Source organism: Gymnogyps californianus, chromosome 3 (genome assembly GCF_018139145.2).
Source record: "Gymnogyps californianus isolate 813 chromosome 3, ASM1813914v2, whole genome shotgun sequence".
In the NCBI taxonomy this organism is placed as follows: Eukaryota; Metazoa; Chordata; class Aves; order Accipitriformes; family Cathartidae; genus Gymnogyps; species Gymnogyps californianus.
Window position 1 is genome coordinate 100,851,241 of NC_059473.1, and position 112,004 is coordinate 100,963,244.

The window sequence follows — 112,004 nt, forward strand, 5'->3', positions numbered from 1 at the left end:
ATTTTTAAAGCTTTGAACATTTTAAATCAACTTTTTGCTATAACCAGACAATGACCTTCTTGCCAAATTATTTAGTTACTTAAGAGCTGGGATAACTGAGATTAAAGCAGAATTGATATACCTAAATGCCTCTTTAGAAGCCTAACTCTAAAGCACAGATTTTCTGATTCCCTACTCAGCTAACTGCAGTATATAAAATTCCTATGTATTTAAGCTTATGATTTCAAAGTTGCTCATGTGCCACAAATTTTATTTCTCAGCATATCCACAGACAACCCAGTCTTAATGCTTAGAGAGAGCAGAGATTTCATTTTGAATTCCAGCATATAAAGTGCACCTAGCACTGATGAGAAATGTGGTTACAGTTCCATAGTTTGGCTGAAAGGGTCTGAATCTAACAGTATTTCTAAACTACCAGACGTCAGAGGTTTCAGGGAATAGGAGCTGTCAGTTTCTGCTGGTTAATTAAAGTTTTTCATTGCCTGATTACATGTTTTCTGGTCAGTGGCTGTGATGAAGAAAGTCAGTAACTCCATGGCCTGCTGATTGGTATTACCCCTGGAAAAACTATAGTGATGGCTAGGGAACTTCTGCAGTTAAATACAAGGGCTCAGCTCTGCTCAGGCAGGATGTGGACCACTACCACTGGACTATTGGCTAAACAGAAGGTACTTGGTTGGTTTGGTTTTCTTGAAAGAAAAAAATAGCCCTGTTTCCAAATTGTGAAACACCACCAGAGAGAAGTATCTCTTTAATCTGTAATTAAGCATCCAAAACTTTAAAAGGGATGAAGCTGAAGATAATCTCCCACTTACAGTATTTTAATTTGAGGTACTCGGGGTGTCCAAGACATCTGCAGCAGGTTTCACAGATGTCACAGGGCCTGCAGGAGACCTATACTCCTTTAGACTGGCAGCCAGGGGATGATGGCATCTCAAATCGCGCTGGGTTTTTGTAAGCGGGCATGTTAAGCTTAGGCAACTGAATCCCAATAAGGGTGTTCAGGCTCCTGTGATAGCAGTTATCTAATCAGCACAGTCTAGAGAGTGATTTAATTCACTTTGTGCCTGGAGCTGGGAACGGCTTTTCCAGCTCCATGGACTGCATTTGTTAAGTCTTCACTGGCTGCCACTGGAGCTCATGTGTCTAGCACACATGGAGACAATTGCATGTAGACCCATAAATTCAGGTGTCTTAATCATGCACTGAATCTTATAATTAATTGTGATATTCTCCTGTACTTTCACTGTAATCAGTAAAACTATAAGGATTTAGAGAACATATTGCTACAAATGCAAATGTTGTAAACCACCTAATTGTAAGGTGACCATGGAAGTTGGGTATTGTACACTTGGGCTTCCACAAAAACTGCAATTATTTATGCACATCATCTCCATAGCATCAGGGAAGTGCAGAGACAAGAGAACATACTGATAGCATTCCCCCAGTGAGCTGGCTTGCAGCACTGGATTTAACTAAGAGCTAATATAGCTCATGTCCACCACGCTTCTGGAGGGGCCCTGCAGTCCTAAAAAAGCTGAAGGACTTGAGACTGGCAGCAAATTAAAGTTTAATATGTACTGCAATTTGTATCTTTTAGAATCCTACATCACTTCCCCATCATAACTGTGTGTTAACTGCCATTACATCCAAGTATATGAAGTAATAAATAGGTCCCAAGTGCCAAGTAAATGCTAAAAAAAATCTGAGGCATTTCTTCTCCATGTGGGAACCATCTCTAGTGAACTATACTTCTGTAAAAGGAAAGTTATTACTGTTGTTCTACAAGTGTTTTCCTTCACTAGAAAGCTGCTATGGAAAATGACAAAGAGTTTACTCTTTTGTTGAGTGCTCTGTAAATGCTGTATGCCTTCTCCAGATACAGCTTTGCAGATGGAAATGTTTGAGGTGAGGCTGAAGGCTTTACTGAATTGTGACCTGCTATAACATAAGTTTTCTTCTCAGCCTAATTCTCTCTGCTTTGCACTACTCAGGTGCTGCAAAACAGCTGCTGGACTAGCTGATCTATGCAGATTTAAGTTCTCCTGCGTGCATGAATCCCCATGTCACGGTGATGGAAAAGGACTGAAAAGCTGTGTACCAACTGACTTTTAGCCATGAAAGAGGTGGGCTTTCCCTGAAGAGGTGATAGTCCAGAGCATTCCTGCACTCCACTGATCCCTGTATCTTTGGGTCTACGCACAGATTTGTGTAATTTTGAAACAGAGCTAACTTCTACCACAGTCAAAATAGTTTCTGCTGAACCTCAAGAACACTAAAAGTGACATAAAGTCATCTTTGCCACCCATACATGACAGAGGCTTATGTTTAATCAGCACTAAGGAATTTGAGTAAAAGAGAATATATAAATTTCACTTTTAAAACAAACTAGATTATCATCCCTTTGACCATATCACGGAGACAGCTTTACAATAATATCTCTAAATATATCCAAAACACGATAAGGAATTGATAGTGGATGTTTTTGTTGTTATGGCAAATGGAGTGGTAAGGCATGATGATAACTACTGCTATGCATTGCTGTTGTATATATAATGACGGGGTTGTGCGGCACCACACTCTTTAGGGCTTATCTTTGTCTATTTTTAAGCAAAGTGTTAATTGAGTGCAAATGTGTCTGATTCTGTGATGTAAAGAACTGTTCTTTGTTGACAGTTCTTCGTCTCTTGATTGCTTGTTTGGTATTGGCCAGCTGTGGCCTTAAGTGATGAAATATCTTAAAATATGAACTGTGCTTTCTTCAAAGTATGTATTTTGCCTTCAGTATGGTGAAGCAATCAAACACTTAGACTTAGCTTACAGGAAGAGAACGACTTTGCTATAATAAGTACTGGGGGGCCTCAGTTCACAGAAAGAGAGGATGCTGAGGAATGTTAAAAGCAGACACTGCTATCACCCCCTTTGAATACTGAGTTTACCTTCACCTATAGTTGCTTCAGATCCTCCCTCTCTAACGTTGAAGAAAGCCTTTCACAAGTATAGTGACATAATTTAAGGAAGGTGTAGCAATCGGGGAGGACAGACAAGGGAATATCCCCATCTTCGTAGTATTTTTACAGAAAATATATAGGCAACCCTCTGGATTCCATGAACATTTTAAAAGATCTGCCTTCTTGGTAACAATTTTAAAACAAAACAAAACCCACACAACCCGCCCCCCGCCTCCCCTCCCCCCCCCAGTTACCTCTCTCCACCCCTAGGAAAAAGTCAGGATAGTTTCATGTATCTCCCCGCGTTTGGAAAATTAGAACATATACTTGTAATTCTTGACTAATGTGTGTTGACAACTTCTCCCCCTGCTAACTTATTAGGGGATCAAACCCCATTTCACTGATGTTCTGACATGAGATGCATATGATGAATGGATTCTTTTTGAGAAAGAGCCTCTTTGTATCTTTCCACAATTCAAAATCATAAAATCTCAGGACATTCCTGCTTACAAAATAAATGTAAAGAACTAGCCCCAACCTTGACAACACCGCCTTCCCCCCAAAACCCACACTGGTGGTAACTGAAAGCCCATCAAAGTCTATGGCTTCCCTTGACCTGGAATGAGACCACTGGGGCATTAATTTCAACAGAGCTACTCAAAAGGGATGCGAATTCACAGGACTGAGCACTACTTAAGCGCTTGTCCCATGCAGAGAAAACATCTTTCCCTCTCTCCCAGTAACAACTTGTTACTTGTATTTTCTCTTTAGTGTATTCTGTGAAGTATCTCACAACATTTCTTCTGTGTCCTTGAAGAATAAATGTAACGATCATATTTGTGGCTCACTTTCACTTCAGTGGGATTCTTGCTTCCCAGCTCTTCTGAAAATACTAGTCACTTATTCCCAGCTCTCTGACCTGCTCTCTTACCTTCATTTCATGCCACTGCGAAAGACTGAAGCCTTCTGTGACTCTCTCCTTCCAAGAAGCATTCGGTTCCCTTATTCTCAGACTTGTATTTCTTACCTGCTGAAGGTGAGAAAGTTCTTCTCTCCTAACTTAATCATTTTATTGGCTACCCCTACTGCTGTCTTCCTTCAATAGAAAAGGTGGCCTCCTGCTCCCACACCTTGCTCACTAGTGCTTTGTAGAGATTCACTGGTGTGGGCACAGCGCAAATCTCTACAGCTGGAAATTGATTGTTACGTGAAGAATTTAGGTCCAGCTCTTAACTCCCTGAGCTGTGAAAGACAGGTGTTGAAAAAAATTAGTAGATTATGCTTTTCAATAAAAAAGTCACTAGACGATTGCCTTTTTATTTGCAGTGATCACATAAGTTGGTAAACTTTGTATGTTTGTAAAGTTGTATACATTCAAGTTGCAGTCTTCCTCTTTCATACACACAACACACATTTATATGCATATATGAGGCTCCATTTTGCACCTGGTAAGATGGTATCAACAATAAAGCTAGAAAAAAGTAGTATTTAATACTTTTTTCTTGGTTTTCTGCAAATCTGTAGTTATGGCAGAAGACAGTTCAAGACATTGCTTCGGTAGTTCACTTGAGATCATGATAACAGGTTTGTTTCTGCTGTTGCTGGTGAGAACCAGTAGGAAATACAATAATTCAACAGTGGGTATAGCTTGGGTAGGCCATACCCAAGTTTCTTGCAACTGGTGACTGGAAAAGGGCAAAGAAGGAAGGAAAAGGAGAAGGGGTTAGAAATGGAGCATGCTATTCCTTTTCCTTCCAAAATGAGCTCTGGAAAAACAAGACTCTGCTCTCAAGATTGTGCTCTCAACATACAGTAAAGAGTCTGGACTGCCACAATGAGGATCATTTTTCATCTTTAAGCCTCCTGTAATTTTTCAGTGAAACGAACACAGGAGAACACCCACTGAAAAAAGCAACTAGTACCGAGTTTGAAAAAAATGAATTTAAAATTCTGTTATCAGAAAGAAATGTTATTCCTAAACCACTTTATTGTGGTTAATTACCCCACAGAAACATGTTACCTTTGAGGATTTGATTTCTTTTCTCCCTCTGCTACTTTTATGCACATTAGCAGGTATCCTGAATCTGGAATATCTCTTCTTGAAACATGATTATGGTTATCTACAGTCCTGAAGCACTGTGCTCTTCAGAGTTAAGAAGGCAGAGCAAAGGTCAATGGAAGCTCAGCTCATGACTTTTTACAATCCAGCTTTTTCTTCAGCACACAGTCTTGAGGAAGTCCAAGCTGTGGTGTTTCAGTCTCATGAATGTCTTTTGGCTTTCACTTCAGCTTGTATTTAAAGCTGGATAACTGTTTTAAAGGGCACTTGAATTCAGTGTCCTTTGTAGCATACTGATCTGCGTCTGTTTAAGAGGTGTTCCATGTGCTTTTGGCAGATGATATTTCCAGCCATTCTGAAGTGTTTAAAAAGGCCAGTTTTCTGAACTGCCTGCTGCTGTATATGCTGTAATTCAAATTTGGGCTTTTGAAGTTATGGATAAATTCAGTATTTTAGATGTACTTTGTTGTGAAAATAATAATAAAAATAAAATACCCCTCCAAAATATAAATAGTAGAGGAAAAGATATAAAAATATAGGTTCAATATTTTTATGGTTTATCTTCCTAAATTTGGAAAATTAAATTTTTGTTTCTTTTTGACACTGCTCTGAGCCAACAAAATCAGTTCTCACTGTAGCAATATGGAAGTCATCAGACCCAAAATATATAATTGCAAAAGAAAAACATCGTTAATTTTGGGTAAACAAAAACACTGGGGATGATGCTCAGAATGAGAAGACTGAATCTTTATGAGCTTATAGATTTCAACGCTCCCCACTGCCACATGGAAGACATGCAATCAAGACAGAAAAGCTGTTACACCTTGTTGCATTATGCAAAATATATAGCTGAATAAGTAAGATGGGTTGATATATATGGATGCCCTTTCTTTCCTTTCTGTTTTGCTCATTAGAAAATAACAACAGAAGCTGTTGTGACAGAGCATGAGACAGCTTAAAATTCAGAGGGCCTGGAGCTGCTTATCTTTATGTTAACCTTAAACCACTAGTTCAGCAATTATAGCAGATGCACAGCCATTCTAGAAAGGCACAGGTCACAGGTCCGTATGTCTGCCCATACAAAACATATATCATCTCTTATTTCATATCTGTTAGCCTCATACAAATGTCTCATTAACTATAGTGCTTAAAAATATCAAGCATCCATATTTATGATCCTGAATCACTGCCCAGATGAACTAGTTGTGAAGAAGCCATAAGGGAAACTGTTCTTTGCAAATATTTATAAAGAATGGTTCACTGGTTATGTCTGGTGCTGCTTTCATGAGTAAACAAGTACCCTGTGTGTAATTTAGATATAGTAGATGTAGATACATCAATATTTAAATACTGGTAGAAGTATATATGAATGCTGTGCAAGTTCATGTCTCAGTATTAATAATAAAAGACACATCTCAACGTGTGTGTGTGTGTGCGCACGCATGCACGTGTGCAAATTTTCTCCCTAGAAAATGTATTCTTGGAAATCCTAATCTAGTACATTTTCACACATATAGAGAAGGAACTATTTCTTCCAACTTAACGTACATTATTAATATGCATTACGCATCATCCTTCAACGCATACGCTTATAAAATCCAATTGGGATCAATAGGTATCCTTTCTACGTAGGAACTGCTACATTTATTTAGATTTCTAAATTTACATTAAACAAGGTAGCTAATGCCTTTTTAACATAACACAGCATTGTTCTATAGAACAAAATGGTAATAACACTGAATCTGCTCAGACACTGGAGGTGTTGAGGGACCTGTGGACTCGAGGCTTTTAAGTTTCAATAGCTTTCATATAAAGCTGGCATATAGGATATCGGGGTGTTCACTCAAGCACTGTTGTTTTGGGTAATCAGACCTGACGACATAATGAAATGCCTTTCTTTTTGCCTTGTACAGCTCCTCATTTTAAAATATTATGTGTCTTAAGTTAAGGGTGCTCAGCACCTCACAAAACAGAGTCCTTAAGCAACACAGTCATACAGTTGCATTTCATTATGCTAACATTAAAAATACACTTTTCAGACTCAGTATCAATTTTATACTGTTCACATGTTACGGTGGTTTGCTGTTTTCAGGTTTGTCGCTTTTGCTTCACAGTAAGAGGCCAGTTTACAATATTGCAGAACCGGCTGCACCTTGGTAAAAAGAAATACACTGCAGACATGTGCTAAGCAACCATCCCTGGTATTGCTTTCCCACTGCACTTTGTTTCTGATCTGCCACACCAGGGTTATTACAGGCCTGAGCCTCTCTGGAGCGAAGCCTGCCAAATGTGCTGAGCTCTGTCAAACTTGTGCGGCAAGTCTCTGAAGTACTCATCCGATGTGAGGGAGGTTTCATGCATACGGAGTCTTTCCCCTAAACAAAATGGATCAGATTGAAAGCAGTTGTAATTTGGAGCATAAATCGTACATCAAATAACAGAACTGCAGTTTGCCTGTCATTTTTCATGAGGAAAATATGCATAGCTGGTATTTTGCTGAGAAATACATAAGTAGAGTTTAAATATAAAAGAGAATGCTTGCTTTAAAGGAAGACCGGTGCTGCATTTGAGAAAATATACTTTATCATTAAGATTAATATAGGTATCCAAAACAGTATGTGTCTGCAAAATTCCAGAATGATTTACAATAGATTCCAGTTGGAGAGCAAGGCCCACCTCAGACTGGTTTCCACACTCTGCAACTTGCGGATCAGGGTCTAAAAAGTTTACATCTCAGTGGGAAATGTCCTTTATCTCCTTTCACAGCAGGTGAGTCTGTCAAAGGTGAAGAATGATACCAAGAAGGCTCCTTCCAGCCCACTTTGTCTTTCAGTCTTGTTTTGCTTTATTAAATTTTTTAAACAGTTCATCAGGTTAGTCACCAAGCTTTATTCTCTATTGCACTAATTTTAAAATGATACTATTTTGTCTGCAGGAATAATGAGAAAAAGTCATTGGGGATCAGCTGTGGATATATGGCCCCTCCTTTACCCATGCTCTCATGGGGCAGATTAGTCATGTGTTGGTTTAACACACCCCTACAGGCAATGTCTTATTGCTTAAGGTTCAGAAATATGAATAATAAAACTAGACCATAAGCTATTTAGCTTGCTAGAAATTAAATTTAACAGCTTCAGCTCATGAATCCAGCTGTAAAAGTGCATACAAGGCATTAAATTAACAGGAACACATGGAAATCTACAGGATCATATTCCAGAGGAACCAAATTTTGTGTTCGTCTCACCAGATAATCTGGTAAGACTAGACAAAACAGATTTCTTTTTTTTCTAACATTAAACTTCTCATTCCACCAACAAAATCCTTCTTTGAAGAAATTTTACTGATGCAGAACAATATTCATAACCCTGACTTGTCCTTCTCTCATAAAAACGCCAAATCTCTCAACTAGTCAACTTCCTTGTCCCTGTAGCAAAAAATTGATGCACTTAGGAAGGATTAATGTGCCCAAGGGATTATCTGTTTTTTTCCAAATATACTGATTAATCCCACTAAAGATACTGCATCTGCCTACAAACATCTTGTGCATATCCTTAGACCATAACAGTCACAGCAGTGCTTCTAGTGATAGTATTTGAGAATATATCCATATAAACAAAAATTAATGACTAAAATCTTGCATCTCAAGAATAAACTCCAGTCCAAAGGGAGTTTATTTTTTTCCAAAGTACAGACATTGCTGTTGTTACTGATTCTATGTAGAAAGCATTCAAACACTGCAGTAATAGGCAGCAGTATAAAATCCCAGGGAAGATACAGAGGGTTTCACTGATATCATTGTACGATATATTTGAGCCTTCTGTGGCAGAAGAAGTTTCATGTAGGAAATTCCTGTGTTAAATGCTATGCCTGCTCTTAAGGCAGTGACAAGTGAGGAAGTATGGGTGACAGTGTAGTGGGCTTCACAGAAAGGTGAGCTTTGCATCTACTACTATGAATATATCAGTGAGGACATATTGGGGTAGGCCAGGTTAAGAGCAAAAGTGAACATCTGGCAACTTGTCTTCCTCCAGACCCTATACGCAACACCTGCACAAAAGCCGAATACTTTGTCATTACACAAGATTTCAGGTTTTCTTATTGTATGAGGAATATAAACTGCTTTTTCTCCTTTGGGGCAAATCCTAATTCTGCTTCTGAGGCCAAGATGCCTCCTTCTGCATTGCAGTTGTGTTTTGGCAGCACAAGTCAGGACAACAGACTTTGACGGTACATCTCTGTACAGACCAGTGCACCAGTAATGGCTAAGAACGGGAGCCAGGCCAATGACCAGCTGCTAGCCAGCCCTCTTCCTGCTGCAGAGTACTGAGTGACACCAGGAATAGGATGTTCTGCTTACTTATCCCACAGCCCCCCCAAAAAGATGAACTGCTATCAAAGTCTTGGGTCATATCTTATATGAAGTCGGTTGTCCCTTGTTGCCCAGATATTCTTTATATAATTACTTCTAGGCAGCCTTTTTAGGAGAAGGTTGATTTAATCACAGCCATATATCCATCGACTTTATTGTCTTCTGACATCATCTCTCATGCCCCTATATTGCTGTTGCTAAGTGACATGCTACCTATTGTGAAATCACAGCTGAGTAAGTGTTCAAGTTATCATGGTTACTGTTTTTTCAGCTATTGTATACGGCCTTATCTTTTGTAGTGGTAGAGATGGAAGGGCTTAGTTATGGCACTATAAAAGGGAGCAATTAAGTCTTCCTTTAAAATTATGACCTGATTAGTATTCATATTAAAAACATAACATTGCATATTGGTGCACGTGATGTGTTTTGTTTACATCAGAGGTATGTATAAAGATACCTCTTTATGTACATATTAAGATACAACTGCACTAGGTGTAAGGTCTAGCTAGTAAGTAACCTGTCTCAGGATCTGCAATCCATCGGTTATCATATGAAATCAGACAGTGATGAATAATTAAATCTGCTTCTAAGTAAAACTCTCTAATTCCACCTAGTGTCAACTGGGTAAATACTTGTTATATGTTTTAACCTTTCTTTTATAGCTATCTTTTCATGCATATGGACACTAGTCCTTCCTAGAATTCTAAGCTCTTAGCTTCCATGATATCTTATGCAAAGATAATAATCCCTACTAGTTAAGAATTGCCTAAATATGTACTGTAATAAGAATATTTTTATCAGTTTGAAATGTTCTGCCTGCCATGAAATTCATCCTTGTTTTTATGCTATAAGGGAAAAATGTGGCATACTCAATTTTAACCTTGGTTAAAAAGTCATACTTTTCTGATTTGTCATGATGACATGTGTTAAGAATCAAAGGAATCATTTGCTTTCTTAATGGTATGGGAATATAATTTGCAGTTTGTTTTTAAAAGCTGAATCACTGTTTTCAGATATCATTCCTCAGGAAATATGTTTTCAATTATACCCCCCTCCCCTTTTTCTCTCAGACTAGCTACACAATCTATTTAAGCAAGATATATTAATTTTTTTCATAAAGATATCTCTCAAACACCTTCTTTTCTAAGTCTCCATTTTTGTTGGAATTGCTTACATAATATGTAGAATAATAGGCCACTTATGTTAATGATGCCCAGTTCATCCTGAATGTGCATCTCATTGATTGTCGACTTCATTCACTCTCACTTTGATTTATACTTTGAAAAGCTCAAATCATTAGTGTTATTCATAAAGACTGTTAAGACCCATTGGCACTAAAAATTTCATATTACTTTAATGCTTTAATTAATTCTTGTATTCCATGTCTGTATATAGTACCAGCTGCACAATAATTCATGACAGTACATTCCAGATAAACCACATTTTGAATATAATACAATAATTACCACCCTTAACAGACCATTTATGCTTCTACAGAAGGATCCCAAATCTGCCTGGGCAGACTAGAGGATTAATAAGGGTGGTGAATTATTCATCATGCAGTGAATCTGCTCCTTAATTCAGCTGATTGCTTCACATTTTCCAGTAGAAAAGACACTTCAACTGTTTTTGCCTTTTCCATACAGTCTTTTCTGGGTGGAGCCTTCATCAGTGTTAAAATTTTGTTCCTTCTGGTTAGAATTTTACCTCCGACTTTGGAAACCCCACCTATTCCTCTGCTCCTAGAGCCTGACTTTGATCTCCCTTCCATTTAAGAAGGGCTCATCTTATTCCCTTTGTACCATATCACTGTTCAAGTGCCATAGCAATGATTCACTCAGATATCTAACCATGACAAACAAGGATTATTTCTTGGTTTTCTTAAAAGGTTTTCAGCAATGCATCCCCTTCTTCATAGTTAATATGCTAATCCATTAAATCTAGTCATGACACAGATAAACAGAGAACAGCAAGAGATTCTATACTCTGCCTACAGCATTTTCCTAGCTGTTTATGTCTAAAAGAAACAGGGCTGGCTATTTTGTACCATTTTTGTCAATAAAAGGCTTTTAAAAGCTGATCATTTTCTGATTACCTTTCCCTTCCCGTATTTCTGTTCTCTTTTGTCATTTGATAAATTGGGATAGGAACCATGTTTTATTTTACGTCTGGATACAGTCGAGCTCAAGGCAAACACGCAAGTATCATTATATTTTCATATGTTCATAATTAGCATCTTATACGCATTAGCTGAATGATCTCTTGCTGGAAATCATTGTTTTAGTAGAAACAAAATAGTCCACAGGTACAAGCAAATTCCTTTCGAACTAGGATTCCGTGAATTAGCATTCTGCGAACTTTCTATTCATACTATAAAAAACATATGAATCAGATGTATAGTCTATGAAGCGCAGCATCCTGTCTGTGATGGTAGCCAGCACCAAATGTTTTACACAAAGGTGCAAAAACCCCTTACAGTAGGCAGATGTTGGATTATTTCTCTATTAAGGAGGTCTCATCCTAAACCCTAATACTTAGAGATTGTCTGAAGCCCTGAAGGATGAAGTTTTATTTTCATTCCAGAACTCTTCTTTTGTGTCTCACTAAGTTTTGTTCTTTGAGAGTGTTTGCTGTGGAGCAGTGGCAGGAATTGAGTTATGTGGGCTCCAGATGTAGGTTCAGCATTGTTTCCCATGCTGGAGCAATATGCAAGAGCAAAATCTGCTCAGAGCAACTTGAATATTAAACTGCTTAGCTGTTAGCCCCTGGCAAACATAAAGGAGCAAAACATAGCTAGAAAATTACATTTCTCAACATTTTAGAAATTAAATCGATATTCACCGGGACAACAGAGGGTATGTTCCTGACTCCAGGCTATCCTGCTGCTACACTCCAAATTCTTGCTACAAGACATGGAGATGTCTGTCCTTTTAGAAACAGTTGGACATACTTTTGTAATGGAAAAGCTTTGGCAACCTAAATATAGTGGTCACTACTTCAGGCACAGATGTACCATGGGTAAACACCACTGTGTTTACAATGGGAACACAAGTTCATTGTCTCATGAACATGTGTGGTGACAACACTACGGCAAGGAGCAGGAAATAGATGTCAATGAGGCTGAAGAGCCAAAGTCTCTCTGGGACCAATTGCGAAAGAAAGTTAAAGCTTCCCTTCCTGGCTGTCATGCACTGGAGCAGTCCTACTGCCTCTGTGGCTACAATGCTGCCTCTCCTGTCTGTCTTGGGTCTTCTGGTGCCCCATGGTGACCTGTTCCCCTTCCCTCCTGTTCCTCAAAAGGCTCACTGGAAGAGGAGTGTAAGAACTCAGACTACCTCCATTAACACTACGCTACCTCACAGATTTGTTAGCTCTCTCCTTGAGCTCTAAATTACAAATCTGATTTATAGTAATTGAAGCATTGCGTCAAATTATGTTCCTTAACATGGTATGAAACACCTCAAAAATTTTAATGGAAATTCTGTTTGTGCGGGAGAGGAAAAAATTTTTACAAAAATAATAAAGAGTAGTTTTAAGTCCGAAAGCCTATTTACCTGTTGTCATCAAGGGAAACTATAGATCTTTAAGCATCTCTCTGCACTAGGACCAGCAATAAAGGTCAAAGAAAAGTCATAACTGTAACACTAATGTATTACTATAGAACTTAATGAAATATTCTATGCATTGTTTTTAATTCCTTATTACTCAAATTCCTGGCTGTACAGTGATCCAGTGTCAACATTTGATTTGGCATTTAGGATTCTCTCCTAGGAAATGGGAAGTATGGGTTCAATACTCTGAAGGCTTCTCAAACTCTGAGCCAGGAACTTCATGACTGTCCCTCTGTGCTTGATGTTTCCTACCGGCCAACCTTCAGCGGCTACCTGTTCAACATGTGGACATACTGCATTGCCTAGAAGAGACACCGAAGCTTCCTTCATTGCAGTGGAGAAGCAAGTCTGTAGCTAAGCTTCTCCAAATAACTCCCTGAGGGTGATGTGGACAGCTAGCTCTCTCCTCTGACTGCAGAAAAATGCAGCTTAGGCAGCCTAAATCTCTCTAAAGGCTCATAAATGCTGCAATGCCTAATTTAAATGCCTAAAGTAGGAGGTTTGACTAATGCTGTCCTATTTTAATCCTCTGCAGTCTCATGCAGATAGACTGTTGTATCTGTTTGTTGTGGATTAACCCCAGAAGGCAGCTCAGCCCCACACAGCCACTTGCTCGCTCCCCCGCAGTGGGATGGGGGAGAGAATCCGAAGGGTAAAAGTGAGAAAACTCATGGGTTGAGATAAAGACAGTTTAATAGGTAAAGCCAAGCTGTGCGCACAAGCAAGGCAAAGTAAGGAATTCACTCACTACTTCCCATCGGCAGGCAGGTGTTCAGCCATTTCCAGGAAAGCAGGGCTCCATCACAGGTAACTGTTACTTGGGAAGACAAGCACCATAACCCTGAATGTCACCCCGCTTCCTCCTTCTTTCCCCCAGCTTTTATTGCTGAGCATGACATCATACGGTATGGAATATCCCTTTGGTCAGCTGGGGTCAGCTGTCCCGGCTGTGTCCCCTCCCAACTTCTTGCCCACCCCCAGCCTGCTCGCTGGGAGGACATGGTGAGAAACAGAGAAGGCTTTGACACTGCTCAGCAATAGCTAAAACATGGCTGTGTTATCAACGCTGTTTTCATCGCAAATCCAAAACACAGCACTATACGAGCTGCTATGAAAAAAATTAACTCCATCCCAGCCAAAACTAGTACCCTGTTGTACTAGGACCATACTGTCACTTTTTAAAGCCATTCTTTGCAATCAGAAAGATGAGAAAATTGTGAATTTTCTTAAGAAAATTGCTAATTGTTGTTTTGTCACATAATTCTATGAGCTGACACATAGACCTTAAAACCCCCAGATCTACTATGTGAAACAAATCCCTTCTTGTCCTGGTATACAAACATCTGCTTTGGAGGTGAATTGTGTTTTAAATTGGGGAAAGAAATCATTAAGGGTAGCATGGAATGGCTGATATTGAAAATGACATTCTTGTTATGAAAAAGAAGAATACTGTTCTCTTTCACAGAATATTGCTTAAGCAACACTGTGGGTCCCTAAACGTAACAACAATAACGTGTTCTGCTTCACAACATGGCACCAGTATTTAATTTAAAGGTATTATTTGTTTTTTTCCCCCCCAGATGAAGCTTACAGATATATTTTTGTTTGAGATGGTGTGGACTCAAGAAAGTGCTTATTATTGCAACTGTAACATGAAGTAGTGCACATTAATTTTTATGTGATTACATCTTGTATTAGTGATGAAAATAGAGAAAGAAGATGTAAAAAACCTAGAGTTTTTCCAAGTGTTTTACTTTATCGTGGTGTTGCTACAATTATGCTGAAAAGGGAATCTCTGAATACCATTCCAGTATTTCCTATGTCAGCCTTTCCTCTAGAGTTACAGTATTCATTTGCTTGGTTCAGTCTTTGCTATTGAAGCCAAAAAACACAATCTTTTGTCCTAACTTATGCATACTACCAAAAAGGATTTTAGATCACAGGATGCAGCTGAAAACTGCAATCTGACTCTGAAGTTAAATACAAACAGAAATGAAGAAATAAATGATGCACACATTTACTTGATGATCTCAGATTACTTTGTATTATGGTGCATGTGATATTTGTTTTTATTCCACATTACACACTATTTCAATTTATTTTTCATTATTTAGTAGTATACTGTCTAAAAGGTTTTGTTGTGTTGATAATTTAACAACTGCATTCAGTTACTGTGGATATGCATTTTAATTATGCATTGTTTAGGCAAAATGATATGAAGTAAATTGAAAAACATCAAACTGCCACATTAAACACGAGCAGACTACCTTGGCAAGCACATTCTTTATGTGCAAACATAAACTTTGCTTTGTCAGTAATACCTCTGCCTTTTTTACTGTTTGGTTGCTAAATTAGGCAAATTTATACTGCACCAGAAGACTTCTTCTCCATTTATTTTTGGTCCTAGGTTGAGTAATGTTGGTGACAGAAGAAATAGAAAAATTCTAGTGACAGACAGGTCACTATACTAGAATTTAAACAGTTACTATTGCGCTGGAACAATTTAGTGCCAGGGACATAGCAGTTGAGTACCCCAAGTCATTTTTAAAGGACAGCTATATGGCAAATGCCTAAAAAAAAATTTCAAACAGTTATTCCTGTATTTTTTGTACATCAACCTAGTAACTAGAAGAATAAAACCAAAAAGAACAGAAAAATCTAACTTTTGGATTCATATCGTCTACATATATTTGTGCTTTATTAGATAATGCCTAATTCATTTTCACTTGCAGGAAAAGTTTGAAATAGAGAAATTGCATATTACATATTAGTATATCATACATTAGTATATTAGATCCTAGGGTTTGTAATAAAATTGCCAACAAGCAAGCTAGCAACTAATCAATCTCTATTTTTCTTGTGATTTCATTGCCTAAATACACAGTTTCTTGGACTATCTGGGCTTCCCAGAAACGCTCCAGTTCCACTCCATCTTCTTCCCTCCCCTTAATGTTGAAACTGCATCCTCCTCTGCCAGAGGGACACACTGTCTAGTTATCTATCTCTTTATCTACCTGCCTCAAAGCGATTACCACGTAACCTTTAACAGATACAAATTTTCTGCAGTATACAATGAGATTATATATTCATATTTGTAGATTGCATTTCATTTGTACCTTCCCTTTCAGTCCACTTCTAGCTTCCTTGGTGACTTTTTCTCTGAAGCCAGCAATAAGTTTGCTAAGTATACTGGTATGGCACTTGCCTTGTCTGCACAGGTCGAAATCGGGTAGAGAGTTGAATGCAGTGACAATGTAATGGACTTAAGGATAGCTGGTGCGGGACTCATTCGAGTGGCTGGTGCGGGACTCATTCGAGTGAATGTAGCTAATGCAGCTATCTACATCTGAGTAGTTACCCTAGGGTCTCTATAGTCAGCGGGGAGACAAATGCATACATTAGAATATGGTTCATTTGATACTAAAATACATGTTTAAAATAAATCACAAGAATTGCTCTCTAAGAGAACACAGAAAAGGTGCAGGTCTTTAACTCTTTTTTTCCTGTTTGGAAAGCACTATCCCCAGAATGCAGTGCAGGTACACTTGCCAGGTGGTTATTTTGTGCTGTTTTGGCTAAACTCTGATAAATGCTCTCTACTTGAGAAGAAATGGATATAGCATAAAAGTTGTCCCAGCACCTCCTTATTCAGTAAATATTTCCTAAGGATGATCTATAGTTTCTGTTTGTACTACATGATGTAAAGGGGTCACTTGTTGGAAGAGCAAGAAAACCGGCCCTGCTGACAATCAATATTATTTTGTTGGCTCTTAATAACATAAAGGGAGGAAGGAAATCAGAGGTTACTGCATATTGCACCTTATAATCCGTATAAGAAATCACATCAGTATTTATTGGCAGAAAAGACTGGGTGGAGAGGAGAGGGAGATACTAAGTGCATTTATGTGGAAAACAGAGATGGAAAAGTAGTCTGTGTAACAGTAGGCAAAATACTTGCTCTGAAAAGGAAATATTTTCTTAAATATTATAATAGCACCTTGAAAATCCATTCAGGAATTGGCTTATAGTTTCTCCTGATAATGCTGAGTAGTATGTCAGGTCACTGAGACGAAGAAATTACAGTCTAAACAATGGAGTAAGGCAAGGGACACATTTGGTTCATCAGCATTTCTGTCACTTATGGAAATATCTCAAATGGAAAATGTTATCCATAAATAAGCACTTTCTGCTACAATTCTCTGCTCTCTTTGATATGCCTCATAACAATTATGTGTAGCTATGTAATGCTGGTACTTTGGAGATCACCCAAAGGGCTGCAGAGTGCCATTCTTACCAGTGTAAAAGGCAGTGCCCTTTATAAATACAACATAGCTTATGATACATCCCTTTCTTTTATGACTGTGTATGGGTGTATAACTGTTGTGATTATGAAACTAGGTCTAAGCTCACAGAATTTCCTTCTTTTCCTATTTAATGCTGTCTAGTAGTATGAGAATAAAATTAAAATGTTTCAATTTTTTTGTGTGTTTTACGTTGTGATCTAGTTGGCAAGAAAACCTGCCATCTGACTGAATTAGTGAAAGAATAGAAAAGAACAGGATCCAACATCTGGCAAGACGTAACTTGGACTTTCTTCTTGATTGTGTCTGTTTCAAATGCCAGGTGTCTATCACCTGGGGTGTAGTCTTACTTTGGCAAAGGAAATCTATTACTAACTCTCTGAAGAATGCCGTCTCTGAATGATGCCGCTGCTAATGGAACACTGATTTACTGCCACAACTGTGAAGAATCTTTTTTAACATTGTGTTACACTTCCCATCAATTTAGATCAACCAGACCTACCATATGTGAGAAGTTATCTGCATTTTTCTTCAATAAAACTGAAATGATGAAAGCTTTGCTTTCCCTGAGGTATGATCCACTATTGGTAGCCCCATTGTTTTTTCTTTAGCCCTCATCTTCTTTGTCAGGGCTGGAGCATATTATTCCTGCAATGCTTGCCAGAATTCTATGGCTTATTTGTTGTTTGAGACTCACCATATGTGTCTTTGATCCCTGCCTAGTAGGCACCTTGGCTGCTTTCCAGTTTGGCACTTACGATTATCAGCAGTATGAATAGTTCCCTTGCTTCTGATTCTGCCCTTCTTGCTGTCATCAAATCACTCTTTAAACAACTTTCTTATTTTCTTTTAGATGCTTGTAAATGATCAACCTATTTTTACCATGCCTTTCTTGGCCAAGGTTTTGTGTCACACTGCAGGAAATCCAACAGCTTGATGTTTCCACTCCTAATGATCTGACTGCCAACTACCTGTGTAATTGCATGGGAACAATAGGGAGTACAGAAATATCTCTCACGGTAATATTTGAAGTTTCTCTGCATATTACACAAATTTGCCGGTTTTCCCCATCTGGTAGGCTTGGTGGCATGACTTTTATGAGAGATTATTTATTTTAGTGAAAAGCATTCCTTTTAATAAACGTTTTAAAACCTTTGACCAGAATACTGTGTGAGCCAATGACAATGATAAATTCAGAGGAGTATCACAACGATAAATAGTTTTAAGAGACAGATGGAAAGCCAAAAGCCAGTCATGTGCAATTTCTATTCACTATCCTGATGTAGCACTAAACACATCTGAGTCCTTCCATGTGTTCTAGCAAACTGAAGTTGTTCCAAAATGCCATTGTTGAACAAAAAATATGCAGAATCAAAATAAAGGAACAGCACAGGGCATATAAAGGTCCAGACCACGAGAGGCCCATGTACTGTTACAGAAAGATCTGCCAGAAGTCTCCGTTATTCTTTACGTGATTTTGCAAATGTTGCCATCAGTAAATATACTGGTACTACCACTGAAAGTAGACCGTACTACCGCAATATTGTACCGTATCTACCTTCACATTAACTCACAAAGTGGGGTGGAGTAAGTTTTGTAGCCCCTGAAAGCAAAGAACAGTATCGGCATGATCACGCCTGCCTAAGACGCACTCTTCTTGGAGCTACTTTCACACTGTGCTGTCCCACGTAACTCTTGTTTATGAATAACAATTTGTTTTAGCTCTAAAGCTTTTAACACACAGTGCTTTTTCGGCAGATAAATTATCACGTCCTTCTCCCAAGAAACATGGGAGTTTCAGATGAATGTGTTTTATTTATACGTCTCTTGATTTTGAAACAACTGCATGCATGGGATTAGAAGCACTAGTTGAAAAATTCAGTGCTAAATTGGCAAGGGTGAAAAACAAATTCTCATTTCAGGGAGAATGAGAGGTACAACAGAAAAAAACAATGAGAAACTGTTGCATGAGAACCCAGTTTATTTGGGATTACTTTATAATGTATCACTGTTATATTTTCCTTCACTGCCCAACAACACTGGGATTTCAGATAAAGATGCTCCTTTTCAGCATATTCGGTGGCACTATGAGTCTTACAGCAGGTTTGTGTCAGCAAACGTTCACAGCGGACTTAGGCTAGAAGAGCACACTGAAGCTTTAAGCCCTACAAAAATGGCATTCAATTCTGGCAGCAGGTTTTATAGTTATGTTCATAACAAGAGTGACAGACAAAGAAGCAATGCCATTAGAAGGGATTTAACGTGGAGAAGATGGCAGTTTGACAGCTAAGCTACTTGCAGAGGGTTTTAATGAAGCCAATTTCAGAGGTATTTGTAAGAAAGATGATTAAAGGCAATATGAAGTTTGACTTCAGTACTGGAGTAACTTGAGAACAGGTCAGGTAGGTAGGAGAGGTATACTTTATACACAGACATACTCTAACTTCCTCGCAATTACATTTTTCACCCTATTTCCAACTTGCTACGAAATGTATAGAAAAGTGCAAAATGAAATTATTTACCTCAGTAAAGTGCTTTTCTCTTCACATGTACCACATCACAGATAAACTGTCTCTCACTGGGAGACAAAAGAGAAAGGCTTGAGTTTTTGGTCAGCCTTCGTACATTTTAGCCCTAGCTTTACAGGTAACAAGGCCAAAGCAAGTGCCCAGAGTCAGCATTTAATGGAAACTTAGTGGAATTTAGAACTGTGAAAATATAATAATTTTGAATTCACAAATATTTTACTGGAAGAAGGCAGAAAAGACACTAACTGCCTCAGATTGCAGTCAGTAGAGAAACCTCCTGGCACTTTTGTGTGGCCAGATTTGAAATTGCAGAGATGCCCACCAGCGATATTTAAAAATAAATTTTAAAATCATATTTTAAATATTTTATTTCTGAAAAGCTGCCATTATCCTTGAAAAACAAGAATTTCCCAGCCAATCAATCAGCATCCAGTTTTGGTTTACAATGGCACTCAGAAACAGGGAGGGTTTTGGACGCACAGAACAGTAAGCTTGAAATGCAAAACAGCAAAAGAAAAAGACGGTGCTTTGACAGCATCATGTCTATCCATGAACGACTGAAGCAGAGACTTGGCTGTAAACCTGATAATCTTTTGCAGAAAATGACCGAGGGAAAGGTTAGTGAATTTAACAAAAAATCCCTGAAACCCCAGAAAAGGAATGATCCAGAAACAATTTCCAACGCATACGGTATTTCACTTGAGAGTAGTTTGGAAAGTTGGCTGACACACTGAATGCTGAAGGAGATGACAAAATATAACCTGCTGCTTCTGAGAGAGCTGTTAAAACCTGAAAAGTATTCCATTTGCTATGTTCTAAGTTTCTGCTACCCAAATGAAAAGCATAAATGCAAGCGTGCAGATAAAGCCTCTTGTCAAAGACCTGCTGCCACCTGAACAGCTGAGTGAGCAGGACATGTTTTATTCCGCATCGTTTGCGCAGCCCCCGGATCCCAAAGAGGGCAAGCAGGCTTGGTCTCGAAGCAGCCCTGTCCCTTGTCCTTGCTCCTCTCTTTCCCCTCAAGCCTTCTACCAAAAGCATTGAAAGCCCAAGCTGGGCCCCATTTCCTCCGGGTGTGCGGAGGGTCAGGAGGGATGCGGGGCAGGACGGCTGGCTGTCCCCAGCTCTGGGGACTGCTCCCCGAGCTCTGGGCGCGGCTGGTCCCCGAGTCTCCTCAGGGGTTTCTCCCCCACGCCCGCCCCGCAATGGCAGGCTGCTGTGGCGCTGGCCAAGCCCGCACCAAACGCGGGCAGCCACCTCCGGGGCTCCTCTGCCGGGCGCCCTCAGCGCCCGGGAAGGTGAGGAGGGGAAGGTGAGGAGGGGGAGGCGAGGAGAGGCGGCAGCCCCGCGGCCGTCGCCGGGCGGGCCGCCCCCGCCGCCGGGGCGCGGCGGCGGTTGGCCGCGGTTGGCGGCGGTCGGCGGGTCGAGGCGGCGGTTGCCGCAGCCGCCGCGGGAGGGGGCGCGGCGGGGATGCCGGCGCGGCGGGCTCCCGCGCTCCGCCAATCACAGGCGCTGCTCGGGGCCGGGCTGCAGCCAGTGGCTGCGGCGGGGGCTGCGGCGGGCGCGGGGCCGGCGGGGCCCCCGCGGGCCGGGAGGCTGCGCCGACCTTGCGGCTGGCTGCCGGGCGGCCGGCGAGCGCCCCGCCGCCGCGCCATGGGCACGGTGCCGTCGGCGCTGAAGCACTGCCTCAGCTACCAGCACCTCCTCAAGGAGCAGCTGTGGATCGGGGAGCCGGCCGTGCCGCCGCCTGCGGCTCCGCACCCCGGGCAGGTATCGCCGGGCGGGGGTGAGGGGATGGGATGGTGCCGGCCCTGCGAGGCGCGGCCGCCGCCAGGGGGAGGCCGGGGCCCGCCGGGCGCGGGAGGCCGCCGCCGCCCCCTCGCCGCCACCGCCTCGCCCCTCAAGCACGTACCCTGCGTCCCGGCCGCCTGCGCCCGGCCCTCGCTCCCCTCCCGGCCCGCCCCGCCGCCCCTCCCGCCGGCCACCGCCGGGTGTAAGGGCGTGCGCGGAGGCGTGGGGGCCTCTCTCATCCCCGCACGCCGCTGGGCCTTTCCTGGTAAATATTTCAGAACACGGCTGGTTTGAAACCATCTGACTGGTAGTGCACGCACAGGTGGGCATCTCTAGTGGCGCTGGGGGCAGGGATGAGGCAGTGTTAAAGAAATCCACTCGTCTGTGCTTCCCCTCAACTGTTATAATCCACTGTGTGACAATTCATAAAATTGTAGGGTGACGCGTATTTTGGCGAGGCCACAGTATCACCCTTGCTCCCCAGAGTATGTGTTTCTCAAACTGGAGTGCGGTGGGCCCATCTGCTGTCAGGTGGAAAGTCACTACAGCCATAAGGGTGCGGAGGCAGAGCCGTCAACTCCTCTGGAGCAGCTGTGCCCTCCTTTTGGCCTGGGGTGCTCTTGAGTACCACTGGGATTGTCATGGAGGGATGAGTGAATGTGGTTGCTCACCCTGCTGTCAGCTGCGAACAGGTGGGGAGAGTGGCTGGAGATAGCGGGGAGTGGGAGAGGAAGTTAGATGAGGAGGCATGTGGGCAGGCAGCCAAACGAAGACCACGGGCCATGACTGTCCTAATCATGGCTTTGGAAGGAAAGAAGTGAAGGAAAGGGAAAGCTACCAGTGGCTTTTAGGGAGAGGCTGCATAAATCTGGAAGGACATTAGAGGAAGAAGTCAATATGAAGTACTCAAAGAAGGAAATAATTCTGAGTATGACATTGCCTTTACTATAACAATGCACTTATTGTTGGGGCATATTGTGTCTGAACTGTCATTCATTCCGAGTCTAACTCCAGTAATCAGTGGGTGCTTCAAACATTAAAAAACACGAGCCAAACCTAGAACAAAATTGGTTTAAAAATCATGTCTTAAAAAAATAAACTCCTTGTTCATTGCATCTTTCTTCTGTTTTCTGCACCTTTCAGATATACAGGGGCTACATCTTCCATTTTTCTCCACCATTGGGAAGTGAAATTTAATTATTAAGTAGCAATGTAACTTCAGAGGTGGGGAGAGCATGAAAAATACAATGTTCTGAGTGCTGTGAAGACTGGCAGCATTGTAATTTTTCTTCAGATGATCTGAGCTTGATATCTCAAAAGCTACATATATGGAATACCCAAAGCAATACTGTTGTGAGCACAGAGCTTTGTATAGGTAAGCTCCATACAGCTTCCAGCTATCACAATTCCCAGACAATAGTGTCTGTCCAGCATTGAATTTTGGGGAAAAAATCAAACATAATTCCTTCAGTTGTTTCTGTAAAAGTGGAAAAATGTTTTCTTACTGTAAAAAGAAATAAAATGAAAAGACTTTTATGTATTAGGCATGCAGCAAAGCACTATAATCCTCTTCGTGTGCCCTTGCTAAATTTTGGTTCATCATTTTCTTTGAAGATGTGAATGTTTTTTAAAAATTCCTTAAAAATACCTTGATATGCTACTTGATTGCATCAGTCTCTGCCCCCTAGGAGAGAAAGCATCTGAAAGGTTCAAGGGCTTTTGCAACAGAGAGGATTTGAAGTCAGAGACAAGCAATAATATCTTCCCAGAAAACTGTAGATCAAAAAAAAAAAAGGTTTCTGTATTGTAATGGATGCCTGTAACTTTTGCTTCATTTTTGCAGTGCTCTTCTTTCATTTTCATCACCATTTTTCTTCCTCCAAGGATACAGGAAGATGTCTTCCTCAGTAAACAGCAAACATGAGAATTTGCTGCTTATCCTCCCCATGCACATTGTTGTGATTGTAAGCTGCACAGTCTACTGAGCCCATTGATGTTAATTAAGTCTGGAGTTGGTCACTGTTAATGTTTTAACATTTGCTTCTGCATTACCTCGCTGTGATTTTTATTAGATGGTTTTAATAATTTTCTTTACTTTACATGAATGTGTTCAAATTTCCATTTTTCTCACGTGGATGCTTAAACAACCCATAAAGGTTTTCCTTATGCTTGAGTGTATTCTGTACCAATCCTGTTCAAGAAAAAAATGTGTTCCTCTTTATGTGATCTAGAAACCATACTAGCTCAAGTGGTGGTTGTAAAAAGTGGGGGTTTTTTTTGTTTTGACCAATGTATGCAAGACAGTTACGGGGGCACTGCTGTAATCACATTTATGTGGGTACACTAAGAAATAAAATAGGGGAAGGGGTTTAAGGTGCAAGAACAGTTTCCCAGAAGTAACTGAGTGCTTTCATGGCTGATGAAAATAAGGAGTTGATTTTCTTGCTGAAATCTTTTCAGGAGTTTTTCAGGATTTTTCTTTAAACACAAGGTAAAATGTAGGTGTTGTTAGAGTGTTGCTGCCAGGGGTCTTGTAAAACTAAAATCATTCAATTTTGTCTAAAAAATCCCAAATATATAAAAATATGGTTCTATACTGTGTTGACTAATTTGTAAAGGTCCAGGTTTAACCACTTGGAGCTGTATCGGAGGCAAAATAATAGGTCCTAGAGTGAGCAGTGGTATGTCTTAGTCTTTCTTTTCCCTTAATTTTCCTGTTTTATTTAGCCAACAATTTTGTAGTATTTTTATAACTGTATTTGACTTTAAAACGTAGAGTTGCTTGAGGAGCAAAGTTATTGAAAAGGAGAGGTGAAAAGCAAAAGGTAATTGGGCTAATGGCTAGATAGAAAGTAAACGGAATTTTTTACTATCTATTAGTAGAATTTACTAATATCTATTTAACTCTTATTTAGATTAGGCTGTATTATGTAAAAAAATTATTGAACACCTGGCTAGTCAATGCGACACCACATTCCTGTTGCAGTATCTTCATCTTATTCCATTTTCTTAATTTCTTAATCTTGTTTGCTTCAGAAATACTGTCTTATGTTTCACACAAGGATATCCTAGTTCTGCTTCATTCTCTTAGTATTACCCCAGTGTATACTGTTTTTATTAATAGGTCTGATTAATTTAATATTAAAGATCTGATTAATTTTACTCAGTAGGAGCTAATAGCTACATGAGAATTTGTTAAAGACATGGATTTATATCAGACCTGTAAAACGTGCTAGGATCTACCTAGAAAGGAGGTGGCAGTAGATGTTGCAGTATTAGGGAGATTTCCATAGTGATCGAGATTGCTACCGATGGCGACTCATAGCACTTGACTGGAATTTGTAATGTACTTTGTGTTCTGTTTTGTAAAAAGCTCAGGCTGAGCAGCAGGGAGGAAGGCTGGCTGTTCATCCACTGCTGATGGTTGTCCTCTGGCTTAGCAGGAACCTTCTGGCTGGAAGGAGAGGTGGTCTGAGAGCAACTGACATTGGTCTCATCCCACAGACTTAAAGTTATGTTGAATGTGGGTTAAAATGGAATTTTAATGCATAGGAATATGCTGAGGACACAGCAGGGAAGAGCTGGATGGCTAAAGAAGAGGTGTAAAAGACTGGAATGAAATTCAAGGACACAGAATGATTAGGTACTTTGAGACTAATAACCCAAACTAGAAAGTGTGACATTATCAGTTAGGAGCGATGGAAGAAGAGAAGAACCTTGGAATACTCACAAATCACAGGAGGACTATGAGCTGCCAATACAGTACAGCTGTTAAAAAAATCAGATTAAGTCCTCAGATATATCAGATCAAGTGTTTCCAGTCAAACAGGGAAATGTAGTGCCATTGCAAAAGACTGTGTCTGAGGCTTGTTCAATTTTGGTTAGTGATGTTCAAGAAATTGAATTCTAGCTGGGACAAGTTAGGTCTTGCACCAGTGGCATGGTCAGGAAAATGGAAGTTAAATGTAAGATGACTTTGGCTTGTTTGATATCTATTGTTAAGACCTGGAAGATGGGCAGGCAGGGAGGGAAGAAGAGGAAAGAGCTGCTTAAAATAAAGGAATATGTTGCCACACACAAACAAATGCTTATAATCTGTCTATATATTAAATACAGAGTAGAAATTTAAAAGCTAAGTATCAAGTGGTGACATTCCTTAATAGCTTTCTAATCAAAATAATGAGGGTGAATAACCTATATGATTTAGGTTTAGAAAAAGGATTATATGATGTGTTTTCCATAGTAGCGAAAATGATTGGATTCTTTAGTGATTTTAAAGTTTATATAATAAGGAATAGAGGACTAGATATTTAAATGGTGTAAAATAGAGACAATTCCGAATCCAGTTTTTAATTACATTGTATGGCTTACAATACTTTGGAAAAAATAGAATTAGTTAAGGTCAGAGTGTGAACTTCAGTGTGAATATTCATCTTCTGCCACTTTAAATCAGTGCATCCTTCTCTACTCTACAAGAGGGTAGTGGCTAAACCTAGCTAAGTAATAAGCATCTTTCTCTTAGACCCTTGTGTTTTAATGTACCACTGGCTGGGTGTACTAAGAGGTATAGTATATTAGGAGTTATATGGTTTGGTGAGGGCTGCCTACATCTACCAGAAGCAAAGCAAAAATACGTCAAAAATAAAACTCTAGTCTCTTGCTCTGCTGGATGTGGCTGTGACTCTAGGAGGAGTAGATCTATAAATAATGCTAATGTGTACTATGTTATCTTGTAGGATTTTTGTCACAGATTTAAGCTGTCGTATGGGATGCAATACGCAGAATTATTAACAGTTATTCAGTATATTATCATTGGAAAGCAGTGTACATTATTGTCAGTTTTATAACTGGAGAGGAACACAAATTCTGCATGCTTGAATATGTATAATAATGAACAAAAGCTTGGATCCGCTAACTTCTGTTTCAGTGCCTAGGTTGCAGTGATTTATATGCTACATGCCTAAATATCCAGACCTAAAACACACAGCCTAAGATTCCTTCATCTCCTCACTGCATGACACTCTTGGATCAAGAGATGCACACAAGTGTCTTACTTTTGCAGTTTTAATTTGCTAGTTTATATTTTGCAATATGCTATCATGTTTTAAATATATACTAGAAACCTCTCAAATTTATTTTTAAAGTAACTCAAGAATAACAACGAAAACTACAGTCCATATGACAATTACGTATATTTGTCTTAACCACTTCTTGGATTTGATGGTTGATTCTTGATTCAAATTACAGCATAAAAAATGAGGCATATGGTATTATGCTACCTGGGAGGAGAAGGCATGTCTGTTTTATTTGAATCTTTTAGCTACACCTCAGAGCAACTGATTTGAGACATACTATATTTCATGTTCTTTTTATCTCCACGTAATTATATATTCCAGCCATTTGCAGGCTCTCCTTAAATAACTGTTTAGGCTATTTTCATTTTTTAATTTATGTAGTTTAAGAAGTACTATAAAAATTTGCTGTCAACAATATTGCAAATGTATTAATTTATTATGACAATTACAATATGCAAGAAATACATAATAATTTACATTCAGGTTTTTTTTGATCTGCTGAAAATTGCATATAAAATGTATTTTTAATAGAGAAAAAAGACTCTAGGTGTCCTGAACTTTATATTGCAGAATTCTTGTTTCTTGACTTTTAAAAAGGATGACGTTATTTAAAGATACTTAATGAAATCAGTATAGAGAAAGTATATTAATTGCATGGAGCAAAGATCTTGTATCCTTTTTTTTCCCCTCTCTCCTTTACCCACTATTCTTACCTCTTTCTGTATTTTCATCCGGAACTTCCAAGGTATTTAGATTTTATGTTGTCTTTCACGTAATTTAAGACTAAATAACTGATCACTAAGAGACTTTGAAATTCCTGATTTCCAGCCCTTTGTATTCCTCTACATGTAGAGGCCTTGTCAATACAGAACTCAGTAGGTGGATCTTTTTCTCGACGAATACATCACAAGAATGGGACTTTTTTTGTTTTGTTGCAGATTCCCAAGCAACATTTATTTTCTTAATGTTCATAAGATGTAAAGCATACAATGTTATTAAAAAAATAAAATAAATAGAAGAATAAAGTAGAAAGGATTACTATGTAATTTAGAATTAAATTATGAACTATTATGTTCATATCAGCATGCTGTATCTTTTCTTGATGACTTTGGAGATGACAAATGACGTTTGATACATGCTGACACTGAAGGTAGTAAATAAAATGCAAAAACACACTCCCACTGAGTTTAACCGGAGTAGAGAGAGTTCAATGCTGAGCTCTTTCCAAAATTTTCTTTGAAGTCAAGAGGATTTTCCCCTTTAGAAGATCCAGTCAGTAGAGTCATGCCAATTTTTTCAGCCAGGTATTCTTTATGCTGCAGAATAAGAGCTGAAGAACATTGGTGGATAAAATGTTGAAGAGAGAAAGTCCAAAAAGGCTAAGTAGTTGGTTTGCTAAAGGTGCCAAACAGGATGTTAGAAGTTAAGAGGCTGATAATAAAGTGTAAGTTTGACCTAAATGGAGTCACTGACTTTTAGTTCTTTTGTGCCATTGGATTGTCAATAGTAGAAAGATAACAGGAGCTTTTTAGTTGATACAGATTAATGCTCTATCGGGATTACTATGTGGGTTTAGAACTTTATAATACAGCTGGAAATGTTGTAAAGGATTGTACAGATCTTGCTCTGCAAATTTGGGAATTAAAAAAACACACAGGAAATTTCTACTCAGACCCAACATCTGTTTTTTGCTGAGATCCAATTTTTGACTTGTCCCACCTCCACCTCCTTCAAAGCCTACATATGGGCACAGTGATGTTCATTTCCTCTCTTGCCAGCTCAAGAAAAAAGATTAATTTCAGACACCCCATGTGTCAAATCATCTTTTAAAAATTCATACATCTTGAGATCATTCTTCTTAATTTGTTTTCTTATGCCTTGGCTGAGAGTGAAGATAAGTGACTTGCCTAAGATCAACTAGATCCAAATTTAATTCCTACTGAAATAAATGGGAATATTATCTGTGTCTCAGGTTTTAATAAGGATTTTATTTACAATTTGTGGATCTTCTAGCTTCTAGTTTGGGTAAGGAATTCTCACAAGTGCCTTGTAAGACAACTGTAAGACTTACCAGTTGGTGAGACATAGAAGTTTTCATAAAGCAAAATATTTACTGCTCCTAATTAATCAAATTTTTTATCTTTGAACTGTCTGACAAGGTGACTATAAATAGTAGCAACAGTCATCTCTGTAGTGGCTTGGATCACAAGTTAGGGTTTTTTCACTTAGACTTGGCTTAAAGGTGGAATGCTGGGTACCTAGAATGGAGTTACACTTATTTTCTCTCAGTTTTAACAGTAGGACCTCTTTTTGGTATTTCAGAGGAAAAGGTAGCTCCAATTCTTGCAGCATCTGGGTTGGGAGATTCACTTGTTTATGAAAGTGTGTGTTTGAATTTCAGTTTCTGTGTCAATATCACACAATGAGAAACTGGTGCACTGGTGTACTGGTAGGTACAGTCCAGAGATAAAGCTGAAATGAGTTCTTGTCACCCTCTGCTCTTTCACAACATAAATATTTGAGGCGTTTGACCAAGGTGATGATTCTCTGAAATTTTAGGAGTTGAAGGTTATTGAGATCCTTTGATGTGTCAAATGTGGAAGAAGTTATATTTAAAGAAACCGTGGGAGACTTCAGAAAAGTAGTTATTTAGTACTTCAGACTGTGTTGAATTCTCTTCTATTGTTTAGCTCTCTCATTCATTTGACAAAGGTGAAATATTTTCTTTAGCATTCTTCTTTTTCCCCAAACGTGTATTTAAAAAGATAGATGAAGTATGAAAGAGAAGTGTGTATTAAAGATGGTGTGTGGTATTGTGAACTTGCTGGGGAATGCGTACCACCTTACAATGTGTGCCAATGCACATCATAATGCATATGTGGACCTTGACGTACAGTACTATGTCTAGTCAGTACTATGCACTCAGTAAAGCTCATCAATTAACAGAACCTCAGAAAATACTGGAACAGAAAAATACTAATTTTAAGAATGGGAATAAAAAACCATCAGGCACAAATTTGTAGGAAAAGGTTCTCTCTGGCTATCTAGTCCATCCATCTTCTGTCACATAGAAAGACTTATCAGGATATTGAAACTCTGAGAAAAGTTGCTTTATTGGCTGATCTGGAATTTCTGAGATAAGAGCATGTAATATGAAGCCTGTAGCTCCATGATCAAAATCAGGCTTTCATACTGTGCTAAATAACAGTAAAGCTAATTCAGCATTTTTGCTTTTCAGCAAAAGGGAAATATTTTATTACTGCTGTATTCATGTACGCTTGTATAGCCCTTTTGGGGCAGAAATGTCAAAATGGTGCGCACACTTTAAAACTAAGTAGTGCAGTGGAGATAAAAGTTTTTTCTATTTTGTAATATGTTGATAGTGACATAAGTTGTAATGAATAATAAAGAGTTTATTAAATATGAGATTATGAATCAGATACAGGCTTTATTTTTCTGACTATCTGGTCTTTTAATCAATCTCTGGCTCCAAAGGAATCAGAAAACTGATAAATGCATGATTTACGTTTCAGGAAAATACTTTCAGGGATAGTTTTAAGGGTTGCTTTTCAATCTTAAGGTATTAGAGTTGGAAGTAATCAGCTCATGACTTTTCAGACTTCTACTGGGTTAGACATAATAATTGATGGCGAAGATTTCGATCATAGTTTGGGACAAAATTCTAATGTTGCAAAAGATGAAAAAGATGCTGCAGGTGATAAGAAGGAAATCATACTTAATGTCAGAATGTTGTTGTAGCTGATATTATTTTTAGATAATTCCCTTGCTAAATGGAGATTTATTTTATGGTTTGGTATAAATGAATGAAAGTTACTCCAATTGTTATATTACATTTGAATTTGTTTTTTGGATTAAATATACTTATCAGAGTGATTCTCAACAGCTCTTGCAACAAAAAACCAGATTTATTGCATGCAAAAACTGCTAAAAGGTGCATTGGTAAAAAAACTGTGCTGGGTAGACATTTCTTCTTTGTTTGGCTGTTTTTTTGTTCACAGATGTTAGCTGTTTTGTATGGGAATAAAGGTGTTAGTTTATGAGTTTCTTGGAAAAAAAAGTTTAAAGGCTTTGAATGCATGAGATGTGTGGACTGAAGCGCCAGAGGACATTGGTGGAATGTTAGGTGAAACCCATAGGGAAATAATTCAACAGCAGCATCTGGAAAGGAACTGTATGTGGCTTTAGGGTTTACTTTTAATGCAAGTAGTTAAGATGAGATTAAATATAGGTGTTAGTATGTGAGAAATGGGGGAACAAGGTAAGTGATGAAGGTATATCATGTGGAATACTGGGATTAGGAAAAAGATTTAACAGAATCCACAGCTGATCACAGCTGAATTCTTAAAAGCCTGGAAACATAATTTGAATTGAACTATATGTTGGCTTCATATAAAGCAAAACAGCTTACATGAAGAATTTATTGGGGAAAGAGAAGAGAGAGGATAGGCAAGTTCCTTGGCCCTGCCGTGTCTCACTTTTGCCTGAATGGTATGAAGAAGACGGAAAGTTAAGCTACTAAGCCAGCTGGCTGTTGGCTATACAGAGAGGAATCAACTGGTGACTGAGAATTTTTTCTTGTCTCCCTGCCATTTTTTGATATTTAGGACTTGATTCAATTGCCTAAGCACAGTTGTCTGGTGCCGTGTAAGATGCCCTAAGGTAGCTGAGATGGCTTATAGGGTTGGCAGATATCAAACAGGATTTGTGGGAGACGTATGCCCTCTGGCATGATAGCTGGAAGTCAAGTGGGATGCATCTCAAACGCACGAGGTGCCTGTAATTAGCCATCTGACTTGTGCCCTTACTACTCGGCTGAGTTGTTTCATATGCTTTTGGCCATTGCTGACAGTGCTGAGAAGTGGCTTGATTCAGCCGGCCACGCTTCATTGCTGATGCCGTTTAAGATGCTCTATAATATCCTACTTTACCTGCAGCTGCTAAAAAAGGCACAGGTCCTGTGTCCTACATGCTGTGTTTAGGGAACCTTAAGACATTATATGTGAATATATAAATTGACTATACTGGGATACCTAGCACACCTGTAGACATAAATGTGTAGATACCTAAGTTCAGGTGTCTTAAAGTCCAGTTGAATCCTGCCATTAAGAACATTTCAGGAGATTTTGAGCTTAGTGAGTGGTATGGCTGGATTGCCATTTAGTCCCTAAGTATTATTATCTATCATCAGAGTTTCGAACAATCCTTTGGTCAAGATTATGTCTCACAGTAAAATGAAAGTACAGCTAATGGTAATACTATTAGATATTTTTTACTTATTTCATGCTTAGTTAACACTGACTCACTGGTCTTATTGCCAGTTTTACAACAACGCACATTTCTTTCTCATCTGTTGTACAACTTATTATCCAGAGTATGGAGGCTGAAAAAAAATCTTCCTAAATTTGTGAAGTCTAGAACTGGAAGCAATAAAAAATTAGGAAATCTCATGATTCATTTTGCCATGACAACCCTTAATCTTCTCAAATAGTCTGAAGTGATATGATCTAATTTTGTTTTTGTCTTTGTCATAGTTTCTCCAGTACTAGTCCATTTTCTTCTGCTTGTTCCACTTCACTGTTTTCAGGTTTGCATGATTAGAACACGTTAAAATCTTATTACATTACTATTTAATGTAATAAATCGGAAATTTAACCGGTTCAGCAGAAACTGTGACATATTGTTATGAGTACTTTTTAATAAGCTCATAAAAACTGATAAAATTTTTTAATGTTAAATAAAAAAATAAAAAATAAAAAATGTTTATTTAAAAAATAAAGCATTATACCTGTCTTTTTTCTAAATTTCATAAAAGGAAAATTTTCAATAGCTTTAATTACTATCAATTAAATGGGCAGAAAATGGTACTCTTTAAATATGCTCACATTTGACTGATTCCATTGTGAAAATGAAACATTTTTATAACATCAAGAACGGTGTAGTGTTCAAGATACCATAACTTCCTTCCTTCTATTGGGAAATTATTATGGTGACACTTTGCAGATGTTATTTTTCTGAAGAGCTTTATAAATTTTAAATTCTCCTGAAGGATGAGTTGCCAACAGTGGCTAAATAAATAACCATTAAACTACTGTCATTTTTATCAGTGTCTTTTGGGAAGAGAGCTATAGAAAACATAGTGGTGGGCCAGCTGTACTTGAATTAAAGATTTCCTTGATCTTTTAGGCACTGCCTTTGAACACAGAAGGTGATTTTGATGACAATAATAATTGAGAATAGTTGATTCACTTCCAACTTTTTACTTGAGTTCTTAAAAATCTATGCATAACTCACTTCTATTGACAATGAGGTATTTAAAGAGACTTATCTGATAGGGTGGATGGGCTGGCTTGTCAATGTATTCGTTTTTCCCCCCATTGATATCCCAAAGCATTATAAAGGGCAAATTACTTTCACATGTTGGTCTTGTAAGGATGATCATGCCTCTGCTTTTTCAGTGTGTGTGGAAAAACACCACTCTTTCTGCCTTCTAGAATTCTGTCTTCAGTCTTGCCTGTAAAACACCATACACACCATAATACTATTACCATAAATAATAGTAAAGGCAAGTGTGGGAGGTTTTGGCTCCAATGTCATCAGTATGCTGTTGATCTCAGTTCTCTGTATCCTTTTCATCCAGCCCAGATGGCAGAGTATAATTGCTTTTCCAGGCTTTGACCAAGATAGGGATATGGATGAAAGTGAGTTGGCTGCAAATCAACTTGGTTAATGGAGAAATGCTGCTTGTTAGCCAAGGGAAGCATTTAGGGAAATAGAAAAAGGTAATGTATACACCATGTCCTGAAAATACATTTTTAATTTTTGCTAAAGTGACTGGCTGTGTTGGCCTCTTACTAAGAACAGAGGCCTCTAGTACCATTTGTTATTAATGATTCCATTGTAACACAAGTCTACCTGTGGTTGTCTATGCTTCTGCTACCACCTGACTCTAGTATTACATTCCCTTCATCGTTATTTTGCAAGTTATCCAAAATTATCTGTGACTACAGCACATCTGTCTGCTTTTAGGTTGCATGAACTGTTAGCTGTAATTGACACTTGTATTCAAACCTCTGTGATTCCATGTGCTCTGCATTTGTTGAAAATAGCAACAAATGTTTTTTAGAAGTTGACAAGTCAAGTTGTCAGTGATAATTCAGAAAGTTCAGACTCATCCAGGAGACTGTTATTTGACAGATTTGGTCTATTTTTTTGTTCTGTCAGGTTGTGAATGATTTTATGTAAAATACAGACATGAATATTAAAGAAGCGATTTCTTTGTTTTCAAAGATTGTGAACAGTCTTTGGGTTTGATTTTATCCTTCTGAGTATTTGTCCTGTAATGCTGCTACTTTTTTTTCAGAGCATCCAACATCATGGCAGAGAATTGGACATGGTTTGCAGTTGCTCTTAGAACTAGCTGCTCCTTCTGTTAGACATTCAGTCCCCAGTTCGTGAGATTTCCTTTTTGCAGGGCTGTCAGAACAGTAGTTTTGGTAGCCTGCATCTGCCTGTGGAATTTTCTGATCCACTGGAGCTTGCATTTGGCAAATTTTAAGCCATGACCACCAGAAATGTTTGTGTGACTCTCTACTGACATGTAATAAGTTGGTGTCCTTGGCAGTATAGTTAGAATGTAGCATGGACTGTCATGATTTTGATGCTCACAATTTAAAAGCAGTAACTTCATGCAATTCAAGTGTTCACATTTCTTACCTTTGCTTATTAAAGGGAAAGGCTTCTAAGGGGCTGTAACTATCTTCACATCATAATCATTTTTATACATGTTTTCCAGTATACTTTCATTGGCTTTGTTTAAATCGAGATATCAAAATATTTGAAGAACAATAAGATTCAAAACCAATAGAATATGTAAATTAATAATAAATCTAGACTGCTGATATTTATATGCCTATATTTCTGCTAAATATTTATTTCTAATATTTGAAATAATACTAGTATTTTAGGTAATAATGATATTATCTATGTTTCTTCATGAATGTTTATATTTTGAATAGGTGATCTTAATAGATTTTGCTCTTTATCATTATGTAAGGTGGGAAATACAGCTTTTATTCATTTTCTATCCAGCATAGCCATTACTGTGTACCTGAGATAAAACCACTGGTTGTGTTGTGTTCTGTCATGTCACTGTATCTATGCTTTGCACAGTTTTGGAGGTTGAAAGCAATATATGAAAAGTTACAAAGCAAGGACTTAATCAGACCTGAAGCTAAAGAATATAGGCTAGCAATTCATGGTTTTATATGCTGCGACTGGGAAAAACACGTGCCCAGTGTAGTAGTTCAGTGTCGCTCTTCAGTCTTGGAAAGAATACTGTTACATTCTGTGTTCTCTTCAAATAATGGAGAGATCAAGAAGAAAATCTAGTTTATGAAGAAACTGAGAAGGTCATAAAGAAATACAGGATTATATTGTTGCAAGATCAGTATGGTAACCCGTGTGATTTGTTTGACTAAGAGTAGTAGTAGTTTCAGAATGCGTTCCAAACCCACAACATGATAAAATAACAATGAGGAATCTTTAAGGCTACTTGTTACTTCTGAACTTGTCAGTTCCTCAAGAAAGGGGAAAATGAGGAGTAGTCTAAGAATGAATGTCAGTTTAGTCTTTGATGTGATATGAAAAGTACAACAGAAAACAACTTGCATCCTTTCATGTATTTAAAAATGTATTAATAAATTATTAGAGCTTATGCTTTTAAAATAAAAGTGCAAGTAGACACCTCCAAACAGTATTCAAATATATGACTACCCTTTCAATTAAACAAAACAGAAAGAGCCATGGTTTCAATGTGTGTGTATTCATAGTTCAAGCTGAGTTCACCTGAATTGATTATACAAGGCAAATTATATGTTGGAGGGAGCTGCAGGTTTTGTTTGCATCTCTGAGCAGCTAAGCACATCCACTGTAAGCGAAAGGGTGAACTCCAAATCATAGAAAACAATATTCAGCAGGTGTTTCACACGAAGTATGTGAGAGTTGACCTCTTCTGATCTAGTATAAAGGAAAATAGTCTGAGAAGTGAGGAATTCCTTCTCTTGTTCCCTCTGTTAGACTCCTGCAGACAGAGATTATATTGATTTATTAACTCTGTAGCTCTTTTGGAAAATGTGCTATTTTGTGTTTGGCCTGAAAGAAATGTCCTTTCATACAGAAAGGAGTTGCTTATTTGATTTGCTACATCTTGTTACATTTTGCTAAGACCTGGGAGATACTGTGCTGTGAAATCAGTTTGCACACTTAGTACCCCTCTGCTGATTCTCTGTGCAGTAAGTGATTTAGCACAACTACGTGTCATGCCTGAGTTTTCTTTTTTATCAGTGGAGTTGTATTTATGTATCAGACAGTGCTCTTTTACTGTTAGTTGGATTTTGGTGTATTTTTTCATGTCAAACCCTTGTTTGTTGCTTGAACAAGACATTATCCTTTGGGATTACTCTCATAGCATCTGATAGCCGTAGCCTCCACTGGGTAAGGAGATGGTGCAGCAGGATCAGAGAGAGTTAATGTACAAAGCACTGACTTTCAGATGTAGCTTATGACTGCTCCTGCTCTAATCTGGAGCATGTGATATTACTGGCCTCCATCAACAAAGCTTCTACTTACAGTGCTAGCCATTAGCAACTACTGCACTTTTTTTTTAGGTACAACTGATAGAAAGGGGCAAAGAGAGGGAGAAATAGGCTGCATTCTACTCTCAGCACAGATGACTTGGGGCAAAGAAATGCTCAAGGAGTGTATATCTGAACTGGATGTCAGGGAGCAAGGATCAGATATTGCAGTGAACTCTAGAATAAGAAATTTCTCTCAGTTTGATTGTCACGGAGCAGCGAGGGCCAGCAGCTCCCTAAGGGAGGGGAGCTGAGGGTGGTAATAGGGCTGGCAGGTCACCAGCCAGGGCCCAGTCTCACAGTAGCTAAGTGACGTGAGCAGAGTAGGCCTAGAGGTGGTAGCCGGGTTCAGGAAAGAGTCCAGGCCATTGGGCAAGTTTGTGGTGATAAGGGAGGTCCAAGGTTACAGCTAGGAGTGCAGGTCAGTGAGTCAGGGTCAGGATTTGGTCCAGTGATGGTAATCAGGGTTGGCCACGCAGCCCAGTCACCATCAGGCGGGTCCATAGTGGTGAGAGAGGTCCAAGGTCAAACTGGAGAGTCAGTCCATGGGTCAAGGTCTGGATCAATGTGAATGCTCTGTTTACAGAAGAGTTACGGGAAAACAAGGAGGCAAGAATTCAGTTAATCTGAATTGCTTCTAATGCGTAGCTTGGGCAGAAGAATAGAAATCATGCCAGTTGCTCCAAAGAGATGCTCTGAAACAGGAATTAGAATCCTCTGCATTGGACTGATGCTGCTTAAATATCCATGTGCTACATGTTGCCTTTCATATACCTGGAAAATTGTTGATGTGTAAGGTATCAGTTGCTGAGGGTATATTTTGGATTGAAATGATCTGCTACAAGGGGTAATGTTACTTCCTCTCTCCTATGTATTTATCTGTATTCCAGTTTTTCAGTGAGAAGGAGCTTAGAGGCAAAGATAAAATGTGGCAGCAGGATGGATTGGCAATCATGTCAGCAAGGAAGGGTGAAAACTTAATTTAGAATGACGAAAAGAATACATTGCCTACTGAGCTCTTGGAGGAAGTCAAAAGAAGTTCCTCCAATTTCTCTTGATAACTCATTAGATGATACATAGTTCATTTGAGGCAGATGTCTACTTGGGATTAAGACACCTGAATTAAGGCATAAGTAGGTCTCTACAGTTGTGCAGACCTAGGACAGAACTCAGTTGCCTAAACATGGGTGCCTAGTGCCATTTGAAACACTTAGGATATATGAGACATCCTTATGGGGTAGGCATATCCTGTACATTGTAAAATGCACAAGAGACCTGTTTCCTCCTGGAGTGGCATTCAGTCCCCAAGCAGTTAAACAAACCTCGTGATTGAGATCATCAGCCACTAGGTGTGAACCTTAGGATGACCTGAATTATTCTTTATCTCCATCAGCCATATTAAATAAAGCTCCTTCAGCTGCAATGGGAATTTAGACATCTAGTATGCCTTCAGACACCTGCATGGGGGGAACCATTTAGAAGCTCAGTTCAGTTGCCTAACAGATGTGTCTAGTGCCATTTAAGATGCCCTGCAGTGTATAGACATCTTGATAGATTTGAAATGAGACCTACAGTAAATGGGCGAAGTGGGACCCATGCCCTTCCTGAGCAGCACTTGGGGGCCAGAACTCTTAAGTCATCCAGAATGACTCCAGGTACATATGTTTAGACAGCAGGAATGAGCTGAGGTTTCTTAACCTTGAGCTGAATACCACTCTTAAAACTTGTCTTCTGTAGCTTTGGAAGACCTATTCTAAAGGATTTCCAAAAGAAATAGTAATATATAGAAGGTATTTTGCTTTTTTAAATTTATAACTGTATGTCCATGAGTAGTGTAGTTAAGAGTGTGACTTTAATTTTCTAGTTTTGTGTAAGAATATTATTCTTAACACAGAAACATTTTTTTACAATCTCTGGAGCATTCCCTATTAATGTCATCTGTTACCTTTTGAACTGTCAATTCATCAGAATTCTGCTCACTTGATAGAATTCTTTTTACGAAATATTAATTTCTAATTTTTAAATAGAAGTCATAGTTTTTTCTTATTATTTGTTAGTTAATATTAGTTGCACTTTATGACCTTTGTCTTTACCATTAAAGTCCTCTTTGTAAACAGGATTAGATCAAACAACTGGCCACTCCAGCAGCATAAGTATTTATAGTTTAGTTGAATTCCCCTGTGTTTAAAATCGTATTTCTTCTGTTTTCATATGAATGACTTGTATTTTATTGTAAACAACCCTGCAACAATTTAATAAGTATACGAGCAGATTATATTAGAATTTAATAATTAATGGAAGTGACAGTAGACATTTTAGAGCTATTACTTCACAATAGAAATCCCTACAGTGAATTCTCAGTCAGTTCAGGTAATCTCCTGATATATGTAAATCACTACTCTTTCATGAGCTCACACAAGCCCTTTAATAAAAGTTGTAAGCACATTCAAATTAAATTTGAAGAGGTGGACTAAAGTAATACCTGTAGGTTTAATCCCCAGTATAAAAGAGATGTAGACATACTGGATCAGATCCAGCAAAGGGCCGTGAAGATGATTAATGGATTGGAGCATCTGTCATATGAGGAGAGGCTGAGAGAGCTGAGAGTGGAGAAAAGAAGGCTCAGGGGGATCTTACCAATATGTACAAATACCTAGTGGGGTGAATAAAGAAGACAAAGTCACTGACAGGACAAGAGGCAGTGGGCACAAACTGAAGAACAATAAATTCCATTTAAAGATCAGAAAAGTCTTTTTTTACTGTGAGGGTGGCCAACACTGGTACAGGTTGCCCAGGAGTCTCCATCCTTGGAGATGCTCAAGACCCAACTGAACATGGTTCTGGGCAACCTGCTTTAGCTGACCCTGCTCTGAGCAGGGGTAGTTGAACTAGATGATCTCCAGAGGTCCTTTCTGACCTCAACAATTATTTGGTTTATTCCAGATAAGTTAACTCTGCATTTAACTAATTTTATTCTGTAGTGATTTACTTGTATTTTATATTTTGCCCTCCTGTGGACAATCTCCAGTTGATTGAATTCTGTTTTGAAGTAGGAAGTCCAAAACTAGACATAGTATTTCTACTCATTAAGTGGCAGGCTACTGTTTTATCTATGACATTCCTGTTTATAACCTAGGATTAGATTTGCCATTTCATTGTCTTCAGAGCATGATGTTATTGACTCTTATTCAGTTTGTTATTCATTTTAATATCCCAGTCCTTTTCTATAGAACTGTTTAGTCAGGTACTCTCTATCTTCTGTTTTACAAAAGTCTTTTTTGGGGGGGGGTCAAAATTACTAAAATGGAGAAATAAGCATGATAGAATTTGTGAAGGACAACATGCAAAAATTCTTTTAATTAGTCAATCAGCATCAGATACAATAAGGATAGTTCTAAGTGTTGTGTTATGTGTTGCTTTTATTGAAATGCATCATATTTATTTCTCTAGTATGTCAGTGGAATTTTGAATTCCAGTCCTGTTGTCTAAAGCATTTGCAACTGCTTCATTTGTGGTATTTCTATGTTATCATTCAGGTCATGAATATGCAATGATATCATAAGAAAAATTTACTTAATGAAAGCTTCTTAAGGGCTGATGAGTTTTTTTGCTAGTCATGGCCTGTTCCTGGCTACTGTTCTCCCAGTGGTCATGTCAGCAGCATACGGCAGAAGTTCTAGGATGAATACTCATTTTATCTTTACTGAGGGATATTCACCAGGTGTGTCCCACTGTTTTCTGAATATCTGTATATATTATTTGTATCTCACAGGTGAATATTCTCCATTTTCCCCCTAGTTAACTTGGGAATTAATATGTTTTATGTCTGCCTTCCAGTAGTGTGAACTATATAAACAAGTCTCTGCAATACCACCTCAATCATTATTTGATTATGTACTAAGATTTTAATTTCTTCCTGTTTATTTCCTCTATGTCTTGTAAAGTTGAGAGACATCTGTGTTGAGAAGATTGACCACTGTTTTCTTTATTCTCCTTCCAGCAATTGTATTATTTATCTCAGAGCCTTCTCCCAGTTTTTGGGCATTTGTCCATGTCACTGCAGATATACGTATGGAGTTATGATGCTACCTCCCTGCTGATCCTTGTTTAAAACTGCTCTCCTGAATAATTCTTCCTTGTACAAGGTGGACCTACCTTTGTTCAGTTGTCCTCTGTGCCAGAACACCACCTTGTGGAAAAGGAAAGCAGAGCTTCATCTTCGCTTGGTTAGAAAGATTGAAGAGACTTGAACCTCCAGATTCTTCTCTGTTACTTTTGGGTCCTTTCAGTTACTTTTGAGCAGCTCTGGATAATATTTGCCAGTGCTGTTAGTGCCCATATGAATGAGCTGCATGGAATAAAAATCAGAAGGCTAAGGAACCTCAGCACCTTTACTAGAAATAGTGAAGCAGTGACAGAACTTTAAAAAGTGTGTTTATTTAATTTGATTACATTTATGGTTATGTTAAGAAGATTATACTGCTCTAATTGAGGGTTACTAGGTTTTTCTATAATAAACTTGTATTTTCAGCTATTTATAGCTCAGGGAAAATGTTTCCATACAGAAATTTGGCATTCGGTGTCTGAAGCTGAATGGTACGGTTTTCCTTTTTCTAATTCTTTTAAAAAGACTCTTTGGCTGCATTCTATTTTGAGGGAGGCAATTTTTTTGTGGTTTTATATGCTTTTTGTTCTCCCTTGGCAAGGCTTGCTACATGGAAAAAACAAGTTTTCCAGGCTCTTAGTCTTTTATGTCAACTATTTCCTTTTTGATATTTCAAACATTGTACTTTGGTAGTCATTACTTTTTAACAGAGCCACTATATAGTTCAATAAGCAGTCACCTCTAAGTATCTACCGTAACTACTTTTTATACTTTGTTACATAAAAATATGTGGTATAATACAATTTAGTAAATATTTTTTTCTGAAACAAAATTATTTACCTGACATGTTTAGTGTTTGATGTAAATACTTGTGTATTTCTGTAAAGTTCACCTTTTTTTGGATTCTCTTAAAATATAAAAACTAATTTTCATTTTTCTATTTATTTCTATTTATATTTTCTATTTATTATCTGTAGACCATTTAATGCCGTACGTGAAGGTGTCGAAATTCTCTAACTTTGTCTCATTGTTGGTTCTGAAAATCCTTCTTTTTACCCAAGGGGATGGTGCACATTTGGAATCATCCAGTTAGAGTTCAGGGAACTTGATCCCTCAATTCACAAAGCCCGAGTCCTGGTTAAGGTCTGATGCCGTCCAGATAGTAAACAGAGAAGTGTTTAAACTCTGCATAAGTTCTTAAAGACTTCAGTCTTTTCTGTGGATTTGAAGCTTGCCTAGTGAATGCAGATGGCATTGAGCCTGGCACAGAATGTGACTGGTGGCTCAGGTGACTTCTTCAGCTGTGTTTCAAGTGATGTCCAAATATTCTGCAAGTGTGACACTGTGATCAGAAGACTTCCCAAGAAAGCAGGGAGTCTCTTTTTTCTTCCCAACAACATTGTCAAGTACATATCTCCAACGTCTTGGAAGAATGTCCTAACAGCTAGTCACTGAGTATTCATTCATAGGACAGGTGAGATTAAGGTGAAGGAGGTACTCCTTTACTCCTCTGATTCAACTCGGGCCACAGAACGGAAAAATGCTAGCGTCATCTTAGCAGAAGATGGTACATGTACTCTTACAGTCTCTAATTTGTTTCTGAGTTTTATCCAATGATTATGCACTGTAAAATGCATAAATAGTACACAGGGGCCTGAACCTAAGTATTCTGCCTCCCTTTTACTTGCTTGTTATCTGAAGTTCAGCAATGCAGCACGAGAGAAATTATTAGCTATGTTGGGGAGAAGGATGATCAGAACAGAATTTGTGACATAAGTAAGAAACTGGCTGAGGAGGAAGTAAGAGATAATGTCGAAAGCAGATTTAGTAGACCAAAGAGACGTTGCTGGTAGGGTTCCTCAGGTCTTTTTTTAGAACATGTTTCTTCTATAGCACTAACCCATATTTTTTGAGATAATATATGTTTGTATTAAAATAAGGTAATCATGTTAGTCCAAATGTTTTCACCAGAAAATATCAAGGTGGTAAGATCTGCTGATGACAGAAAGACAGGAGACGTTATCAATACCACACTGGATGCCACACAGGAGGAAATGAGTGACCCTGAAGACAGGAGCAATAAATGTACTATAGATGAAACTAGTTGAAATTCAATGCAAAGTAAGACTCTTCTGGACTCAGAGCCAAGATATTTAAGCTGTTCATCAGGTTGAAGAGTGTAAGGATTTGTCTGTAGTACTGCCTTGAGTTTCCACTATGTGGCCCTTGTGAGAGTCATCCCGTACATGGTTCTCAGTGTCATGTTCAAGAACAGTGAATTCAAGTTGGGACTAACCAGTGAACAGGAAGACTATCGAGAAAATCAGGGGGTGAGAGAGACCTGGACTATGGCTTAAAGAGATTGTATGCCTGTAATATCACAGATGGAGAATAAAAATCAATACTTGAATGCCTTTCTGCAATGTCCCTTCCAAACTTCTGTCCCCCACGAAATCCAAGGGTGCAGTCATCCCCTGTATGGCTGTGTGAATGGCTGCTGCATGTGCTGTAGCTTTGTGAATTGTTCTGTAAAGACAGGTACAGCTCTTTGATTTCAGCAAAAGTTTCACCACAGTAGGAACTGAATAGGATTTACAGGATTTGGCCTAGAAATTGAACATTTTTGCCACCAAAGTTTTATGGACATTTTTCATTCTCTAAATTAAGCTTTGGTTCACATAATCTATTTTAGCTCCTTTTTTTTTTCCAGTCACAGCTTTACTCATAGTGCAGCTGTGGCATTTGTCTTGTAACAAGAAGGATCTGATAATCATGAAATAACCCAGATTTATGCCCGTAGTGCTGAAGCAGTGCCATATTTGTGAAAATAACTTAAAAAAGAGAAACGATATACAGCAGATGTGAAGGTTTTACCTTCACATTTAAGTAGGTTTATACTGTCAGCGAGTGTGGGCTTAGCACAGCCTGACAGAGTTTTAACTTACCAGATGTTCCACGTGATCAAATAGATACTATACAGCTGTTTCCCATTCTTTTTACTGGGCTCAGATAAATACACAGTAAATGCTCTGAAATATGTTTATTGTATTTTGGCTAGTGCTGCAGAGAACTTACTTTTATCCACAGGCACCGAGAATGCAGGGAGAAACCAAAGGTGCTGTAGGAGTGCTCATTTTCCGTTATTGTGAGGAGAAATTAGCAGCCGTTTAGTTGAAACAGCCCTGATGGTACTAGCCAGGGAGGGATGAAAAATGGGTTTTTCATCTGATTGTATGATGTGAGATTAGCGGCCATATTTATGCACTGCAGAAGTGACCTCTGGTCTCTGGGCGAGCTGTGACTCCCGCGGGCGGGAGCCGTTCCCCTGGGCTGACAGTGTTGTCTTTCCCATGGCGTTTAACTCTCAGGGGAGGTGGTGGGTGCCGCGGGAGCAGCCGTCCCGCAGGTAGCTCACGCTAATCCCAGCACAGGCTTTCAACACTGGAGTGGAGACACTGGGTTGGATTCTGTATTCAGTGCAACACAGAAAACAGGGCGTCTCCAGAGCTCCTGGCAAGGCTGCCTGCGTCCCTCCTGTCTGCTCCTCCAGGCGCGGGCAGCGTGCCCCAAGTTGGCCATTTGATGTGTTTTTAAAGACACACAGCTTTTGGGGATTAGTCTAAGCAACTGCTCTGAACTGTTTCAGTACTTAAAGGCCCAGGTTATGTTAACTGCCACACCTGTCAACTTGATTCAATAACAGAGCAGCTAAATAATAAAAAAGGAAGTTTCATTTCCCTTCACTTTTCTGCTCTTGTTTCTCCTTCCTCCCCCTCCAGCTCCCCATGCTCTCCTTAGCCCTTTGACCTTACTGCTGCCTTCCTTCCCTCCTGTCACTGTCAGCCTCCTGCCTTTCCAGAGCTGCTCTTACACCTGGAAAATTCTTCTTGTCTACCAGGGGCCTTCCTTGTTCTCCTTTAAATCCTTCTTTAAAACCTTCACCTACAGGCAGAGGAATTACTTTCATCTTTCATTAATAATCTCTTCAGCGTTGTTTGACTGCTCTGTTCTTTTCAGATTTATAGCCTAGTCTTGCAAACGTTTACAGAGGAGAAACTGTTCAGCTAAATTGAGAACATTCAGTTAGAAGTTTGGAGGACTGGATCGTTCGTTGGGAAACTTTTTGAAATGGGAATATTTCTCACTCCGTAAAACACAATGTTCATTTATGGGTTTAGGTACATTTTTATAATAAACATTTGTGGCCTCAGAGGAGCAGTGGAACATGCACATGGATAACTTCTGCTTTTAACTTTTATTCCCTAACTCAAGGTGTGGAACATGTTCTTACAGATTTTTAAAGGCCGTGAGCAAACTTAATGTTGACAGTATGACTTTATACCCAGAATCATATGAGAGGACAAGTACAAGCTGTACCTTTGATCTTGGTGACTTTCATTGTTTTGTGTTTCAGTATTGATTTTTATTTCAGGAATCTCAAGCATCTGGACTGCCTGAGTACATAAAGATTGTAGAAGTTGGGCCAAGGGATGGATTACAAAATGAAAAGGTAATTTTTCTCTTTTTTTTTTGTGTGTGTGTTTTGACATGGATGTCAGTGTTATTTTCATTGTGTAAAACACGTACATCCTGCTAATCATGTTTCTTCCATTTTGTACTATAAATATATTTATTTCTTTTTGTATTAATAACTGTTTTGTATATTAGAATAAAAGTATATTACTATTTAGCCAGATGTTAAATCATATAATTTCTTTCTATACTTAATTAACTAGCCTTTCTGTTACTCAACTGCCATTTCTTTTTCTGGAATTTGTCTTGTCAGTCAATAACATCCTGTCATGACATAATTGCTATAAAACACTGGCTATCTTCATAATACGTGTTTGTGCTACAAGTGCTACTATACTAGGAATAGTACAATAGGTTTTGTCATACTTCCTGCTGAACAGGCATGGAAAAAAAAAGAAATTACTCTTTTGATAATATTATTTGCCTGAAGGGTGGTAGGGAAGCATGGAAGAAGATTGAAAGAGACTATGTGAAAAAGGGTACATGTATCAAAACAGTCATCTGTTTCCACAAATAGGAGGATAAGCTTACATATATCGTTGTTACTGATATCAAAGGTGTTAGTAGTATTAACAGAATGGAATTACTCTGCCTCAGCTGTGGAGCTTTTTTCCCCCCATTTTTCTCTGGTTGGACTATTCTGTGTTACTATTTCCTTTGTTGCTTCTTTGCTAGGTTGGTGTTTGATTACTAACAATTAGTGAGGCCAGATCTATAACCATTTACACAGAAGTGCTTCCTCATTCTTTTGTGGTGGACAAAAAATGAAGTAGGATCATGTATACTGCCTAGTGCTTTCCTTATGCGGTAGCTTCCTACTGTCAGGAAACAGTATAGTTATGGTATAATGTATGGATATGCTTCATTATTTAAAAAAAAAAAAGGTATTGATTATGTACTGAGAACATTTAACTTACAAAAGTTTCTTACTGCATGAAATACTTTACTATAGTATGTCTCTATGTCCATAGGTGATAGTCCCAACTGATATAAAAATTGAGTTAATCAACCGGCTTTCCAAAACAGGCCTGCCTGCAATAGAAGTGACCAGTTTTGTTTCATCCAAATGGGTGCCTCAGGTATGTAAAATCATCGCCATTCAGAACTATTTCAATTTAAATGCCATTCCATGCAGTGGAGTTTTCCAGTAGTATAGCCCGTATAATTATACAAGAAAATGGAACAGAAATAATGTTGTTTATTTGTAAAATTGGATGCTGTTGTCAGACACCATTTCCACAGTTTTCAAGTTTTATGCTTTTATTCAGGTCAGCTGAAGTTGGGCTAATTATTAAAAAGTAGTCAAAATTGAAGAAAAGCCAGTAAGCTGTGCAGAAAGCTAGTTAAATCCCTAACTCAGCAGCAGCAAGAGCAGGTTGCTCCAGGAGGAAGCCAAGCATGATAACAAGGGGAGCAGAGGCTGTAGCCTTGTTGACCAAAGGGCAGTCCAACAGTCTGGGAGAGCAGAGCAAACCTGGTGAGGGTAACCAGGGCAGCCAAGAGTACACATACTCCGGTGAGTCCGCATTGATGCGGCAGGTCCCAGGTTAAGCTGGGAAGTCAAGTCTGGGAGACATAGTCAGGATCCAATCAGTAAGGTACATGGCTAAGCACGGGCTTGGCTGCTGCTGTACAGCTCCACTGTTTCTCAGGCAGGGAGGAAGCATGAGAGTGTCTCAGCTTAAAAGTTGCCGTGAAGCAACTTTTACTGTGAAGTTGAGTGAAAAGGGAGGGTAGGCCACGTTAAGACTTCTTAACAGAGCTGTTTGGGGGAGCCTCTGCTGATCTGCGTTCCAGCTTTTATTGAGGAGCTCCAAGGCTGATTGAGGCTTCTCAAGTTGCTGTCTTCCTATCAATGAGCTGGCCTTGAGTGCAGACAGCTAAACTCTTAGGAGGGGAACACTCCAGGCCCTGATCAACAGAAATGCTAGGAGTACAATTTGCCATGATTACTACATAGGGTGTGAGAAATCTTAAATATTGTCATTACTCTCCAAACATAAATAATTTAGCAGGTGATTCCCAATTTGCCCCTTGCAGCACGAGGGTAGGAATTTGTATGTGTGTGTATGTGCAAGGGACAGCAGTAAATGGGAAGTGAGAGAATTGGTCACAGGATGCTGAGTGGGAATAAGAGGTGTAGGGATGATGGATCCGCACCATGAGTGAAGGGCAACTGGGATATAGGATGCTGAGTGTAGACGTAATAATAAAGGTTGGATAATGTGAAGCAGTTGGGATGCAGAGTACTGAATTTGAGTATCCAGATGAACAGCAGTGGGGCTCATCTCTGGGGAACAGTCATGGTGGAGGGGACTTCTTGTGGAAGCAAGACCAATTCAGAGACCTAGAATCAGGGCAGGAAAACCTAGATGCACAGGGCTTGTGCAAACTGGGTAAACTTCTCAGGAGTGCTCCATAGCACCAAGCCAAGGGAGTAGACTCCCCAGGCCTGGGAGTTGTGTGGACTGTCATGGAAACTGGACTCTTCCCTGAAGCCAAACACCATTTTTGAATGTCTGCTGCACTTGATACATTTCTGTGTATCTATCCACCATGCAGTCCTCCTTCTCCAAACACTAATATAAACACACACACACCACACACAAACACACATGTGCTTACATGTTAAAGGATTCTAGTTAAGGAGAGATGTTGCAGATTCTATCCTGATTTTGAGTTTGCTCACAAAGGGGCAGTGACTTTTTGCAGTTAATAATATAGAGAAAATTCTTTACAATCAATGTTAATGTCGGACTGTGGAATGGATGAAAAGAAAGTACTTGTGCATTTTATTTTGCTCTTTAGTTATGTAAACTTTCAGTTGTAACTAAAGAATTGGGATGGTGACACCTCATTAATATAATTTAATGTTGTTCCTACCTCTTCTCTGCTCTTCTGAGAACTAATAGTCATTGATGTAAAAAAGAAAGGTAGCATATCTTTTTTTTTTTTTTTCCCTAAATGAAATTTCATTTTCCACATTTGGAAGTGTGGTTGGAAGATCTATATTTGGGACTTTTGTATAGGTAGTAGTAGTTAGGCATGTTAGTTATTCTGCAGATCTAGCTCTCTATCAGCAGCCATACTGAGTTTTGATGAATCATAATAATTTGCTCATTATTTTTCCAAAATTAATTTTTACATTTGGTACAATTCAGCAGAGATTCTAGCCTTTCTGAAGTCAGCAGCAAAACTACATTGGCATTAGGAGTGCCAGGTTTTCATTTGGGATTTAACACTGCAAATTCAGGCTTAGTCCTGAAGTATACTATGTAGCTCCTGTTTGTGCAAACTTATTTATTCCCTGGAAGTAAGGAAATAAGTCAATACTTGTCTATATAATTTAAACTCATTTTCAAGAAATTACACACTTGTTTGCACAGAAGTATTTGAGTACTTACATGTTTAGTAAGGACCACACCAGTTATTTACAAAGTAAAACATAAAATTAATTCATTTGAGAAAATACTTCAATTTTTAACATTGTTTGTTGCACATCTTCTGTCAAAAAGTATATAAAGTTTGTCCATTTTAAACTTAGAATACATCCTGGGCCTGGACTGTATTCCAGGCTTTCCTCTGAGAAAAACATAGTACGATCATTCTTTTTCTTATTCAAGAGTTAGCAGAGCAAACTGTACAGCACTCTGAGGGACTCCTTTGATTTATTTCAGTGTTCTCGGGATCACCAGGGAAGGGTCTAAAGGAAGGATAATAGGAAAGGGGAAGAGAACAGCGACAATGCAGAATTTCTTTGGTGTCGATGCAGGGGCTATGATACTGTGTCCGTTAAAAGCAACTAGGCTAAGTTTTTCCAAGTGCCATCAAACTTTGGCAGTTACAGCAATAGAGAATAACGTAGGTTTTTAAACATTAGAAGGAAACGTCTAAAGCAAAGGTGGATTTCTTCCTTTCTTGTTTCATTATTTCCTTTTCCTGTGAGCCATTAGGAGTATCAAATTTAGCACAGGTTTGTCAGTTTTGGAAAAAATGAACAATCCCTTCTTATCTTAAATTCATGTCTGAATACTTTATTTTAATGGCTTAATTTGTGTTTTAAATGTTTTTTATTTAAAAGATAAGATTGTGTTGCTTTAATAGGGAGTGCAGTCTTGACTTTTCTTTGCTCCTTTCTTTTTTCTTTTCTTAGGTCATGGGAATAGAATTCACGGTTATGTTTAGATCACTCGTTCACTTATTTCTTTTTTTTAGTATTTTAAAGCTCTTTTATGGTTTCCCATCCACTGTTTTTTTTGGCAGAGATTTTTTTACTGAAAAAAGCTAAAAGAAAAAATTCCACAGTAGCGAGGTGCCATATAAAACAGGATCCCACACCTATAACCTAAACAGCCAAAAATTATAAATACCTACCATTAGAAAGCTTATTTTTAAAGAAATTTGGAAAAGAAATATTTTATTACAATTTAAAATCTTACAACATGCAATATGTGTTAAAATGGGATTTTACTTACAGGAAAAATAGTAATGGGACAAATGTAATACATATAATATTATTTGGATCTGGCAGCTTTCTACTGGTTGAAAAAGTGTCATTTTGGTTTTCTAGTATGTTTAAGGCAGGCTATAATTTTAAAGTGTGGAATTAGTTCCAGCATTTGCCATTTAATTAATCATTTGGTTTCAAGCATTCTTCCTTGCCCTGAGAAATGTAGATACTATTTATATTAAATTAAGGAATGAAAAATTCTTCTTAAAAAACTAAGGCATTACCAAATGGTTTTTTGTGAGGTTATCAGATATGTTAGGTGGTCACACTGATTTAGTTTATGTAGATGCAATTACAAAAAGTTGCTTTGTGCCATCACTTGTTTCCTGATGAGAAGTGAGTTGTGTCTAGCTATAAGACACTTTTCATACCATATATCCACTTCCTCATAGATATATGTTGGGCTTACATCTGAGGAGGCTTACATGCATTTTTCTGATATTTTTAATCCATTCATTTTCATAGTAGGAAACCAGTGACAGGAAGATTCCAGGTTGCCAGTAGTATTGTCACATAATAATCTGGTATAATTTAGTATCACATATTTAGAATTGTGGTACTGCAAAGCTATCAGTAAAGTATCTGTTGAAGATAAGGAGTAACAAAAGCTTTGTAGTTCATGTATCTTTTCATACAGTACTCCTCAAATGACTTTTCATCAGTGTGGAAAGAATCAGATATCCAATTTAATATTGTTTGCTTGGAAGCTTTGCTTTTGTGAGAGCTGATGTAAAAAGCATTTAAAATACACTATTCATTTTTTAAAACTCAAAATCTGTAAGACATGAAATATGAGGGATATGTTTTATTAACTGTATTGTTTTCAGGCATGCACACCATTAAAAAATAACTCATTTTTCCTCCACTTCTTTCAAGAAAATGTGCTTTTCTAAATAATCTACAGTTTATTACATGAATAAGTCTTTGATTCATCTTGATTAGTACATGGAGTATGTTTAATCTTGAGTGAGAAAAGTGTAAGAATATCTTAAAAAGGCAGAGTTTCTTTTGTGAGGGAAGACTAAGGAAAACAAATGCTTGAATAAAGTAATGATCTGACATTTGCTATAATAAAGAAGTATTTTCTTCTTTTGAAAGAAAATTCTAAGTATATTAAAGTTACATTACGCAGAGAACTGGATTTTGCTATATTTTTAAGGATAGACTTGTGATTAGTCTTTTCAAATATGCTGATTACAGTGTTGAGTAATTCAGGTTCACTTATGCTTCAGATTGTGAAGTCGCACTTGTCAGATTGCTGAAGTTTTCAAGATTTGGATGGTTTTAAAATGTCAGTTATTCTGTTAATTCCACCTATTGAGTCCGTTGAGGTAAGTTTAAAGTTGCAATAACAGGTGGTGATCAGCATGATCACAAGTCTATCAATTTATGCTGCAAATTATGTTTTTACAGATACACACAAAAAGAAACACCGTATAAATCTTAGCCCCAATTCTATATTCATATAGAACTGGAAAGCTTGCAACTCAAATACTCAAAAGTTAAGAAATCCAAAAAAAGGGTGCTTGTACAACATCAGTTTAACCCCTTTGTTGTTACACTTTTTGTACGAACTGTATACCTAATGAAGTCAAAAACACAGTCTAAGCCAATTTCTGCTTAGCTATATAAAATCAGAAAATAACTGCTGATCAATACAAATTATTTATATATTTTAGATGGCAGATCACAAAGAAGTAATGAGGGGCATTGAGCGGCATCCTGGAGTCCAATATCCTGTTCTCACGCCTAATCTTCAAGGTTTTCATTCTGCTGTAAGTGCTTTCATAGAAGATGTCCACAATTACCTCTTTCATGTTTCAGACACTTTCAGTTCAGTACCATAAATTAGCTATTTAATGTCATATAACCTGTCCTGTTAGAACTAAGCTATAGTTTTTTAAATTAAAAACTCTCAGTTTTTGTTGTGAAAAATGGGCAAATTCACAGAGTGATGTTAAGCTCTATATATTCCTATTTTAATGGAAGTATTGATCAAACAGTCTTTGCAAGTTCCTATAAATGATGCTTGTGTATAAAGAGAAAGACAGTTCCTTCTCCTTCTTTGACTTGTTGGCCCTAGAAAAGTTTCTGAAGAGTGTCTTCTTATTGGAAAGTAGTGAAGAAGAATGAGGAAAGAGTCATTTAAATGAAAATGCTTTATAGGAATGTATTAGATTTCTTAAATTCTGCATTTCATTTTGGTAGGATTCGAAAGTTTAAATTGTTTCAGTTCATACAAAATAAATATTCAAAATTATAGACTCGAAGTGTTTGGAATTGTGAAAATGGAGCAGTTCAGTCTTCTTAAAACATACACATTATTAGTCAAATCTTTACACTTTTTTGTTTTCTGAAAATTTTTCATGCTTCTATGCTTTTGTCTTGATATAGGACAAGCCGTATTTGGAAAGCATACTGCTTGATGGACATTTGTGGTGTAGTCTATCATTCAGTTTCTATACTGCATATGAAATCTCTGTTAAAACAGACTCCTTTACAGAGGCGAGTTAACTATCAATAGTCAGATTTATAGTGCCACAACTTTGTCTGCAATGGTAGCTTGTATGAGTTGAATTAAATCTGCTATATCTCTATACTGTATTTAGTGATATAGTGAAAGGAAATCAATGCAAAAATAGTTGTAGGTGATTGCTGAATTCTTTCTCGCTGCTATTTTTTTTTCTTCCCTCTATTTGAAAGCATATTTGTTCCTGTAAGGGTTGCTGAAGCTTAGACATTATCCTGCAGAAGCAGAGAGTACAGGGAAAAGCTCCATTCTTTTTTATAGAACAAGAATATTATTCTCACTGGAGAGTGAGAATTAATTAATTAGCTATTCTCCTAAGCTTAAGTGTTTTCTTCTCCTATCATTTGGCTTTCAGCATTTTAGTTTGCCTCATGTTAGTTGATTTGCTGAGTACTGAGTACAAGCACAGGCTAATTGCCCCTTCAGTGAAGTCACCACATTTACACATTTTCTAGACTGGTATTTGCTCTGAGACTTTTTCTCAGCAGACTCTCACATACACATTTGCCGTATTATCCATATTGACTATGACACCAAGACCAATGGAGCCCTTGATCCTAGAGTTGGCTCTAACAAGAAAATCCCTGTTAGTTATTGTTGCTGCTCTAGGCATATGCAGGCACAGAGCTTTTCTAAGCATGAGAATGACTTCCTGGCATTCATGAGGAACAGGCTTTGTACAGAGGATGGATGTTTCAGAGTTGTTATATCATCTTTTCCTTTTCTGAAAAATGGATATAAGTATCAATTATTGTTATTTTCATAGTTGGTTCGTGTGATTTCCTACATCTTAATACCTTTATCATTTATCACTTTAAAAATATGTTTATCTAATCGCTAAGAAGAGGAAGGAAATACGCCAATGTGAATGAACTAAAAATTTGATTCAATCTGTTTGTATGCAATAGATTTTAAAAAAATTGGAATGAAACTTATATTTTAGGTATGGATGATATGCTTATAATGTACTTTAAAATTCTAGAATGTCGTACAGAATTAAATGCTTAATCTAATCTTTTAATATAGTGTTATGATTCTGTTTTATTGAAATGTATTTTTCAGATTGCAGCAGGGGCTACAGAAGTCTCAGTATTTGGTGCAGCATCTGAATCTTTTAGCAAAATGAACGTTAATTGTTCGATTGAAGAAAGCATAGAAAAATTTGAAGAAGTTGCTAAATCTGCAAGGAGTATGAATATTCCAGTGCGTGGGTAAATATAAAGATTCTTAAGTAATACAGAGTTATGGAGTCACTGTTACAGGGGTTTTTTTGTGCCAGTAGAAAAGTATACTACCAAATTTTTACATTTTAGATGAATTGAAATAATAGTCTTTATTGTCATTTTTTTTTTTAAAAGATGGAATATATTTAGTAATTTTGCTCTGTGTTTTGTAACTACTAATGGTGAATAGTTTTCTCTGGAAATTGAAAAAAAAAAAAGCTGTGGGTATAAACATACCCATTTTATTATACAAATTTATTTTTATCATCACAGATGACAGAATAAAATTTATTTTGTGCTGCTGAGAACTTATAACACTGTTGCCTGCACCTTAAAAAATACCCTGCATACTTTTATTTTATTATAGTATTGATAATATATCACTTCATACACTGTAGAATCAAGGTATAAAAGTGATAGAACAAATTTACTCCTAAGGAAAAAAATATTCTCGATATAAGTTATTCTGAAAACTCCAGGCATTGAAGTGTTTGGAGTCTCTAGTGCATGAAACTCTGGAATTGTCCAGTATTTATCTTTCTCTAGAGTACCTTCTTTTAAACTTGAAATAATCCTGAATGGTACTTGCCCCTGAACAGTCTGTCTTTTTCATTTCCATTTTCTTTTGCATTACACAGAGCTACTTATCTAAGATTATTTGTGAAGGTCCTTGTGAATGCAAAAAGGCTTACATAGGTTCAAGGAGAAACTCAACGATTCCTTGAGGATTACTAGTAATGCAAACTACATCGTGCTCAGAAAATACCTGGACTTGAAAATAGATAGAGGTAGATACCTCAGAGACCAAGTGCTTGAAAACCTGTCTGGGAATAAATACTGGGATCTCTCTTTCCTCCAGAAATAGTGATGAGGTAATGCTACTGCTCGCTTTTTGCACAATAGTGTGGTAGTTCGAGCATTTGCCTTGAGAAAGGGAGATCTGACTTCTAGTTATACCTCAGTCTCAGAGGATCACAGAATAACAGAATGGTTTAGGTTGAGAGGGACCTCTGGAGGTCATCTTGTCCAACCCAAGGATTTTAACACACACACACATGCAACTAAAGATAGCTCATAAATGCTTGCATCCTTTTTCCCTAGCCGGGTTATATGTTTCAGATGGAAAATCACTGAAGAGAAAAGTAAGGACTTTCACTGTATTAAGAAACAATAACTTGCACCGGAGTTTAAATGCTCTGCGTAGCTGCTAATCTGTCAGGTAGAGTCAGGGTTTGCCTTCCTGAGCAACTTCTCTTATAAGAGGTCTGTTGTTTAAAAGGTCTCTGCCACCACTGTTTGCCACATTTTTCTGAAACTAAATTCTGAGCTGAAAACATAACTAGCAATTTGAGTTCTCCAGGAGGATTAAGCTGAGGCATGCCTGAATTTAGGTCCCAGATAGGTGTGCATAAGGGAATAGGCAGTCAATTCAGAAAAGACAGCACGTGTGTAGCAACAAACCTTAGGCACTGGTGAACATTTTTACACTAAACTTTTGTTTTCTGGTTTTCTCAGATGTTTAGGCATATCAGGCAATATTTTCTGTTTTATATTCCTGTATTTCACTAACAAAATTCAACCAAATGGCACAGTAGAGGCAACCAACCATCAAGGGAATCCTCAAAGCCTATGCATTGTATGTTTTTGGATAGCTGTAGGTGTCAACAAATGGACTTTGCAACTGGTCCAGAAGATGTAAACTGCAGGTGGTGAAGAAGCCCCTGTGGTGTACTCTAGATTGATGTCGGAGCTTAAAATGTTAACTTATCTTCTGTGCACTAGTTTTTACATGTTTAAGAAAGTGGCAACCTGCTGCTTTTTTTTCCAGAGGTTGTATGTCTAAGGCATTTGTAATACACCAGTAGCAGTTATTCTGGCACTGATACGCTGATGTGATGGGAATGGCTGTTCCTATGATAGGATTCTCCAACATTCCCATACATTTATTATCTACTATTTGATACACTGTGTGGCAGGGTTTTTTTCTGCACACAGCAGAAAAAAATGAGAAAGCAGCAGGATGGGAAGGCTCGTACAGAGAGGAAGAAGTAGGAATCAGAAATTGGTCAAACAGAAGCAGAGCACAAAAAAAAATTATGATAATTAGGAATAAAAAGAAGGAAAACAAAGCAAGAAGATAGAAAGAGAAGGAGTATCAAGAACGAGGTAATGAAGCCAACAGACAAAACAGCAGTACAGAGATGAAGAGAAATGAGATAATTCAACTCAGAGAAAATACAATCAGATTATGTTTTAAAAGTGCTTACTTTGTGCATCCAGTACAAAGATCTGTAATTTCACTTCAGTATGCAAACCTAGGCAAACTTCACACAGTACATGCAGGCCAATTTTATTGTCTGTTGTGCCAGGTGCAGTATGTTACACAACACTTCAACAGTGGACCGCTGAATATCAGATATCCTACAAAGTGAACAGATTTGAAGTCGTGAATGAAAATGATGTAAGTTCACTCCAGCTATAGCTTTCGTCCTTAGGCTTTTACAGGTCTAAGAAGAGTGAATCATTCAGAAGTAGGAAGCCATCGACAGAATGATTCGATTTGTGGGACTATAACCGAGTAAAGAATCCAATTAGAGAGGAAAAGTATATTGAAGAGAAACTGCATTTATGTCTATGTTACAGCTATCTTCATCACAGGATAGTAGCTTGGGAACTATATTATCCAGTGAAAATTAGAGGTTGAGGCATCAGGAGATAAGATGCTGGACTAATGTTACACTTCAGCAAATCAAAAATTTTAGGAGAGGACTGTCTGGTATTTGTCCAGAGGGATCTAATATAACTCAATAATAAAGTAGCTAATCTGCTAAAAATGTGCTGAGAATCTAAATTGCAGAATATGAAGCCTTATTTCATAACAAAAAATCTAACTGAGGTGATAATTCTGAGTATCTAAAACATCCATTGAACATGGATTTCAGTATATGAAAATATTGAAAAGAAAGTTTTGAGCATGCTAATAAGTTAGAAAGTAAAAGAGAACTGGTTAACACAATCCGTTTGGACTTTGAGTGCACTTCTAAAAAATCCCTCCCAGGGAGATTTTGAGGAGCCAAATAGTAATTAATGAGAATAAAATGTTCCTATGGATCAGAGTCTAGACAAATATGTTTTCAAGAGAATAATTACCAGGTATTGTGATACATTGAGTCTTGTTCCTGCATGTTCATACTCGTTCAGATGCACTCATCATGGGTTGCATAGTTACAGGAATCTGTAGGAAGCATTGAGATGGAATGATTGCTCAGAAATAGTAAAAAAAAAAGGATTGTTTAGTGTCCATCTACCTCAGTACTTTCTTTTAAGCTCCAGTGTACTGTCTTTTGTTGAGTAGAATTCTGAAGACCAGAAAAATAATAGCAGGAGCATGAACATAGAAATGCAGAATTCAGAAGGACTTTTTTTTAATGGTAGATCTCTTAGCAGTTGAACAAAGCTCTAGAAAGTGGACTTAAAACTTTTAACTAGTTAAAAAATGAAAAAATACCCATAAAGAAGAAGCATCAGTTTTGAATGCCAGATCCAGGAAGTAAATACATCTGTTTACAACATTTCAGCTGCTTGTGAGGGGGAAGATTATGGAAGCAGACCGTCATTTCCAACTTAATTCTAGAAGACTAAACCATAATTTTCTCTGGTACTAACACTCAACAAAAGCCTGCACTACTACAGGGAATTCATTAGGACTTGAGTGGAAGTACTTCATTAGTTCCCAAATATTGCAGCACATTTAGAAGACATGTGGAGTTTTACATTGTATTTAATGATATAAAACACAGGGCTTCTTTTCCTCGATGAAGAAAGGTGTGGAAAAGATAATCAGGAAGTAAAACTTAAACAGAGATTTCATAGAAATTTTCAGTGCAATCAAGGTGACTTTTTCCTGGAGATAAAACAATCAAACAAGAATTAGATATCAAAGCCTGCAATTTATGGCTTTGATTTATGATCCCATATTTAGCTGCTACTAAAGAAGCTGCTTTTAGTGACAGATAAAATAAATGGCATTTTTGTATCCCAATTCCATGCAAAATTCTCTAAATGCTGAGACAGTCAAGGCTTTGTGGCAAGTTGTTCTTTATGCCATGTTCTTTATGCTTTATATCCTGATCTGTAACTATCACATAGAGAAGTCAAGCAGGGGCAGAAACTGACAGTTTCAGAAATTGAAATTTGGGAGTTTCTGTTGAATGACCTCAAACCCAGCATTTTGGAAACAAAAGGATGGGATGTTACATAAATCATCAGTTGACATTCAGTATTTAGAATTGGTGCTCATGGTTTGACTGGTTCTTTTTTAATTTCAAGGAGAAGATTAGTTTCAGGTTTTATTTTGTTGTGTGGCTTCTATTTACTGAAAATAATTATACATTGTTTACAACTATTGTTGTAACATGAGGCAAATCTGAGCATGACCACGCAACAAGTCTGAGCTTGTCATCCTAAATCTGCTTGTAATTACTAGAGGGAAACAGGCAGCCTTCAGGCTATGATTTATCATATCTGCTTTTTAAAGTACCTGCCTTAGGATAAGATGAACCACTCTCTGGATGATCCATCCTTTTGGCTGCAAAGGAGCTTGGGTCCTATCCTATGTTAGTCATCCTATAGATGGCCTGTCTAAGGCATAGGCTGTAGAGGATTATCTTTGATATCAGAAGTTAGAACAGATGAATCCCATCCTACCTGTACATAGGCTAAGGATTATCACCTTGTAATTTATGTAAATTACAATAGATATAAGAAACATATTAATAGGCTTTGTGCTGCAAGGTAACACAAAATGAAGCTGTGGACTATATGGACAAAGATTTGTACTCTGTGCACTGAGAATCAACGTTTTGTTTTTAATCACCCTTTTAGAGATTGGCTACTTTTAAAGAACCGTGGCCAAAACCTGCAGCTTTTGCTCAAGCAAGCTCTCAGGACTACACATTTTGGCTTCTAATATAAATTTTGTAGGCTAAATATTTTGCTTGAATTACTTAGGTAATAAAAATATTAATATGCATAAATTGTATTTATATTAATTTCAATACAGAGGTTGTTTCCTTTCTAAAGCACTATTATTGTTTAAAGTGTTATTTATTTGCAGGAAATGGATAATTTAGTGCCTTGCCCTAACTCCTTATTTGTGCAGTTGAAAAATACTTCCAAAAATAATTTTAAGGGGTTCAAATTTTATTTCCTATTTTTACTGGCAATTTAGAATTTATGTAGTGAGCATAAATCATTGGCAATCCTTGAATCTTATGAAAAATGCACTCAAACAGTTGAAACTAAACTTTAAGCTTTTGCATGTCTTACTGTTGCTACAGCTGCACTAACATTGACTCGATCATCATCCAGAAAATTTATGTTGTCATCTGTCACATTTAAAATCTGTAGCACAGTACACAGTTTTCTTAACTGTTTACTAAATTAGTTCAAATGTTTATGAAGAATTGAAATCTTGCGTATGGTCTTAGAAGTTAGACTATTTATTAACGTCATAAAGGGGTTTTTATTTTTATTTTTTTGTACACGCATAAAAACTTTACAATAACATCTGGGGGACATTCTGTGAAGACACTGAGCCAAATCAGTTATAAACTGTGTGGTCAGCTAATTACTACTATGCATATTTCGCATGTGAAATGACACAAAATACTGCTGGTTTTAGAATTGCATCTTTTAATACATATTTCAGGTACTATTAAAAATATCACATCTTTTTCAGTGATTAAAAATAAAGCCTAACAGCCAGGATTGATGAAAAACTGTGGCAAATGGTAATTGCAAGTAGTCACTTGGATTGTGTTTTAACTTAAATGTATTTTTAATGTACATATGAAGAAAATAAGTAAATTCTGATTAAGCTAGATTCTTCCAAGTTAATGTATTCCAAAATTTAAAAAGACACAGAAATAAATTGCAATTAGTACAGTAGAACAGTAAGGAAGTGAGGACTTGCATTACCCCCTTTTCCCCAAATGGTACTTCACTACCTACTTTGTGTCCTGTGACAGTGAAATAAAGTCAGACTATATCCCTCTGAAACATTCAGTTCTGTGTAGGACTCTCTTACTGCTAATAAAAATTAACTGGGAATATAAGAGCTGAAAGGTTGTAATTTTTTTTTTCTCTACTAAAAAACACTTCTCCATGACCAGCAATTAAAAGCAATATTTATGTCCCAGTCCTGAAAAATTTTCATGTGAATAGCCCTTTTGAGGCCATTTGGACTATTTGCATGTGCAAATGTGAATGTGTATGCAAATGTTTAGAGGTTCAGTGTTAGAAAAACAGATGCAAATGTTTGCTGTAAAATAACTCTAGAAGCGTTTCCTTACAAAGCTGCTGCTTCATAAATTAAAGCATATGTAATCACACATTAATTCTAAACTGGTGTATGTAATTCCTTTGTTTATAGTCCTATGTCTTTTAAGAATGAGCAGTATGGTGAAGTTCATAATACATAAAAGCATATTGAAATGTATCAATATTTGGCTTTCATCTGTGTTTGCATAGAATTCAAATACTGGTTTGATATACTTGAAATATAGCAATATTTTTTGCTGTGACAAATAGATACCAAACAAATGATTGTATGCATTATTATTATTATTATCTTTTATATTATGTTATAATAAATATTATAGCTTACAACATATATAATTCCTTGTTGATTATAGGAAATAGTTATTGTTTTACTTTGATGCTAATACACAAGGTAAAACACAAAATAGTGGAAACTTAAAGAGAAAGAATTGATTTTAGTTATCTTTATCCTGTGCCAGTGATATTTGGATTTATTTAGGGAAAAAAAATACATGTGGAAGAACACATCAGTTTTATTTTAATATACTTTATAACAAGTAATTCCAGAAACTAATAATGAAGTTTGTTTTGTTTATAAAGAAACATCCTGATTATCTGAAACTTCTGATTATCAAGACAATCTGATCTTTATAATTCAGTTCAATAGTGCTCTTTTTTCCTTTTATTACAGTTCATCTTAAATACCTTAATTCAATTTGGATGGCGTTACAATACTGTACTTTATATACCTAATTAGAAGTACCATGAGATAAACTCCAACAATTCAGTTTTGCAAAAATCAACACAGTTTAAAGCTGCATATGTTTTACGAATACAGACAGAAACTTTGAACTCATATTTTCTGGTATTCTGGAATACTTAGGGCTGGAGTACACATTGCTTTATACCCTCATTTTTGGACTACACTGTGTAGTTTAGCATAGTCACAATTATATTGATAATAGAATGATTTATACCATTATCACTTCTTTAGATAGTAAAACCAATTTAACACCTTCGTGTCACTGTAAGTGAGCCTATATTTGAGATTATGGGAACAACAAAATGTAGATGAACATTTAATAGACTTGGAAGCAACACATTTTGGTAAGTGAATGGTAAACAAATCTACAGGGTTACACCTTATTAAGCCAGCTGGTCACAGTCTCTTGGAGAAGTCTGAGAAGCTGGAGGTTGCTGGGATGTGGGGACTTGGTGCATTTCTCTGTACTGGGACAGGTTAAGAAAAGAGTGTGGGAGCCATTGTACTAACTCTCATGCTGGATGATTGCACTATGTCAGAGGAGAGACTTTCCTTAGGAATAACTTTATATCAACTTTTACCCATTTTTTTGTGCCTGCAGATAGAAAATATTATTAATAGGCCAGAAGAGCTGCCTTTTTTTTTTTTTTTTTTTTTTTTTTTTAAAAAGAGGGATACATATGGGAAGTAAAAATGATCCCTGTTTCTTCTTACAGGGTAGCGTAAAATCACACTTGAAATGTTAGTATGAAATGATAAGGTAACAATACAGTGTGTTTGCTAGTATGTTACTCATTGCTCCATGGATAATTTGATATAGTTGTTAAAAGTTAAGTGGTTAAGTGGCCCTTCATTATAGTAACAGTTTTGTTCTGGTTTTGGAGAACGTAGTTCACAACGGTGTTTTCTGGGCATTCTAAAAATAATAACGTATTATTACTGTAGGATTCACTTTGAATAGCATATATATTACTCGCAACTGGGCACTAAATACATGGAGAGGTTGTTTCTTTTTTTTTTTTTAAATCAAATGTGGAAAAAAAATCCTGGCCTTATTTACACATTTTGGGCTTGGCTTGGAGATTCTGTTTCTGGAAGAATCTCCTTTCCCTCTTCTCTTCTTTGTATTTCCTCTCTCCTTACAGTAAATATTGCCTGTTTTTAACAAATGGCTTCTTTTGCGAAGTGACAGAATATATCAAGCTCAATACTATGAATTCACCAAATGATAGGCATATACATTTTAGCACGAACATCCAATAAAAATAAATACATCTGCAGTGAACATGGTAAATTATATGCGAACTTACACTATAATAATAAACAGGAAACAGCAGCATCTGAGTCTGCAACTGGCTTCTCAGGAGGCTCCGTGCTTCCAGCTGTGGTAGCAGCTGTGGATCTGGCTCTGGAACTCTTGCTGAAACAAGCTGACAAAGGGTTGATTACAACATGGAGTTCAGTTTCTACTTGGATTCATTTTCCTTTTAACACACTTTGGTTATGAAAAGTTTGCTCATTTACCTTGTTCGTGGTTTTATATCCTGCACTTCACAGTCATTGGGCTGGTGTGGTGATTATCACCTAGTGACCTTGATTGTGGGGACCTTATACTGTCTATACCATTTGTGGAACATTGCAATTTGGTTTTGGCTTACTGGAAGAAATTGAAAACTCTCTTCCTCTTCCTTTTCCCTCCCCATCCCCAGAGGCTGTTCAGCATTTTTGTCCAAAATATTACACAGTAAAGTTGTTGGGGTTTATTTTTTAAATTGTTTTTATATGCATAGAAAACAATTTAGGAGAAGACCAAATGATACTCACCTGCAGTGAAATCTGTAGAACAGGCAAAAGACTGGGTAAACTCTGCCAGGTGAAACAAGTAGAGAACTTCTTTTTATCACTTTTTATTAAAGGGAGGAATTCTGATTTCACAGAACATGAGTGGGCAAAACAGCATTTACCCATGTGTTCCTAAAGCAGCTGTATAGATACGTTCACTTACTGCAAGTCCTTCTTTCCACCTCTGGTTGCATGGGCTCTTTTCTTGATTGCATGCTAAAGACATAGTTAAGCTACTAAAACGTCTGGCCTTGATTCAGCAAAGATTTAAGCACATACTTAGAATTAAACACTTCCATTGCAGAGTCTGCTTTGTGAACTCCCAGATATTTGCTTCTGCTCTCATACTGTGGAGTGTCTCTGGTGAATATCCTGAGACCAAGGCAGTCTTTTTCATTATAAAGTCTTTTTTTCTTTCAGTCCCGCCATCTTTTTAGAAAACAGCTGTATTCTCCAACTTAATTGAATCCCCAAATTAAATCCCAGTTGCCTCTGTAACTCATTGCTCAAACTCTTCCCTCTTTTTCCCTGTGCTGCTTTTCTTCACATAGAATCTTGCTTTTTCTCCTAAGGAACAATAGATACAGTATGCTCTTCCTTCTGTCACTCTGTTCTCCCTCCCCTCCCCTAATCCTTTCTCTTTCTCCTCCACTGTCAGAGCAGCAGGAGTTTCTTGTCTACTTTCCATCTGTACCCCTTCCACTTGCCCCAGTGACCCCATGTTCTGTTCTTCCTCTTATTTCTCCCCTCCCTTATTCTCTTTCTTAACCTCTAACTGTCCTCTGGCTCTTTTCCACTGCAATATAAGCAAGCATTAGCCTCTTAAAAATTGCACCTTTGACCCTACTTGGTTCTTCATATCATATCTCATCGCCTATCTCTTCTTCATTCCTAAGCTCATTGAAGGCGCTGTTTATAATTACTGTCTGGAGACCCTCTTCTGTGATTCCCTCCTATAACTCCTACACTTTGGCTTCTGTTCCTTGCTTGCAACAGCAACAGCTCTCACCAAACTCCCTGATGACAAGATCTCAGAAACAGTAGTCTACCCTCGTTCTTCTTGACTTGTCAGTAGTGTTCGCAGCAGTTGACCAGACTCTTCTTTAAACTTGTGTCTTTTGTTGCTTTCTGTGGTTCTGTCTTGTTAATATTCTTCTTTCTAAGCAGTTCTTCAGCATGTTCTTCAAAGTTGTCTCTCATTTTGCATGGATGTGGGTGGAGGTCTTGCGGCTCTGCTTTGGCTGGATTCTCTTGTGCCTTTAATGCCTTATGGGTTATTTCATACACAAAAAAGAACATGTAACAGCCAAACGTATCTGTAGATAACAGATCTACCTTCCTGTTGAAACCTATTTCCTCTCACTTAAGCTTATTAATTTGGAACCACACATATGCAATTACAAAGCATCCCACCCGGCACTGCCTTAAGTCTAGATGTCTTGGCAAATGCTCAGACCAGCACATGATTGTCTTCCCTCTTTCACATAGACATGCGTATTTTCTCCTTTCATATGCTAGGCTCTCTATACCCCTGCTAGCTGTACTCAGCCTTTGCCTGCATCTGTTCCAGCTTGCATTACTTTTTCTACAAATGACTCGAATTGTATCTCTTATTTCCAATAAGAATATAGCAAGACCTTGTCAAATGGGATTCATATTTTGTCCTCTATTAAAAATGCTTATCCTGATATGTGTTTGGAGTGCATTTTACTCTTTTACAGCCTCATTTTAAGCATTTCACTTTCTTTGTCATTGCCATCAAGTGAGTCCCATTTCTATTGCTCTTGTCCTTTCTCCATGGAATCCCAGTGTTATTATTGACAGTACCAGGCAATTTAATGTTATCACCACATCTCTACTCCTTATGCTGACTCATTAAATGAAAATATTAGATAAAATTCTGCCAAGCTCATCCTTGATAAACTCTGCTGAAAAACAGTTCTTTCATGCTCCACAGGACTTTGTGCTCTCTCTGGTAGGAAGTTCTTTACCTGTCAAATTCTTTCAGTAATCCCTATTTTCTCCAGTTTAATACTGAATATCAGATGCCCAGATAGATTATATCTATCATATTTTCCTTGTTTAAAATGTCAGTCTAGTTGCAATGGTGTAAGCATGCAGAGTTCATAATCTCAAACAGATTTGTACATTGTAGTAGGCAGATTCCTCAGGTCACCACATACTTTCATACCCAGCAGGCCCAGCTGAATTATGTGAGCTCAGGCGAGTTTCTGCTCGCTGGTGTGAACCACAGGGAGTATTCCCTTGTTCTCCAGATACATTTTGGCCTGCTTTTACTTTTGTTTGCCCTACTCCATTCCAGATGTCATTCATGCCACATTATCACTACCAAATGCATGTCTTTTTGATCTAACATATGTAGCCGTTAGAAACATGTAAAGATACGTGTAATTAAAGGGAACGTGCACATACATACTGTATGTTTTGCATTTACCTTGTATTTAGTACTGTCCCTGCTCACTTCATAAGTGCTGTGGCTGATGCTGCAAAATAGTTTCAGTAAAAGTCTGTGTATTCACTAGCTCTAGGCACTGTAGTATTATGTAAAAAGCAATCCATTGGGTCTGAAATTTTTCATGCTTGGTTTCATTTGAAAAACTGTGTATGCATAAAAAAATTAAAGAAATTATCCTGAGTTGTTTTTGAGTTGTGTGTCACTGAAAAGCAGGGCAGTGTTTAACTGTTAACAGTAGCTACTTTTTTTAACTTTAATGTAGATAAGAAAATATAGAATTTTGAAACTTGAAACAGTGACATCTAAATTGGGGGCGATATTTAATGAAGTCTATGGCCAAGTTTCAAAAACCTGGTTTTCATAATGACATACAGATAATTGAAGTCATGCTTAGTAGGCATCGGGACTAAAATTATGAGCAGGATGTAATGGACCCAACCACTTTTGTGGAAACAAAATTAATTTCCATTTCTTTGTCAGGGCTAATCAGTTCTTTTTAGGTTCAAAGTTTGCTTCATTCTTACTGCTACTTCCAGTGTGCCAACACCATACCTTCATATAAGGGATGGAATATGTTCGACGCATTAAAATGTTGACATTTTTTTCACAATTTGTTTTTGCCTGTTACTCATCCTAATATCACATTCTATCAATCAGTTTCTCCTTCAACTGCAAAGAAACAATACATCCTTTACCCTACGGACCTTGACTACATACAAACTGGCATCTGTTCAATCCCGTTTGCATTATACAGTGTATAATTTTACATTATATCCTTCAGTGCTGAAGGAAAGGGAATGATGGGGGATCGATGAAGGCTCTTGTTCTTCTGTTAAGCAGCTGAGCAGCCTCCCACTGGGACTAGGGCTCTGCCTGCCTCTGAATCTGTTGTAAATCCTTCTACAGCCACACTTATTTTGATTTTGAATGGCTGTTTCTGGTTAGTTTAATCCTATTCCTAATCAATTTAAGATAAACAATTAGAAGTTTAATTGGAATTTCATGGCTCTTAATTGTCATTAAAAAAAGGAAATTTAAACCAAATTCTATGCTAACACAGCATTAAGACTGAACAATGGTAGCTTGGTTGTGGCTTTCAATTTTTGTGCTTTGTGAAGCTGATAGCTGCTGAGAGACACAGTCTGGCTTCTCAGTTTCTTCTTGTCCCAAGGCATACCTAAACTACAGCTTGCGATGGAGCTATAATTCTTCTGGGGCACTGGGACAGAAATGCCAATGCAGAGATAGAGGATGAAAGCTACCCCATTCACCACAACTCTAATGACTTACGAGATGGTGGGGTTGTTACAAGTTGCTTGTGTCCATGTGTTGCTCTCTATGATCCAGGTAGCTGGCACAAGGAAGAAAATTATATCTTCCTCTGAATACATTGTGTGGGCCAGGCAAAGCAAAACTTGAGCTGGCTCTTACAACTTCGGAAGGAAATACCAAGAAAAATTGAAGTCTCCTGCAGCAGCATTAGCTTGGCTGGGTTGCCAGTCCTTTACAACTTGTGACATACATTGAGCATAAATAAAGCTATAAATCTCTGTTCTGTGATTTAAAAAGAAAACTGATAAACCTGCTATTTTCATCTGATGTCTTTTTAACTTTTCATTCAAATATTTATTCTGCATTGACTGGCTTAAATATTCAAAATTATATTTAATCTTTTTTTTAAATGTAACATGGATGGATGCAGATACACATATATAAAACAGAAGTATCTTTGTGTGTTCTTTTTATTGTAGGTATGTGTCATGTGCATTGGGATGCCCATATGAAGGAAACATCATACCAGCTAAAGTGGCAGAAGTAAGAGTGAACTTCTGGCTTGTCTTTTTAATTAATCAAAAATACATTTTAAAATGTCTGTAAGTAATGTTCTCTGCTTAATCCTAAAAAGATCTTTAACGGATAAAATTTAAGGAAAACAAACACAAAACGTAGCTAATACTAAAACTGGTGCATAACCTCACTCAACCGTATGCAGTCAAATCTAAGGAAAACAGTATGTTTTGATTGTTATCAGTCATGAGGAAAAATATTATGTGCTATTTCCTCCAACAAGAAGGTAAGAAAATACTGAAGGAAATAGACTCAAGCACGTATGTCAGTGGACCGTGTTGTACGAGATGATTTCCAGCACAACCTCTTGCAAAGGGTATCTGCTTTTAAGTCCATTTTATGTTGGCATACACATACTGTGCTGTCAGCTGGTAGAGCCACTGCTACAACATTGTGCTTCTGGCGAGTGTCATGTGATTGACACATGAACCAAAACTCATCCCCAACATGATTTCCTACTACTTAACTTGCTCTACTGCTCTGGTGGAATAAGCTGCATCTTCCCTCCCCGCCCCCTTTTCCCATTTAGGATAAAAGAGGAGAAAGACTATGTCTTAGTCCAGCCTTTTTTTCCAGCAGAGAAAGAGATGAGTGAAACACAAGCGTTAAATTTTGCAGGAAGGCAAAGAAGACATGAAAGCTGAAAAGGACAGTAGAGAAGAAAGTGGAGAGAATTCAAGAGGGACAAGGCAGAACACGCTGGCCTTCCTCCTGGAGAAAGACTTGTCTTCTCTGTTACACTTAATCACCTACTTTTGGTGATCTAGCAGAATCTCCAAACCACTTTTGTTTTCTTTGTAGCACTAGCAGCTAGTCAACGTTTGTCTGATATATTGTGTTCTGCGTGTGTGGCTTTCAGGTCCTGTTCTCCTGCATCTTCTTCCAGTATACATTCCAGATGGAACTTGAGATAATACTTCTCCAACAGCAGCCTCGTATACTCAGTCTTTGAAAAAAATAGCTAAATTGGAAAGTACTCAGTATTTCTAAATTAATTGGGTTTAATATGAAGTGAAAGTTAGAAGTGACACAGCTTTAGTTAGAGCGGTGATGACAGATTCAGCTGTGCTGTTGGTAAATAGCTTACTGCAATATCGTGTTCCCCAACAGACTTCTTTCCGTGTGTTGCTTGTTTTTTAACTACTCTCCTTGCACAGAATTCCTTTTAAGTTTGCCAGTGGGAGTGCTACTTAATGTTGCAAACCTGCAAACTTTTACTCACACACGTATTTTATTTTCTGTCTTCACCCTAATAAGTGTCTTCTTGTGTACCTGTATACCATTGTGTATGCGTTTAAGAATAAAAGCTGCCTCATGAAAGTTATTGAGGCCCTGATTCAGCAAGCACTGATGTTTATATAGAAGCATCTGATTAGCTGTTAATGGATTTTACACAAACACATGCACTCATCCTTTGCTGAATCAGAATTATCAAAATCACTGGCTATGTTGCTAAACCCTTTCAGAGGGCTGCCTCTCTGGTTATCATCTTTCTCGGGATGGGAGTGTGTGACTCCCTTGACTGTGCATTGCAATCAGCAGCTGTGATTGAAAGGTTTAAACTGTTTCTTCTGCAGTCAATGACAGTGACCAATTTTTTTTTTTTTTTTTTAAGCAAAAGATTTTTTAACTGAAGCAAAACCAATTAGGAGAGGTGGCTCATTAACCAGACTACATGCATTTCTGGCTTACTAGGTACATAACTGTTTTACACGTAGTTATCTAGTGAGCGCGAACTTCAGATGCTTTCAGACTTCTAGAATCCATCTGGTACATCCATATGGTTCTTTATTTAAAAAAAAACACATTTCTCATCTATTAGAACAAACAGCATAGTCCTTTTTTATCACTGCTTTTTCTTGAAATGGAGTCACTGTTTGACCATTTTTCATCCTGTGGTTTGTGAATTTCAACCTTAGGCAAATAAGGCCTGAAAGTTGTTGGAAGCACTGTATAACATCCTTGAAGCCAGTTGTGTTATCCATTGTCTTCCAGTCATATACTTGGCTGTTTTTATCTTTCTGCCTGCTTCTTTCTCTCCTTAGCTTCCTTTTAACCTAGAACAGTGAATTCATATAAGTATTATCCAGCATACAGGCTGATCAGGCTACAGAAAATGTGCCTATTCTTATTTTAATGCTGTTGGATTATTACAAAGTTCCCCTTACAGCACAAGGACTGCAGTGTGGTTTTATGTTGTTATTTTCTCAAAATCATCTGTAAATCGATTATGACCTTTTGTATTCAGTTTAAGAGTATAGTTTTAGATATTATTTCCAGCAGTAGGATTGTTCACATGCCTAAGGGGTTGCAGTGCTGGGTCACCAACTCCCATTTTGATCAATGCTTGGTGTCAGGGCAGTGTTCCCAAGGGGAGTAGCACAAGACTCATGCATAGTAAAACTGCTCAGTGGTGCAGAACACAACCCTGTTCAATCAACAAAGCTGCAAGCTCGTAATCACATCCTGATTACACTGACAAAACAGTGTGTTCTCTTCTCCCCCACCCTCCTCCCAAAAATCCACATTGAAAACTTACAAAACTATAACTAATGGGCTGCCTCCTACTATGGTAGGATAGAAAATTCAGTATGAAAAACTCCCATTCAGCTTCCAAGCATGCACATTCTTCTTGAAATTAAATATAGATCTCTTTTTTAAGGGTCAGTTTAAGGTTAGATCATGACAAGTCAGTGATGATGCTCAGCTTGTTAGCAGAGTTTCCCCCTCTCTTCTTTCATCTTTCAGGACTTTATTTCCAGAAAGCTGAAAGACCTAAGGACTGAGCATGGGAAAGAAGTGAATGCAATATGATTTCTAGCAGTTTATATAGTCTCTTTGTCATCACTAAAGTGCTCATCTAGAAAAACTTTGAATCATGAATTAAAAAGAAAATGAGAAAAAAATGCAGTCTGCTTCCTTTACCCTGATCTTAAACAAAAACTGAGGTTTGGGGATTAACTAGAGGTAATCCACCACTAACTGCAGAGGATCCTTTTTTTTCTTACAACAGTAGTCCAGTTAAAACACCTGCCATGTGTTGAAGATATAAAAATTTGCTGTGAGATAGAATCCCTTTTTGCAATCTGGTGAATGTCCCTTTCTTAAAGTGTATATTGAATTTATGTTGATATGAACCAGGGGCTCTTTGACTTTAAAACACAGAGAGTTTTACTACATTTGCAATAGTTGTAGCACTTCCAAGCTTTAAGCAGGATGATTCAGACTACTTGAAGTTCTTTTTCAGCTGTTCTTTGAATTAAGTGAACAGCAATATTAATCCAGCACTTCCGAGACTGCTGGTGCAGCACTTTGTCAGCTTCCTCAGCCATACTCACAGCAATCCCACTGATGAAGTCCTGGAATTGCTTTAACAGCAGAGTGCAGTGCAACTGAAGATGTCTTGGAAAAGGGTCGTATTTTTTCATTTCTAAACAGTTAATTTCCAGTTTGGGATTCTGTTCCAGTGGAGTGGCCTTTCGGGATTGCTGATACACAGTGGGGGATGCTAAAGGGGACAAACATACTCAGCAACTGAAAATAAGGTGAAACCCTTTCCAAATAAATTCAACAAAACTAAGATGGAAAGATCGTACATTCAATTTCTAAAGCAATATTTTTGGTGCAAACATAATTTTGTGTTTCTGAGTGTATGTCTCTGTCCATACAAACGTTATGGAGCCAGATCTCAAATCTCTTACTCATACAAAGAACTCCTCAAAGATGTAATTCCAGAAACATTTAGGACTCTACTTACATAAGTAAGAACTATTTGTATAGGGTTTTGTTTGGCATTAAGAAAAATTTTAAAACCTAAAGACTAGAATGTTAATTAAGTTACAGTTTTGCTTTGTTAGTATTTTATGTAATTTCATGAAAAGCAAGCAAATATAATATTAACTACATGTTAAAACTTCAGTTTTCATTGATGTTTTCAGTGCCAAGAGAAAACAAAATCAGGCTTCTTGTTAATTATTTATTGTCTTAGTTCAGCCATGTGCTTAGCTCCGTGTAATAAGCAAACAAAAGGGCAGGTCTTTACCCTGCACAACTTGTAAGCTGAAAAGTACACAGAGAAAACCAAACAGCTGGGAAATCCCCAGAGAGAGGAAAATGTTGGGAAAGGACTTGACAGAAACTTGATTCATAGTGTAAAATCTTGCTTATTTGGATTCTGTGGGAGAGTCAAAAAGCAAGTTTTTGATGGATTTGGCTTGGTTGGTTATTCCATGTACAGAAGCAGAACTATAAGTTTAAAATAAGAGGATCTGTGGGACGTTCTTCTTGGGTGACAATTTTCAAGAATGAATAGAGGGTTTCTGATACATAGGTCCACCTTGGTGGGTCAAAACCTGAAACCTGTGCAGAAGTGTGTCCTTTTTTAATGTATGTTTTTGACCCTGTTTTATATTCTTTCATCTTGACCTTTTCATGTTTCTCTGTTTCTAATCAGGTATCTAAGCGGCTGTACAGTATGGGATGTTATGAAATCTCTCTGGGGGACACAATTGGTGTGGGGACTCCTGGAAGCATGAAAAGAATGTTGGAAGCTGTTATGAAAGAAATTCCTCTGAGCGCTCTTGCTGTTCACTGTCATGACACGTATGGCCAGGCGTTAGCCAATATCCTCACAGCCATACAGGTAACTCAGGTTCTCATTTTATAGGTATGATAGTAGTAGTCTTAGTTTAATTCAAATGCACAATTTTAAGAAATTCCAGCCTTAAAGAAATTACTAGAAAGGGAAAGAGGCACTCACTAAACTTTCAGAAAGTATTGCTCACACATCAGATGATTGTCTACAGGTATTTCTGCTGTTGCTTTTGCAAGAAAATGTCAATTCTTATCTACTATTACCTTCAATTCCATACAAAATCACTAAGAAACAGTGGTGATTATTATATTGCATTGATTTTGGATAAATGAGGGAGATAAAATATTTTTTTCTGATGTCTCAGATTCCACTTTTCTTAGGAACATCTGTATGTTCATTGTTCACTAAACTAAAATTTCTATTTTACAGAGGTGTCTAAATACAAAATAGAATAATGCATAATTACATCTTGATTTCAGATGGATAAATCTAAATTATTGGTAATTATGTACACAAATAGAGTGGTCTAGATAATTTTATCACTGTTAACATGCCTTCAGTATGCTTTTTTGTTTATCAATTATACCTTCCAAATAAGATTAGCAACAACTTTATATCCTATTTAATCTTCTTTCAGATCTGTGGCTAAATAATCAGAAATATTTAACTTCCATAAGAGATATTTTTCCCTTTGTGTTTATATATTTTTAAGAATAGGACACAATACAAGAAACAGACTACAAGTTCTAATGTAGTTTTTGTAAAGATATAATCTTGAAAAATATCTTAATGTGTACATGCATTCCTAAGGAGACCTATTTTTACTAAATGTTACAGAATCAAAAGCTGTTTACAAATCGTAGGCCTTTATTATTCTATTTTTTACTTAATGGCATCTTCTGCTTCCTTGCGATTCAGCCAGCCATTTTTAAGGTCAACTTTCCTTTGTCCTGACTTGTTATTTTGGCAGAGCTCATATTAGGTTGTTTAGAAATAACAGCAGTGTGTTAACAGTATTAGCGATATAAGTAACAAGAAGGAACAGGGAAATGTTTCAATAGGGGAATCTCCGCAGGTATTTGATAAAATACTGAATGACAAAATCTGGTAAAAAAGGTTATCACTTTACTCACAGTGTTCACTATTGACCCTTACTCACTTTTACTGTTGCAAATGTGTGTGTATGTACCATGGGATAAATAAATTGCTAATTTCACAGTTAGCTTCAGTTGCAGATGTAATAGCTAGAAGCATGAAAACCCCTGAGCATGGGAGGAGTTCGCCATAAAAATACTTGAAGCATTGTTTTTCAAATCCTTCCTTGAAATAATTGCTGTCATGGTGCCTACTAAACACTGAACGATGGCTATGCTTTGTTAACCCCAGTATTTGTTGTCAGTGATTCTTGTTTCAAGTTTACTTCCTGCTCCTATCTTTTTATTTACTTCTTAAATCAACTGTGTAAGAGTTAAAGGGGAAAAAAGCTCTTAGGTACCTAATGTGCAGTTCAGGCTAATTAACATGTAAATTCAAGAGAGCAATAGCCCTAAAAAAAAATCCTTATGCGGCCTTCTCAGATTTCTGGGAAGCCAGGGGTGCCTGAGACCCACCAGAAAACTTCCCTATGTGCTCAAGTTCTGCTACAGTGCATGTCTAAAGGTCTGGAGTTTTTGGCTGAGCTGAACTTGTCATAGATTTTGCCAAAAGCCCTTGATGAAGCAGGCATAACACAGTCTCTCTGACTGGCTTTGTGCAAGCAGCTCCTTGGCTTGCTCTAAAGGTAGGTCCCCAGGCTCTTGGATCCTCAAATGGGGCCCGCACCTCACAACATCCTCTCCTGTCTCTGGTCAAAGAAATGAGGCAGCTAGTGGTGAATTATAGCTAAGCAATACTCTTTCTAAAGCAGGACAACTTTTAGAGGTTGGCCGGATGGTAAAGCACCAAAGCCAGTGGATCAGAGTGCCCAGGTCACTTCTAGCCCCTGCTGTCAGGCTTGCCTGTGCTTTCCTCTCTGCCAAAAATACATGAATGGCAAAGTACTGGAGTAAAACCCCTTGTCTTCAACTCAGCCGTTTGTTTCATAGACCAGACTCTCCACAGACACAATTCCTTACCCTTCCTCCTTTATGGGTCTGTGTGACTGACACAATATTTCATCAGGAGTGAAATGTGTTTGAGGGGTTATAGAAATAATGGGCTACGGTTATTGTTCAAAAACAATTTTAAAGAACATTCAGCAGGCAAATTACACTCTTCCTAAGACATTGCAGATTACAACCTCAGGCTGAATACTATTGTATTGTATATTGTATTTCCTAAGAATTAATGAATGACAGCTGGAAAGCCACAAATCACTCTGCACTAATTCAGGCATTGCTTCGATGGGAGATCTCCTAGGAATGGAAAGTGGTGCTGGTGATTCAGTAAGTGATTTTTTATACAGATCACATTGTTCCATGCAGGATTATACTACCTAGAATATTTTCTTTTGTTTGGGGCTGATCCAAAGTCATCTAGAACTGACAGGCCGTATCTGTATAAGAAATTAGCAGGGAAGAAGTCTTGTAATTTTAGTATTCAGTTTTATGTGTGTTGTTTTAGCAAAAGGATAGGTAGTGAAAGATGGGAGAGAGATTAGCCAACTTTTAAAGGATAAGTAATTTTTTGAGTTGTTGAAGTGAATAATATAGCTAGAAAGCATTGCCTAGAGAAAGGAAATTCACTTTCTTTTATGAAGAGAATCTGCGTAAAAATGCGAGAAACATGAAGTGATGCTTCAGAACAAAACAGTAAACATTTAAAGTAGAAACATGACTGGCTCTTGGTTAATATAAAATATCATATATTTTATGGTTTATATTGGTTTAATATAAAAAGATCAGAGTATACAATTTACCAAAGAGACAAATTCAGAAGATGGGAAGTGATGTGGCAATCTAGTTAGAGGTTGTGGTATTTTGAGTAAAATTACATGTGTGGGTTAGCTAATGTGACAAACACAAAATGTAGCTAAAAAAGTAGTAAAACATTTATAGGAAATTGTTACAGACCTCCAAGGAAGGGTAAAAAGATGGGACAGGAAACTTCTGTGCTGGAGAGGCCCCAATAAGGTAGACCATTGATCTGAGGAGATTTGAGTTACCTTGACAATTGACTCCTGTAGCATATACAGAACGGGTAAGAAAGGGGAACTTTTTTAATGGAAGTGATACAGAACTCTTTTCTTGCATAGCTTGTGTAGTTGCCAGAAATAGCTTTGTCTGTTTTCATAGCACATATCCGAACAGGAGAAAGAATATGCTAAGAGACAAAGAGGAGTTTTGGCCGGCAGTGATACCTCAATGAATGAAACAATTGCGTGGTAATCCCATAGAACTTTATCAAATTCAAATTGCTATCGTAATTCATTAGTATAAACTGATCCCTACACTACTGGGATCAAATCCTAACTTAGAGAAAACAAGCATAAAATGCTAATGACTTACAGGGAGCAAGGATTTTTACCACCTTGTGTAATCATTTCCACCTTATTGGACGCAATGAGATGAATGAGATGGATGATTTGCCAAATGAAATTACTTTTTATTAGTGCTTTCTTTTTCCAGAAAACAGGAATTTTGAAATAAAATCCACACTTTAGTACCAGAAACAGAATTTAGCAAGCCTCTAATTAAACTTTCAAGGTTCAGACTGCAAAATCGAAATTTGTGAATACAGGTTTTCATTACAAACATTATAATATATCCCCTTACAGAGAGTTTAAAATATTTAATAATATTTCATTAATGTCTTTAAGATCCTTGAATTTTAAAGATTAAATAATTATTTTTTTTTTTAAATCCAAGTAGAAATGGCTGGCTGCTGACCTCTTCCCTTCATCACTTAACTAAATAGATTCTAGCCCCTTTGGTGCATGCTGGAGAGACTAACCAACTTGCGTATTTTTGTGCATCCAGTTTAGTTATGTAGCAAGGACTAGGTTCACACAAAGGCACTCAGTGTTGATATGGCTGAGTTTTAAGCCATGACTTAAAACTGATATGGCTAAGTTTATGGCCAGAACCAGGAGAGGAATCTGAACATAGATGCTGAAGTTCATGTTTATTAATTCACAAGGATCATTGTGTTACAGGAACAGAGTTCACAACGGCCAGCAGCCTGAAATGGTAGAGCCTAAGTTAAGCAACTGAAAAAAGACTGTTTTTAAAATTGCCTCCTCCGTAATTCATGTGAGCTTACCTGTGAAGCCTTAGGTGAGATGAATTTTCCACCCAAAACCAGTTCCTAGATATAAGTACCTAGCTTGTCCTTTTTTTTCAAATATAGGGTTTACTGTTTCTGGCTGTTGAGCTTGCCTGTAGTGACAGGCTGTCAAGACCCCTTCCAGCTGGTGGTTTGAGGCCAGCTCACTGCTAACATCTCTTGTCCAGGAGTTGCTTGCTGCTAAGGAGCCTCAGTGGGGGCTCCCCCTCCTTCACTTGGCAGTGGCTTTAAACCTGAAGCTCTTGTGCTTGGCCCCTGCCTGAGCTACTCTTCCACAGAGTTGCAATTGCGCTTGCTCCCAGTCTTGTACCTCCCTGATTCTCACCCTCATCCTCACCCGCTGGCTTGATTTACTGGCTTAGCCTCAGACCTGGCTGATCTGTGACTGATCCTGGTTACTGTCTCCAGACCTGATCGTGACCTTGAATCGCTGACTTGACTTCCTGGCTCTTTTTTGGTGAGGTTGCCGCCGCTGCCTGCCTAGCTGTGACTCTTGGCTCCTCGCTTGGCTTCCTTTGTGGAGCAGTCTCTCCTTGGTGCTGCTCAAGACAGTCGAGTCTTTAGAGGAGGGACTAGCAATCAATATCTTGAGCTTTAAGGATGGCTCTGAATGGCAGGTAGTGGAGTGGGTGCTGAGCTGGGAGATGGAGCACCTGTGAGAGTTAGCGGGTCTCATGTGCTTTGATCTTGGAGCTCAGCTGTAGGCTTTGTCTTGCAGAGAGGCAAGATATTGCTGCTCAGTTAAATCCAGAAAGCATTTCCTGGGTGTACACAAAGCCCCAACAGCGTACACAAAGCCCTAACAGTTCTGCACTGGGAACTCTGTTGCGTCAAAACAAGAGTCCAGAAATCAGCCTGAGGAATTGGTGTCTGTGTCTGACAGAACTTAAACATCTCTTTTAGGTGCTAGACTACTTTCGCTGCCATTCTCCTCTTAAGTTTTTAGAACTGTATTTCTGTGACTAACTGACCTAAAAGAATATACCCATAATGATGAATTTCCAAACACATACAGAATCTGTAAGAATATTTCTGTACTAGAGCATTTGTATCCTGCAGTCAGTTCTTTCACCTTTGATTTGTCCAGCTTATTTTAGTAGATGTACACAAGGATGCAGGGATCATGCTAACTTATCCCAGTGAATGACTAGTAGGTACTGCCAGAAGCTGTGCAAGTTAGAGTAGCTGAATACAATAGAGAAGTGATAAAAAAGAATAATGGTAAAATGGCATGAAGGTATGGATAGCAGTGCTGGGAGGCCGAATGGGAAGAAGGCAAATACATGTGTTTACTAGTCACATATAAATTGTTCTAGGGTTTTTGTTGGTGATTTGTTAGCTTTGTAGGGAGTTATACATACAAACATGTATGCAGTCACAGTTTAATCTCTTGATTTAAAAAGAAGGAACAGGATAATTTTTTTGAATTACAATTTTATGAAACTTTATGTTGTAAAAACTCATAAGCACATTTTCCTTTGGTTTAGTTTTCATGAGCTTTATGTCCTGATTTCTTCTTTGGAGTTCATTTCCAAAGAGATACAAAGTTAAAACCAGGAGTTTTCTCCTGGGTTTATGTTGAAATTCCCCCTTTTTCATAATTTTAATGCAAAACCATAGCTGGGCTGTGATCTTTTGGATGGTTGCTTGGACAGGGCCACAAAAATAAGAGAGATTTTAAAACTAGATGAGCTTTTTTGCAAAATGCTGTATTAGAAGAGAGCAATGAGGACAAGATATAAGTGAAAATTAAACAGTAAAACTAAAAACTCTCGTTTCCCTGATTTTCTCAGTATGAAACAGCAATCAAAAAATCCTCAGCATGCTGGGTAATAAAAGAAAGACTTTAAAAGAGAACAAAAAAAGCAGGATTAACTCAAAGCGTCATTAATTCAGGTATGCATATTTATGTGCTGATATAAATGGTCACCATTTTGGAGGATCAAAATTTAGGAGTGCTTTTTATCTGCCTACGGTCTAGGTTTAACTAACATTTGAATTCCTTCACTTTCTCCCTGTAAAACAGAGAACAGAGTGTATGCACAGACCTTGAATAAAGATTTAAAATCTTCTGTCCTGTCTCCCAGCTTCATCTACCATTGACTCCTGTGCATTATGTTCATCGTTGGTAGTTCAACAACTTCTTCCTAATGACCATTGGTAGGATCATAAATTTGCTTATACATCTACATCTCTCAACTCCTGTCTAACTTGTTAGCAACCTAAAATTGAATGTTCAAGATGGTATCAAGAAAGAAAAAAAAAGACACCTTATCATTCTTTATTTGTAAGAAATGCTCTCTTTTTAGTTCCCTGCAAAGCACAATCATTCAGAGCTATAGTGTAGTAGAATAAATTGACACTTCTGTTATAAGGTAGAGAAGATAGATAAGCAACCATGAAAAAGTGGCCTTGCACGTACTCATTGTGCTAGACTTGAGCTAGGAATTTCTCATGTAACAGTGAATATGAACTTTCTAGCTGAGGAAGGCAGTTTAGCCATATTTGTCTGTTGCTACACAAGTCAAAAAATAGCGGTTTTGGGGAGTTATATAATAATTGAGGAAATGAAATTGTATGTAGTGGGCTGCCAAAGTTCTTGCTTGAATAATACATTAAATACCAGAAGGATTTTGTTTTATTATCAGCAGTGTGCTGGGGTACCCACTGCCTGGCAATGAAATTATTTACATCTAAACTAATTTTTAACAGAGCAAAAATAGTCATGATAGTTTAGTTAAAATTTCGACACTGTACTACAGACAGGGGTTTTTTTTAAGCCAATAGGGAGGTATTGTATGAAATTAATGAGGTACAGGAGGCAGGAACCATAACATCTTGGCTTGTCTTTTCCTGATTTGACATGTCACTGTGCACATCACTTTTCTTCAATTTTTTATTTGTAAAACAGGAATAAGGCTCATCTCTTTTAGTTTATGAAATGCTAAAAAAAATCTACAGAGGAAGAGCATGGGACAAGTACAAATTATTTTTATGAAGTCTAGATTTAAAATTTATTTTTGAAATTGAAGTTTAGAAACTGAATAGATTTTAAGTTTGGTATAGAATGTAATTCTGAGGTTAAAAAAGCTAAGGTATATGAGTGGGCAAGTGATCAAAATACATACATGCCCAATCAAATTATCTGCGTTCTGTAACACTCCATTTCTCTCCCCCTGCACAGCCTGGCACTCTGAAGAATTCATGTAGCACAATGTGAGAGTAGGAAAGACTTGCCGTATGAAGCATGCACATATTCTGGGATCTTGAAAAAATGTTAATATTTTTGCATTCCTATTTTGAGAAATGCGTAGAAATGGAAAGGTTTCAGCAGACCTCACAAGTTTACTTTCCTCTGCTATTTACAAAGATATGCTAGGAAACTGCAGAAGACTTCACAGAGATCTCCAGAAACTAATTTCAAGGTTCAGATAGGGAAACATTAGGAAACACAGCTTGTCTGAGAATAGCTGTATGGGATTCAGAAAAGGCTGGTCATGCTTCAATATTTCGCTGGAATTCTTTGAGGGAATCACTGCCAAAGAAGACAAAGGATATAGAGTGGCCATCATATGCTTTGATTTTTCAGAAAACAATTTACAGTGTTCTGCACTGGAAGTTAATTTTAAGGCGAGGAGGCATGTAATAAGTGGAAAGTTGGCTAAATGGCAGGAAACAAATGAAGTTATGAAATGGGATTTCTTCAGGCTGGAAAGCACCCATCAGCAGGGTTGTGGAAGTATTGGCTTGTGGGTCCCAGGTTTTCCTGCTTAAATGAATAGTTTGCAATACCATAATGCTGATGTTAAGGGCAATTGTTCTAACTTGTAGAAATTAAACTTTTCAAGTTTTAGATTTCCATTGTGACAAACAGGATAGCTAGCACAATTTGTAAATGTAAATCTGTGTAATATTCTAAAACATGCAAAAGAAAAAGTTTGGGATCAAAAGTAAGGGTATAGGAATACACATAATTTTAGGTAAAGCAAGAGATTATTTATTACAACATGCCTGTCCTTTTAAATAAGGGTCTTCCTAGAGCTTTCTACTTTTGGATTTATCTAGGAACTAATTTATCCTAGGCACTTCCCAGGTATTTTCTGGGTTTGAAAGTGTAAACAATACTTTTGAATTATTTGTCAGCAAACTAAAAGAGCTGTTAGCAATAACACAAAATTCTTTAGAAAACATCAGTTTACTTTTTTGTTTCTGTTTCCTTTTATTCCCTTTTCCTTACAGAAACAACATAGCACTTAGGTAACGCTAGCAATTAAAAAAATCAGATGTTTGTGCTGAAGGAGTACATGATATTAGAAAAGAAAAGAGTGAGTAGAATTGTTTAAGATGGAAAGCTAACAAGACAGAGGAGAATAAGACTGTGTATTTGAAAGCAGGTAAGTTAGGGAAAAAATGGCAGGTGAATTGTGAAAAGGTACCAGACTGCAAGGTTTCTGTGAAGAAAACTTAAAAAGAGGGTGTGTGCTTTAGGAAAGTAGAAAAACACTTGCATTTTATCAAATGATATTGCTACTATGAGCAGTCAGCTAGTTACTTTTGTAAATGAAAAAACATACTGCACAAATGAATAAATCAGACCTACATATGGGAAGCAAATGAAAACATAGGCATTCATAGTGAAAATCTGAGAGATGTTTTCCAGTATTTTCTCTGTTCTTTTTTTTTTTTTTTTTGGCCTTTTTATAGGTACTGGTTTTATGTTGTTGCCTGTAATTTCAGCAAAATAAGAAAGCAAACAAATGAACAGGCAGTACCACTCCTGCTCTTTTCTCAGATCAGTACAGAAGAAGTAGCAACCCTATTTTTATTGCTTTCTGCTGCTGTTTGCAGGATGTGCATGGTATGCAATTTCTGAGGAGCTGAAAGTTTTTGACCTTTCTCCCTATGCTTCAGAAAAACTTGATAGCCTGATAGTTCACAAATAAATTCCTCATTGCTATTATTACAACTGTTACACTATTACTAGAAAAAAAAGTTTGAACAGTAACTTTGTTTCAAGATTTTTATTTTTTGAACTTTCTAGGATAGGAAAGGGAATATATTTGTTATTGTATACTGAAATAGCAGCCAGAGTTCCTGAGGCAAAGATGTATTTACATGCATATACCAATAGGTAGCCTGTATGTTTTTGTGGTTTTTGTTTTTTTATTTTAAATGAAACTTAGTGTATTGTAAATTATTAACAAATAATAGAAATCTGCATTGTTCTAGCTGCCTCTAATATGATGATTGAATTTCAGAAGCTTTCAAACCTAGTTACTGAACCAACAAACCTCAAGTTTAAGTCTGTTTCGGGATACTAATCAAGACAAAGAGATCCTTCATCAGTTACAGATTATTCTCATCTCCAAATTCCCTCGCTAGAGCTGACTTGGAGCAGTAGACACAACTTCCCTTTGCCTTACAATCAAACCTCAGCTGTCTTTTAAAACATTTTTAAACCTTGAATTTCTCATGCAAATCTACGCATCTCTTTTTATATCTCTGCAAGTTCATATAGATTTATCACCCTAGGTCTAAATGGAATATGAATGGAGAAATCACTGCAGCAACTAGAGAAATAAAATCTGAAGTGGTTTTAGTTTTCTGTCTTAAAGCCAAAGATCATTTCTGTACTAATAGCATTGAAGCTATGTATTTATAGAAAGAATTAATTTGGCCCAAATATTCTATGCTCTTTTCTCTTTTTCTGTGCTTGCAACCTCCTTGCATACTTCTACTTTTTTCTTGGAATGCTGTTTTATTGTAGCTTTCCTAATCCCATCTTAAATGCTTTCATTTCTGAGTTTCCCATCCTGTAAGTGGTGTTCATTTGCACATTTCATTCTTCAGTGTCAGTGGTACATTCCAATTTCAGCTTCATTGATCATTTTCTGATTCGTTAAATCTAGAAGCATTAAGGCCATACTGATTTGGTTGACCGGTACCTAAAAGGCATTCTAGTATTGCTTTCATTACTGTGCATCTTCCTCCTTTTGTGAATGCACTTCTTCCCATGCGAAAATAAACAGATTCAGAGAATTTACTTTAAATGATTCTTCAGTCTTCATCAGATTCTGTTCTGCTGCGTCATTCTTTAGTTGTCATATCTGGAACTATAGTTCGTAAAAGGGAAAGGAATTAGTATTAATAGAACACGAGAAGACAATTCTGGGTTTTTTCACCTTTTGCCAGCTAATAAGAGGCTTGCAAAGTTGTGCTTACAAACAAGGCTCACACAAAATAGCACAGAACATAATTTAGATACAAACCCAGCAGATTATAGGTGTGTTTGAGGATAATACTCCATACAGACTGTTAGTGTCTCCCTCCCCCCTCCTTTGTTCTTTGTAATGCCTTTTTGCCATTCTTTGCCTCCATCAGTGCTTAAGCAGAGTAAATATCCTGCTGGCAGCTCACTGGCAAGAAGGGAGAATGATGTGAACAGATACCATGCTCCTATATTCACCTAATCCTAGTATTTTCCCTGGCACTTATGTTAATTTTTTCCTCTCTCTCACTATTTTCCTAGTCATTGTTTGATAGTTGTAAGTCCACATGGCCAGAGCAATAGTCTTTTTACAGACCTGCTTTTATCATCCCAACTGTGTCTTGTTTAACTTGACTATTCAAATGGCTAAGAGTCAGCATCATCCAGTTCTGAAGTGGACTGGGCAGTAATCCAGCTCTTTCTGTTAGAGACAGACATTCATTTTTTTGGACTAGAAACAAATTACTTCCAAATGCTGGAAATCTAAGAAGGCTTTTCAAAAAAGGTTTTCAGGTGTTTATAGAACAAATTAGTATAAAATAGTTTTCAAAATGCTAAGCCCAATTTAAAATAAATATTTAGTACTTTTAGGAGTTGTGAAAATATAGCACTAGAAAACTGAAGTCACTGATCTGTAGCATGCATAAAAAATATGGTGAGGGCACACTGGTGTCAAATTCCCCATGCATATTTCTATTGTGCCTCAACTGGATCGCATGCATAAAAAAGGTAGTGTTTGGGGTTTTTTTACATGAGACTACATGGCTGGCTGTAGGTTTGATGAGATGACTGCCCATAGCAGTCAGAAATTGAACTGAGAACTGTTATTTTACAACAGTTTTTGATTCAATTCCTAAAATCAGAGTCTAGATTATCAAGATGACTGGAAAATGAAGAGTTTTCATTGGTCTGAAGGTTGTTTTTTGTGCCTCAGGTAGCATCACGTAGGGACTCTCTCATTCACAGAAAGACAAGCTAGTTCTTCACAGCTGTTACCTGTCTCTTTTGGTTTTATGGTGTCTTGCTTGTCTCTCACACACCATCCAACTTTCACAACAAATGAAATGGGATTTCCACAGATAAGTATCCTACACAACTGGCTCATCTCAGAACTGCTCCATCCTTGCAAGCCCGTCCCATTCTCCCTTCTCAGCACCCCTCCCACAGTGTGCATTTCTTCATCAATTTTTATCTCATCAGCTGTCACATTAATTTTAGATATGAGATGGCATGTCTGAATAGACTTCGCACTCCTACAGTTGCTATATCACTCCTTTAAAGTGTTCCCAGCCTCAGTACTTCGTGGCCTCTCTGGCACTAAGGCCAATTGATATGAAAAGCTTGCATCCATAAAATCAAATTCTTACCCTCCAAAACAAGGTCAGCACTTCCAGACTGCCAGCTATGAATGATCCCTAAATGGTGCTAGTTCCCAGACTGTGCCAGAAGTTGTTCAGCGGAGTGCTACCTGGCCCAGGCCAAAGCTGTGCCACGGACTGTGGCAAGAGTTACACAGAGCGGATAATTGAGTTCCAGTCCTGACGCCATTTAGTTTATTGGTCATATATATATATATAGCTACAAAAGAGCACAAGTTCCTGTGTATTAACAGGACAAAACAGATATTTTTGCTGTCGTTCCTAGTGGCCGTTCGAGGATGTCTCCAGAGCTGAGATTTCAGAGGTTCTGGTCAGCTCTGAGTGTGCTGCTGGTGTCCCTGGGGATTTCAGTGCAGAGCTGTTACAGGTCTTCCTTCAGCATCTGTGCACTGCATCCATCTTTACAGCTAAGGTGGGCCTCCCCACATTACACGTCTTTGATTCAAGGCATGGGGGCATGAGAACTTGAGGAATCCATCACTGTTTACTAGCATGACACATTTAAGTGTGCATGTAAGTTATTCTGAAAAGCTGAACTGTTTTGGCTAAGTTTTTCCAGAGCACTGTAGTTCAGGACAGATATCCATCCCACAGGATATCAGCTTGATTAGTAAAAGATTGGCAGAGCTCTAAGCAGCTTACGGTAGAATCTGAATATGGAAAATGTTGGCCAGTCTTTGTAACTGACATGGCTAACATGCCACTTTAAATTAAATTTCTAATTTAAATACACCACAAAAATCAATGTCTATATTTAAAAAATAGTCATCTAAAACATGTTCTAGATTAATACTAGGTTTATGTTCATTAGACCACCTATTCGTTCCTGTGATTATGATGTACTTATGATGATGATTCTAGGATATATAGTTTTAGATACTTTCTAATCTAGAACATATGAGTATGCCAGTAGTTGTGTATCTAGCTTTGTGTTTTCAGCTAGTCTCCTTGATTGACTGCAGTACAATCTTATTCCTTTTGCTTTCTCTTTGTTTTGAGCTTATATGCTGCACACTAAAAAGGTATGTGGTGCAGTGACAAAAATAACATACAATATTTCAACTTAATTTTAAAAACAATTATGAAGAAAAAATTTCAAAAGTTTGGTGAGGATACAGTTATTTTAAGTACCTTTAAAAACAGGTTTTTATTCAGGATTTAATTCCTCATTCAATTTTAATGGTATTTTGAAAAGAAATTATAAGAGTTGCTTGACTTGTTTTTAGAAATTCTCCCTATAATCATATTGCACTTTGATCAGGCTGTGACTCTGTATACATCAGCTAGAAGATGATAAATGGCTTTTAGACGTGTATTTTTCTACTCGATGGAAATGACTCCCCCTCCCTTTTTACCCTGAAGTGGTTTTTCTTAAAGTTTAACAGCAAGTGTAAAACAAGGACAGAATCACTACAGTGCTTCCCACTTGGAAATGATTGTTTCTTTTCATTACCTTTCGTTATTTGTGAGTGTGTCTATTCTAGTTTCTGCCTGAAGAAGAGAGTATTGCATGGAACCTGACTTTCAGACCCAAGCAAGGGTCAGAGGAGTCTGCCATGGCAGGAACAGTCCTGGGAAATCACAAATCCCAGTGCCTCCAGTAGGGAAGCGCAGTGTTTACAGGATGATGCTTCCTTCCTTTTTGCGCAGCTCTACAGACAGCTGTGCTGAGGGGGTGGAACTAAACCTCTGGCCATTCTTGCATATTTATGGCTCCTCAGAACCAATTTTGTTGTCATACAGCAAACAATGAAAGAGAGAAAGTTTCTTCCTATTGCTGAGATACATCAGGTGGCTTTAAACAAGCTCTCAGGGTGTTTCCTAAGGTAGATTAAACTGCAGAAAATCCGGAGATACTATGATCAGACAGACTGAAGTTCCTGAGCTTCCTCTAAATGAGTGTGTTGGGTGGATCTTTGTAGCCGTATGAGAACAAGTGACCATTTGCGTAAGTGGAATAAGTCGAAGATGACTCTTCAGTTAAGACAGAAACCAAAGCTGATGCAGTACTTAAAGTATGACAATCATCTTTTCTTTCTGTGCTGTGCTGAAGCAACACTGAACCAGTCTCCTGAGTCAATTCATTTGTCATTTATCTTTTTTCCTTTTGAAATATTACAGTACAAATTGAAACAGCCAGGCTTTCAGAAATAAAAACTTTTTGATCATTTTTAAGGATAAAGGAATGATAGTTTTATACACTCCATAATTTTTGCCAGCTTGCATATTTTCCTGTTTATTTAATTTTTTTCTCCTTTGTTGCTTAGTGCAAGTGCTATATGGTGACAGATTGTCAGAGGCAAATGGTGTGATTTGCTGAACACAGAGTCCTTTCAAATGCATAAAGTAAACAATTATAGAAAGAAAGATTTTTCTCTGGTCTATGTTCATAACAGTAAGATTTTGCTTGCACTAAGAGTTGCAACAGTAGGTAACAATTTTTAATTTGATGTAGTATCTTTTCCTCTAAAGAATAAACTGAGCAAACAGAATAAAAGTAGACTTAGCAAGGCAATATAATGTGCATCTATAGCAAAAGATAAAATGCTAAGTTGAATGCCTTTTTAAATAAAAGAAGTATTCTGGCTTTACTGTTGTCAGATATATTGGATGAGCAATTTGCAACTGTCTTTTTTAAAAAAGGAACTTTATTCTGAATAAGGGAAAAAAATTTGCAGGACAGATTACATTTTGTGGCTCCCTACCTTAATGCTATTACTTAACTAGTCAATGTCTTGGAGGGGAAGATTCTTTTGAAGGTATTGTAATGTGATAAAGTATTGCAATGTGATGAATATTACAAAATTGATCCAGTTATAATGGAATAGTAGAAGCTGAGAAACTGTCACACTTTTTTATAGTTTCCTGCATTATGATGAAAATCATGGTGAAAACTTTATTTGAAATAAAGATTCACTCTGCCTATGGTGTCCAAAAAGATGCCCTATTTGATTGCATCTTCTTTGGTCACATTACTGTAATTATTAACTGTTTAATCGCATCCTGGAATTCTACTCAGGACATTATATTTTAGCACAAAATGGAAAGTTCTACTTCCTTGAAATTATATAGATGAATGACTAAAACATATATTCCAGAGCTCTTGAAGAGAGGTTGCTCCTTGGTTCTGAATCTTTGCAGTAGATGCTACATTTTCCAGCAAGACCTTAGTGGTCCCATTTGTTAAATACATTTGTCTGAGTCTTGAACCAAATTAAGCATGTGCATAGCTGTTTGCAAGTTCAGGGGCTATTTAGTGAGAATGAATTTTAAGAAAAAAAAGTACTGATAAAAGTAATATACTATTTTTTTGTTACAAAAGATGTAAAAGGGAATAATCAAATTGAAAGAAAACAGAAATATCTAATACTTTATTATATTGTAATGTCTACTGCAATATTACCATAACTTTTGCTTAACTAATTGTGAACCTAGTCTTTAGTTCCTCTAGAGAATGAGGTGTGCAAGAATGAATACATTTGGTTTTGTTGTTGGGTTTGGTTTTATGGTTTTTGATGTTGCTGTATTTTTTCCCCTTGCAATGATTTTCAGAACACAGATAACAGTGAAGAAAAAAAAGAAGCAGTATAACTACTGTGAATATTTTATAAAATGTCCATCTGAAGCCCCTCAACCTCTGGTAATTAGAGGCCATACCGTGGAGATTGACAGGGTAAATTACCAGTTCATGTTTACACAACAAAACATATGCCCAGTACAATATCCTACACTGATGTTACTGAAACCAGAGTCCGGAAATGTACAGTGGAAACAAGACGTGGTACTTTTCTTGTGCCAACACAAACAGCAATTACAGCACAGTGTGAGAGAAGTCATAAGAAATACTACTGCGTATCAGTAGTTCAACAAAGTCAGCACTTTTGTGTAATTGCAGGGGAAAAGGGCTGAAAAACATTACAGATCTCAGCAAGAAATGGCTCTTTATACTTTTAAACTGATCCTTGATAAAACAATGCCGGGGTCATGAGAAGGCTACTCTGCCAATTTTGCTTCACTGTGGGATCCATTGACATCTGGCTGAGCTGCGGAAGCTGGAAAACTTCTTTAATATTCTCTTGACAGTAAAATGGACATGTGGAAAACATTCTAATCTGTTAATCTTTGGTGCTCCTGAAGAAAAAGCACATTTGGCTTTATACTTTGTGATGATAAATATTAAGTCTCCAGATCTAGCTGTAAATAAGTTAAAAGCATTTGAATGGAGAATGCAGTTCTTATTTTCCAAGTATGAGAGAAGATGGATATGCACCTGTGTCATCCAGATGATGTAATAAATGCCAGGAGGTTTTTTTAAGGGTAGTTTACCATACGTCTTGGCAATCCACTTTTCTTTATGCTGAGTATGTTTTGTCAATGAATATTGGGGAGCAGAATCTCTGAACTTCCTTACATCCTACGTACTAAAATAGAATAAAGTATTATTTCACTCAGGGGATTATGAAAATAGAATTAAGAGAGATTCAGAATAGTAGTTATGTCTGAACAAAAAGTGCAGGTTTTATTTAACAGCATTAACTGTACAAATTATTTTTGGCCTAGACTTTAGTACAGAGTGATAGTGAATGATGAAGATATACATCTATTCAGCTTGAGATAGGATGCACAATTCTTCATTTCTGTTGTGAGATATATCTCCAGAAATGAGAAGAGGAATCTCTCACATTAGAAAATAACTTCCGTGAATATATACTATGTATTGTAAGTATGAAACATATATTGTGTATATTATTATAACATGCAAAAGATACCATGGATTATGGAAAAACTAAACTAGAATTCAAAATTCTGCACATCCTTATAGTACATTTTAAATTAATCTGAACAACTAAAACAATGCATAAAGATAACACTTTTATACACTTAATGAAAGTTAAAGTGATTTCCCAGTTCTAAGTAGCAAATTATATCATTACAACACATGTACCCTCTTGGAAATACGTGACTTCCTTTAGAAAACTTCAAGTGTCTTCTTTTGCAAAATAAGTAGCCTCAGGAATTAACAGAGCTGTTGCTTTCCCGCCCCCCCCCCCCCCCCCCCCCCCCCCAAGATGAAAACTGTAACAACAGTTAAAAAGATGAAAACAGACTTTTGTTCTCTGATACAATCAGGTCCTTTTCTTTCTGCCCACTTATTAATGAATTCTGATATTTCATTGATTGTTATTGAGATCTGCAAGAGGGATCAAATCTGTGAACTCCAACTGCAGGTTAAAACTAATAATAATAATGACACAGTCTTGAAGTCCATGCCCTTGCTCAAGCAAGCTCCCAATGAATAATAATTTCAGTAAAGTAAGAATTAGTCCGATCCACTTTTGTGCGGTTGAGGAGTTTCAAGAGATCTGGGTCTGTGTAAAATGCCAGACTCTTCTAAGAAATTGAACTGTGCTGCTAGGGCTTTATATCTTGCTGTTGCATAAGGAGATTGAAAGTGCAGCAAACTCTGATTGAAAAGTGGAGGGGCAAAGATGAAGTTAGAGAAGGGCTAGATTTCTCAGGGATGTGCACAGAACCCACCACCTTCCAGGTGTTTCTGAAGTAGCTGAAAACGTAAGCTTCAGCAGGATCTTCCATTTATATGTTGCCATGTGTTCGTGAAGCACAGTGCAGTTTGGGTCTCAAATGAGAAAAAAGCCATAGGCAGGAGTTTTGTGGTTCACTGCCTGGGTGTCCCACATTACCCAATAGTTAGGACATTTATTTAGAAGGAAGGTGAAGAAAAAACCCGAGCCCCAGGTAGGATAGTACCACTGCTTGACTAGTGGATGTATTTGTGTTTGGATGCATGTGTGGGGTTTTTTAGCTCCACTGCTGAATCTACTCCATTTCTGAGTCAGCTAAATCTTTCTGGAATGGGTATTGAGAGAGGGGAAAAAAAGTTTGACTCTAGCCTAGCTTGATACCTATTAAATAGGGGAAATGGGAAGGAAGATGTTATAATAGTTACAACAGTAACCTGAGCAACTTTCTGGAAAGCATAGGTACTGACATCAGAGGAAAAGCCTTGGAAGCATGAGATAGGAGTAGTGATCTACTTTAAATTGTAATGTGCAGCAGATCATTTAAGAGGTCGTTACTGCCATCATGTTTGGAATAGTAGCCAAAACCTTCAGCAGACATCCTGGTATGTGGCAGAGACAAGGGAGACTTGGATTGAAGGATATTTACCAACTGCTCCCTCGCTTTGTATATCATTGCATCCAGGAGAAACAAGTGTAGGTCTAGTTGTCAAGGTGTGAGTAGGAACAATACTAAAAGTCACTAATATCTGAAAAGGTCTTTTCACTCTAAATGTGGACGCTCATTATGCAGTTGAGATGGGAAGCACTGGGTGAAGCTGAATTACTTGTGGAAGAAAATGTCCTTGTACCAGAACTAACAGGCATCAATCTTAGTGTCCAACAACTTAAACTGAGGTCTCACCTTTAGTGTGCCTTAGCATTCCTTGGAGAAAGCTACACAGAGGAAGACAGAGAAGAGGCTAACCTTAGCATACGTTTTCAGACACCTGAAGAACCCATTAGAATTCCTGATGTCATGTTGGGGTCCCTCCACCCATGTTGGTCCATTGAGCTTCCCCAGCTTCCACGCTAAGGAGCCAGTGGATGTTTTCAGACTGTGAAGACCACACGTGTTGTATGGGTGATCAGCCCCAGACAAGGAGCTGATACTTCTGTAGAACTCCACAGCACATCTGGCGATGAGCCCCGGGGACGCGCGGGAGGTCCCCATTTTTGCTGAATGGCAGGTGGCTGTGATTTCAGAGATAATATGAGGAATGAAAGTCAAAACAAAGTGGTTTCTGTGGGTGTGTGATGTTCCCAGCTCTAGGGGAGTCAGGTACTGCTGTGTGAGGGCTCTGGCTGAATTGAAGTCAGATGGGATTTTAAATGCTGTTACCATTTTGTTCCTTTAGATACCCTGATGCTGACATACCATAATACTACCGTGGAATGAAAATAGTTCTGCTCTGTTTTCCCAGCTTTTGTATAAATGCCATCATTGCTACAAATTTATTTTATAAAAATAGATGTTTTCTGCAACACACCTATTTTGTTTGCTCACATTGGTGCAACCTAGTGTCCTCTGGCATTTGGTGCTTCATGCTGAAAGTGTTGTGTTTATACAAAGTGAGGGAAATTAGACCTCCAGGAACAGTTTTGGCCACCCAGCTTAAGCCGCGGAGTGAATCAACAGAAACTGGTCTTCCAGTAACTAGGAGGGTTGGGAATTGGCAGAAGCTAACCAGGACTGAACAACAAGATCGAAAGAATTTGTAGTTTCTTTGTTAGGTATAGATACCATTAAAAGGGGTGCCTAAGATAGATGAACTAGGTTATAAGTTCCCTGAAGGTATGAAAAAGTAGCCTTTTCAGATACTGTGATGCTCGGGTCAGATTTGCCATTTTCATTGATGGATTCACATGTTCCACATTTGCCACATGCACTTCAAATACTAGATCAGTGCTTTTCCCTGATTCTCCATAGTAGCACTCTGTCCTTTTTCAATACTGTAACTCACAGTGGAGTGCGCTTTCTGCAGCCTGCATCTCAAACATTGATTTTTACCTGTGGTTCCATCAATCCATTTTCAGCTGATGTCCCATAATTCAGCCATTATGATAATTCAGCCATTTTATTTTGGTGCTGTACTCTGCTTATCCTCTGTGAACCATCCCTTGCAAAGTGAGTGGATTTTGTTTCTTCATTGGACCTTCACTGTCAGCAGTTCCAAACATGCTTTCTCCAGTCCCAGCAAAATTTTCCTCTCCCAGAGCAGCCCTCAGTAACTTTACCATCAAGTTAAGTAATCTTTTTGTCTTCCCTGTCCATTCAAATCCCTCAGTTTATTTTTTTTCATTTACACTGGCATGTAGCACGTGACAAAAACCTGGTTGTCACCTGGCTGCACGTAGGGCACAGACAACCTGCTGCAGTTGTTGCATCTCTGGACTAGACGGTTCTCTCCCTGCCTGCCCCGACGCTGCCCTTTGCCTTTCCTCTCTAGTTCCCCCTTTCCCTCCAGATCCCAAGATTATTATCTTCTCTGCTCTACCTGTTTAACTGGTCTTCTGACTGTGTCCAAATTTAAATCTATAAAATGAATATCCTGCATTTTTAGATCAGATTATTTCATAAGACATAGCAAGCAGACAAACTGTTAAACTACAAGAGATTTACCTGAGAGCAACAACTTCTGCTGAAGAGTGTCTGGGGCAGTAACTACTTCAAATCAGCAGCAGCTGAACTGGGAAATCTGGCAATGCCCTGGGTTGCTTGGGGAGGGAAGGAAGGGAGACTGGAAAGTCCCTCAGTGCTGTGATGGTCATTGCATCTTCATGGGTTTCGACAAGACCTTGAAATGTGTCTCCTGCTCCCCCTGCAGGTTTTGTGATCCTTAGCAGGGGAGCAGCTCGAATTATGTACAACCCCGAATTAGCAAACCCTCGTGTCTTGTAAATAAAAGAGTGCATGTATTCAAAAAAGGAGCAAAATAAGCCTGCATAGGCAATACTAATAGTGATTTGTGAACATCTTCTTCCCAATATTAATTTCGTTATGGCGTAGGATTTTTATTAGGACTTCCTAAGCTTTTCAAAATCTCAAAACCAGTCTCAGGTTTAATGGCATTGATTCCCCCTAAACATCCATGAACGTTCTCCGAAGAACTGGATCCGCAACACAGCTCTCAGCTGCTTGAGCCCGCCGGTGAGAGGTTTTTTGTGCAGGTGATGCGCTGTCAGCCAGAGACACAAATTTTCCAACTCAAGTTTCAGAGAAATTGCTTCACAGTTCTTGGTTGAGGTTGAGGGAAAGAGCATGGTCAGCTGCTGCTCTCTTGACCCTTGGGCATTTTAGCTACCAGATGGACCAGTTCCTGACAATGAGGTAGAACTTTCCTAAGCTCGTAACTCAGTCCAGACCGTGTGATCTCTTAAAATCAGTATTCCTCCTGTGCCAAATTTGAGAGTGCAAAGCTACAAGAATATCTCCAAGAAGCTCGTGTTAGAATTACTGAATATTAGCATAACAAAGTGTTTTTTCTTCCCCAAAACTTGTTCTCGGAAGTGGCCAACCCCATTTTTCACTAAAACTTTCCAAAACAATCCAGCCTGAGGCAGAGATGAGGCATGGAAAATATAAGCTCCAGCAGTTAAAGGCTGACAAAGTAATAAACAACTGAAAGTAGGGCCTTATGATGGAAAGTGTTAGGGAACTTTAACTCTAGATGTCATTGCCAGCTTTGCTTATAATAAATGTGTCAGTAGCAATATGAAAAGATGTGTGCAATAAGTTAAAGGAATGCTGTATTAACCTATTTTATGCAGCATGTCTGCCCACAAATTGCTTGCATCTCAATATGCTTTGGGAGAAAAGAATTTTTTTTTTTTCCCCCTGAATGTATTAATTTTCTAACTAAATGAACTGGGAAATTATAGCTTTTAATGCAACAGTGACACCCTGTGGTCAGTAGTGATGAAGTTAACTCTGAAAAGTAGTGTTTTGTGATGCATTAATCTTTAGCAAGAGCTGAGAGAAAAAGAAGCAGGAAGGAAATGCAGTTAACTTTCAGGGTTTTCCACAGAGAGGTGTTGTCCCATTTTATTGCCTTATATGTAGAAATTTATACTTCTAATTGTTCACATACTAAAATAATACTTATTTACATACATTTGTTTTATTGAAATAAAGGGGGATGGCAAGCCGTGATTTTAGACAACTTGATAATGTAACTCATGGAAGGGTCTCTGTGGGCATAGCCGCCTTACAAAGCGTTGCTGGCATAGTTATTTATATTTCTATGGTTACCTCTGTCTCTACAGGAGAAGGCATTTTTCCTGATGGCATACCAAGTAGTGGTGGGTAGCAGACCGATGCCAGAGACACAGTAATATGACAGTACCACACCACGCCACGAGTGCCAGCTAGGCACTGACAGGGCTGCAGGATTAAATAGTATTAGTCTTGTGCTGCCTTTTATGTGGACAACCTTTGACCTAACATGTGTAGGTCCTCCTTTTACTTCTTCCTCCCTTCCTTCTCCCTTCCTTGAACAAATGCTGAACTAATACAGTGATTCTTTGTCCTATCTACGTGCACCTATCTTTAAGGTACTGTAGTATTGAACTTCACAATGCTGTGGCCCCTAAACTTTGTGGGACAACAAATCTTTTCCTGTTTAATGCATACCTGGGATCCTTGATATTATGGTTTCAAAATCTCATAGTTTAAAAAAAATCCTAATTTATGAGAGACCTGGTTTATAGCTTAGGATTTATACCTCATGCATCCCTGGAGTCACTGATGCTGACCTTGCCATTTTTAAGAGAGGGACAAAGTTAAACTTTTGTCAGATGAAGCCAGGTTTAAAGATCAGTAAGGAAGGAGACTGACTGTCCCGACAAGAAGTTATGGGGAGGTAGTAAAGCAAACTAAGAAACATGAAGCATTTATTATTCACCAGCAATAATGGTTTCCTGTTAAAACTGGCTGTATGACAAAGGTGATTAATTTAATTCCTTGCTCTCTCATTGGGGAATTAGGAAGTTCGCATGGGACAGGAGCAAAAAGTCTTCTGCCTTCTCTAGAGAGTAACCTAAGGCTAGCCAAAGCTAAAGTTTGGAAGGTGTTCAGGAACCACTGTCAGGAATTTAGTGATTATCAAAACTCTGCAAGTGTCAAAAAAGATTGGAGCACTTAAGTTGTCCTGGAAGCCAAGCCATTGTTCACCCACACACATGTCCATACGTAAGCAGCTCGGTGAGTGCTTGTCTAGGACATATCCTACGAAATAGCTGCAGTGCAACTTCTCATGAATCTCAGGACAATTTAGTGCCTGTCAGGAAGTGACAACGAGACTGTGGCCTTTTTAAAGATCTCATATTGACAGTGAATGTTTTGCAAGCTCAGATTGTTGAAAGGCTGGAAACACTTTATCTCCTATAAAAGCCTGACAAATATTGGATATGTGATGAAGGAAGAGGCCTTGTTTTACACATTATGTCAATTTTTAGCTTTTCTTTTAGAGCCCCTTATGCTTTTAATGGCTGCAAAAGCAAAACAGCTTCATAGCTGCTCAAACTTGCAGAGAAGTTATTTATTAGGTGCTATTTCAGACTCTGTGCTTGGACAGGCTGGGCTGTAATATTAACTTCCAAATTAGTTAGTAGTGCTGCTGAAGGATGTTTTCCAACATCTGTTTTTAGCACTGTTAGAATGGAACTTGGAGTATGGATTATTTAAGGACTTTTTGAATGGGGCCACACTGGAGATGAACTGCAGTGATCCTGCACATGAATGAGAAAACACATTGTATTTGCCCGTACAATATGCAAGGGTAGACAGGTGCAGCTGAGCCTGCTGCTGAAATAGCAGTATGTTGCAGGAGACATCTTATCAGAAGCATTGTGAAGAGAACTTTAAAGGACAATATCTTAAAGGCAGACTCCCGCTCATTGCATATTAAGAGCACTGATCTGAAGACATGTCAGATTTGGAGGTCAGTCAGAGCTGCTGTGTTATATACACCATGTCAAGACCTTGTCTACAACTGGCTGAATGTTAAAATGACAAATCCATCCAGATGCAGATGCAATTATAGAGACATAAACATGTTTATACACTACTTCTGGGAAGTAATGGTTTAAGTGTCCTGTACGAGGATGAAAGCTGCCACACTAAGGATGTTACCAATGTAAAGCTGTGACTAGACTTTCTCCTTTTTCTGTTTAGCCATAATAGTTGATGGTTTAAAATACAGACCAATTATCACTGTCCATCATCTGGAGGTTACTGCTCCCACTGCTTAGCCAGCAGAAGGCATTGGTTTTTATGCTCTTGCATCTACATTAGGCTAAAGTGAGTGAGCTTACTCCAGCTTCCAGTGGAGGTAGTTTGAATTAACTCAGATGAGGCTGCCTGAGAAATGGATGTGCATAGACAAAGATACGTATTTCATGTTACCTTCATGGTGCTGTGGTATCCCATACCCCTCCATGTATTCACAAACACTTTCAACAAACAATAAGAAGCAACATCTACCCCAGTGTTACGAGGCTTGCACTGCAAATGCAGAATTACGGTGGCATCACAAGTGTTTGTACAAGCATATCAAGAAATTAATACGTGTATGTATATCCAATGCCTTTAGAAGACACACCCTTTTAATGCTGGCAGTATATTGTTTCTTGTTTTTTCTCACAGTGAGAGCCCTCTGAAGGACTGGAGCAGGCAACTGATAGTAATACACACCCCACAGGAGGAGGTTCTCCCCAGCTTTAACCTGGCAAACTTTTCTGGCTGTTTCCACCAAATACAATTTAGTTGATATTTTTCCCATTTTTGCACAAGGACAAGCATTTCTTTAGATAATTCACTGGGTTTAGAAAGTGACTGCTTATATGCTACTAAAGCTGTTTCTGAGTCTGTTGATCTTCCCTGGGAGTTTAACAGCCGTGGTGTACCTCAGCACATTATTTGCCTATAGCTTTTACCCCCCTGTAAAAGTTACTGAAAATAAGTACATCAAGAAGAATGCTCTAGCAGTTATGACATAACCTTACAGCTGGGGGAAGACTCCGTGAAAGACACTTTCTTCTACCTTTTCATCTCTGAAACAGTCATTTCTGATGGAAATCTTAAAATCGGACTGAGAGAGCAGGGATGGTAGTGGAATGCATGCTTGTACCATACCAGCATATCTGCATGTTAGTCTCCCTTTTCTCTTCCCCAGACCTTCACCATACCCTAAGTCTTTCCACTAAGAGGCCTTAGGTGTGTTTCTGCAGGGACACTTGCAAGCCTGAAAGCTGCCACTGTGGAGCTTGAGGCAATGACTTCCAGAGTAAATGTATGAATCTTAGCAGCTAGTGCAAAAAGAGACAGAATTTCCAGTTGAAAGCTATCATAAACACATATCCTCTGTGTATTGGACACAGATGTGTTGTATAACACATTTTCTGACCAGTGGGTTACACAAACAAAAGTGTGTGACAAGTGACTGAAATGTGAAACGTACTTTGGTGATTCATTCCATAATTCACAGATTAGTGTACTTTAAAGTACAATATCCCTTCTTAGAGAGTCTCATTGTGTGAGCAATATTAAACAGTACTGTCTTGCCTGTCACAGTTATGCACCTCGACTCCTTTGAGGTCTTTATTACAGGCTTTGAGCAGCTACCTAGCTCAAGATAACGTTCCCTATCTGAGAATAGGACCTGGGACAACACTTCATTGGATTACTCTTTATTATTGCCCTCCAGAAATGTTGGAACTTCAAAGAGCCTGTAAGGCCAATGATAAAACTATGGAAAGCACTGTTAAAACTAGAAGCAAATACAACAATACATTAGGGAAGTTTATTTCAGAACTAAAAAACCCCACTGATGAGTATATTCGGAAAGGGGACTTAGCAACTGCAACTTGTAGGACATCATCTTTTGCCTACCTTGCCAGCTAGCTGTATGCGTGGCTGTGAAAGAGAAGCTCAGGCTCCCAGCTTAGCCTGCCAGGACAGGTAGGTCCCTCAGAAGGAGAGCAACAGAAATCAGCTTGCTGTGCAGTCAGGCCTCTCAGCTGATCTTACAGACTTGCAAATGTGAGTAACAGGCATGGTTTAACCTCTGAATCTCTCTGGACCCAAAGTCAGAGTTGGAGTATTGAAAACTTATCTCTGCACAGGAACTCCTGTCCTGAATTTGAGCTGTGACTGCACCCTGATTCAGTCTGCCTGACTTCTTCTAAACTTCTGGTGTACGTGGTGTATGTCTGCCTAAATTAGCCCTAGGGGGAGGAGAACCCTCTAGTGTGCTTAAGGTAGAGAGAAGCTGGTGTCTTTGAAGCTCTGATAACCTCTCTGCCTAATATCATTGCCTGCCTCTAATTATCTCTAGAGCCTAAATACCTCCAAAGGCATCTAATCTTCAAGGGGAGGTCTGAAGAGCTTTCTCTAACAAGGGAGACCCGGTGTCCTGGATCACATACCTAACATGTTAAAACAGAAAAAAATGTTTCCCAATTTCAGCTTATTTTAAAATCTAATCACAGAAAGAAGAGGGTGCAAGAGCTCACTAAACAAGTCAGTGGAAATCACAGGCTCGGTTCCTTTCCCTCCCTGACCAATCTCCCAGGGAAGGCTTTATCCCATAGGAAATTTAATATTATCTGTTGGGCAGAGTTGGTAACTGGTTTACTATTCTTTATCATGAACATGCTAAGAGAGGATCAGGAGAGAGAAGGAGCTTGGATGCAGTAGGAAGAAAATAAAAATCAGAGAATTATGAATTTATGACAGCTGGCTGTTTTTTCAAGTCTTAATTTAAATGAGAAAGCTTAACACTGTGCATCAAGTACTCCCTTAAAAAATATTCAAAGATTGGAACCTATACATATGGAGAACTTCCATGATATCCAAGCTATTCAGTTATTCCAAGCATCTTAAAAACGAGGCTTTTGAATGCTGCTCCAGGACTGTGCTAGGGTGTGAAATTTGCTATTTTGGGGGTTGCGTTTTCTTCTAGACTGGTGAATACGATAAACAATGGGTCAGACTCACCAGGGTAAAGCTCTTTAAACTTTTATTTCCAGTTGATTTAAACTCATGAACTCTTCAAAAGATCCGCCAAAATTTAATTCTTCCTTACATTGTGGTGTTCAGTTTGGGTGTGTTGTAGTTTAACCCCAGCTGGCAACTAAGCACCGCACAGCCGCTCGCTCACTCCCCCCGGTGGGATGGGGGAGAGAATCAGAAGAGCAAAAGTGAGAAAACTCATGGGTTGAGATAAAGACAGTTTAATAGGTAAAGCAAAAGCCGTGCATGCAAGCAAAGCAAAACAAGGAATTCATTCACTACTTCCCATCGGCAGGCCATGGGTTCAGCCATCTCCAGGAAAGCAGGGCTCCATCACGCATAATGGTTGCTTGGGAAGACAAACACCATCACTCCAAATGTCCCCCTCTTCCTTCTTCTTCCCCCATCTTTATATGCTGAGCATGATGTCATATGGTATGGAATATCCCTTTGGTCAGTCGGGGTCAGCTGTCCCGGCTGTGTCCCCTCCCAACTTCTTGTGCACCCCCAGCCTCCTCGCTGGTGGGGTGGTGTGAGAAGCAGAAAAGGCCTTGACTCTGTGTAAGCACTGCTCAGCAGTAACGAAAACATCCCTGTATTATCAATACTGTTTTCAGCACAAATCCAAAACATAGGCCCATACCAGCTACTATGAAGAAAATTAACTCTATCCCAGCCAAAACCAGCACAGGGTGAAAATACCTTGTAGTCTTCCTCTAAAACAAGAACAAAAAAATTTACATGGTGGATTCGTGATCTCTAATGAAGAGGGAAGAAAAGAAAATGAGAAGAGAGAAAATGCTAGGAGGGAAGTTGTTTGTGGAAGAATAGCCATTAATATAAAACACATTTTAGAGGGCAAATGTCCCAAAATCTTTTGGATGACACATAAATCAGATGCTAATATCAAAACTTCCAACTTGCAAAGACTTATACATACATTTAAAATTACACATTTGAATAAACGCATTGGTTGTGTTTGGTTGCATGTAAGCCTTTGCAGGAGTAGATGCAGGCTACTTAAAAACAACATGTAGAGAGATAAAGAGAGAAAAGACATAAAACTCTGTTTGGCTCTAAAACAGCAATCACCTTATCTGCCAAAATCACGTGTAATGGACCGTTACTTCTCTGTTCCACATCCTGTGTTTGAAGAGTCTTACCTTATAAAGATGTCAGGACTAATGCCGTTATAAGGAATTTCCTCCAAGAAACACATCCATTTGTGGGGAAATGTGTATTTTATCCATGGTAACTAATATGTATAGCTTGCTATTTATGAATAATTATAAGTCATACTCTGTGCTGATGCTGCATTTTTGTGTTATCTTCCAGATGGGAGTTGCTGTAGTGGATTCATCGGTTGCAGGACTGGGTGGTTGTCCCTATGCAAGAGGTGCTACTGGAAATGTAGCCACAGAGGATGTGATATACATGCTTAATGGTCTGGGGATCAATACAGTAAGATATTTTTACTTTCTACTTAAGACTTTAAGGAAAACAAAAATATTTTTCTAGGAAACCTATGATACATACCTGACAATTAATTGTGCTGTACAATGAAATATTGGGAGCAAATAGTAGCTTTTGCAAACTCAATGCTTTAACATGGCTTGACACATAACATGAATGATGTTGTCTTCACTAGCAATTTAGAGTAGAACTGGTTTGCATATTTGACAGGAATTTGAATAACCCCTGCTCTCCGTATCTGGAGCTATGAGGAGCTCAGTAGCAACTGCTTTGAGTCATTGCTCTGCCTCAGTAACCACAAAAAAATCACTACTCTAGACATTGCCCCAGAAGTCTGATCAGCTCTACGGTGGAAAGAGTGAGTGGACCTCAGCTTTTTTCATGGAGCTTTGGATTTGGTTCATAGTGCTTATTAATTTGTTGTCAATTTTTCTGGCTTCAAAGTAGAAAAAAATTGTAGTGTTTGGAGCCCAAGCACAGGACATTGCTATTTCTCAGGTATCCACTTAATATATTTCAAAATTCTACAAAATCTGTTACTGGCTAGCAGGCTTCACAGTCATTTTTATTTCCAGCCCTGTTCTTGGAGGAGAGGGCAAAGCAGCTTATCTGCACTGAGCTGCACTTTAATGAACCTTACCAGTGAGCATCCGCACTTGAAGAGCACACATTTAGTATCCCTAGCTTGGCTGACATGTTAATTATTCTGTATTCCTGGGAACCAAGTAGTGCTGCCTTCTTCAAAGAATGTGCTCTTTGGTCTTCCTGTTGGTCATCATTGTTCTGGAAATGTGGCATAATGAGTTTGTTCTAACTCAAGCAATACAATGACTTTAACTTAGACATAGACTTTGAGACTCAAGCTCAAAGGAGAACATATAAAGAGCTGCCAAAACTGCAACGTGTGTGGTTTGTATTTAAACTGCTGCAGAAAGAAATTGAAAGGCCTGATGTCTGAAATACAAAGATCTGAGTTATTGGGGAGCTTATCACTTGTCTGTAGGTTGCAGTTCAGTGTGGCATACATGCCAACGGAGTTCCTTGACGTAAAAGGATCATGGAACTTTTTTCTGAATTGTACATCCCCTGAGCACTGTTCAAGCATATTCAGTACCTTACAGAGTTCACTGTAATGTTTATCTGCTTTCATGTGCTTTGTAGGGAGTTCTGTGTAGATGTCAGATACCTGTTTAGAAAAGGTTTGATCACAAGTGTCCATTGTACAAGTGGGCTCTGTTTTGAACTGTTCATATGTGCTTTGGGATAGCTTTTTTCATGAAGAAGGTGTTTATTCTTTTGAAACAACACTGTTCTTTGGAATAAGGAGGAGAAATCATGCATTTCACTTTGCATTGCTGTGCACCTTAGACTTAGGCTTTCAGTGTAGTCTTTTCTTGGGCAAAATACCCATTGACTTTTCCAACTGACTCATAGCAAAAGGAATTGATTAAATAAAAATATCCTGGTTAAATGAAATATACTTTGTTCCAGGCTTCTTGATAAGATTTATTAATTTGTTAATGATCTGGTGTCCAAGCAGGAACCCAGGTTGTCCTAAAGGTTGATACCAAATCCCATCGAGATAAGAATCTCACCATCACACACTTAGTTCTCCTTTTGCTTTTTTATTTTTAGATTGTGCAATAGCAAAACACAAGGCTTTGCTTCTTGACCCTTTTCTGACCCATTAAGAAAAAGAGTGGTTTACTGGATGAGAGACATGGAGCCTCAAAATTATTACCTTAATATATGAGCTTTGGTCTTTGCAGGGTTGGTTGTTTTTGGTACCATGGCCAATTCTGTAAAATCATTATTGCAGAAACCTATTAATATGTCCCTTTTTGTGTAATGGCACAAAATGAAATTATAATTACTAATGCTGTCCATTTGCAAGGAGCGCTTTCTCATGTTCCTCCCAGCTATGCACTAAAGCTTTCATTTTGTTGACTGAAGTCACTTAAAATGTCCACCAAAGGGTGGACAGTATTTAAGTGTACATTATTGAGTTCAGATTAACTAGATATATCAAAATAATAATTGATGCTTGTTCTATGCTGTTCTTCAGAACACGTAACCAAGAAGTGATGCATGAAACTAATCTCCGGCAGGCTAAATGTGAAATAATTTTCTAGCAGAGCCTGTCTACAAAGAGATTTATTGGTTGTACCATGGTAATGGATAGATAATTATGTCATAGATCATTAATGCTTATGAAACTGTGTAGGGAGACATGTACTTTCTATAAAGACAGTTTCTATATGGTTCATATGTAATTACAGTAATAGGACTTGTGCTTATGATGCCTTCAAAGTGCTTGGCAAACAATAAGCCTTTCTGAGAAGCAACTAAGTACTGTTAGCCTCACATTACTGACACCGAAACCGAAGTACAGAGAGATAATAGTCTTGGCATTTATGAATGCTGAATGAGAACTGATTAATTTAAGTCAATGGGAGTTAAAGGACTGCCTTCTGGCAGAAGCTTTTCTGACTTCAGGAACTTACCCAAGTTCATAGATACTACTGGAGGTACTTGTCTTTGTGTTTCATGGTTTCATTCCTTGGTGTCAAGGAATAATTCTGGATATATGGAGTGGTTACCAAGTACACTGAAGTACATTTCTGAGTATCTAGCTGAAGACATATTATTTTGACTCAACAGCCTTACAAACACCTGTCACTACTCTTGTCCCATCCCCATCTGTGAGTCATGCTTGTGAATGCTGGGTTTTGTGCCCTCATGGTAATCCTCTTTGGTTCACAACACTTACATGAGAAAGACAATTTAAAAGGCAGAGATGCTTGTATTCCATTTAATGAATGTGAACTGTGAACATATGTTTCTTATCAACACATATCACATTGGTCAGTGTTACAGTGCTGAAAATGTGAATTTTGCGTAGTTTGGGATTTTTATTTTGCCATCTTCCATAATCGAACTACCAAGTATGTCTATGGTGGCATGTTTCTCATTTCTTCCTAGTAAAAAAGCACAGATGCTCTAAGAATTTTTTAGATTACGTTATGTGCAATAGCACTCTACAAACTAAACCTAAGTAATGACCAATAAAGGCTAAACAGAATAAGCTGAAATCACCCTTGTTATAACTATATTAAAATGAGACAGTTGTAAAAGGATGTCTTTGAACGACATGTTTTAGATGGTGCTAAATACTAGAGCTGATTGGAAACTTTGAAGCATTTTTTTTTCAAATTGAAAAGGTTTTTGATTACATTTCTGTGAAGTAATTTCTATTCTCATTAAGATTTTTAGCCAATTCCAAGAATGAAGAAGGCAAAGCTTACCATAGAACATGGAAATAAGTGCTAGATCCAATTAAAGGATTAAGCATGTAAATCAGGTCTTGGTCTGAACTTTAGTGCATAAATCCGTAAGTGTTATGAAAGTGTTTTTCTGGTGCAACACATCTTGTAGTCTTTAATGTTGAGTGACACACTTCCCCGAGTTTTATGTGACTGCTTAGTGCATTGGTAGTTCGAAGTCCCCTTTTGCATCCCTTCTACAGGAACTTTACTGGCTTCTAAATTCCAATCTTTGGAGCAAGTACTTACATCACTTATACGATCTAACTCTAAAACTTTTACTATACATGAGTAATCCAGGAGATTAATAATGAAGTTTTTTTTTTCCTTTTTAATCAGTGATCTGATTCCATTTTAGCAATCAAGCAGTACCAGCCGAAACCAGGGTAGCGGCTTATGTTAGTTAAAAACCAGTTGGGTGCTCAAGGAACATTTTTTTAGCATGGGCAGATCAAGCAGCTGCAATTTTTTGCCCAGTTGTGCTAGCAATGTAAATTGTAATTTTGCATTGAAATGAACTTCTTCAAGAAGATTATATTTATTCAAGAGAATGCAGGATCCCATTTCTCACTGAACTCAGTTGCCAATACAAGTGTGTTTCCTCCATTTTCCTGAGCTGCAAATGGGATACTTATAAGCATGAAGTTTCTTAGTGTTGGGTGATAAATAAGTACAGCACATATGTACACACTATATTTTTCTTCCAACTTCTTCTAGTTGTTATTCCAGTTCTTTATTCCAGATTCTTTTGAGTTTGGAAGATATTACTCGAGTATTTGGTCCAGTGCTGTTAGGATAAGAAATCACTCTCAAAGTGGTAGAACCTTCGAAACAACTGGAAGCTGTGGTTATTGTGTAAGTCACTGTAACTCTACTGATCTCCATTACCGACCTATGACATGAATCAGGCCGTTTGTTTGCAAAAATTAGACCCTGGAGCAAAATAACTTGGAGTTTAAGCATTTTCAACATGTGCATTTATTATTCTTAACATTTTTAACCTCTTTTTTAGGGAGTAAATCTTTATACAGTGATGGAAGCTGGAAACTTCATCTGCACAGCTTTGAACAAGAAAACAAACTCAAAGGTTGCACAAGCTTCCTTCAATACTGGAACTATCAATTAACTGGATTTTTTTTGTTAATTACAGCTTAAATAAAGCTTAATTACATTTGTCATCTGCCTTGACCAAGGACATTTATATCAAGAAAACAAATATAAGAAAACCATTTCAGCAAAGAACCAAAATGGAACCTATATATAACTTTTTATTATGGGAAGAGTTATTGTACTGTACTGTCTTGTCAAGAATTGTCTGATTTGTAAGAAATAAATGACTGTAGTACAGAACCCTGTGCTTGGTACTTGTACAGATGAGAAAAATGTATAAATACCAGGACATTCTACCATGTTTTAAATTGAATTTTAGTTCTTTTCAGGAAAACTGGCTAGAAGCAGTGAATACATAGTTAATTTTTAATCAAGATGACTTCTAGAACAGTACAAATATTTGCAGTAGTTTATGAGATCCCACACTGTGTGTGGCCATTCTATTATGTGTTTTATTTAACTGAATCTTTTCATTTGTCAAGTCAGTTGTGTTATGAACATGGAGCCAAATCTGAATTCACCATAAGAATTTTTTAGCAATAGCGCTTTTTTATTTTTGTTTTGTTTAACATCTGTTAAGTTATGGATGACTTTATCTTGTTCCAAGACTTTGTGGTGAATGGCAGTCTGCCAGATCCTCCAAATCTAATGCAAATTTCCTTATTTGTTACATATGTTAAATTTGTTGTAGTTGCTTTTTTTCATCAACTGTATTAAAACCTAATTAGATGAAGCAATTAAAAATTGGCAAGGCTTTCAACTGTCATTCAGAGTAGTAGTAGTGTAGAAGGGGCTAAATTTTTGTCCAAGGTCTCATCGAACAATTTGATTTTTTATTCTATAGTCTATGAATTGACGTTCTCACTTATAAGTCACAAGTTTTTGAGGATAATAATATTCTGCTGGACTAGCTTACACGAAGGGAACCACTTACTTACAATTTTTCTCTGTGCTGTACCGATAGTGATACTGTTCTTTTAAATGTCTTAGTTCAGCAAGATGCCAGTGAACTGCATTGTCATTTTTAGATCAATAATGGACAAATTCAAAGAAGGGCCTTATCCTATCTATAAACTGTTCAAATGTGCCATGAAAATATTGTCACTTTTTCATCAGTACTGTTATTGGTTGTTTGTGTAGGATCCTTCTGTAATTCTCTGTGTACTTAACCTTGATCTATATTTTTTCTGAACATAGCCTGTTAACAGGAAAATCTAAAACCCTGGACTATGATCTTTTTCCATATTCTCTGTTTTCCTCCAAAATATGAAAGGTTGGGAAAAGGTAAGATGAAAGTAAGTGAAAGATAACATGTAAAGAAGGAAAAGGCTGAATCATTTTTGTCTGGAACTCAACTCTGCCAAGTTACAGCTAAGTCTCAGTTTGCCTTTGAAATTCCAAAGTGAACTTTTTCTGAGATCTTTTAGCCAGTATTGTAGTTTAGAATTGGCACAGCTTAAGAAAGCCAAACTTTGCATGCCATGTAACTCAAAGCTATAAATTTGATATAAAACCTCCAGCCTGTTTATGCTGTAAATGATAGTCAAAACTAATATAAACTGTATTGTTTCACTCTTCTCATGGTAAGAGTCAAAGAATAAGCAAAGAAGTGTGTTCAGGTGAGGCAGGAAATGTCTTGCCTATCAATCCAAAATACTAAATTGCACCCCTTCCTGTGGTACCTACTAAGACTTTCACGTACCCTTAAAGATGTAAACACCCTGATTTGCTTGACCTGCTCTGGATGTGTAGCTGGATCACCACAGAAAATGCTCTGTCCTCATTTCCCCATGTTCCAGCTGTGGCTTTGTTATTTAGCAGCCACTATGGCTCATATATCAAAACATGAACTTTAATAAAACCAGGTCTTGAACCATTCACAGGCTTAAAAATTCTGTAATGGATTAGATCCAATGAAGAAGTGAGGAATCTGCAGCAGTACTTAGGCTGTACTTAGTCTGATAATTAGTAGTTAAGCCGAAATGAGGTGCCAGAATTGACATTCTAAAGACTCCCTAATTCAGGTGCCATTTACACCTGAAGGTGACTAACCACACTGTAATACTTTCCTCTTTAGCTTGTTTCTGTGCAGGCACAGAATTAGCTCATTTTGAACTGAAGTATGCAGTTCTCATGTAGGGCCTGATGAATTTTCTTCCACCCAAGATCCTGTGAGCATGTTTAACCGACATAAGCAAGATTGAGCTTGTCAAAGAATGGAAGTGAAGTCACTCCTTGAAAAAAAAGCAATTGTGATGCAAACCACCTTTTAAATATTAGCCTGAATCTTGGACTAAACAACTGACCTGAGATTAGCTTGCTGCTCAGCCTGGGGAGATTCAAATGCACATTTTTTGGCATCCTAATCAATGGATCTAACCATGCAGCTATATACAGAACTGAAAAAGAACGCACTTTCTAGTAAATCTGGATGAAGTTGCACCACTGGGTAGGATGGAATTCAAAATTCCTGAGACCAGAAAGATCACAAGAAAAAAATGTCTCTGCAACAGATAAGAGTTTTTTTCCTTGAAGATGGTGGTGAGGGCTTTAACTATAGGCCAAGTTAGGAACTGAACTGATACTGTCCACTTTTTTGGTAAGTATACTAACTACTTCTTAGATAAAAGTGAGTGGTTTCACTACTACCACAACTTTTGCGTTAAATAAAATACCTATGTAGAACATAGACTATAGAATAAAAGAGCTAGCTCTGCTCAGTTCTTTGGGAGTTCTAGACATCTATGTTCCTAACTACCATGGATTGCTAACTTTGGCGCTAGGAGACCCTTACCCTCCGGAGGAGTTTTCAGATGTGCCTCTGTGCATAAGTGCATCCTAGGCTTCTCAGCATCTGGGCTGTCCAGTTTGCAATTCTAAGGCTCTTAACTCTCCCTATGCACTCAAACAGGGTACCTATGAAATCATGGGGATGAACAACCTAAAATGCCTCGGTTCTTTATTGGGTCTGCTTTAGAAACTACTTGGGAGCTTGTGGAGAGCCTTAAATGCAGGTCTGTTATTCTATAATGATGTGAGCATTGGAAAAGATGAGCAGTCACATCTGGAGCCTGTTCTTTACCTGCACGTTCAGCTTCAACCACATAGTGAGTTATAGTAATCCAGGGTGGAGGTCACAGACAAATAGATTGTCAGGATCGTTACAAGAGAGGAAGAAACATAGAGCCAGATTAAAAAAACCCCAGCGTTTATGTGCCAAAAATGTCACCTGGGATGAATTTAGGCCTGTGGGTCCAGGTGAGCAATCACCATAAAATCCTTCTTTACTTGTAGTGTGTCTGAGAATCCTGAGACATCTCATGTTCTTGCTACTAAAATCTGTTAGGCACATAAAATGCTGCTGCTCTGCTTTCCTGGGCTGGCATCATTTTGACTGTGCGGAGCATTCTAACGCCTAATCTTTGGCTTCACAAAATAGGCATATGTTGCCCTTAAGAACAAGGGCTAATCCAGTAGCTATGCTGTGAGCATGCATCACTCACGTAGGCAGCATTGAATTCAGCACATAATAAAGCAGTTGAGACTACATCCCTTCAAAAACATGGCAAGTCCTGGGATGGTGCTACTGCTCTCCAGTGCTTCTGACTTTCTAAATCTTTATGCTTATATTCAGAGTGACCCATCGCTAGTGGTGCCTGCTCTTTTAGTCCCTGTCAGTGTCCCCCACTGAGTACATTGCTGTCACTTCACCCTGAAGTAATCCTCTGGCTGCAGAAGGTTTGCATCCAGGTGTTTGGCTTCCATATGCAGGTGTTCTTATTACTATGTCATTATAAAAACTATATATATATATATTTGTTGAAAGGTATCAAGAAAAAGCAACAGAGTGCTGAATATCATGATCACACTGTTGGAATGTGGGGACATGCTGTCTCCTTGTCTGTTTTGCTGATGGTCGTCTGTAAATGCTGAAAAGGGGATAGCATAAACTCTGAGAGCATGCAGGAGAGAAGTAGTTACTGACTGCCCTCACCAAGTCTCACTGGAGACAAATTAGATGTACCAAGTTATTTACTTCTATGCTTTGGAGACTTTCTTCTGTAGCTCACTGTATCAAAGTCACTGGAGAGATCTCACAGAACAACATGGAGATCATCTTACTTTTGCCAGGCCCATGGATTATGTAAACTAGAGTTCCCAGGGCAGTCTTTGGCCTGTGCCCTGGTCTGAACTTGTGAAGGTTCAACAGCTGACCAATGTCATATTGCTGGAATTTTCTTTAATGCTTTCACAGTATTTTTTTCTTTTTGCCATGTTGTTGGCAATAGCTAGGAAGTCAAATACTGGCTTCTTTGGCTGGTCAAGATACTATGTTGTTCTAAAGGCATGACTGATGTGCTTTTTGGAGGAGAAGTTGATCAGTTCCATTAGTAATGGGCATAATTGTTCTTCAGTGCCTTTCACAAGACAGCAACGACATGAATCCTGTACATGGATAGTGCTAATGTCTTCCAGCAGCAGCTTGCTTTGTAGTTTAAGCTTTTATGTATTAGGGCAACTCGGCTCTGGACCCGCACTTTAATGTTTCATTTTCATGTATAAACAGAGTTTATGTAAATAAGAAGTGAATATTCTGGTCTTGTGAATAAGTCCAGAGAGGCTTTGGCTAATTTTCCTTTCTTAATAGCATCATTTAAGTTCATAAAACTTTTATTATTGTAATAAGGAGTCACAAATATGAAGACTGCAAGTCTGTGAGGTAAAATTCCTATGTTTGGGATCAGTGCTGTTGAAATGAAATAATACTTGTCCAAAGAGTTAGTGTGAATGTGTAAGATCTGCCTATTTTTTCAGAGTTATTTTTAAGGGGTAGAAATATTGCTTAGTTACTGTGATACCTGAAAATGAGTATTCTCTGCCACTGAATTTTTCTATGATTTCTCAGACTGCTTTAAGTTCTCTTTATTGATTGTGAAATGTCTAGAGAACTGACTAAACAGAAGAATCAGTCTGGAGAAGTGAATGAAAGACACTTGCTTTCCAGTTCTTGACTTGCTGATCAATGCTTTTCTTTTGTTATGTTATACTTTTGAAGATTATTTTTCTCTGCAGTCCTGCTCTAATGCAGTGTTGATCTTCATTGCTGCAATAACACAGCAGGCAGAAGGACTACAGCCAAAGTCAACTTAGTCCTTTGAAACCGATGTCAAAGAGATGATATGTTTGTTAAGGAATTGTCATGTACCCTCTTGGTTAAATGCATTTGTGATTTTGCAATATGTGGTGTTAAAGCTGAAATAAAATCTATCTCAGTGTTTATTGAAACTGATATGTATTACACCAGATTCAGCAGCTCTGACTAACCGGCTCACACGTAGGCCTCAGCAAATATAAGCTGTCACTCTGACATGTACGCCTGTGTTGACTTTGTTACCTCGTAATCCATTTGGAGTGCATTTTCTTAGGATTACCTTTTTATCAGTTGCTCCTGTGTGCTTTTATAGCTGACAAATCTCTTCTAAGTTACTAGGGAAACATTTCTTCCCTCCATTAACTAAACATTAAAAGCTACAGCCAGGAATGGAGGTAGGAGTCGAAAAATTCAATGAGGCATTATCTAACTTCAGATGTTCAACTGCAGAGTAGAAATCTGTGCCCTCTAAGTGATGTCTAAGACCCCCTACACACTTCATGGGAGACTGAATGACTTCAGCATGTGGTCTGAAACATCAGCGTGTTGATCAGGGAACTTTCTTGGAAAAGTCAACAGTAAAATTCCCTACTCCATGCTACCATTGAAGTGCCTCAACATGAGCTGCAGTTAGTTATCTTCACCAGCTTGAATCCAACAGTTAGTATTTTCCCTGGTGGAAAGGCACACACAGTAATTTTTTTGAAAGAACTGAATGGTGCTCACTCTTTTAAGGCACCATCTTGGGGATGGTGTTGGTGCTGCTTCCATCCATCTTCTGTGTTACTAGCTTGATCTGACATCTAGCTCAGAGTACCAGGATGCGATTCCCACAACAGCCTGAAAAGGCTGAGTCCACGCCTGCCTCTCCAAGCAGCCCATTCTCTCACCTCACAAACAGGTGAGACGGCTGAGGAAAATCTTCCTTTTGAAGAATTCAAGATTCACTATGGCAAGACAGGAGAAGTGGAGACTTGGACTTTACAGCCTTGTAGCTTCAATACTGCATATGGAACAGCTAGTCCTGCGTACTTGTCTCAAAAACTCTTTACACATTTAATTTGAAACAATCTTTAGATAAACTGCATAAACAATCTTGAAAGAAAAAACTGGAACCCAGTATTCCCCCTTTCAAATGAGAATGCTGTAAGACTAAAATTTATGCTTTCTCCTTCTAGCCTAATCAGTCTTCATTTCTTCACTTTGTGATGTCCTAGCTCCAATGGAAGGGGGATGAACGCCATGTCCTTACCCAAAATGGCCTATGCCCTTGGAATCCCAGGTCATCAATGAGACTTTCCTCAGCTGGGAATTAGGTGCAGATGTCTCGCTCCAGGGGAAAAGATTTTCATGATGAAGCTCTTACAAAGATACCACTTCTTCTTCCATCACGGAACTGTTCATGAAGCGGTTAGAGTCTAATCATGATCACTTGAATACAAATCATCCCAGCAGAAATTCCTTTATTTAATAATTAATGCCTAGATACAATTTACAGAATTCAGTGTCACTAGGAAATATAAATCAAAGGAATACATTTTATATGTATAATGGAGGAAATGTACTTTTCCATTAAGCATTAAAGTCAGCTCTAATGAAGAGAGCCTGTAAAATTACAGCAGCAACACAATAGCCACTAAATATCTTGCTGTCTTTCAGAGTAACTCACATACCCTCAGTTTCAAATACATTTTACACACTTGTGTGTGTGAGTGTGTGTGTGTGTCTAAGCACATGTATGAGTAGAGTTCCTCGTATCTAAATGTAAGATAATTAGAAAACAAAAAGTTCATAAGACAGAAAGTTACAAGAGATGTTTTTATGATTAAGGTTTAGTTAAATCTGAATATAAATGGATCTCTTCAAATTTTGTGACAGAGGGTTCAGCATTGCATCGTTGTTTTTTGAAGTCAGACCGAAATCCAACACAGGGTTCACTTCATATGTATATTTCCTATAGAAAGAAATGTTTTTATCCAACGCTGATGGGAACATATTCTCAACAGTATTTTCAGTTTGAACTTTTTCCTCTTCACAGTTTTAAAATGAAGAATATTAATATACTACTTTCAAAATACCTACATGATGGGATGTAAACTAAATGCTGTGAATTGCTGGACTGATGAAGGAGATTGTTTTGATTAACAAACTAACCATCTTTGCACTTTTCTGTTGTATTTTTGTCCAAAGGCTGATTTAGTAATGAGATAGCATTTGATTACAAAACAAGAAGGAATTTTTGGTTTTATGCAGATCCTAAATAAAGAGAAAATGCATGTAATAATTGTTAAAAATTTCTAAAACTCTCCCCAATACAATTTTGCACCCCGAAGATTTTGCTCTCACACTAAATCATTTCACAAGCTACCAAAGCCAGAAGCAAAAGTCACATTGAAGAGTAGAGATTCCTGCTCTTCTGATCACATCATAAATTTCTAGCCCTAGATCTGAATCGGTCATGGTCAAAACTGGAGCTGAATTCAGTGGAACCAGTATTTCATTCCTGATACTGTTTGTTGTGTGAGTTACATTTAGTGGGAATTCAGACAAAATTCAAATTAATCAAATTCAAAATAAAATCAGTTCATCAGATGCTATCATAACAGGACAATACATATGTTACTCATGGTAACAGTTGTATGCGAAATGACAGTCCATTATCCTGTGCTGACCGGAACCAGATCATTACAAAGACATAACAAAGACAACTAATTGCTAGTAAACAGAAAGCTAAATCTAGCAAAACAACTCAGCTACAGGGAGAAATCCAGAACTCATAGCCAGAAAGTGGGATCCAGAGTGGTGTGTTAGGGACCATGACTCCCAGTACAGTGCACGGGGAGAGTTAGGCACTTCGGGTGTTGCCTAGAGACAATGAATAGGAAACACAGATGATGAGATGGGTCGTAACTTGTCTCTCGAGAAGTAAGCACTTCAGCTCCAAGCAAGTGGCTCTCTCCAGTGGGCATTCAGACCACAAAAAGCTTTCTAAAATTACTGTATTCAAATTGGCAAGGCTCACTCTTTTCTTTTTGAAGCGTATTGGAGGAGAAAGAAAAAACAGTTTCAGCAACAACATACTGGGGTCAAAACATTAGCCCGGATAGTCAAGAGTTTAATTCCTCTTCGTACTGAAAGGGGTTGTAATCCTGATCTCCTCCTAGCCCACAAGTGCTCCACCATCAAACTACAGGCAGCCTACCTGTGACTGCTGCCGTACAAATATCGCATAAGGTACTTGGTACCTGGGAACCCAGTGTACAAAACTACCACATATGTACTTTTTAACAGCTCTGTAAAATGTTTCTGAGTGGATTTTTTTCCTTTCCGCCAGATGAGTTCAGATCAGAAGGGTGGGTTT

General features: G+C 38.0%; 1 protein-coding gene across 1 annotated transcript; it reads left to right on the forward strand.

The window, feature by feature from the left end:
* The first annotated feature begins 21,472 nt into the window (after positions 1–21,472).
* On the forward strand, positions 21,473–103,507 carry HMGCLL1 (3-hydroxymethyl-3-methylglutaryl-CoA lyase like 1). The gene is made up of 9 exons (XM_050894225.1): positions 21,473–21,589; positions 44,876–44,953; positions 45,948–46,055; positions 51,166–51,261; positions 53,079–53,227; positions 66,393–66,456; positions 70,943–71,131; positions 98,921–99,046; positions 103,394–103,507. The coding sequence occupies exons 1-9, from the start codon at positions 21,473–21,475 to the stop codon at positions 103,505–103,507; spliced, it is 1,041 nt and encodes a 346-aa protein (XP_050750182.1).
* Positions 103,508–112,004: the final 8,497 nt, after the last annotated feature.

Coding starts and splice junctions, on each gene's coding strand:
- HMGCLL1 (XM_050894225.1), top strand. CDS start 21,473: ATGGGCACGGTGCCGTCGGCGCTGAAGCACTGCCTCAGCTACCAGCAC. Junction 21,590..44,875: donor CGGCTCCGCACCCCGGGCAG/GTATCGCCGGGC, acceptor TTTTTATTTCAG/GAATCTCAAGCATCTGGACT. Junction 44,954..45,947: donor ATGGATTACAAAATGAAAAG/GTAATTTTTCTC, acceptor CTATGTCCATAG/GTGATAGTCCCAACTGATAT.